The sequence below is a fragment of the Ranitomeya imitator genome, chromosome 5 (assembly GCF_032444005.1).
Source record: "Ranitomeya imitator isolate aRanImi1 chromosome 5, aRanImi1.pri, whole genome shotgun sequence".
Classification (NCBI taxonomy): Eukaryota; Metazoa; Chordata; class Amphibia; order Anura; family Dendrobatidae; genus Ranitomeya; species Ranitomeya imitator.
The window spans coordinates 9,070,190-9,214,368 of record NC_091286.1 but is presented as its reverse complement, the minus strand read 5'-3'; the positions used below and the strand labels follow the sequence as shown (position 1 = coordinate 9,214,368).

The 144,179-nt window shown below is 47.6% G+C and overlaps 2 protein-coding genes across 7 annotated transcripts; one reads left to right on the top strand and one right to left on the bottom strand.

Moving 5' to 3' along the window:
* Nucleotides 1-23,495: 23,495 nt before the first annotated feature.
* CCDC167 (coiled-coil domain containing 167) lies at nt 23,496-34,036 on the top strand. Its single transcript, XM_069768294.1, has 4 exons — nt 23,496-23,645; nt 25,755-25,849; nt 28,561-28,613; nt 33,590-34,036. The coding sequence occupies exons 1-4, from the start codon at nt 23,604-23,606 to the stop codon at nt 33,691-33,693; spliced, it is 294 nt and encodes a 97-aa protein (XP_069624395.1). The 5' UTR covers nt 23,496-23,603; the 3' UTR covers nt 33,694-34,036.
* A 20,144-nt stretch (nt 34,037-54,180) lies between these two features.
* Nucleotides 54,181-122,070, bottom strand: CMTR1 (cap methyltransferase 1). 6 transcript variants are annotated; one of them, XM_069768288.1, is made up of 25 exons: nt 121,961-122,070; nt 113,600-113,684; nt 107,561-107,701; nt 103,218-103,363; nt 96,722-96,880; nt 96,553-96,645; nt 80,049-80,120; nt 78,826-78,920; nt 77,256-77,328; nt 75,379-75,577; nt 74,463-74,581; nt 74,287-74,383; nt 74,075-74,207; nt 68,853-69,032; nt 67,478-67,534; nt 59,130-59,187; nt 58,251-58,319; nt 58,043-58,174; nt 57,812-57,934; nt 57,563-57,654; nt 56,382-56,450; nt 55,918-55,965; nt 55,634-55,746; nt 55,453-55,561; nt 54,181-54,896 (listed from the first exon to the last, which is right to left on the bottom strand). In XM_069768288.1, exons 3-25 carry the CDS (start codon nt 107,691-107,693, stop codon nt 54,734-54,736), a joined length of 2,532 nt encoding a protein of 843 aa, XP_069624389.1. In that variant the 5' UTR covers nt 107,694-107,701; nt 113,600-113,684; nt 121,961-122,070; the 3' UTR covers nt 54,181-54,733. The 6 variants fall into 6 exon arrangements, with proteins under 6 accessions (XP_069624389.1, XP_069624390.1, XP_069624393.1 ...); XM_069768289.1 differs by having other exon boundaries at nt 107,561-107,727; nt 121,961-122,066; XM_069768292.1 differs by having other exon boundaries at nt 107,561-107,727; nt 121,944-122,040.
* Between the last annotated feature and the right edge of the window lie 22,109 nt (nt 122,071-144,179).

Sequence of the window (144,179 nt, the reverse complement as noted above, 5' to 3'; positions counted from 1 at the left end):
GCTCCAGGTACAGTTCGCATTTAATGTGGTCTTTTTTTTTTTTTTTTATACTCTTTATACATTCAGGAGGCCATAATGGCACAACGTAAATAAAATACGAAGATTAGGACTGCCCCATTATGAGATTGCCGTGAAGTGGCGGGGTAGCTCAAAGAATTGATCAATTGTTTGCTAAATGTCTCATATTTGAAATACAGTTAGAATTTATGTGCAATTGCACTTCAGTTATTGCGTTCTGACCATAAGCAGTGCTGGCTTCTTCCCTGTTTTTTTTGCTTAACAAACAAAAACGCATGCGTCCCCCATGTTAAATATAGGGGCGCATGACGCGTGCGTCGCCCGACGCTACCCGACGCAAACTAACATAACGCTAGTGTGAACGTAGCCTAATACAGGGATCACCAGTGACATTATACACAGAAGTTCTGTATATAGTGTTAGAGTACAGGTAATACAGTGATCACTAGTGACATTATACACAGGAGCTCTGTATATAGTGTACAGTGTACAGATAATACAGTGATGACCAATGTCATTATACAAAAGAGCTCTGTATATAGTGTACAGGTAATACAGTGATCACCAGTGACATTATACACAGATCTGTATATAGTGTCAGTGTACAGATAATACAGGGATCACCAGTGACATTATACACAGGAGCTCTGTATATAGTGTACAGGAAATACAGTGATCACCAATTACATTATACAAAGGAGCTCTGTATATAGTCTACAGGGAACAGATAATACAGTGATCACTAGTGACATTATACACAGGAGCTCTGTATATAGTGTACAGTGTACATATAAAACAGTGATCACCAATGACATTATACACAGGAGCTCTGTAAATAGTGTACAGATAATACAGTGATCACCAGTGACATTATACACAGGAACTCTGTATATAGTGTCAGTGTAGAGGTAATACAGTGACCACCAGTGACATTATATACAGGACCTCTGTATATAGTGTCAGTGTACAGGTAATACAGTGATCACTGGTGACATTATACACAGGAGCTCTGTATATAGTGTCAGTGTACAGGTAATACAGTGATCACCAGTGACATTATACACAGGAACTCTGTATATAGTGTCAGCATACAGGTAATACAGTGATCACCGGTGACATTATACACAGGAGCTCTGTATATAGTGTCAGTGTACAGGTAATACAGGGATCACCAGTGACATTATACACAGGAGCTTTGTATATAGTGTCAGTGTTCAGGTAATACAGTAATCACCAGTGAAATTATACACAGGACCTCTGATATAGTGTCAGGGTACAGGTAATACAGTGATCACCAGTGTCATTATACACAGGACCTCTGTATATAGTATATAGTGTATAGTGTCAGTGTACAGGTAACACACTGACTCACCAGTGATGTTTTTAGTTGAAGTCCTTCATCTTCACTTTTCTTCCAGGACTTGAGTCAGCAGAAAATAACATAGCCATCATCATTCCCCAACTTATACACTACGTCAGATGAAAAAAAGCGATGTAGCGCCGCTCTGCACAGTAACCAGACCCCCATTTTGTTCCCCCCATGGAAAACAGTATTCTTAAAAGTAAATTATATCACAGCAGTATAAATGTCCCCTGAATGAACCCTATAGAAATTATATCTCCACTTGCCACCATAAACTAATAATGTATATTCCTCATTTTGGCCTCCATACAGTAATTAATTCCCTCAACCTAGTCCCTTTAATTAACAATGTCCTCCATCCTGGGACCCTATGATGCCCCATTTGGGCCCCTACGTTCCCAGTCCTGCCCCTATGTCCACCATCCAGGGACCCCATGTTCCTAGTCCTGGCCTCTATGTCCCTTGTCCAGGACCCTATATCCCTTCTCCTGGTCCTATGTCCCTTGTGTTGGCCCCGCATCATGCCGCATCAACAGAAGGAAAAAAAAAAAAAGAGATTCCTCTTACCTGCGTGCGCTCCCAGTGCTCCCTTTTCCTTCATATGGTGCAGTTGTGTTAAAATAACCTAACAGAGGCCAGCAGCTGACATCAGTGCGCCCGTCACAGGCAGTGCAGGGCAGTGACGTCATACACGGGTGAAGTCGCCGGATTATGAGGTTATTGTGATGCACCGCCTGCCGGTCGGTGTCCATGTTAACTACTGCACCGCAATACACTTCAACTGAAAGTGGGTCCTCGGACGCTAATTCCGTTGAAACCAGCGAGTCCCCTCCATGTCCTGCTCAGGGGCCCGCCGAGGACTTGGGGCCCACCGGAGAATCGTCTGATGTGCTGGTGATCCAGTTCTACCCTGCTTACAAAGGCAAACATCCAAGATTGGCAGCCAAAGCCTCCATCACGTTGGCCAGAAGCAGGAAACATGTTCTGTTTGATGAGACCGAGGGGAAACATTGTAGCCCTAATTCCAAAAGGTGCAAATCAAACACTGTGCATCACCAGAAAATCACCATCCCACAGTGAGGCGTGGTGGAGGCAGCATTGTGCCCTGGGGCTGTTTTTCAGCAACTGGAACTTGTGCTTCACTCAATGGGGAGGGAATTCTGCACAGAACAAATATCAGATAATTCAAACCTTCTGGCCTCTGCTGAAAACCTGAAGATGAGGAGGAATTTCACCTTTCATCAGACAACAACCCTATGTGACCTCCAAATCACCAAAAGAACGGATTCACCAGAAGGTGGAAGTTCTGGAACGACCAAGCCCAGACCTGAACCCAAGGGGCAATCTGTGGTGACCTGAAGAGGGCGCAGAGCACAGGAGATGCCTCCGCAATCTGTGGTGACCTGAAGAGGGTGCTGTGCACAGGAGATGCCTCCGCAATCTGTGGTTACCTGAAGAGGGCGCTGTGCACAGGAGATGCCTCCGCAAACTGTGGTGACCTGAAGAGGGCGCTGTCCCCAGATGCCTCCGCAATCTGTGGTTACCTGAAGAGGGCGCTGTGCACAGGAGATGCCCCAAAAATCTGTGGTGACCTGAAGAGGGCGCTGTACACAGGAGATGCCCCGCAATCTGTGGTGACCTGAAGAGGGCGCTGTACACAGATGTCCCCGCAATCTGTGGTGACCTGAAAAGGGCGCTGTGCATAGGAGATGCCTCCGCAATCTGTGGTGACCAGAAGAGGACGCTGTACACAGGAGATGCCCCGCAATCTGTGGTGCCCAGAAGAGGGCGCTGTGCACAGGAGATGCCCCGCAATCTGTGGTGCCCAGAAGAGGGCGCTGTACACAGGAGATGCCCCGCAATCTGTGGTGACCTGAAGAGGGCGCTGTACACAGGAGAGGTCCCCGCAATCTGTGGTGACCTGAAGAGGGCGCTGTACACAGGAGATGTCCCGCAATCTGTGGTGACCTGAAGAGGGCGCTGTGCACAGGAGATGTCCCCGCAATCTGTGGTGACCTGAAGAGGGCGCCGTACACAGGAGATGTCCCGCAATCTGTGGTGACCTGAAGAGGGCGCTGTGCACAGGAGATGTCCCCTCAATCTGTGGTGACCTGAAGAGGGCGCAGTACACAGGAGATGTCCCGCAATCTGTGGTGACCTGAAGAGGGCGCCGTACACAGGAGATGTCCCCGCAATCTGTGGTGACCTGAAGAGGGCGCCGTACACAGGAGATGTCCCCGCAATCTGTGGTGACCTGAAGAGGGCGCTGTACACAGGAGATGTCCCCGCAATCTGTGGTGACCTGAAGAGGATGCTGTACACAGGAGATGTCCCCGCAATCTGTGGTGACCTGAAGAGGACGCTGTACACAGGAGATGTCCCGCAATCTGTGGTGATCTGAAGAGAGCGCTGTACACAGGAGATGTCCCCGCAATCTGTGGTGACCTGAAGAGGGCGCTGTACACAGGAGATGTCCCCGCAATCTGTGGTGACCTGAAGAGGACGCTGTACACAGGAGATGTCCCCGCAATCTGTGGTGACCTGAAGAGGACGCTGTACACAGGAGGTCTGGATACACATGATGAGAGCATTATACTGCCTCTGTACAAATCCCTAGTTAGACCGCACATGGAGTACTGTGTCCAGTTTTGGGCACCGGTGCTCAGGAAGGATATAATGGAACTAGAGAGAGTACAAAGGAGGGCAACAAAATTAATAAAGGGGATGGGAGAACTACAATACCCAGATAGATTAGCGAAATTAGGATTATTTAGTCTAGAAAAAAGACGACTGAGGGGCGATCTAATAACCATGTATAAGTATATAAGGGGACAATACAAATATCTCGCTGAGGATCTGTTTATACCAAGGAAGGCGACGGGCACAAGGGGGCATTCTTTGCGTCTGGAGGAGAGAAGGTTTTTCCACCAACATAGAAGAGGATTCTTTACTGTTAGGGCAGTGAGAATCTGGAATTGCTTGCCTGAGGAGGTGGTGATGGCGAACTCAGTCAAGGGGTTCAAGAGAGGCCTGGATGTCTTCCTGGAGCAGAACAATATTGTATCATACAATTATTAGTTTCTGTAGAAGGACGTAGATCTGGGGATTTATTATGATGGAATATAGGCTGAACTGGATGGACAAATGTCTTTTTTCGGCCTTACTAACTATGTTACTATGTTAGATGTCCCTGCAATCTGTGGTGACCTGAAGAGGGCGCTGTACACAGGAGATGTCCCGCAATCTGTGGTGACCTGAAGAGGGCGCTGTACACAGGAGATGTCCCCGCAATCTGTGGTGACTTGAAGAGGGCGCTGTACACAGGAGATGTCCCCGCAATCTGTGGTGACTTGAAGAGGACGCTGTATACAGGAGATGCCCCTGCAATCTGTGGTGACCTGAAGAGGGCGCTGTACACAGGAGATGTCCTGCAATCTGTGGTGACCTGAAGAGGGCACTGTACACAGGAGATGTCCTGCAATCTGTGGTGACCTGAAGAGGAGGCTGTACACAGGAGATGTCCCCGCAATCTGTGGTGACCTGAAGAGGGCGCTGTACACAGGAGATGTCCCCGCAATCTGTGGTGACTTGAAGAGGGCGCTGTACACAGGAGATGTCCTGCAATCTGTGGTGACCTGAAGAGGACGCTGTACACAGGAGATGTCCTGCAATCTGTGGTGACCTGAAGAGGACGCTGTACACAGGAGATGCCCCTGCAATCTGTGGTGACCTGAAGAGGGCGCTGTACACAGGAGATGTCCTGCAATCTGTGGTGACCTGAAGAGGGCGCTGTACACAGGAGATGTCCTGCAATCTGTGGTGACCTGAAGAGGAGGCTGTACACAGGAGATGTCCCCGCAATCTGTGGTGACCTGAAGAGGGCGCTGTACACAGGAGATGTCCCGCAATCTGTGGTCACCTGAAGAGGGCGCTGTACACAGATGTCCCCGCAATCTGTGGTGACCTGAAGAGGGCGCTGTACACAGGAGATGTCCCCGCAATCTGTGGTGACCTGAAGAGGGCACTGTACACAGGAGATGTCCCCGCAATCTGTGGTGACCTGAAGAGGATGCTGTACACAGGAGATGTCCCCGCAATCTGTGGTGACCTGAAGAGGACGCTGTACACAGGAGATGTCCCCGCAATCTGTGGTGACCTGAAGAGGGCGCTGTACACAGGAGATGTCCCCGCAATCTGTGGTGACCTGAAGAGGATGCTGTACACAGGAGATGTCCCCGCAATCTGTGGTGACCTGAAGAGGGCGCTGTAAACAGGAGATGTCCCGCAATCTGTGGTGACCTGAAGAGGGCGCTGTACACAGGAGATGTCCCCGCAATCTGTGGTGACCTGAAGAGGACGCTGTACACAGGAGATGTCCCCGCAATCTGTGGTGACCTGAAGAGGGCGCTGTACACAGGAGATGCCCCCGCAATCTGTGGTGACCTGAAGAGGACGCTGTACACAGGAGATGTCCCCGCAATCTGTGGTGACCTGAAGAGGACGCTGTACACAGGAGATGTCCCCGCAATCTGTGGTGACCTGAAGAGGGCGGTGTACACAGGAGATGTCCCCGCAATCTGTGGTGACCTGAAGAGGGCGCTGTACACAGGAGATGCCCCCGCAATCTGTGGTTACCTGAAGAGGGCGCTGTTCACAGGAGATGTCCCCGCAATCTGTGGTGACCTGAAGAGGACGCTGTACACAGGAGATGACCCCGCAATCTGTGGTGTCCTGAAGAGGACGCTGTACACAGGAGATGCCCCCGCAATCTGTGGTGACCTGAAGAGGGCGGTGTACACAGGAGATGTCCCCGCAATCTGTGGTGACCTGAAGAGGACGCTGTACACAGGAGATGTCCCCGCAATCTGTGGTGACCTGAAGAGGACGCTGTACACAGGAGATGCCCCCGCAATCTGTGGTGACCTGAAGAGGGCGCTGTTCACAGGAGATGCCCCCGCAATCTGTGGTGACCTGAAGAGGGCGCTGTTCACAGGAGATGCCCCCGCAATTTGTGGTGACCTGAAGAGGGCGCTGTTCACAGGAGATGTCCCCGCAATCTGTGGTGACCTGAAGAGGGCGCTGTTCACAGGAGATGCCCCCGCAATCTGTGGTGACCTGAAGAGGGCGCTGTTCACAGGAGATGCCCTCGCAATCTGTGGTGACCTGAAGAGGACGCTGTACACAGGAGATGCCCCCGCAATCTGTGGTGTCCTGAAGAGGACGCTGTACACAGGAGATGTCCCCGCAATCTGTGGTGACCTGAAGAGGGCGCTGTACACAGGAGATGCCCCCGCAATCTGTGGTGACCTGAAGAGGGCGCTGTACACAGGAGATGTCCCCCGCAATCTGTGGTGACCTGAAGAGGACGCTGTACACAGGAGATGTCCCCGCAATCTGTGGTGACCTGAAGAGGACGCTGTACACAGGAGATGCCCCCGCAATCTGTGGTGTCTGAAGAGGGTGCTGTACACAGGAGATGTCCCCGCAATGTGTGGTGACCTGAAGAGGACGCTGTACACAGGAGATGCCCCCGCAATCTGTGGTGACCTGAAGAGGACGCTGTACACAGGAGATGCCCCCGCAATCTGTGGTGACCTGAAGAGGGCGCTGTTCACAGGAGATGCCCCCGCAATCTGTGGTGACCTGAAGAGGACGCTGTACACAGGAGATGTCCCCGCAATCTGTGGTGACCTGAAGAGGGCGCTGTACACAGGAGATGTCGCCGCAATCTGTGGTGCCCAGAAGAGGGCGCTGTACACCGGAGATGCCCCGCAATCTGTGGTGACCTGAAGAGGACGCTGTACACAGGAGATGTCCCCGCAATCTGTGGTGACCTGAAGAGGACGCTGTACACAGGAGATGCCCCAGCAATCTGTGGTGACCTGAAGAGGACGCTGTACACAGGAGATGTCCCCGCAATCTGTGGTGACCTGAAGAGGACGCTGTACACAGGAGATGCCCCAGCAATCTGTGGTGATCTGAAGAGGGCGCTGTACAAAGGAGATGTCCCCGCAATCTGTGGTGACCTGAAGAGGGCGCTGTACACAGGAGATGTCCCCGCAATCTGTGGTGCCCAGAAGAGGACGCTGTACACAGGAGATGTCCCCGCAATCTGTGGTGACCTGAAGAGGACGCTGTACACAGGAGATGTCCCCGCAATCTGTGGTGCCCAGAAGAGGGCGCTGTACACAGGAGATGCCCCCGCAATCTGTGGTGACCTGAAGAGGGCGCTGTACACAGGAGATGCCTCCGCAATCTGACATGTGGTGTCGGCAAAGATCTCCAATTCTAGATGTGTCTCGCTGATAGACCCCGACCCAAAAAGACTGAACGCTGCCAGAAATGGTAGAAGTGTAAGGGCGTGCAGATTTACGCAACCACGTTTTTCTTTTTCAACCCAATAGATTTCAGTTTGTTTCTCAGTGGATGTGTGCAGATTATGGGCGACATAAAAGAGGGAAAAGTCCTGAAATGATTCTTCTTTGTAGGATAATTTCCATGACAAAACCTGACATTTCATCAGGGGTGTGTAGACTTTTCATGTGCACGGTAGATGAGGTTTCCGCAGATGACAGCAGTAACAGGCGAGGTGTCGGGCACAATATGGCGTCCTTCTCGTGGCGTGGCTCCCTCAGATGTTGAGGTATTTTTGTAGACATAAAATATTCAGAGAGAACTCGTCCTCGTTATCTGTCAGTTCTGATTCTCTCCATCTGTGAGCGGAATGATCTGGGCTGGGAATTGCCGGGCGCTCACCATACGCTCCGCAGAAGAGACTGAACCATAAACTGATCCAGAAAGTTGTCGGAGAGGAGAACGCGTTGTGCGGAGTGGACGCCATCTACGTCCGGCCATACAAACCATCGCCCACACATAGCCCAAAAGTGTGGGAGAAATTTTCAACTTTGAGAGTTGTGAGACCTCATTACCATCCCCTGCCTGAGAGGTCTCCGCAGGTCCGGACCCCGACAATGCTGGGCAAAGATATGTCTGACCAATGCTCGGAGATGATACTCTCCTCGGTCACGGCCCTTGGATGCAGACAATGGGGTCTTCCTTCTCTCAGGACCTCCGGCCACATCTGCCCCTCATCCCATAGAAGAGCGGAGCGATGTCTGACAACTTGGCCCCCGCACGTTCACATCCTGGCTCCACCACCAAGGACAAAGACCAGACTCGCCCATAACTCACCCTCCGCGCTGCGTCCAATGCACAGAAACCCTACATCACACCCAAGGGGCTCTAGAGCTGGTGAGAAGCCCCGCAGCACAGAGGAAGTCAGGAAGGGAATCTCTGGGTTTACTGCACGGGCCCCGGAAAGACAACGGGACGGGTGTTTTCTGACCCTATTTTACAACCATTAACTTTCACTTCAGTCCTGTCGACAGCATTGTCCTTCATGATGTCCGGGGATGACGATCACCGTCCTCACACGTCCTCCCGCTTTGTGCAATGTGAATTTAGAAAGGCGTTTACTTGCCCCAATTAAAAAGTATCCATTTGTATAATCGGTGGCACGATGGATCCGCTGCCGAAGGCTTCGCCCCATTCATCTTTTGAAGGTTTTTTAAAATCACTTTTCCTTTTTCATCTTGTGATATTTTTTGCCACTTTTAGCTCCAAATTCTTTAAAATGGCGCCTGGGAGTTCATCAATTCTGCAGAGAACTAAAAACACCTTTTTGGGCCCAATATTGCATTTGTGCCCTTTTTTTTTTTTTAACTTTTTGGGACCTCCAGAAACCCCCCATGCCCACTATGCCCACTATGCGTGCACCGACGCCTGCGGCTCACCTGCAGAGACGATGTGCAGCGCACCGTTATAGACTGCAGCATGTCAATTTATCTATATCTTGCGGAGACAAATAAAGCTGCATCCAAAGCGCTGCCAATTACTGACCGTGGGAATATACCCCAATTCTGTTACTTCTGGTGCTGTGGAGAGAGAAGTGCAAGCAGTGACTGCCCTCTGGTGGGAGACCTGTAAACAGCAGCTGAACCTAAGAAGTGGAGGCTTTTCATCCAGTATCGGTAGTCGCCTGCTCCTGAGCCTCGTACCACTTGGGCCTCGTACCACCTGGATTTCATACCACCTGAGCCTCGTACCACCTGGAACTCGTACCACCTGGGCCTCGTACCACCTGGGCCTCATACCACCTGGATCTCGTACGACCTGGGCCTCATACCACCTGGATCTCGTACGACCTGGGCCTCATACCACCTGGATCTCGTACCACCTGGGCCTCGTACCACCTGGATTTCATACCACCTGGGCCTCGTACCACCTGAGCCTCGTACCACCTGGAACTCGTACCACCTGGATCTCGTACCACCTGGACCTCGTACCACCTGGGCCTCATACCACCTGGATCTCGTACGACCTGGGCCTCATACCACCTGGATCTCGTACCACCTGGGCCTCGTACCACCTGGATTTCATACCACCTGGGCCTCGTACCACCTGAGCCTCGTACCACCTGGAACTCGTACCACCTGGGCCTCGTACCACCTGGATCTCGTACCACCTGGGCCTCGTACCACCTGGATCTCGTACCACCTGAGCCTCGTACCACCTGGATCTCGTACCACCTGGATTTCGTACCACCTGGATTTCGTACCACCTGAGCCTCGTACCACCTGGATCTCGTCCCACCTGAGCCTCGTACCACCTGGATTTCATACCACCTTGGCCTCGTACCACCTGGGCCTCGTACTACCTGGGCCTCGCACCACCTGGATCTCGTACGACCTGGGCCTCGTACCACCTGGGCCTCGTACCACCTGGGCCTCGTACCACCTGGATCTCGTACCACCTGGGCCTCGTACCACCTGGATCTCGTACCACTTGGGCCTCGTACCACCTGGATTTCATACCACCTGGGCCTCGTACCACCTGGGCCTCGTACCACCTGGGCCTCGTACCACCTGGATCTCGTACCACCTGGGCCTCGTACCACCTGGGCCTCGTACCACCTGGGCCTCGTACCACCTGGGCCTCGTACCACCTGGGCCTCGTACCACCTGAGCCTCGTACTACCTGGGCCTCGTACCACCTGGATCTCGTACCACCTGAGCCTCGTACCACCTGGATCTCGTACCACTTGGGCCTCGTACCACCTGGATTTCATACCACCTGGGCCTCGTACCACCTGGATTTCATATACCTGGGCCTCATACCACCTGGATCTCGTACGACCTGGGCCTCATACCACCTGGATCTCGTACGACCTGGGCCTCATACCACCTGGATCTTGTACCACCTGGGCCTCGTACCACCAGAGCCTCGTACCACCTGGGCCTCGTACCACCTGGGCCTCGTACCACCTGAGCCTCGTACCACCTGAGCCTCGTACCACCTGGGCCTCGTACCACCTGGGCCTCGTACCACCTGAGCCTCGTACCACCTGGGCCTCGTACCACCTGGGCCTCGTACCACCTGGATCTCGTACCACCTGGGCCTCGTACCACCTGGGCCTCGTACCACCTGGGCCTCGTACCACCAAAGCCTCGTACCACCTGGGCCTCGTACCACCTGGGCCTCGTACCACCTGGGCCTCGTACCACCTGAGCCTCGTACTACCTGGGCCTCGTACCACCTGGATCTCGTACCACCTGAGCCTCGTACCACCTGGATCTCGTACCACTTGGGCCTCGTACCACCTGGATTTCATACCACCTGGGCCTCGTACCACCTGGATTTCATACCACCTGGGCCTCATACCACCTGGATCTCGTACGACCTGGGCCTCATACCACCTGGATCTCGTACGACCTGGGCCTCATACCACCTGGATCTTGTACCACCTGGGCCTCGTACCACCAGAGCCTCGTACCACCTGGGCCTCGTACCACCTGGGCCTCGTACCACCTGAGCCTCGTACCACCTGAGCCTCGTACCACCTGGATCTCGTACCACTTGGGCCTCGTACCACCTGGATTTCATACCACCTGGGCCTCGTACCACTTGAGCCTCGTACCACCTGGAACTCGTACCACCTGGATCTCGTACCACCTGGGCCTCGTACGACCTGGGCCTCGTACCACCTGGGCCTCGTACCACCTGGGCCTCGTACCACCTGGGCCTCATACCACCTGGGCCTCATACCACCTGGATCTCGTACGACCTGGGCCTCATACCACCTGGATCTCGTACGACCTGGGCCTCATACCACCTGGATCTCGTACGACCTGGGCCTCATACCACCTGGATCTCGTACCACCTGGGCCTCGTACCACCTGGGCCTCAGACCACCAGAGCCTCGTACCACCTGGGCCTCGTACCACCTGAGCCTCGTACCACCTGGGCCTCGTACCACCTGGATCTCCTACCACCTGGGCCTCGTACCACCTGGGCCTCGTACCACCTGGGCCTCGTACCACCTAAGCCTCGTACCACCTGGGCCTCGTACCACCTGGATCTCCTACCACCTGGGCCTCGTATCACCTGGGCCTCGTACCACCTGGGCCTCATACCACCTGGGCCTCGTACCACCTGAGCCTCGTACCACCTGGATCTCGTACCACCTGAGCCTCGTACCACCTGGATCTCGTACCACCTGGATCTCGTACCACCTGAGCCTTGTACCACCTGGATCTCGTCCCACCTGAGCCTCGTACCACCTGGATCTCGTCCCACCTGAGCCTCGTACCACCTGGATTTCATACCACCTGGGCCTCATACCACCTGGATCTCGTACGACCTGGGCCTCATACCACCTGGATCTCGTACGACCTGGGCCTCATACCACCTGGATCTCGTACCACCTGGGCCTCGTACCACCTGGGCCTCGTACCACCAGAGCCTCGTACCACCTGGGCCTCGTACCACCTGGGCCTCGTACCACCTGAGCCTCGTACCACCTGGGCCTCGTACCACCTGGATCTCCTACCACCTGGGCCTCGTACCACCTGGGCCTCGTACCACCAGAGCCTCGTACCACCTAGGCCTCGTACCACCTGGGCCTCGTACCACCTGGGCCTCGTACCACCTGGGCCTCGTACCACCTGGATCTCCTACCACCTGGGCCTTGTATCACCTGGGCCTCATACCACCTGGGCCTCGTACCACCTAGGCCTCGTACCACCTGGGCCTCGTACCACCTGGATCTCGTACCACCTGAGCCTCGTACCACCTGGATCTCGTACCACCTGGATTTCGTACCACCTGAGCCTCGTACCACCTGGATCTCGTCCCACCTGAGCCTCGTACCACCTGGATTTCATACCACCTGGGCCTCGTACCACCTGAGCCTCGTACCACCTGGGCCTCGTACCACCTGGGCCTCGTACCACCTGGGCCTCGTACCACCTGGGCCTCGTACCATCTGGGCCTTGTACCACCTGGATCTCGTACAACCTAGGCCTCGTACCACCTGAGCTTCGTACCACCTGGGCCTCGTACCACCTGAGCCTTGTACCACCTGAGCCTCCTACCACCTGGGCCTCGTACCACCTGAGCCTCATACCACCTGAGCCTCGTGTTATGTGTTACGGAACCACTCAGCACCCAGAATATGTTGTGCAGTTATATGTATGTATAATAGGTTCCATGTGAGATGCATGTCCCTAATGCATCAGCCCACAGGCTGCACCCCTGGGCGGGCCACGTACCACCCGAGCCTCGTACCACCTGGATTTCGTACCACCTGGGCCACGTACCACCTGACCCTTGTACCACCTGGGCCTCGTACCACCTGAGCCTCGTACCACCTGAGCCTCGTACCATCTTGGCCTCGTACCACCTGGATCTCGTACGACCTGGATCTCGTACGACCTGAGCTTCGTACCACCTGGGCCTCGTACCACCTGGATCTCATACCACCTGAGCCTTGTACCACCTGCGTCTCGTACCACCTGACCCTAGTACCACCTGGGTTTCGTACAACTTGCGCCTCGTACCACCTGGATCTCGTACCACATGGGTTTCGTACCACTTTGTCCTCGTACCACCTGGGCCACGTACCAGCGGCAACATGGCTTCTTGGCCTTCTGGCTGGAAAAGCCAGGAGCGGTAATGGTGGCCGGGTGATTACCACATACTTGCTATACGGCGGCCCCACAGACCCATAAACTATATGCAGTCCGGCAGCAAATGTGAGCGGAGGCTGAGGAGGACTAAACATACACATGGAGGACAAACACCTGAAGAGTTGCCGTAAAGAAACCCTGTGAGATATTGGGAGACCCTGAGGTGTATGAAGACCCCCTGAAGAAGGCTTCTTGCCTAAACGTACGTCGGGGTGTCTGGTGTGCACCACAGCCTTATTATAGGTAACATTTAACTATTACCATATTGTGTAAGACTGATTGGAGGCTTGGGGGTCTCCGGTATCTTGCAGGTTTTCCTTCCTCTGAGTCGGCAGCTCATAGGTTCCTGTCTGTCCTCCATGTGTATGTTTGGTCCTCCTCGGCCTCCGCTGACACCTCACTATATTATGTGTCGGGGTCTCCATACATCTGCTGCCGGACTGCGTGTAGTTTATGGGACGGTGGCGCCACCAGGTGGTCACATTTTATATGTATTTGATCTTATACAATTCATATTCATTGTCATATTTAGGTTCTTGAGTACATTTTTTTTTGTCCTCTTACTGACTGTATCTTGGTTTCTACTGAACCAGTCTTGACGACCATGCAGACATTAGTTCTGGCATAGTTTGGGGTATATTATCTGTAATTAATGATGCTGTGTTTCTGGACATTTTAGGTGATTTTTTTTTTTTCTGCAGCAAAACCTGATCTCTTGGCAGGAAAGAAGCTGCAGAATAAAAGCATGGCTTTTCTTACTGCGGGTTTGGCATGCTGATAAAGTTTAGTGTTTAAAAAAATCAGGTTCTGGCACAAAAAATGCAGAAAACCTGATACCTGCATTTTTTTCACCAACCATTCACTTCAATGGGTGAAAAATCGCTGACAGTGACACGCTGCATTGTGCAAACACCTAGTTCACACACTTACCATGGCCGCTGGTCAAATAGGGATGAAAAGAAAGAGCTCTGTAAGAAGCAGATCACTGTCCTGGAGAGGCCAGAATCCAGACCTGACCCCAAGAGAAAGTCTCTGGAGGAGATGAAACTCAATGTTTCCCAGTACAGCCCCGAAACCTGAAAGATCTGGAGAAGTTCTGTATGGAGGAGGGGGCCAATATCCCTGCTGCAGTGTGAGCAAACCTGGTCAGGAACTACAGGAAACGTCCGACCTCTGTTAGTGCAAGAAAAGGATTCTGCACCAAATATTAACTTCTGTTTTTCTATTGTATCAAGTATTTATTTCATGCAATAAAATTCTAATTAATAATGTAACAATCCTACAATGTGATTTTCTGGATTATTTTATGATTCTGTCTCTCACAGGTGAAGTGTACCTATGGTAAATATCACCGACCTCCATTCTGTGTAGGGGGAACTTGTAATATCGGCGGTGGATCAAACACTTACTTTCCCCACTGTAGATGTTTGTTAACCCTTTCATTGCCCAACAAGACCAGGAATACTAATGATAACTCCTTCACTATTCCGGACCACCAGGAAGGAACCCTGACATTCACCCCATCATTGGCCCGGACCACCAGGAACCCTGACATTCACCCCATCATTGTCCCAGACCACCAGGAACCCTGACACCCCATAATTGGCCCGGACCACCAGGAATCCTGACACTCACCTCATCATTGCCCCAGACCACCAGGAACCCTGACACTTACCCCATAATTGGCCCGGACCACCAGGAACCCTGACATTCACCTCATCATTGGCCCAGACCACCAGGAACCCTGACACTCACCCCATCATTGGCCCGGACCACCAGGTACCCTGACACTCACCCCATCATTGCCCCAGACCACCAGGTACCCTGACATTCACCTCATCATTGCCCCAGACCACCAGGAACCCTGACATTCACCTCATCATTGGCCCGGACCACCAGGAACCCTGACACTCACCTCATCATTGGCCCAGACCAACAGGAACCCTGACATTCACCTCATCATTGCCCCAGACCACCAGGAACCCTGACATTCACCCCATCATTGCCCCAGACCACCAGGAACCCTCACATTCACCCCATCATTGCCCCAGACCACCAGGAACCCTGACATTCACCCCATCATTGCCCCGGGCCGGACCACCAGGAACCCTGACATTCACCCCATCATTGTCCCGGACCACCAGGAACCCTGACACTCACCTCATCATTGGCCCAGACCAACAGGAACCCTGACACTCACCCCATAATTGGCCCAGACCACCAGGAACCCTGACATTAACCCCATCATTGTCCCGGACCACCAGGAACCCTGACATTCACCCCATCATTGTCCCGCACCACCAGGTACCCTGACATTCACCTCATCATTGGCCCAGACCACCAGGAATCCTGACATTCACCTCATCATTGCCCCGGTCCACCAGGAACCCTGACATTCACCTCATCATTGCCCCAGACCACCAGGAACCCTGACACTCACCTCATCATTGCCCCGGACCACCAGGAACCCTGACACTCACCTCATAATTGTACCGGACCACCAGGAACACTGACATTCACCCCATCATTGCCCCGGACCACCAGGAACCCTGAAATTCACCCCATCATTGCCCCAGACCACCAGGAACCCTGACATTCACCTCATCATTGCCCCGATCCACCAGGAACCCTGACATTCACCTCATCATTGCCCCAGACCACCAGGAACCCTGACACTCACCTCATCATTGCCCCGGACCACCAGGAACCCTGACACTCACCTCATAATTGTACCGGACCACCAGGAACACTGACATTCACCCCATCATTGTCCCGGACCACCAGGAACCCTGACATTCACCCCATCATTGTCCCAGACCACCAGGAACCCTGACATTCACCCCATCATTGTCCCAGACCACCAGGTACCCTGACATTCACCCCATCATTGTCCCGGACCACCAGGAACCCTGACATTCACCTCATCATTGGCCCAGACCACCAGGAATCCTGACACTCACCCCATCATTGCCCCAGACCACCAGGTACCCTGACATTCACCTCATCATTGGCCCAGACCACCGGAAACCCTGACACTCACCCCATAATTGGCTCGGACCACCAGGAACCCTGACACTCACCCCATCATTGCCCCAGACCACCAGGTACCCTGACATTCACCTCATCATTGGCCCAGACCACCAGGAACCCTGACACTCACCCCATAATTGGCCCGGACCACCAGGAACCCTGACACTCACCTCATCATTGGCCCAGACCACCAGGAACCCTGACACTCACCCCATAATTGGCCCGGACCACCAGGAACCCTGACACTCACCTCATCATTGGCCCAGACCACCAGGAACCCTGACACTCACCCCATAATTGGCCCGGACCACCAGGAATCCTGACACTCACCCCATCATTGCCCCGGACCACCGGGAACCCTGACACACCCCATAATTGGCCCGGACCACCAGGAACCCTGACACTCACCCCATCATTGCCCCGGACCACCAGGAACCCTGACATTCACCTCATCATTGCCCCGGACCACCAGGAACCCTGACATTCACCTCATCATTGCCCCAGACCACCAGGAACCCTGACATTCATCTCATCATTGCCCCAGACCACCAGGAACCCTGACATCCACCCCATCATTGCCCAAGACCACCAGGAACCCTGACATTCACCCCATCATTATCCCAGACCACCAGGAACCCTGACACTCACCTCATAATTGTCCCGGACCACCAGGAACCCTGACACTCACCCCATCATTGCCCCAGACCACCAGGTACCCTGACATTCACCTCATCATTGGCCCAGACCACCAGGAACCCTGACACTCACCCCATAATTGGCCCGGACCACCAGGAATCCTGACACTCACCTCATCATTGCCCCAGACCACCGGGAACCCTGACATTCACCTCATCATTGCCCCAGACCACCAGGAACCCTGACATTAACATAGTAACATAGTTAGTAAGGCCGAAAAAAGACATTTGTCCATCCAGTTCAGCCTATATTCCATCATAATAAATCCCCAGATCTACGTCCTTCTACAGAACCTAATAATTGTATGATACAATATTGTTCTGCTCCAGGAAGACATCCAGGCCTCTCTTGAACCCCTCGACTGAGTTCGCCATCACCACCTCCTCAGGCAAGCAATTCCAGATTCTCACTGCCCTAACAGTAAAGAATCCTCTTCTATGTTGGTGGAAAAACCTTCTCTCCTCCAGACGCAAAGAATGCCCCCTTGTGCCCGTCACCTTCCTTGGTATAAACAGATCCTCAGCGAGATATTTGTATTGTCCCCTTATATACTTATACATGGTTATTAGATCGCCCCTCAGTCGTCTTTTTTCTAGACTAAATAATCCTAATTTCGCTAATCTATCTGGGTATTGTAGTTCTCCCATCCCCTTTATTAATTTTGTTGCCCTCCTTTGTACTCTCTCTAGTTCCATTATATCCTTCCTGAGCACCGGTGCCCAAAACTGGACACAGTACTCCATGTGCGGTCTAACTAGGGATTTGTACAGAGGCAGTATAATGCTCTCATCATGTGTATCCAGACCTCTTTTAATGCACCCCATGATCCTGTTTGCCTTGGCAGCTGCTGCCTGGCACTGGCTGCTCCAGGTAAGTTTATCATTAACTAGGATCCCCAAGTCCTTCTCCCTGTCAGATTTACCCAGTGGTTTCCCGTTCAGTGTGTAATGGTGATATTGATTCCCTCTTCCCATGTGTATAACCTTACATTTATCATTGTTAAACCTCATCTGCCACCTTTCAGCCCAAGTTTCCAACTTATCCAGATCCATCTGTAGCAGAATACTATCTTCTCTTGTATTAACTGCTTTACATAGTTTTGTATCATCTGCAAATATCGATATTTTACTGTGTAAACCTTCTACCAGATCATTAATGAATATGTTGAAGAGAACAGGTCCCAATACTGACCCCTGCGGTACCCCACTGGTCACAGCGACCCAGTTAGAGACTATACCATTTATAACCACCCTCTGCTTTCTATCACTAAGCCAGTTACTAACCCATTTACACACATTTTCCCCCAGACCAAGCATTCTCTTTTTGTGTACCAACCTCTTGTGCGGCACGGTATCAAACGCTTTGGAAAAATCGAGATATACCACGTCCAATGACTCACCATGGTCCACCCTATAGCTTACCTCTTCATAAAAACTGATTAGATTGGTTTGACAGGAGTGATTTCTCATAAACCCATGCTGATATGGAGTTAAACAGTTATTCTCATTGAGATAATCCAGAATAACATCCCTCAGAAACCCTTCAAATATTTTACCAACAATAGAGGTTAGACTTACTGGCCTATAATTTCTAGGTTCACTTTTAGAGCCCTTTTTGAATATTGGCACCACATTTGCTATGCGCCAGTCCTTCGGAACAGACCCTGTCGCTATAGAGTCCCTAAAAATAAGAAATAATGGTTTATCTATTACATTACTTAGTTCTCTTAGTACTCGTGGGTGTATGCCATCCGGACCCGGAGATTTATCTATTTTAATCTTATTTAGCCGGTTTCGCACCTCTTCTTGGGTTAGATTGGTGACCCTTAATATAGGGTTTTCATTGTTTCTTGGGATTTCACCTAGCATTTCATTTTCCACCGTGAATACCGTGGAGAAGAAGGTGTTTAATATGTTAGCTTTTTCCTCGTCATCTACAACCATTCTTTCCTCACTATTTTTTAAGGGGCCTACATTTTCAGTTTTTATTCTTTTACTATTGATATAGTTGAAGAACAGTTTGGGATTAGTTTTACTCTCCTTAGCAATGTGCTTCTCTGTTTCCTTTTTGGCAGCTTTAATTAGTTTTTTAGATAAAGTATTTTTCTCCCTATAGTTTTTTAGAGCTTCAATGGTGCCATCCTGCTTTAGTAGTGCAAATGCTTTCTTTTTACTGTTAATTGCCTGTCTTACTTCTTTGTTTAGCCACATTGGGTTTTTCCTATTTCTAGTCCTTTTATTCCCACAAGGTATAAACCGCTTACACTGCCTATTTAGGATGTTCTTAAACATTTCCCATTTATTATCTGTATTCTTATTTCTGAGGATATTGTCCCAGTCTACCAGATTAAGGGCATCTCTAAGCTGGTCAAACTTTGCCTTCCTAAAGTTCAGTGTTTTTGTGACTCCCTGACAAGTCCCCCTAGTGAAAGACAGGTGAAACTGTACAATATTGTGGTCGCTATTTCCTAGATGCCCGACCACCTGCAGATTTGTTATTCTGTCAGGTCTATTAGATAGTATTAGGTCTAAAAGTGCTGCTCCTCTGGTTGGATTCTGCACCAATTGTGAAAGATAATTTTTCTTGGTTATTAGCAGAAACCTGTTGCCTTTATGGGTTTCACAGGTTTCTGTTTCCCAGTTAATATCCGGGTAGTTAAAGTCCCCCATAACCAGGACCTCATTATGGGTTGCAGCTTCATCTATCTGCTTGAGAAGTAGACTTTCCATGGTTTCTGTTATATTTGGGGGTTTGCAACAGACCCCAATGAGAATTTTGTTACCATTTTTCCCTCCATGAATTTCGACCCATATGGACTCGACATCCTCATTTCCTTCGCTAATATCCTCCCTTAAAGTGGACTTTAGACAAGACTTTACATAGAGACAAACCCCTCCTCCTCTCCGATTTTTACGATCCTTTCTAAACAGACTGTAACCCTGTAAGTTAAGTGCCCAGTCATAGCTTTCATCTAACCATGTCTCGGTTATTCCCACTATGTCAAAGTTACCTGTAGATATTTCTGCTTCTAGTTCTTCCATCTTGTTTGTCAGGCTTCTGGCGTTTGCGAGCATGCAGTTTAGAGGATTTTGTTTTGTTCCAATCTCCTCGCTGTGGATTGTTTTAGAAATGTTCTTACCTCCCATCTGACTATGTTTTCCTGGGTCTTCTTTGTTCAAGTCTAATGTTTTTCTTCCCGTCCCCTCTTCTTCTAGTTTAACGCCCTCCTGTCACGATATGGTATGAAATATCATAAGTAGTTCTCTAGCCTGTGTGGGCTAAGCCCCCCTTCTTGGAGTAACAGTTGTAGCTGCAAATTCCTGGCTTTCCTTCTCAGAGAGTGTGGGGGTTAGAAGTTTTATGGCCGAACGGAATTTACGACTGGCATTTCCTGTGTAAGCTTTGTCCAGCTAGAACAGGAAAAATGGCTCCAAAAATCCATGAAAGATTCTTTGTTTAGTTTTTGTTAGATATTAGGCAAACGATTTAAGCTAGAAATACGAAAATATATATTCGTAGTCCCACTCGGTGTAGCTACACATCTCATGAAACACGAGTTTCTAACTCCATCTGGTAAAGAAGTAGGGTTTTCTCTGTAAATATGTATCCCAGATAGGACATATTTGATCTCATTAGAATGCTCACGTTAATCTGAGATGAATGATGAGCTTTTTAGGACGCTGACATGTTTTGTAGTGAAGTTATAGAAATCAGAGAGAATAGTTTAAAGTTTATGCAGAATGTAGAGAGAGGAGGGTCTGGATAAGCCAGCCTTTCTGTGATGTCACAGCCTTAATGTTTTAAGTGTCTGGCAGGCTCTGAGGAGTCACTTTTTTTGCTGATTTCTCCTTCTGGACGGCTTTGTCCTATTGTCCTGGAAGAGCTGAGTACATCCCATGGACTGGGATGTATGGAAACTGCACTAGCCTGGATGCCTGCAATGCTTTTAATATGTGAGTGTTATCTTTTCTCATTTATTCCCTTTATGTTATAATTACCCATGTACATATTTGCAATTGTCTCATGTATAACATCTTTATAAACTATTTTTGATAAAGCACTGCCTAGTTATTTTGAATGGGATATACTATTATATATTAGTTCTTCTCCATGCTCTAAAAGCCGTACCCTGTCTCTGAAGGGAAATACGCTACTGTTACTGTTGTGTTGGGTTAGCTTCGGACCCGTTTAATCGAAGCTGGTGGCAGCGAAAGTGTGCTGACGGTTGGATTATGCTGAAGCAACTGCGGGTTTGATAATTATTGTTCCTGCCTGTGTGGGAGTAGTTATCGCGTCGCTGCAGCGTGCCCAATAGCCAGTACATAGCAGGCAGCCTTTCTGGCGACTAATTACCCAGGGTGCAGTACCTAATCTGACCTGAGAGTAAGGGGGGCGCCAGAGAGCTGCAAGTGTTAAGTGGAACTGTAAGCGGGATATACATAAATCCCTGCAGTTCGTGGTATATAGAAAAGCAGTGGGATACCTAAAATAAGCCCCTGCTGTAAACTAAGAGGTCAATAGCCTTGTGTGTGGTTTTTCATCACATTGTTAGCAGTGGAGGGATAACTAAGATAAGCCCCCCTGCACATGTGATAGCCGTCTGTTGGCCTAAAGTCACCCTGATCCGTGACGTAGGGGTGACGGTCACGGTGTGAATCCTGACCCAGTGGTGACAGCGGTCAGGGGAATCGTGACACCTCCTGATGAGTGTAGGGCGTTAAACTAGAAGACATTCACCTCATCATTGCCCCAGACCACCAGGAATCCTGACATTCTCCTCATCATTGCCCCAGACCACCAGGTACCCTGACATTCACATCTTCATTGCCCCAGACCACCAGGAACCCTGACATTCTCCTCATCATTGCCCCAGACCACCAGGAATCCTGACATTCTCCTCATCATTGCCCCAGACCACCAGGTACCCTGACATTCACCTCTTCATTGCCCCAGACCACCAGGAACCCTGACATTCACCTCATCATTGCCCCAGACCACCAGGAACCCTGACATTCTCATCATTGCCCCAGACCACCAGGTACCCTGACATTCACCTCATCATTGCCCCAGACCACCAGGAACCCTGACATTCAGCCCATCATTGCCCCAGACCACCAGGTACCCTGACATTCACCCCATCAGGTACCCTGACATTCACCCCATCATTGCCCCAGACCATCAGGAACCCTAACATTCAGCCCATCATTGCCCCAGACCACCAGGAACCCTGACATTCACCTCATCATTGCCCCAGACCACCAGGAACCCTGACATTCTCCTCATCATTGCCCCAGACCACCAGGTACCCTGAAATTCAGCCCATCATTGCCCCAGACCACCAGGTACCCTGACATTCACCCCATCATTGCCCCAGACCATCAGGAACCCTGACATTCACCCCATCATTGCCCCAGACCACCAGGAACCCTGACATTCACCGCATCATTGCCCCGGACCTCCAGGAACCCTGACATTCACCTCATCATTGCCCCAGACCACCAGGAACCCTGACATTCACCTCATTATTGGCCCGGACCACCAGGAACCCTGACATTCACCTCATCATTGCCCCGGACCACCAGGTACCCTGACATTCACCTCATCATTGCCCCGAACCTCCAGGAACCCTGACATTCACCTCATCATTGTGCCGAACCTCCAGGAACCGACATTCACCTCATCATTGCCCCTGACCACCAGGAACCCTGACATTCACCTCATCAGTGCCCCAGACCACCAGGTTATTAACCTTTCTGGTTACACATGGCCGTACTGTGACGGCGAGTACTGGATTCCATCACATTTAGGCTATGTGCACACGTTGCAGATTGGCCGTTGCGGATTCGCAGCAGTTTTCCATGAGTTTACAGTACCATGTAAACCTATGGAAAACAATATCCGCAGTGCACATGCTGCGGAAAAAACTGTGCAGAAACGCTGAGTTGTTTATTCCGCAGCATGTCACTTTTTTGTGCGGATTCCGCGGCGGTTTACACCTGCTCCATAATAGGAATCCGCAGGTGAAAACCGCACAAAAACTCCATGAAATCCTCAGGTAAAACACAGTGCTTTTTATCTGCGGATTTCTCAAAACAGTTGCGGAAAAATCCGCAGAGGTTCCATCTACGTGTGCACATAGCCTGAATGGTGCAAAAATAAAAGCTCCAAACGACAGAGGAGCAGCCACAGCAGCCGCACCGAGAGACCGTCCACCGCCCCCCGCTCCCGGCCGCACGCTGCGGGCACAGCTCCACCACGGCTGGGGGCACAGCTCCACCACAGCCGAGCCCTGCCGCTGCCCTGAAGCATGATGGGAACTGCCCTCAGCAGACATGGCGGCCGCCCTGAGAGACTCACACGTCTGCCCTCCTCAAACATGGCAGCCGCGGCTTTAGGCTCCGCCCTGCCCGGGTCAGACATGGCGGCTCCGGTGTCATCATCTGGAGGGAGACGTGTCCTGGAAGTGCGGGATGGGGAGAAAGAAGCGGGAGCGGCTGAGCCTGGCCACGGAGGTGAGGAGCGCGGGCCCCGGACGCTGCGTGTGCGACTTCCCCCGTGTCCTCTCCGCACGATCTCTGTGGTTGTGATGTCATAATACAACAGTGACAGCTGGAGAGTGACGTCATAGAGAGCCGCCCCTAGTAACCAGTCAGGTGCAATCCCCATAGCAACCAACGTAGAATTTTTGAAAGTGAGTAGGATCCTGTTTGGTTGCTATGGGAGAATGAGATCACATGTCTCATCTGCCCCCCCAAGAACTGGTTACCTGGGGGCCGCCACAACCTGGGGGCCGCCACCACCTGGTTACCTGGGGGCCGCCACCACCTGGTTACCGGGGAGCCGCCGCCACCACCTGGTTACCGGGGAGCCGCCACCACCTCATTACCAGGGAGCCTCCGCCGCCACCGCCTGGTTACCGGGGAGCCACCTTATGGTTGACATGGACCCTGAATGGAGCCGCCTCTTGCTTGCCTTAGACCCTGTACTGAGGCACCGCCTGATTGCCGTAGACCCTGTCTGGTGAGCCACCTCCTGCTTGCCATAGACCTTTTCCGGTGAGCCTCTTCCTGGTTGCTGTAGACTCTGTCTGGTGAGCCGCCTCCTGCTTGCCATAGACCTTGTCCGGTGAGCCTCTTCCTGGTTGCTGTAGACCCTGTCCAGTGAGCCGCATCCTGCTTGCCGTAGACCCTGTCCGGTGAGCCGCCTCCTGCTTGTCGTAGACCCTGTCCGGTGAGCCGCCTCCTGCTTGCCTTAGACCCTGTCCGGTCAGCCGCCTCCTGCTTGCCTTAGACCCTGTCCAGTGAGCGACCTCCTGCTTGTCATAGACCTTGTCCGGTGAGCCTCTTCCTGGTTGCTGTAGACCCTGTCCGGTGAGCTGCCTCCTGCTTGCCGTAGACCCTGTCCGGTGAGCCGCCTCCTTCTTGCCGTAGACCCTGTTCGGTGAGCCGCCTCCTGCTTGCCGTAGACCCTGTCCGGCGAGCCGCCTCCTGCTTGCCGTAGACCCTGTCCGGTGAGCCGCCTCCTGCTTGCCGTAGACCCTGTCCAGTGAGCCGCCTCCTGCTTGCCGTAGACCCTGTCTAGTGAGCCACCTCCTGCTTGCCGTAGACCCTGTTTGGTGAGCCGCCTCCTGCTTGCTGTAGACCCTGTCCGGTGAGCTGCCCTCTGGTTGCCGTAGACTCTGTCCGGTGAGCCGCCTCCTGCTTGCCGTAGTCTCTGTCCAGTTAGCCGCCTTCTGGTTGCCGTAGACTCTGTCCGGTGGGCCGCCTCCTGGTTGCCATAGACTCTGTCCAGTGAGTCGCCTCCTGCTTGCCGTAGTCTGTCCGGTGAACCGCCTTCTGGTTGCCGTAGACCCTGTCCGGTAAGCCGCCTCATGCTTGCCATAGACCCTGTCCGGTGAGCCACCTCCTGCTTGCCGTAGACTCTGTCCAGTGAGTTGCCCTCTGGTTGCCGTAGACCCTGTCCGGTGAGCCGCCTCCTGCTTGCCGTAGACCCTGTCCGGTGAGCCGCCTCCTGCTTGCCGTAGACCCTGTACCGAGGTGCCGTCTGGTTGCTATGGGCAGTTGCTCATGGCCGCTGTAGTAAGCCTCCCACCTGCTCGGTGCTTCATCCGCCAGTGACCGCTCCGCCATGGGTAAGGCCGGGGCTGACATTGTCCTCGCTGCTTTGTTCCGTGATGTAAACAATGAGCGACTCTCCTGCAGTAAATGGTGATCGTACACGTAATGACGGGGGGCTTATTGTTTTGATCCCACCGCGACAAGGTGACCCGATCTGGAGGGTCTGGCAGTTCTCGCTAGATGCCAGACGGGGGAAGGGCAGGACCGGACCCAACTGTAGGAGCACCTGCCGGGAAAGCTCTATAGATGAGATGCGCAGCCAAAAAGGGAAAGACGTCGCCCCCTAGAGCTGCAGCATATGAGGAGCCGTAGGAGTGTTACTGGCCAGTGTGAATGTGCACCTACACGCTGCACTGATACTGATGGATGTGCCGGCCCGTTCATTCCAGCGCCACATACTATTTCCTGACATGTTTATGGAGAGAAACGCGTGGGTGGTCGCGCTCACGTCCCGGTAAGAGGCCACTGCTCATGGTCTCATTGCACCAATGGTTTCTCTTGCAGATAGATGGCGTGGAGGAGAAGCTGGAGGCCTGCAGGAGCAACATGGAGGACATCGACTACAGACTGCGCAGAGATGAGCTGACGGAGGAGGGGAGGTGAGGAGCAGATATGGCGAGGAGCAGATATGGCGAGGGAAGGAGCAGATATGGCGAGGGGAGGAGCAGATATGCTGAGGGCAGGTGAGGAGCAGATATGGCGAGGGGAGGCGAGGAGCAGATATGGTGAGGAGCAGATATGGCAAGGGGTGGTGAGGAGCAGATATGGTGAGGGGAGGAGCAGATATGGCAAGGGGTGGTGAGGAGCAGATATGGTGAGGGGAGGAGCAGATATGGGGAGGGGAGGTGAGCAGATATAGCGAAGGGAGGCGAGGAGCAGATATGGCAAGGGGTGGTGAGGCGCAGATATGGCAAGGGGAGGCGAGGAGCAGATATGGTGAGGGGAGGAGCAGATATGGTGAGGAGCAGATATGGTGAGGGGAGGAGCAGATATGGTGAGGGGAGGAGTAGATATGCTGAGGGCAGGTGAGGAGCAGATATGGCGAGGGGAGGCGAGGAGCAGATATGGTGAGCAGATATGGCGAGGGGAGGCGAGGAGCAGATATGGTGAGCAGATATGGCATGGGGAGGCGAGGAGCAGATATGGTGAGCAGATATGGCATGGGGAGGCGAGGAGCAGATATGGTGAGGAGCAGATATGGCGAGGGGAGGAGCAAATATGCTGAGTGCAGGTGAGGAGCAGATATGGCGAGGGGAGGCGAGGAGCAGATATGGTGAGCAGATATGGCGAGGGGAGGCGAGGAGCAGATATGGTGAGCAGATATGGCATGGGGAGGCGAGGAGCAGATATGGTGAGCAGATATGGCATGGGGAGGCGAGGAGCAGATATGGTGAGGAGCAGATATGGCGAGGGGAGGCGAGGAGCAGATATGGCGAGGGGAGGAGCAGATATGCTGAGTGCAGGTGAGGAGCAGATATGGCGAGGGGAGGCGAGGAGCAGATATGGTGAGCAGATATGGCATGGGGAGGCGAGGAGCAGATATGGTGAGGGGAGGAGCAGATATGGTAAGGGGTGGTGAGGAGCTGATATGGTGAGGGGAGGCGAGGAGCAGATATGGTGAGGGGAGGCGAGGAGCAGATATGGTGAGGGGAGGTGAGGAGCAGATATGGTGAGGAGCAGATATGGTGAGGGGAGGCAAGGAGCAGATATGGTGAGGAGCAGATATGGTGAGGAGCAGATATGGTGACGGGAGGCGAGGAGCAGATATGGTGAGGAGCAGATAAGGTGAGGGGAGGCGAGGAGCAGATATGGTGAGGGGAGGAGCAGATATGGCAAGGGGTGGTGAGGAGCTGATATGGTGAGGGGTGGCGAGGAGCAGATATGGTGAGGGGAGGCAAGGAGCAGATGTTTTGAGGGAAAGCGAACAGCAGATATGGGGAGGAGAGGTGAGGAGAAGATATGGTGAGGAGCAGATATGGCGAGGGCTGGCGAGGAGCAGATATGGTGAAGGGAGGCAAGGAGCATATATGGTGAGGAGGAGATATGGTGAGGCGAGGTAAGGAGCAGATATGGCGAGGGGAGGTGAGGAGCAGATATGGTGAAGGGAGGCGAGGAGCAGATATGGTGAAGGGAGGCGAGGAGCAGATATGGTGAGGGGAGGCGAGGAGCAGATATGGTGAGGGGAGGCGAGGAGCAGATATGGTGAGGGGAGGCGAGGAGCAGATATGGTGAGGGGAGGCGAGGAGCAGATATGGTGAGGGGAGGTGAAGAGCAGATATGGTGAAGGGAGGCGAGGAGCAGATATGGTGAAGGGAGGCGAGGAGCAGATATGGCGAGGGGAGGTGAGGAGCAGATATGGCGAGGGGAGGTGAGGAGCAGATATGGTGAAGGGAGGCGAGGAGCAGATATGGCGAGGGGAGGCGAGGAGCAGATATGGTGAGGGGAGGTGAAGAGCAGATATGGCGAGGAGCAGATATGGCGAGGGGAGGCGAGGAGCAGATATGGCGAGGGGAGGCGAGGAGCAGATATGGCGAGGGGAGGTGAGGAGCAGATATGGGGAGGAGCAGATATGGTGAGTGGAGGTGAAGAGCAGATATGGGGAGGTGAGGAGCAGATATGGTGAGGAGCAGATATGGCGAGGGGAGGCGAGGAGCAGATATGGCGAGGGGAGGCGAGGAGCAGATATGGCGAGGGGAGGCGAGGAGCAGATGTGGTGAGGAGCAGATATGGGGAGGCGAGGAGCAGATATGGCGAGGGGAGGTGAGGAGCAGATATGGCGAGGGGAGGCGAGGAGCAGATATGGCGAGGGGAGGTGAGGAGCAGATATGGGGAGGTGAGGAGCAGATATGGGGAGGAGCAGATATGGCGAGGAGCAGATATGGCGAGGGGAGGCGAGGAGCAGATATGGCGAGGGGAGGCGAGGAGCAGATATGGCGAGGAGCAGATATGGCGAGGAGCAGATATGGCGAGGAGCAGCGAGGAGCAGATATGGTGAGGAGCAGATATGGCGAGGCGAGGAGCAGATATGGCGAGGGGAGGCGAGGAGCAGATATGGTGAGGGGAGGCGGGAGGTAAGCGGGGGAGGGGCATGGTGAAGCATTTGCAGGACCACACATATTGCTCTGCGGTCCTCTGCCCTCTCTCGGAGACCCCCAAACACTGACACGTTGTGTCCCCCCCTTAGATCTGGCGGGGTTATATTCCGGACCTCCTGTGGGGTCATTAGTTGTCATTAATACAAGTGGCAGAAGTATTGGCGCCCTTGTTCTATTTCCGCTGCTAATTTTAAGTCTTTTCTCATCATTTTAAGGAAATCATTAGAGAAGGAGAAGAATGCGCTCACCAACAAGATGTCTTATTATGGTCAGTAGGGGGAAGGGCCAACTATGCGGTATTACATAGGATGAGGGGGCGGGGCACAGGGTGCAGTATTACACAGTGCATGATGAGGGGGCGGGGCACAGGGTGCAGTATTACACAGTGCATGATGAGGGGGCGGGGCACAGGGTGCAGTATTACACAGGATAAGTGGGCCGGGCACAGGGTGCAATATTACACAACATAGGATGAGGGGGCAGAGCACAGGGGGCGGTATTACACAGGATAAGGGGGCGGGGCACAGGGTGCAGTATTACACAGCATAGTATGAGGGGACGGGGTACAGGATGCAGTATTACATAGCAGGATGAGGGGGCGGAGCACAGGGGGCGGTATTACACAGGATAAGTGGGCCGGGCACAGGGTGCAATATTACACAACATAGGATGAGGGGGCAGAGCACAGGGGGCGGTATTACACAGGATAAGGGGGCGGGGCACAGGGTGCAGTATTAGGCCGGCTTCACACTCAGCGTATGAAAATACGGTCCGTATATTACGGCCGTAATACGCTGAAATGTCCCGAAAATAGTGGTCCGTAGCTCCTCCGTAGGCAGGGTGTGTCAGCGTTTTTTGCGCATGGCATCCTCCGTATGTAATCCGTATGGCATCCGTACTGCGTGGTTTTCTCGCAGGCTTGCAAAACCAACATACCGCTATAGAAATGATCCATGTGTCCCAAAAAGAAAAAAATATATATATATATACTGTCTATATATATATATATATATATATATATATATATATATATATATATATATATATATATATATATATATATGTCATTAGACACATATATGTTTATATATTAATATTTATTCCAGCGCTATACAGCTTGAAAGCCGGTAATTCAATTACCGGCTTTTTCTTTCTCCTGCCTAAAACCCGACATGATTTGAGACATGGTTTACATACAGTAAACCATGTCTTCTCTCCATTTTTTTTGCAGATTCCGCACTACTAATGTCAGTAGTGTGTATCTGCAAAATTTGGCCGTTCTAGCTCTTGAAATAAAGGGTTAAATGGCGGAAAAAATTGGCGTGGGCTCCCGCGCAATTTTCTCTGCCAGAGTAGTAAAGCCAGTGACTGAGGGCAGATATTAATAGCCTGGAGAGGGTCCATGGTTATTGGCCCCCCCCTGGCTAAAAATATCTGCCCCCAGCCACCCCAGAAAAGGCACATCTGGAAGATGCGCCTATTCTGGCACTTGGCCACTCTCTTCCCATTCCCGTGTAGCGGTGGGATATGGGGTAATGAAGGGTTAATGCCACCTTGCTATTGTAAGGTGACATTAAGCCTAATTAATAATGGAGAGGCGTCAATTATGACACCTATCCATTATTAATCCAATTGAATGAAAGGGTTAAATAAAACACAAACACATTATTTAAAATTATTTTAATGAAATAAAAACAATGGTTGTTGGAGTATTTTATTCTACGCCCAATCCAGTCACTGAAGACCCTCGTTCTGTGAAAGAAAAAACATAATAAACCAACAATATACTTACCCTCCGCAGATCTGTAACGTCCAACGATGTAAATCCTTCTGAAGGGGTTAAAACATTTTGCAGCAAGGAGCTTTGCTAATGCAGGCTGCTCCTCGCTGCAAAATCCCGGGGAATGAGTCTAAATATAGATCAATGAGCTATATTTAGCTTCATTTGCGGTGAGGCGCCCTCTGCTGGATGTTCATAGATCGTGGGAAATTTCCTAGAAAGCTCCCAGGCTTTCTAGGCAAGTTCCCACGATCTATGAACATCCAGCAGAGGGCGCCTCACCGCAAATGAAGCTAAATATAGCTCATTGATCTATATTTAGACTCATTCCCCGGGATTTTGCAGCGAGGAGCAGCCTGCATTAGCAAAGCTCCTTGCTGCAAAATGTTTTAACCCCTTCAGAAGGATTTACATCGTTGGACGTTACAGATCTGCGGAGGGTAAGTATATTGTTGGTTTATTATGTTTTTTCTTTCACAGAACGAGGGTCTTCAGTGACTGGATTGGGCGTAGAATAAAATACTCCAACAACCATTGTTTTTATTTCATTAAAATAATTTTAAATAATGTGTTTGTGTTTTATTTAACCCTTTCATTCAATTGGATTAATAATGGATAGGTGTCATAATTGACGCCTCTCCATTATTAATTTGGCTTCATGTCACCTTACAATAGCAAGGTGGCATTAACCCTTCATTACCCCATATCCCACTGCTACACGGGAATGGGAAGAGAGTGGCCAAGTGCCAGAATAGGCGCATCTTCCAGATGTGCCTTTTCTGGGGTGGCTGGGGGCAGATATTTTTAGCCAGGGGGGGGCCAATAACCGTGGACCCTCTCCAGGCTATTAATATCTGCCCTCAGTCACTGGCTTTACTACTCTGGCGGAGAAAATTGCGCGGGAGCCCACGCCAATTTTTTCCGCCATTTAACCCTTTATTTTAAGAGCTAGAACGGCCAAATTTTGCAGATACACACTACTGACATTAGTAGTGTGGAATATGCAAAACAAATGGAGAGAAGACATGGTTTACTGTATGTAATCATGTCTCATATCATGTCGGGTTTTAGGAAGGAGAAAGAAAAAGCCGGTAATTGAATTACCGGCTTTCAAGCTGTATAGCGCTGGAATAAATATTAATATATATACATATATGTGTCTCACTGACATTATATATATATATATATATATATATATATATATATATATATATATATATATATATATATATATATATATACCTATTCTATGTGTACACATTTATTCTACCTATTGGACTGTAAGCTGTCAGTGTGATTTTACTGTACACCGCACTGAATTACCGGCTTTTCTCTCTAACACCGCTGCGTATTTCTGGCAAGTCACACTGCTTGTCCGTGTGAAATCCGTATTTTTCACGCTTCCATAGACTTTCATTGGCGTATTTCTTGCGCAGTACGGTGACAAACGCAGCATGCTGCGATTTTGTACGGCCGTAGAAAGCCGTATAATACTGATCAGTAAAATACGGCAGATAGGAGCAGAGGCATAGAGAATAATTGTGCCGTATTTTTTGCGAGTTTTACGGACGTAGTTTCTGCGCTCTTACGTCCGTAAAACTCGCAAGTGTGAAGCCGGCCTTACACAGCATAGTATGAGGGGACGGGGTACAGGATGCAGTATTACATAGCAGGATGAGGGGGCGGGGCACAGGGTGCAGTATTACACAGGATAAGTGGGCCGGGCACAGGGTGCAATATTACACAACATAGGATGAGGGGGCAGAGCACAGGGGGCGGTATTACACAGGATGAGGGGGCGGTATTACACAGGATAAGGGGGCGGGGCACAGGGTGCAGTATTACACAGCATAGTATGAGGGGACGGGGTACAGGATGCAGTATTACAGCGCAGGATGAGGGGGCCGGGCACTGCATGCGGTATTGCATAGTTCAGGATGATAAGGCAAGGCACATGTTGCGGTATTACACAGGGTGTGGTATTGCACAGCGTAGGATGAGGGGCTGGGTGCAGGGTGCGTTATTACACACTGGAGGATGAGGGGCCGGGCGAAGGTTGCGGTATTGCACAGCGTAGGATGAGTAGCAAGGCATAGGATGCGGTATTGCACAGGATGCAGTATTGCAGGGCGAGGGGCCAGTATTACACACTGCAGGATGAGGGGCCGGGCGCAGGATGCAGTATTATACAGCGCAGGATGAGGGGCAAGGCACAGGGTGCGGTATTGCAAATCAGGATGAGGGGGTGGGGTACAGGGTGCAGTATTTCACAGTGCAGGATGAGGGGCCGGGCGCAGGATGCGGTATTACACAGCAGGATGAGGGGCCGGGCGCAGGGTGCGATATTGCGCAGTGCAGGATGAGGGGCCGGGCGCAGGATGCGGTATTACACAGCGCAGGATGAGGGGCCGGGCGCTGGATGCGGTATTACACAGCGCAGGATGAGGGGTCGGGGTACATGGCACAGTATTACACAGCACAGGATGAAGGGTCAGGCGCAGGATGAGGGGTCGGGGTACATGGCACAGTATTAAACAGCGCAGGATGAGGGGTCGGGGTACATGGCACAGTATTACACAGCGCAGGATGAGGGGTCGGGCGCAGGATGCGGTATTACACAGCGCAGGATGAGGGGCCAGGTACAGGGCACAGTATTACACAGTGCAGGATCAGGGGTCGGGCGCAGGATGAGGTATTACACAGCGCAGGATGAGGGGCCGGGTACAGGGTGCAGTATTACACAGCGCAGGATGAGGGGCCGGGGTACATGGCGCACTATTACACAGTGCAGGATGAGGGGCTGGACGCAGGATGCGGTATTACACAGTGCAGGATGAGGGGCCGGGGTACATGGCGCAGTATTACACAGCACAGGATAAGGGGTCGGGCGCAGGATGCGGTATTACACAGCGCGGGATGAGGGGCCGGGTACAGGGCGCAGTATTACACAGCGCAGGATCAGGGGTCGGGCGCAGGATGCGGTATTACACAGCGCAGGATGAGGGGCCGGGTACAGGGTGCGGTATTACACAGCGCAGGATGAGGGGCCGGGGTACATGGCGCACTATTACACAGTGCAGGATGAGGGGCTGGACGCAGGATGCAGTATTACACAGTGCAGGATGAGGGGCCGGGGTACATGGCGCAGTATTACAGCACAGGATGAGGGGTCAGGTGCAGGATGCGGTGTTACACAGCGCAGGATGAGTGGGCTGGGTACATTGCGCAGTATTACACAGTGCAGGATGAGGGGCCGGGCGCAGGATGCGGTATTACACAGTGCAGGATGAGGGGTTGGACGTAGGATGCGGTATTACACAGTGCGGGATAAGGGGCCAGGTACATGGCGCAGTATTACACAGTGCAGGATGAGGGGCCGGGCGCATGTGCGGTATTACACACTGCAGGAAGGATATGGCGGTGATTTCAGAGTGACCTATGTGCTCTTTTGTTTCTTCCTTCAGAGAAGGAGCTGAAATCTCTACGACGCGAGAACCGTAAGAACGCCATGGTGTCCTTCGCCCTCTTCTTCCTCATAGTTCTGGTGTATTACTACTGGACCATGTGACCGGCGCCGCGGAGGACGAGCGGACAGAGATCTACGATTTCACCACAGATCTGAATATCAGGGTCGTGGAGCAGATTCCAGTCTCTCCGCCACTTTCCAGCTCCTGTCCCTGGTAGGAGCCATGTTTAGCGCTACCCATTAACGTGGATCTGTGCAATCGCATCTGCCTGGGCAGATGGCGTTATGTTTCATCTACTGACCGTCCCTCTCGGAAAATGGCACCCTCTCGTGAATACTCAGCGCCTCGCTGTCACCTGCCTGCTAACGAGCTCCAGTAACGCTGCTGACAACTGAATGTTTCTTTTCATATATTTTGTATAAGAAAATAAACCGTTTTTTCACATCCTGGGCTCCATTCCTCGCGGGGTGGTGGGTGCAGGAAGTGGTCACGGTCAGCACCGGCCGCCATCACACGGCAGTCTCCGGCTGTGTCGTTCTGAATATCAGAAGTGCTTGATGCCTCCGATTCTGTGGTCCTATGTGTTACTGTACGCAGGGGCTGCTCCTGACTCACCCCATGATAACACCCAGCGCTGCAACCGGACCACACGGCCCCATTCGTTGCTGCATTTCCACCTGTTTTTGGTCTAGTTTGGGGAGTTTTCCGCATGTTTTTATTTTTTTTTAAATTGTCAAAAGAAAAAGCGCTGCCAGGACCGAAGGTAAAGACAGTGGGATGTCATACCGATAATACCTTGCAGTGCAAGACAAGAGTCGGGAATGAGGAGGAGAACAAGATGGGGACTTCTCCAAATTTCCAGATCTCATTGGATTGGAATATGTGGGGGTAAACTACGGTTTAGGCTCACGGCAGGGCTCAGAAAAGGAGTAGCGTTTTGGAACGCAGACTTTGATGGAATGGTCTGCCTGTGTCATGTCTCGTTTCAAGAGCCCCTGATGTGCCTGAACAGTGGAAACCCCCCAAAAGTGACACAATTTTGGAAGGTAAACCCCTCAAGGAGTGTATCTAGATGTGTGGTGAGCACCTTGAACCCCCTTGTGCTCCACAAAAGTTTATAACGTAGAGCAGTGAAAGTAAAAAAAAATCAAATTTTTCCCACAAAAATTTTATTTTAGCCCCTTATTTTTATTTTCACAAGGATAGCAGGAGAAAATGGACCTCAAAATTTGATGTGCAATTCTTCCTCAGTAAGCCTATACCCCATACATGGGTGAAAACTACTTTTAAGGCACAGTGCAAAGCTCAGAAGGGAAGAAGCGCCATATTGGAGTACAGATTTTGCTGGACTGGTTTGAGAGCCCCTGAGGTGCCAGAACAGCAGAACCCCCCATAAGAGACCCCATTTTATAAACTACACCTCTCAATGAATTCAGGGGTGCAGTGATTATATTGATACCACAGGTGGGTCACAATTTTATACCATTGGGCAGTGAAGAAAAAAAATAAATATTTTTACAACCTCCGGGGAAATGGGTAAAAATGGCACCAAAATTAGTCCCACAAGTCATGCTGAAGAAATACCTGCAGTGTGGACGTAAAGTACGGCGTAGCCACACGGTGAGCAAATAGCGCTGCGTCCCTCCCGAGTCTCACCGTATGGTAAGCAGTAGTTATACAGGCGGCATTCTGGAGCACAGAAGTTTCTATAATAGTTTGCCGACTCCATATACAAAGTGACCTCATTTTTGCTGAGTGAAAATTGCAAACTGCTATTGTAGTGACCAACACGTGGTAGTGCCCAGTACATTGTGGGCAGCTCATGTACCCGTTAGGTGGGCTTACAGCGCTACAAAAATGCCAAACGTGGACGCTAAATGTGTGTTAGGCACACGGGGGCTCAGGAAGGAGGGGGGCATTAGAATTTGGGAGCACAATTTGCTGAATTTCTTTTGGGAAGCGAGGAGCCATTTAGCTTTTCTACAGCATTTGTGCTACCAGTAAGTGGGGGCTTTTTTGTGGATTGAGTTGAAGCTTTTATTGGGATAATTTTACATAACAATTTGGATCTACGCTGAGCACTTACTTTGAGGTTTCCGTTTAAATCTTTGAGTGACGTCAAACACCCAAGGGATCCGTTCACTATAATGAGGCAGCAGAGTAAGGCCGGCGTCACACTAGCGAGTTTTACGGACGTATGAGCGCATAAAATACGTCCATAAAACTCGCCTAACAAACGGCACAATTATTCTCTATGCCCCTGCTCCTATCTGCCGTATTTTACTGATCAGTATTATACGGCTTTCTACGGCCGTAGAAAATCACAGCATGCTGCGTTTGTCACCGTATTGTGCAAAAATACGCCAATGAAAGTCTATGGAAGCCCCAAAAATACGGATTACACACGGACCAGCAGTGTGACTTGTAAGAAATACGCAGCGCTGTTAGAGAGAAAAGCCGGCAATTCAGTGCGGTGTACAGTAAAATCACACTGACAGCTTACAGTAGAATAGGTAGAATAAATGTGGACACATAGAATAGGTATATATATATATATATATATATATATATATATGTCAGTGAGACACATATATATATATATTAATATTTCATACAGCGCTAGACAGCTTTAAAGCCGGTAATTCAATTGCCGGCTTTTGCTTTCTCCTTCCTAAACCCGACATGATATGAGACATGATTACATACAGTAAACCATCTCATATCACCATTTTTTTTGCATATTCCACACTACTGTTAGTAGTGTGTATATGCAAAATTTGGCCGTTCTAGCTATTAAATTAAAGGGTTAAATGGCGGAAAAAATTGTCGTGGGCTCCCGCGCAATTTTCTCTGCCAGAGTAGTAAAGCCAGTGACTGAGGGCAGATATTAATAGCCTGGAGAGGGTCCACGGTTATTGCCCCCCCCTGGCTAAAAACACCTGCCCCCAGCCACCTCAGAAAAGGCACATCTGAAAGAAGCGCCTATTCTGGCACTTGGCCACTCTCTTCCCATTCCCGTGTAGCGGTGGGATATGGGGTAATGAAGGGTTAATGCCACCTTGCTATTGTAAGGTGACATTAAGCCAGATCAATAATGGAGAGGCGTCAATTATGACACCTATCCATTATTAATCCAATACTAGTAAAGGGTTAAAAAACACACAAACACATTATTAAAAATTATTTTAATGAAATAAAAACAAAGGTTGTTGTAATAATTTATTCTACGCTCAATCCTTCTGAAGACCCTCGATCTGTAACAAATGAAAAATAATAAACCAACAATATACATACCTTCCGAAGATCTGTAAGGTCCCACGAAGTAAATCCATCTGAAGGGGTTAAAATATTTTGCAGCCACGAGCTCTGCTAATGCAACGTTGTCTGCTGGTTGTCCTCATATGAACTCGAGCCTGGGAGCTTTCTAGGTAAGTTCCCACGATCTAGGAACAGCCAGCAGAGGGCGCCTCACCGCAAATGAAGGTAAATATAGGTCATTGACCTACTTTACCTTCATTCTCAGGGGTTTTGCAGCCACGAACAACGTTGCATTAGCAGAGCTCGTGGCTGCAAAATATTTTAATCCCTTCAGATGGATTTACATCGTGGGACTTTACAGATCTTCGGAAGGTATGTATATTGTTGTTTTTTTTTTTGTTACAGATCGAGGGTCTTCAGTGAGTGGATTGAGCGTAGAATAAAATATTACAACAACCTTTGTGATTTTTTCATTAAAATACTTTTTAATAATGTTTGTGTATTTTTTAACCCTTTACTACTATTGGATTAATAATGAATAGGTGTCATAATTGACGCCTCTCCATTATTAATTTGGCTTAATGTCACCTTACAATAGCAAGGTGGCATTAACCCTTCATTACCCCATATCCCACCGCTACACGGGAATGGGAAGAGAGTGGCCAAGTGCCAGAATAGGCGCATCTTCCAGATGCGCCTTTTCTGGGGTGGCGGGGGCAGATTTTATTAGCCAGGGGGGGGGGGACAATAACCATGGACCCTCTCCAGGCTATTAATATCTGCCCTCAGTCACTGGCTTTACTACTCTGGCGGAAAAAATTGCACGGGAGCCCACGCCAATTTTTTCCGCCATTTAACCCTTTAAATAGCTAGAACGGCCAAATTTTGCATGTACACACTACTACCATTAGTAGTGTGAAATATGCAAAAAAAATGGGGATATGAGATGGTTTACTGTATGTAACCATGTCTCATATGTCAAGTTTAGGAAGGAGATAGCTTTAAAGCCGGTAATTCAATTGCTGGCTTTTGCTATCTACAGTAGCGCTGTATGAAGTAATAATATATATATATAGACAGTATATGTTTTTTTTTTTTTACACATGGATCCCTTGTATAGTCGTATGTTTTGCAAGCCTGCGAGAAAAACACGCAGTACGGATGCCATACGGATTACATACGGAGGATGCCATGTGCAAAAAACGCTGACACACCCTGCCTACGGAGGAGATACGGACCACTATTTTGGGGACTTTTCGGCGTATTACGGCCGTAATATACAGACCGTATTGTCTTACGCCGAGTGTGACTCCAGCCTTACTCAGGACTCTGTTCAGTGTTATCCTTTTTTTTCCAGAGGTGTAGAATACTGTGGCCGACGGCACTTTTATGAAATCCTAAAAAGATGGTCACCGCCGGATCACAGGTCAGACGGCGTCCACGATGCCTCCATCTGCATCATTATAGGGAATCTTCCGTCGGGGATTCTGTCTGAATCACGTATTTCAGAGATTAACACAGAAAACACGGTGTGTCAGTATGGGGCTCTGTGCGGCCGCTCATGTTCCCTCCTCCATGTCTGTATGGGGCTCTGTGCAGCCGCTCATGTTCTCCCCTCCATGTCTGTATGGGGCTCTGTGCGGCCGCTCATGTTCTCCCCTCCATGTCTGTATGGGGCTCTGTGCGGCCGCTCATGTTCTCCCCTCCATGTCTGTATGAGGCTCTGTGTGGCCGCTCATGTTCTCTCCTCCATGTCTGTATGGGGCTCTGTGCGGCCGCTCATGTTCTCTCCTCCATGTCTGTATGGGGCTCTGTGCGGCCGCTCATGTTCTCCCCTCCATGTCTGTATGAGGCTCTGTGTGGCCGCTCATGTTCTCTCCTCCATGTCTGTATGGGGCTCTGTGCGGCCGCTCATGTTCTCCCCTCCATGTCTGTATGGGGCTCTGTGCGGCCGCTCATGTTCTCTCCTCCATGTCTGTATGGGGCTCTGTGCAGCCGCTCATGTTCTCTCCTCCATGTCTGTATGAGGTTCTGTGCGGCCGCTCATGTTCTCCCCTCCATGTCTGTATGGGGTTCTGTGCGGCCGCTCATGTTCTCTCTTCCATGTCTGTATGGGGCTCTGTGCGGCCGCTCATGTTCTCTCCTCCATGTCTGTATGGGGCTCTGTGCGGCCGCTCATGTTCTCCCCTCCATGTCTGTATGGGGCTCTGTGGGGCCGCTCATGTTCTCCTCCATGTCTGTATGGGGCTCTGTGTGGCCGCTCATGTTCTCTCCTCCATGTCTGTATGGGGCTCTGTGCGGCCGCTCATGTTCTCCCCTCCATGTCTGTATGGGGCTCTGTGGGGCCGCTCATGTTCTCCCCTCCATGTCTGTATGGGCTCTGTGCGGCCGCTCATGTTCTCCCCTCCATGTCTGTATGGGGCTCTGTGCGGCCGCTCATGTTCTCCCCTCCATGTCTGTATGGGGCTCTGTGCGGCCGCTCATGTTCTCCTCCATGTCTGTATGGGGCTCTGTGCGGCCGCTCATGTTCTCTCCTCCATGTCTGTATAGGGCTCTGTGCGGCCGCTCATGTTCTCCCCTCCATGTCTGAATGAGGTTTGTGCGGCCACTCATGTTCTCCCCTCCATGTCTGTATGGGGCTCTGTGCGGCCGCTCATGTTCTCCCCTCCATGTCTGAATGGGGTTCTGTGCGGCCGCTCATGTTCTCTCCTCCATGTCTGTATGGGGCTCTGTGCGGCCGCTCATGTTCTCCCCTCCATGTCTGTATGGGGCTCTGTGGGGCCGCTCATGTTCTCCCCTCCATGTCTGTATGGGCTCTGTGCGGCCGCTCATGTTCTCCCCTCCATGTCTGTATGGGGCTCTGTGCGGCCGCTCATGTTCCCTCCTCCATGTCTGTATGGGGCTCTGTGCGGCCGCTCATGTTCTCCCCTCCATGTCTGTATGGGGCTCTGTGCGGCCGCTCATGTTCTCTCTCCTCCATGTCTGTATGGGGCTCTGTGCGGCCGCTCATGTTCTCCCCTCCATGTCTGTATGGGGCTCTGTGCGGCTGCTCATGTTCTCCCCTCCATGCCTGTATGAGGCTCTGTGCGGCCGCTCATGTTCTCTCCTCCATGTCTGTATGGGCTCTGTGCGGCCGCTCATGTTCTCCCCTCCATGTCTGTATGGGGCTCTGTGCGGCCGCTCATGTTCTCTCCTCCATGTCTGTATGGGGCTCTGTGCGGCCGCTCATGTTCTCCCCTCCATGTCTGTATGGGGCTCTGTGCGGCCGCTCATGTTCTCTCTCCTCCATGTCTGTATGGGGCTCTGTGCGGCCGCTCATGTTCTCCCCTCCATGTCTGTATGGGGCTCTGTGCGGCTGCTCATGTTCTCCCCTCCATGCCTGTATGAGGCTCTGTGCGGCCGCTCATGTTCTCTCCTCCATGTCTGTATGGGGCTCTGTGCGGCCGCTCATATTCTCTCCTCCATGTCTGTATGGGGCTCTGTACGGCCGCTCATGTTCTCTCCTCCATGTCTGTATGGGGTTCTGTGCGGCCGCTCATGTTCTCCCCTCCATGTCTGTATGGGGCTCTGTGCGGCCGCTCATGTTCTCTCCTCCATGTCTGTATGAGGCTCTGTGCGGCCGCTCATGTTCTCTCCTCCATGTCTGTATGGGGCTCTGTGTGGCCGCTCATGTTCTCTCCTCCATGTCTGTATGGGGCTCTGTGCGGCCGGTCATGTTCTCTCCTCCATGTCTGTATGGAGCTCTGTGCGGCCGCTCATGTTCTCTCCTCCATGTCTGTATGGGGCTCTGTGCGGCCGCTCATGTTCTCTCCTCCATGTCTGTATGGGGCTCTGTGCGGCCGCTTATGTTCTCTCCTCCATGTCTGTATGGGGCTCTGTGCGGCCGCTCATGTTCTCCCCTCCATGTCTGAATGGGGTTCTGTGCGGCCGCTCATGTTCTCTCCTCCATGTCTGTATGGGGCTCTGTGCGGCCGCTCATGTTCTCCTCCATATCTGTATGAGGTTCTGTGCGGCCGCTCATGTTCTCTCCTCCATGTCTGTATGGGGCTCTGTGCGGCCGCTCATGTTCTCCCCTCCATGTCTGTATGGGGCTCTGTGCGGCCGCTCATGTTCTCTCCTCCATGTCTGTATGGGGCTCTGTGCGGCCGCTCATGTTCTCCCCTCCATGTCTGAATGGGGTTCTGTGCGGCCGCTCATGTTCTCTCCTCCATGTCTGTATAGGGCTCTGTGCGGCCGCTCATGTTCTCCCCTCCATGTCTGAATGAGGTTTGTGCGGCCACTCATGTTCTCCCCTCCATGTCTGTATGGGGCTCTGTGCGGCCGCTCATGTTCTCCCCTCCATGTCTGAATGGGGTTCTGTGCGGCCGCTCATGTTCTCCCCTCCATGTCTGTATGGGGCTCTGTGCGGCCGCTCATGTTCTCCCCTCCATGTCTGAATGGGGTTCTGTGCGGCCGCTCATGTTCTCTCCTCCATGTCTGTATGAGGCTCTGTGCGGCCGCTCATGTTCTCCTCCATGTCTGTATGGGGCTCTGTGCGGCCGCTCATGTTCTCTCCTCCATGTCTGTATGGGGCTCTGTGCGGCCGCTCATGTTCTCTCCTCCATGTCTGTATGGGGCTCTGTGCGGCCGCTCATGTTCTCCCTCCTCCATGTCTGTATGGGGATCTGTGCGGCCGCTCATGTTCTCTCCTCCACGTCTGTATGGGGCTCTATGCGGCCGCTCATGTTCTCCTCCACGTCTGTATGGGGCTCTGTGCGGCCGCTCATGTTCTCTCCTCTATGTCTGTATGGGGCTCTGTGCGGCCGCTCATGTTCTCTCCTCCACGTCTGTATGGGGTTCTGTGCGGCACCTCATGTTTTCTCCTTCATGTCTGTATGGGGATCTGTGCGGCCGCTCATGTTCTCCCCTCCATGTCTGTATGGGGCTCTGTGCGGCCGCTCATGTTCTCTCCTCCATGTCTGTATGAGGCTCTGTGCGGCCGCTCATGTTCTCTCCTCCATGTCTGTATGGGGCTCTGTGTGGCCGCTCATGTTCTCTCCTCCATGTCTGTATGGGGCTCTGTGCGGCCGTTCATGTTCTCTCCTCCATGTCTATGGGGCTCTGTGCGGCTGCTCATGTTCTCCCCTCCATGCCTGTATGAGGCTCTGTGCGGCCGCTCAAGTTCTCCCCTCCATGTCTGTATGGGGCTCTGTGCGGCCGCTCATGTTCTCTCCTCCATGTCTGTATGGGGCTCTGTGCGGCCGCTCATGTTCTCTCCTCCATGTCTGTATGGGGCTCTGTGCGGCCGCTCATGTTCTCCTCCATATCTGTATGAGGTTCTGTGCGGCCGCTCATTTTCTCCCCTCCATGTCTGTATGGGGCTCTGTGCGGCCGCTCATGTTCTCTCCTCCATGTCTGTATGGGGCTCTGTGTGGCCGCTCATGTTCTCCCCTCCATGTCTGAATGGGGTTCTGTGCGGCCGCTCATGTTCTCTCCTCCATGTCTGTATAGGGCTCTGTGCGGCCGCTCATGTTCTCTCCTCCATGTCTGTATGGGGCTCTGTGCGGCCGCTCATGTTCTCCCCTCCATGTCTGAATGAGGTTCTGTGCGGCCGCTCATGTTCTCCCCTCCATGTCTGTATGGGGCTCTGTGCGGCCGCTCATGTTCTCCCCTCCATGTCTGAATGGGGTTCTGTGCGGCCGCTCATGTTCTCTCCTCCATGTCTGTATGGGGCTCTGTGCGGCCGCTCATGTTCTCCCCTCCATGTCTGTATGGGGCTCTGTGCGGCCGCTCATGTTCTCTCCTCCATGTCTGTATGAGGCTCTGTGCGGCCGCTCATGTTCTCTCCTCCATGTCTGTATGGGGCTCTGTGCGGCCGCTCATGTTCTCTCCTCCATGTCTGTATGGGGCTCTGTGCGGCCGTTCATGTTCTCTCCTCCATGTCTATGGGGCTCTGTGCGGCTGCTCATGTTCTCCCCTCCATGCCTGTATGAGGCTCTGTGCGGCCGCTCATGTTCTCTCCTCCATGTCTGTATGGGGCTCTGTGCGGCCGCTCATGTTCTCCCTCTTCCATGTCTGTATGGGGCTCTGTGCGGCCGCTCATGTTCTCTCCTCCATGTCTGTATGAGGCTCTGTGCGGCCGCTCATGTTCTCTCCTCCATGTCTGTATGGGGCTCTGTGTGGCCGCTCATGTTCTCTCCTCCATGTCTGTATGGGGCTCTGTGCGGCCGCTCATGTTCTCTCCTCCATGTCTGTATGGGGCTCTGTGCGGCCGCTCATGTTCTCTCCTCCATGTCTGTATGGGGCTCTGTGCGGCCGCTCATGTTCTCCTCCATATCTGTATGAGGTTCTGTGCGGCCGCTCATTTTCTCCCCTCCATGTCTGTATGGGGCTCTGTGCGGCCGCTCATGTTCTCTCCTCCATGTCTGTATGGGGCTCTGTGTGGCCGCTCATGTTCTCCCCTCCATGTCTGAATGGGGTTCTGTGCGGCCGCTCATGTTCTCTCCTCCATGTCTGTATAGGGCTCTGTGCGGCCGCTCATGTTCTCTCCTCCATGTCTGTATGGGGCTCTGTGCGGCCGCTCATGTTCTCCCCTCCATGTCTGAATGAGGTTCTGTGCGGCCGCTCATGTTCTCCCCTCCATGTCTGTATGGGGCTCTGTGCGGCCGCTCATGTTCTCCCCTCCATGTCTGAATGGGGTTCTGTGCGGCCGCTCATGTTCTCTCCTCCATGTCTGTATGGGGCTCTGTGCGGCCGCTCATGTTCTCCCCTCCATGTCTGTATGGGGCTCTGTGCGGCCGCTCATGTTCTCTCCTCCATGTCTGTATGAGGCTCTGTGCGGCCGCTCATGTTCTCTCCTCCATGTCTGTATGGGGCTCTGTGCGGCCGCTCATGTTCTCTCCTCCTTGTCTGTATGGGGCTCTGTGCGGCCGTTCATGTTCTCTCCTCCATGTCTATGGGGCTCTGTGCGGCTGCTCATGTTCTCCCCTCCATGCCTGTATGAGGCTCTGTGCGGCCGCTCATGTTCTCTCCTCCATGTCTGTATGGGGCTCTGTGCGGCCGCTCATGTTCTCCCTCTTCCATGTCTGTATGGGGCTCTGTGCGGCCGCTCATGTTCTCTCCTCCATGTCTGTATGGGGCTCTGTGCGGCCGCTCATGTTCTCTCCTCCATGTCTGTATGGGGCTCTGTGCGGCCGCTCATGTTCTCCCCTCCATGTCTATATAGGGCTCTGTGCGGCCGCTCATGTTCTCCCCTCCATGTCTGAATGGGGTTCTGTGCGGCCGCTCATGTTCTCCCCTCCATGTCTGTATGGGGCTCTGTGCGGCCGCTCATGTTTTCTCCTCCATGTCTGTATGGGGCTCTGTGCGGCCGCTCATGTTCTCTCCTCCATGTCTGTATGAGGCTGTGTGCGGCCGCTCATGTTCTCTCCTCCGTGTCTGTATGGGGCTCTGTGCGGCCGCTCATGTTCTCCTCCACGTCTGTATGGGGCTCTGTGCGGCCGCTCATGTTCTCTCCTCTATGTCTGTATGGGGCTCTGTGCGGCCGCTCATGTTCTCTCCTCCACGTCTGTATGGGGTTCTGTGCGGCACCTCATGTTCTCTCCTTCATATCTGTATGGTGATCTGTGCGGCCGCTCATGTTCTCTCCTCCATGTCTGTATGGGGCTCTGTGCGGCTGCTCATGTTCTCTCCTCCACGTCTGTATGGGGATCTGTGCGGCCGCTCATGTTCTCTCCTCCATGTCTGTATGGGGCTCTGTGCGGCCGCTCATGTTCTCTCCTCCACGTCTGTATGGGGCTCTGTGCGGCCGCTCATGTTCTCCTCCACGTCTGTATGGGGCTCTGTGCGGCCGCTCATGTTCTGCTCCACGTCTGTATGAGGCTCTGTGCGGCCGCTCATGTTCTCTCCTCCACGTCTGTATGGGGCTCTGTGCGGCCGCTCATGGGACTTGTCAGGGAGTCACAAAAACATTGAACTTTAGGAAGGCAAAGTTTGAACAGCTTAGAGATGCCCTTAATCTGGTAGACTGGGACAATATCCTCAGAAATGAGAATACAGATAATAAATGGGAAATGTTTAAGAACATCCTAAATAGGCAGTGTAAGCGGTTTATACCTTGTGGGAATAAAAGGACTAGAAATAGGAAAAACCCAATGTGGCTAAACAAAGAAGTAAGACAGGCAATTAACAGTAAAAAGAAAGCATTTGCACTACTAAAGCAGGATGGCACCATTGAAGCTCTAAAAAACTATAGGGAGAAAAATACTTTATCTAAAAAACTAATTAAAGCTGCCAAAAAGGAAACAGAGAAGCACATTGCTAAGGAGAGTAAAACTAATCCCAAACTGTTCTTCAACTATATCAATAGTAAAAGAATAAAAACTGAAAATGTAGGCCCCTTAAAAAATAGTGAGGAAAGAATGGTTGTAGATGACGAGGAAAAAGCTAACATATTAAACACCTTCTTCTCCACGGTATTCACGGTGGAAAATGAAATGCTAGGTGAAATCCCAAGAAACAATGAAAACCCTATATTAAGGGTCACCAATCTAACCCAAGAAGAGGTGCGAAACCGGCTAAATAAGATTAAAATAGATAAATCTCCGGGTCCGGATGGCATACACCCACGAGTACTAAGAGAACTAAGTAATGTAATAGATAAACCATTATTTCTTATTTTTAGTGACTCTATAGCGACAGGGTCTGTTCCGCAGGACTGGCGCATAGCAAATGTGGTGCCAATATTCAAAAAGGGCTCTAAAAGTGAACCTGGAAATTATAGGCCAGTAAGTCTAACCTCTATTGTTGGTAAAATATTTGAAGGGTTTCTGAGGGATGTTATTCTGGATTATCTCAATGAGAATAACTGTTTAACTCCATATCAGCATGGGTTTATGAGAAATCGCTCCTGTCAAACCAATCTAATCAGTTTTTATGAAGAGGTAAGCTATAGACTGGACCACGGTGAGTCATTGGACGTGGTATATCTCGATTTTTCCAAAGCGTTTGATACCGTGCCGCACAAGAGGTTGGTACACAAAATGAGAATGCTTGGTCTGGGGGAAAATGTGTGTAAATGGGTTAGTAACTGGCTTAGTGATAGAAAGCAGAGGGTGGTTATAAATGGTATAGTAACATAGTAACATAGTAACATAGTTAGTAAGGCCGAAAAAAGACATTTGTCCATCCAGTTCAGCCTATATTCCATCATAATAAGTACCCAGATCTACGTCCTTCTACAGAACCTAATAATTGTATGATACAATATTGTTCTGCTCCAGGAAGACATCCAGGCCTCTCTTGAACCCCTCAACTGAGTTCGCCATCACCACCTCCTCAGGCAAGCAATTCCAGATTCTCACTGCCCTAACAGTAAAGAATCCTCTTCTATGTTGGTGGAAAAACCTTCTCTCCTCCAGACGCAAAGAATGCCCCCTTGTGCCCGTCACCTTCCTTGGTATAAACAGATCCTCAGCGAGATATTTGTATTGTCCCCTTATATACTTATACATGGTTATTAGATCGCCCCTCAGTCGTCTTTTTTCTAGACTAAATAATCCTAATTTCGCTAATCTATCTGGGTATTGTAGTTCTCCCATCCCCTTTATTAATTTTGTTGCTCTCCTTTGTACTCTCTCTAGTTCCATTATATCCTTCCTGAGCACCGGTGCCCAAAACTGGACACAGTACTCCATGTGCGGTCTAACTAGGGATTTGTACAGAGGCAGTATAATGCTCTCATCATGTGTATCCAGACCTCTTTTAATGCACCCCATGATCCTGTTTGCCTTGGCAGCTGCTGCCTGGCACTGGCTGCTCCAGGTAAGTTTATCATTAACTAGGATCCCCAAGTCCTTCTCCCTGTCAGATTTACCCAGTGGTTTCCCGTTCAGTGTGTAATGGTGATATTGATTCCCTCTTCCCATGTGTATAACCTTACATTTATCATTGTTAAACCTCATCTGCCACCTTTCAGCCCAAGTTTCCAACTTATCCAGATCCATCTGTAGCAGAATACTATCTTCTCTTGTATTAACTGCTTTACATAGTTTTGTATCATCTGCAAATATCGATATTTTACTGTGTAAACCTTCTACCAGATCATTAATGAATATGTTGAAGAGAACAGGTCCCAATACTGACCCCTGCGGTACCCCACTGGTCACAGCGACCCAGTTAGAGACTATACCATTTATAACCACCCTCTGCTTTCTATCACTAAGCCAGTTACTAACCCATTTACACACATTTTCCCCCAGACCAAGCATTCTCATTTTGTGTACCAACCTCTTGTGCGGCACGGTATCAAACGCTTTGGAAAAATCGAGATATACCACGTCCAATGACTCACCGTGGTCCAGTCTATAGCTTACCTCTTCATAAAAACTGATTAGATTGGTTTGACAGGAGCGATTTCTCATAAACCCATGCTGATATGGAGTTAAACAGTTATTCTCATTGAGATAATCCAGAATAACATCCCTCAGAAACCCTTCAAATATTTTACCAACAATAGAGGTTAGACTTACTGGCCTATAATTTCCAGGTTCACTTTTAGAGCCCTTTTTGAATATTGGCACCACATTTGCTATGCGCCAGTCCTGCGGAACAGACCCTGTCGCTATAGAGTCACTAAAAATAAGAAATAATGGTTTATCTATTACATTACTTAGTTCTCTTAGTATTCGTGGGTGTATGCCATCCGGACCCGGAGATTTATCTATTTTAATCTTATTTAGCCGGTTTCGCACCTCTTCTTGGGTTAGATTGATGACCCTTAATATAGGGTTTTCATTGTTTATTGGGATTTCACCTAGCATTTCATTTTCCACCGTGAATACCGTGGAGAAGAAGGTGTTTAATATGTTAGCTTTTTCCTCGTCATCTACAGCCATTCTTTCCTCACTATTTTTTAAGGGGCCTACATTTTCAGTTTTTATTCTTTTACTATTGATATAGTTGAAGAACAGTTTGGGATTAGTTTTACTCTCCTTAGCAATGTGCTTCTCTGTTTCCTTTTTAGTATAGTCTCTAACTGGGTCGCTGTGACCAGTGGGGTACCGCAGGGGTCAGTATTGGGACCTGTTCTCTTCAACATATTCATTAATGATCTGGTAGAAGGTTTACACAGTAAAATATCGATATTTGCAGATGATACAAAACTATGTAAAGCAGTTAATACAAGAGAAGATAGTATTCTGCTACAGATGGATCTGGATAAGTTGGAAACTTGGGCTGAAAGGTGGCAGATGAGGTTTAACAATGATAAATGTAAGGTTATACACATGGGAAGAGGGAATCAATATCACCATTACACACTGAACGGGAAACCACTGGGTAAATCTGACAGGGAGAAGGACTTGGGGATCCTAGTTAATGATAAACTTACCTGGAGCAGCCAGTGCCAGGCAGCAGCTGCCAAGGCAAACAGGATCATGGGGTGCATTAAAAGAGGTCTGGATACACATGATGAGAGCATTATACTGCCTCTGTACAAATCCCTAGTTAGACCGCACATGGAGTACTGTGTCCAGTTTTGGGCACCGGTGCTCAGGAAGGATATAATGGAACTAGAGAGAGTACAAAGGAGGGCAACAAAATTAATGAAGGGGATGGGAGAACTACAATACCCAGATAGATTAGCGAAATTAGGATTATTTAGTCTAGAAAAAAGACGACTGAGGGGCGATCTAATAACCATGTATAAGTATATAAGGGGACAATACAAATATCTCGCTGAGGATCTGTTTATACCAACGAAGGTGACGGGCACAAGGGGGCATTCTTTGCGTCTGGAGGAGAGAAGGTTTTTCCACCAACATAGAAGAGGATTCTTTACTGTTAGGGCAGTGAGAATCTGGAATTGCTTGCCTGAGGAGGTGGTGATGGCGAACTCAGTCGAGGGGTTCAAGAGAGGCCTGGATGTCTTCCTGGAGCAGAACAATATTGTATCATACAATTATTAGGTTCTGTAGAAGGACGTAGATCTGGGTATTTATTATAATGGAATATAGGCTGAACTGGATGGACAAATGTCTTTTTTCGGCCATACTATGTTACTATGTTCTCCTCCATGTCTGTATGGGGCTCTGTGCGGCCGTTCATGTTCTCTCCTCCATGTCTATGGGGCTCTGTGCGGCTGCTCATGTTCTCCCCTCCATGCCTGTATGAGGCTCTGTGCGGCCGCTCATGTTCTCTCCTCCATGTCTGTATGGGGCTCTGTGCGGCCGCTCATGTTCTCTCCTCCATGTCTGTATGAGGCTCTGTGCGGCCGCTCATGTTCTCCCTCCTCCATGTCTGTATGGGGCTCTGTGCGGCCGCTCATGTTCTCTCCTCCATGTCTGTATGAGGCTCTGTGCGGCCGCTCATGTTCTCTCCTCCATGTCTGTATGGGGCTCTGTGCGGCCGCTCATGTTCTCTCCTCCATGTCTGTATGGGGCTCTGTGCGGCCGCTCATGTTCTCCCCTCCATGTCTGTATAGGGCTCTGTGCGGCCGCTCATGTTCTCCCCTCCATGTCTGAATGGGGTTCTGTGCGGCCGCTCATGTTCTCTCCTCCATGTCTGTATGGGGCTCTGTGCGGCCGCTCATGTTCTCTCCTCCGTGTCTGTATGAGGCTCTGTGCGGCCGCTCATGTTCTCTCCTCCGTGTCTGTATGGGGCTCTGTGCGGCCGCTCATGTTCTCTCCTCCGTGTCTGTATGGGGCTCTGTGCGGTCGCTCATGTTCTCTCCTCCGTGTCTGTATGGGGCTCTGTGCGGCCGCTCATGTTCTCTCCTCCATGTCTGTATGGGGCTCTGTGCGGCCGCTCATGTTCTCTCCTCCACGTCTGTATGGGGATCTGTGCGGCCGCTCATGTTCTCTCCTCCACGTCTGTATGGGGCTCTGTGCGGCCGCTCATGTTCTCTCCTCCACGTCTGTATGGGGCTCTGTGCGGCCGCTCATGTTCTCTCCTCCACGTCTGTATGGGGCTCTGTGCGGCCGCTCATGTTCTCCTCCACGTCTGTATGGGGCTCTGTGCGGCCGCTCATGTTCTCTCCTCTATGTCTGTATGGGGCTCTGTGCGGCCGCTCATGTTCTCTCCTCCACATCTGTATGGGGTTCTGTGCGGCACCTCATGTTCTCTCCTTCATGTCTGTATAGGGATCTGTGCGGCCGCTCATGTTCTCTCCTCCATGTCTGTATGGGGCTCTGTGCGGCCGCTCATGTTCTCTCCTCCACGTCTGTATGGGGATCTGTGCGGCCGCTCATGTTCTCTCCTCCACGTCTGTATGGGGATCTGTGCGGCCGCTCATGTTCTCTCCTCCACGTCTGTATGGGGCTCTGTGCGGCCGCTCATGTTCTCTCCTCCACGTCTGTATGGGGCTCTGTGCGGCCGCTCATGTTCTCCTCCACGTCTGTATGGGGCTCTGTGCGGCCGCTCATGTTCTCCTCCACGTCTGTATGAGGCTCTGTACGGCCGCTCATGTTCTCTCCTCCACGTCTGTATGGGGCTCTGTGCGGCCGCTCATGTTCTCCTCCACGTCTGTATGGGGCTCTGTGCGGCCGCTCATGTTCTCTCCTCCATGTCTGTATGGGGCTCTGTGCGGCCGCTCATGTTCTCTCCTCCATGTCTGTATGGGGCTCTGTGCGGCCGCTCATGTTCTCTCCTCCATGTCTGTATGAGTCTCTGTGCGGCCGCTCATGTAATCCCCTCTATGTCTGTATGGGGATCTGTGCGGCCGCTCATGTTCTCTCCTCCATGTCTGTATGGGGCTCTGTGCGGCCGCTCATGTTCCCTCCTCATGTCTGTATGGGGCTCTGTGCGGCCGCTCATGTTCTCTCCTCCATGTCTGTATGAGGCTCGGTGCGGCCGCTCATGTTCTCTCCTCCATGTCTGTATGGGGCTCTGTGCGGCCGCTCATGTTCCCTCCTCATGTCTGTATGGGGCTCTGTGCGGCCGCTCATGTTCTCCTCCACGTCTGTATGGGGCTCTGTGCGGCCGCTCATGTTCTCCTCCACGTCTGTATGAGGCTCTGTGCGGCCGCTCATGTTCTCTCCTCCACGTCTGTATGGGGCTCTGTGCGGCCGCTCATGTTCTCCTCCATGTCTGTATGGGGCTCTGTGCGGCCGATCATGTTCTCTCCTCCATGTCTGTATGGGGCTCTGTGCGGCCGCTCATGTTCTCCTCCTCCATGTCTGTATGAGGCTCTGTGCGGCCGCTCATGTTCTCTCCTCCATGTCTGTATGGGGCTCTGTGTGGCCGCTCATGTTCTCTCCTCCATGTCTGTATGGGGCTCTGTGCGGCCGCTCATGTTCTCTCCTCCATGTCTGTATGGGGCTCTGTGCGGCCGCTCATGTTCTCTCCTCCATGTCTGTATGGGGCTCTGTGCGGCCGCTCATGTTCTCTACTCCATGTCTGTATGGGGTTCTGTGCGGCCGCTCATGTTCTCTCCTCCATGTCTGTATGGGGTTCTGTGCGGCCGCTCATGTTCTCTCCTCCATGTCTGTATGGGGCTCTGTGCGGCCGCTCATGTTCTCTCCTCCATGTCTGTATGAGGCTCTGTGCGGCCGCTCATGTTCTCTCCTCCATCTCTGTATGGGGCTCTGTGCGGTTGCTCATGTTCTCCCTCCATGTGTGTATGGGGCTCTGTGCGGCCGCTCATGTTCTCTCCTCCATGTCTGTATGGGGCTCTGTGCGGCCGCTCATGTTCTCTCCTCCATGTCTGTATGGGGCTCTGTGCGGCCGCTCATGTTCTCTCCTCCATGTCTGTATGAGTCTCTGTGCGGCCGCTCATGTAATCCCCTCTATGTCTGTATGGGGATCTGTGCGGCCGCTCATGTTCTCTCCTCCATGTCTGTATGGGGCTCTGTGCGGCCGCTCATGTTCCCTCCTCATGTCTGTATGGGGCTCTGTTCGGCCGCTCATGTTCTCTCCTCCATGTCTGTATGAGGCTCGGTGCGGCCGCTCACGTTCTCTCCTCCATGTCTGTATGGGGCTCTGTGCGGCCGCTCATGTTCCCTCCTCATGTCTGTATGGGGCTCTGTGCGGCCGCTCATGTTCTCTCCTCCATGTCTGTATGGGGCTCTGTGCGGCCGCTCATGTTCTCCTCCTCCACGTCTGTATGGGGCTCTGTGCGGCCGCTCATGTTCTCCTCCACGTCTGTATGAGGCTCTGTGCGGCCGCTCATGTTCTCTCCTCCACGTCTGTATGGGGCTCTGTGCGGCCGCTCATGTTCTCTCCTCCATGTCTGTATGGGGCTCTGTGCGGCCGCTCATGTTCTCTCCTCCATGTCTGTATGGGGCTCTGTGCGGCCGCTCATGTTCTCTACTCCATGTCTGTATGGGGTTCTGTGCGGCCGCTCATGTTCTCTCCTCCATGTCTGTATGGGGTTCTGTGCGGCCGCTCATGTTCTCTCCTCCATGTCTGTATGGGGCTCTGTGCGGCCGCTCATGTTCTCTCCTCCATGTCTGTATGAGGCTCTGTGCGGCCGCTCATGTTCTCTCCTCCATCTCTGTATGGGGTTCTGTGCGGCCGCTCATGTTCTCTCCTCCATGTCTGTATGAGGTTCTGTGCGGCCGCTCATGTTCCCTCCCTCCATGTCTGTATGGGGCTCTGTGCGGCCGCTCATGTTCTCTCCTCCATGTTTGTATGGGGCTCTGTGCGGCCGCTCATGTTCTCTCCTCCATGTCTGTATGGGGCTCTGTGCGGTTGCTCATGTTCTCCCTCCATGTCTGTATGGGGCTCTGTGCGGCCGCTCATGTTCCCTCCTCATGTCTGTATGGGGCTCTGTGCGGCCGCTCATGTTCTCTCCTCCATGTCTGTATGAGGCTCGGTGCGGCCGCTCATGTTCTCTCCTCCATGTCTGTATGGGGCTCTGTGCGGCCGCTCATGTTCTCTCCTCCATGTCTGTATGGGGCTCTGTGCGGCCGCTCAAGTTCTCCCTCCATGTCTGTATGGGGCTCTGTGCGGCCGCTCATGTTCTCTCCTCCATGTCTGTATGGGGCTCTGTGCGGCCGCTCATGTTCTCTCCTCCATGTCTGTATGGGGCTCTGTGCGGCCGCTCATGTTCTCCCCTCCATGTCTGTATGGGGTTCTGTGCGGCCGCTCATGTTCTCTCCTCCATGTCTGTATGGGGCTCTGTGCGGCCACTCATGTTCTCTCCTCCATGTCTGTATGAGGCTCTGTGCGGCCGCTCATGTTCTCTCCTCCATGTCTGTATGGGGCTCTGTGCGGCCGCTCATGTTCTCTCCTCCATGTCTGTATGAGGCTCTGTGCGGCCGCTCATGTTCTCCCCTCCATGTCTGTATGGGGCTCTGTGCGGCCGCTCATGTTCTCCCCTCCATGTCTGTATGGGGCTCTGTGCGGCCGCTCATGTTCTCCCGTCTCATGGAGAATACCCGCACTGGGGAAACTCTCAGGAAATCGTATCCAGATCAGGTAAGATTCTGAGATCTTTTTTTCTCTGTGACCCAGTCTCTGATGGATCCCTCGTTTCCTGTGGGAGGAGGTTCATTTTCCCTGGCTCTGAGAATCTGCTGGCAGCTATTATCCGGCTCTCCATCATATCCCGTAACTTAGAGAGTCTAGTTTGAATCTAGATTGAAGTGACCGCAGGGCTGCCTCTGTGTAAGTGGAACAAGACATGGAAATAGTCCTGGATGATGTAGGATGCGAAGGGAATCCCGGTGTGTAGCTGGAGTGTGCCGGCTTCCTTGGCCTATGTATGGTCTGTCATGGCTGAATGCTTCTGCTTCATGTAGGGAAATGATCAGATTCGGAGAGGCGGAAGGTCTATTAGTAGTGTGAGGCCTCTGGACGGCTCCCAGGAGGAGGTGCGCTCTTATGCCTGGTGGCGGGAGGCTCCTGAGGGACTTGCAAGTTTGGGATACTGCGGTCAGTGCAGGGAGCAAATCCATAAAAACACTAGTGGTCTTGGAATGAGGATAACCATAAAGTTGACCCATAAATCCTATGGTTTTGACAATGGATGTCCCATAAATTACGGTCGAGGAAGGAGAGGTCCCGCAGACCCAGAGGCTTTTGGAAGGAGAGGTCCCACAAATGCTATGGTTTGGAATGAGATGTCCCTGGAACCTCCTTGGACATTAAACAAAGCCTGGTTAGTTCTCTGCCGGTCGGTGGTGCAGCCTGCCGCGGAGGAGTTGGCCTTTTTTGCTGCCTCGTGTCTACACCCATTGTGCATACACTCATGGTTTCTTGTGTCCACCAATGAAGCGATAGAGAAACCGGAATTTGATGATTTAGACGCAAGACCCGTTCTCCATACACCGGGTACATTGTATACTTCATCCCACTATTTGGAATGGGATAGACGATCTGTACTGATCCCCCCCGAGGGACAAAGACCCGGCTTTAAATCCAAACTCTAGTGCTTTATTGCTGTAGGAGTGGGGTGCGCTCCTGATGACATGGGTACAAGGCAAACCATGCATTAAAACACACGCCGAAAGGACAATGATTCAAAGCGAGTACAAGGATGGATGGAGGGGGTGCGAGGCTGCAGCAGATCCCTCTCCCCACCACCGTGCTCAGATCTTCTATTCCAAGCCATTTATCACAATTGTGTCCCTAGAGTCACAGATGGCTTATAGGGGGCGACCCCAAACCCCTCAATCCCCTGCGCTCGGCTCTTAGGATGGGCGACTATCTGCAATATAGGAGAAAGAAATGTCCTGTATTTCAACAGAACTAAATCCCGGGAGTTAAAAAGAGACTAGACGCCAACCGGTCCCTCGTCCGCAGTGCAGAAAACGTCTCTTTAATGAAGTGGGAAGGAGCGGGGCTGCGTCTCCTCCATGTCCCCTTCATACAAGTCTCTGACAGCCGTCCCAGCTCGGAGTCCCACAGGAGAGCAGCCGATGATGAAGAGGTGGAGGCAGGTCCGCGGTTCTGTCCGTCCGGTCACTACCTTTCCTCTCTACCCGCCGAGGACGAGGGCTGGTGCACCCGGATGAAGTGCAGGACGGCGTCTTTGGAGAGCTTGTCCGTGTTAGGGTCTTGTTTCTGAGACTCGTGGATCTGCACCCCCTCACCCCACTCCCAGAAGAGTCGCGCCGAGAAGCAGACTCTGCGAGACGAAACACAAAACAGGCGTTAAAGACATGCAGGAAATGCCGCTTGTACCCTGATATAACGGGCGGCTGTAACCACAGATGTAGGAGACCTTCTGACAAACTTATATTCAATCCTCTCCAATTTCAAGATCTCTGCTTGCTGTTATTAAATTGTGACATTCTTAAAGTTAAGATGCCCCAACCCTGTCCTGACCCAATGCCTCTCACAGCTGAGGGTTTGTTGCAATGCTTAAGTCTAGACCATCCTCTGTGATCTAAGCTCCTCAGCAGCACAAATCTGTGCTGTCCTGACAGTTTGTTACAATGTATCGGCGACGTCAACCATTCCGCAGGTCAGGCTGACGATTGTCCACACCCAATACAATTGTAGCAGAAGCTCAGCTGTGTGAATTCAATGAGGTCAGGACCGATTTTAAGCCTATATAATATATAGACGACATAAGATATAGTTTCAATTCACTGACAGCAGGCAGAGAACTTGGTAAGGAACTGAAACACGAGGATACGAGTCGGTACTTGACACGAGGACGCTCTGTGCTCCGGACTTACTGAAATGGTGCAATGGATTCGACTGGGACCTCGTAAGTGGATATGTGGGTCTTGTGGTTGTAGAAGTATTTGCAGTTGTGGCTCTTGCTGAAGGCCATGGTCCAGGGGTCTGTGGGAGGACACAGGTCATTATCAGCATCGGGGTCCGCGTATTTGCACCCACGGCACACTCTGCACTCACCGTTCAATGTCTTCACAATGTACAGCCCGGATGGCACAAAGTGGCGGTCATCTCTGCCGGTGTAGGAGAGTCGCGGCATCCCACCCGAGCTCTTAATGATCTTCATCTCCAACCTAAACCCAAAGCAAAAGAAAAGACATTACATCTGGGGTTCGCAGCTCTTGTGGAACTACAATTCCCAGCCACAGATGCCTGTTAGGGCACGTTGGGGACAGAACCCCAATTATCCTCCCATCTGATATGTCCATGTTGTCGGTGAGTAAGGGAGAGCAGGAGGGAATCACCTCAAGAAGATCTTCTGGATTTCCTCTAGTCGGTAAACTTCTTTCACCCTATGGAGAAGCGGCACATATTACAAATCATTGCTGCAACTTGGTGTCTTAAGATCTCTACTTGCTGTCAGTGAATGGGACTAATCGTTAGTTAGCGCCGGGGGCCTATAGCCCACCCTGACCAAGCGAGTAATCCCCCTGGAGTCCTAGATAGGAGGCAAATGTTGGCGTCTGCAGTGTTTAGCCCACATAGGATTGTCTGCACTGACACACTGTGACAAAGGAGAAGCGCAGCGTAGGTGGGAGGTTTGTCCATCAGCCCTACAGCGCCTCCTACGGGCAGAGTGCTGGCGGCCATTAGTAGTTGTCCCAGTCACCTGTGCAGGACACGGGGGCCATATACATGGAGGGGCGTCTCACGGACTCGCACCTCCTTTGTTTATTTTTTATTTTGTCAGTTCCCCGGCTTTACTCACCGGATGGGGTTCATGTCCGGGCGACTGGGCTTAGATACGGCTTTCACAAACTTCTCAGCCAGCTGTATCCTGAGGAGGCAGAGGACACGTTAGTACCGCCATCATCATCGGCAATTTCTGATTACGCGACAGGGATCCGAGGGGTCCGCGGGACATCAGGATCACTTATGTATCCTCAGGATTGGGAAATTTTACTGGATGCTTCTCTTTCTCATGAAGCTTATGATACACTGTATATATAGGACTGTCTCTATGGTGATACATTGTATGTATAGGACTGTCGCTATGGTGATACATTGTATATATAGGACTGTCTCTATGGTGATACATTGTATATATAGGACTGTCTCTACGGTGATACATTGTATATATAGGACTGTCTCTACGGTGATACATTGTATATATAGGTCTGTCTCTACGGTGATACACTGTATAGGACTGTCTCTATGGTGATACATTGTATATATAGGACTGTCTCTATGATGATACATTGTATATATAGGACTGTCTCTATGGTGATACATTGTATATATAGGACTGTCTCTATGGTGATACATTGTATATATAGGACTGTCTCTATGGTGATACACTATATATAGGACTCTCTATGGTGATACACTGTATATGTAAAACTGTCTCTATGGTGATACATTGTATATATAGGACTGTCTCTATGATGATACATTGTATATATAGGACTGTCTCTATGATGATACATTGTATATATAGGACTGTCTCTATGGTGATACATTGTATATATAGGACTGTCTCTTCGCCAGGGTATTTTTCCAGCACTAATTGGAAAAGGAGATGCCAAAATGTCCCACCTCTGGGCAAGTTCCTCCCTGCGGGATTGGGGTACCCGACCTCTCGTTCTGACCACTACCGCGGTCTGAGGAGAAAGCGGTGAGCAGCAGGTGTGACCCCGCATCTATTACACATTCATGGCTACAGACAACAAGGGGTTAAGTTGACGCCATCTGAGATTAACACCATAAAAACTAAATAGAAACCTCTGATCACATTACGTGTTCTCCAAAACGGCGGCAACAGAAAGTACAAGTTCCACAAAAAAACACAACACTGGTCCCTAAACGAGGTAAAACTTCCTGTCCTTCTGAGGACATAAGAATAATGGTCAGCGGTCGGTGCCACCTGGTCCAATGCGCACCAGGACTCACCTCTGGGTGAAGTGATGGGATCGCACGTCCATGCCGTTGAGAAAGAGGGCGTCCAGGATGTGAATGGCGAGGATCTTTCTCTGCGCTTTACCCTGACAATCACAAAAAGTGTCCTTTAACTGAGGAAGGAGCAATAAGACCGGGGGTGTACCACCACCACATAACAAGGAGCTCTGGGGAATAAGCACTATGGGGGGCACACAGCTTTTATCTGCTGGGGGGCTCAGCCTTACAGTTACCACCACTGACCTCGCCCTTCAGCTCATGGACGACCTCCACGGACAGCAGGGTGTCTCGAGGGAGCTCCGTCTTCAGTTCCAGTTTAGTCCAGCGGTCGGCAGGACGCCCCCCCCAGGTGTAGATCTGAGATCTCTGAACAGACAGTGACACAAGTGGTTAAATACAAGTCTGGCATCCGTGCCCCTAACCATGGGCCGAATATGGCCCCCAGCTTTCTGCCCAGACACGGGCCATAGTTACCCCTAATCCTAGCAGGAACCTCTGCTCGCTCCCGGACACCATGCACCTGTAGTCCAGCACGTGGCTCAGCTTCTCCAGGGTCTTGGTGGTCAGCGGGGTGGGCTTGTAACTGTAAACCTCAATGTCCCGGCTCTGGAAGTAGAAGGACGGATGCCACGGTTTTTATACGAGGACCAATAAGATGGAGACGGGGAAGAGCGGGCCGTACCTGGATCAGCTGGAAGAACTTGGTCTTGGGATCGGTATTAGTGGGGGCCACGCGAGCCTGATCGGGAATCTGGAGGAAGAAAGACAACGCTGCAAAACACGGCCCTCCAAAACACAGCCCTCCAAAACACGGCCCTCCAAAACACGGCCCTCCACAGTGGATTCAGCTGCAGTGTGGCCACAGCAATATAACGGCAATGTAACAGTAATGTAAGGCTATGTGCACACGTTCAGGATTTCTTGCAGAAATTTCCTGAGCAAAGCCAGACATGTTCTGCAAGAAATCCGCGTTTTTTTTTGTTTTTTTTGCGGTTTTGACGCGTTTTTTTCCAGAGCTTCCCAATGCATTAAATAATGGGAAAAACGCGAATAATCTGCAAAAAACGCATCATGTGCACAAAAATTGCGAAATGCATTCTAAATGATGGGATGCATAATGTATGCGTTTTTATAGCGAAAAAACGTGAAAAAAACGCAACGTGTGCACACAGCCTAAAGGCAATATAACGGCAATATAACAGCAATGTCCCGGCAATATAACAGCAATGTCCCGGCAATATAACAGCAATGTCCGGGCAATATAACGGCAATGTCCAGGCAATATAACAGCAATGTAATGGCAATATAACTGCAATGTCCCGGCAATATAACGGCAATGTCACACCAATATAACGGCAATGTCATAGCAATATAACGGTAATATAACGGCAATGTGCCGGCAATATAACAGCAATATAAAGGCAATGTGTCGGCAATATAACGGTAATATAACGGCAATGTCCTGGTAATATAACGCTAATATAACGGCAATGTCCCGGTAATATAACGGCAATGTAACGGCCACACTGACAAATCACGGAGACGCGGCTCGTCTACTCACCCCCCACAGCTTCAGACACTCTTTCCGCAGGTCTGCCTGGTGCGGCTCGCTCAGGGTCCTGCAAAAAAAGACCATAAATACTCAGCGACAACAGCAGATAATAATCAATACATAAGTGTGAACACCGGCATAAAAAGCAATCCATGTATTACCGGCAGTCAGACCCTGGACCTTCCATCATTAACACCACCATGATCCCAATATCTCGCGTCCTACTGCACTTTAGTCTGTGCGGAGTAGAGCGCCCACTACTGAATCATGTCCCATCACAGTCAGTCCTGGTAAGGGACATAATGGGGCCGTCCACAGACAACATCTGCCCTTTAAGCAGAGGATACTAATATAGGGAATTCTCCCCTTTACGCTGTCCAGACACCGCACTACACGTCAAGGTTTGGAAACCATTGTAAGATTGCATTTTCTGCAATTAAAACAGTAGTTCAGAATAAGAAAACATGGCTGCCTTCTTCCAAACACACCGCCAACCTGGTCTAGCGGTTCTGTGCAGTACTGCAGCTCTGTACCATATGCAAATAGAAATGAGCTGCAGTACCAGACCTAATCTGTGCACATGTGTGGTGCTGCTTTTGGAAGAAAGGAGACCAGTTTGTTAATCCCCGACTAGATCTTTAAACAACTTTCTAAACAATTTCCTTACATTATGCAGTTGCCCAATCTGTTTAATTCTCCTACATAGCCAGCTGTGCTGCTGTAATCTGCGTAACTCTCCTATATAGCCAGCTGTGCTGCTGTAATCTGTGTAACTCTCCTACATAGCCAACTGTGCTGCTGTAGAATCTGTGTAACTCTCCTACATAGCCAGCTGTGCTGCTGTAGAATCTGTGTAACTCTCCTACATAGCCAACTGTGCTGCTGTAGTCTGTGTAACTCTCCTACATAGCCAGCTGTGCTGCCGTAGAATCTGTGTAACCCTCCTACATAGCCAGCTGTGCTGCTGTAGAATCTGTGTAACTCTCCTACATAGCCAGCTGTGCTGCCGTAGAATCTGTGTAACCCTCCTACATAGCCAGCTGTGCTGCTGTAGAATCTGTGTAACCCTCCTACATAGCCAGCTGTGCTGCCGTAGAATCTGTGTAACCCTCCTACATAGCCAGCTGTGCTGCTGTAGTCTGTATAACTCTCCTACATAGCCAACTGTGCTGCTGTAGTCTGTATAACTCTCCTACATAGCCAGCTGTGCTGCCATAGTCTGTATAACTCTCCCACATAGCCAACTGTGCTGCTGTAGTCTGTATAACTCTCCTACAAAGCCAGCTGTGCTGCCGTAGAATCTGTATAACTCTCCTACATAGCCAACTGTGCTGCCGTAGTATGTGTAACTCTCCTACATAGCCAGCTGTGCTGCCGTTGTCTGTGTAACTCTCCTACATAGTCAACTGTGCTGCTGTAGTCTGTGTAACTCTCCTATGTAGCCAGCTGTGCTGCTGTAGAATCTGCGTAACCCTTCTACATAGCCAGCTGTGCTGCCGTAGAATCTGTATAACTCTCCCACATAGCCAGCTGTGCTGCCGTAGAATCTGTATAACTCTCCTACATAGCCAGCTGTGCTGCCGTAGTCTGTGTAACTCTCCTACATAGCCAACTGTGCTGCTGTAGTCTGTGTAACTCTCCTACAAAGCCAGCTGTGCTGCCGTAGAATCTGTGTAACTCTCCTACATAGCCAGCTGTGCTGCCGTAGTCTGTGTAACTCTCCTACATAGCCAACTGTGCTGCCGTAGTCTGTGTAACTCTCCTACATAGCCAACTGTGCTGCTGTAGTCTGTGTAACTCTCCTATGTAGCCAGCTGTGCTGCTGTAGAATCTGCGTAACCCTCCTACATAGCCAACTGTGCTGCTGTAGTCTGTGTAACTCTCCTACATAGCCAGCTGTGCTGCCGTAGAATCTGTATAACTCTCCTACATAGCCAGCTGTGCTGCCGTAGTCTGTGTAACTCTCCTACATAGCCAACTGTACTGCTGTAGTCTGTGTAACTCTCCTACAAAGCCAGCTGTGCTGCTGTAGAATCTGTGTAACTCTCCTACATAGCCAGCTGTGCTGCCGTAGAATCTGTATAACTCTCCTACATAGCCAGCTGTGCTGCCATAGTCTGTGTAACTCTCCTACATAGCCAGCTGTGCTGCCGTAGAATCTGTATAACTCTCCTACATAGCCAGCTGTGCTGCCGTAGTCTGTGTAACTCTCCTACATAGCCAGCTGTGCTGCAGTAGCCTGTGTAAATCTCATACATAGCCAGCTGTGCTGCTGGAATCTGTGTAACTATCCTACATAGCCAGCTGTGCTGCAGCAGCCTGTGTAAATCCCATACATAGCCAGCTGTGCTGCTGTAGAATCTGTGTAACTCTCCTACATAGCCAGCTGTGCTGCTGGAATCTGTGTAACTCTCCTACATAGCCAGCTGTGCTGCAGCAGCCTGTGTAAATCCCATACATAGCCAGCTGTGCTGCTGTAGAATCTGTGTAACTCTGCAACATAGCCAGCTGTGCTGCTGTAAAATCTGTGTAACTCTCCTACATAGCCAGCTGTGCTGCTGTAGAATCTGTGTAACTCTCCAACATAGCCAGCTGTGCTGCTGTAGAACCTGTGTAACTCTCCTACGTAGCCAGCTGTGCTGCTGTAAAATCTGTGTAACTCTCCTACATAGCCAGCTGTGCTGCTGTAGAATCTGTGTAACTCTCCAACATAGCCAGCTGTGCTGCTGTAGAACCTGTGTAACTCTCCTACATAGCCAGCTGTACTGCTGTAGTCTGTGTAACTTTCCTACATAACCAGCTATGCTGCTGTAGAATCTGTGTACCTCTCCTACAAAGAAAACTGTGCTGCTGTAGAATCTGTGTAACTCTCATGCACAGCCAGCTGTGCTGCTGTAGGCTGTGTAACTCTCCTACATAGCTGGCTGTTCTGATGTAGAATCTGTGTAACTCTCATATATGGCCAGCTGTGCTGCTGTAAAGTCTGTGTAATTCTCCTACAAAGTCAGCTGTCTGTAGAGTCTGTGTAACTCTTCTATACTAGATGGTGGCCCGATTCTAACGCATCGGGTATTCTAGAATATGCATGTCCACGTAGTATATTGCCCAGGCACGTAGTATATTGCCCAGCCACGTAGTATATTGCCCAGCCACGTAGTATATTGCCCAGCCACGTAGTATATTGCCCAGTCACATAGTATATAGCACAGCCCACGTAGTACGGTATATTGCCCAGCCACATAGTATATAGCAGAGCCACGTAGTATATTGCCCAGTCACGTAGTATATTGCCCAGTACAGAGCCACGTAGTATAGAGACTTAAAAAAATAAAATAAACATATACTCACCTATAGCCCGTTGAAGTCCTGCTATACTCACCCTCCGCCGCCTTTCCCGCTCCTCGCCACGCTCCCAGGACCGCTCCATTGCAAGCGGCAGCTTCCCGTCCCAGGGCTGGTGTGAGCAGGACCTATGATGACGTCGCGGTCACATGACCGACCGTGACGTCACGGCAGGTCCTTGTCGCACACCAGCCCTGGGACGGGAGCGGAATCTGCCGCTTGCAATGGAGCGGTCCCGGGAGCGTGGAGAGGAGCGAGAAAGACGGTGGAGGGTGAGTATAGCAGGTTTTTTGTTTTTTTTTTTTTATTTTTAACATGACATTTTTACTATTGATGCTGCGTATGCAGCATCAATAGTAAATAGTTGGGGACACACAGGGTTAATAGCAGCGGTAACGGAGTGCGTTACACCGCGGGCCGTTACCGCTGCCATTAACCCTGTGTGAGTGGAGGGGATTACGGAGTGGGCGCCGGGCAGTGAGTGCAGGGGAGATGGGGAGGGACTAATCGGACTGCGGCCGTCGCTGATTGGTCGCGGCAGCCATGACAGGCAGCTGCCGAAACCAATCAGCGAACGAATAACCGTGACAGAAGGACAGACAGACAGACGGAAGTGACCCTTAGACAATTATACATATAGATAGCCAGCTGTCCTGCTGTAGAGTCTGTAACTCTCCTCCAGAGTTGTAGAGTCTGTGTCTGGGAATGAAGCTGTGCTAATCCTGGACACAGACTTCATGTCCATCATGTATTACTAGGAGGGACACAGCCACATGATAAAAGTCCAAAAATGGGAGCAGATTTTTAATGAAGATGGCAGATGAATAAAACTTAGTTCAACTTTTTATCTGCTGCTGACAACACCTGCACCTACCGACACAGGCAGGATACAAGCTGTTGACAACACCTGCAGCTACCGACACAGGCAGGATACAAGCTGTTGACAACACCTGCAGCTACCGACACAGGCAGGATACAAGCTGCTAACAACACCTGCAGCTACCGACACAGGCAGGATACAAGCTGTTGACAACACCTGCACCTACTGACACAGGCAGGATACAAGCTGTTGACAACACCTGCACCTACCGACACAGGCAGGATACAAGCTGCTAACAACACCTGCAGCTACCGACACAGGCAGGATACAAGCTGTTGACAACACCTGCACCTACCGACACAGGCAGGATACAAGCTGTTGACAACACCTGCAGCTACCGACACAGGCAGGATACAGGCTGCTGACAACACCTGCACCTACAGACACAGGCAGGATACAAGCTGCTGACAACACCTGCACCTACAGACACAGGCAGGATACAAGCTGCTGATAACACCTGCACCTACTGACACAGGCAGGATACAGGCTGCTGACAACACCTGCACCTACAGACACAGGCAGGATACAAGCTGCTGACAACACCTGCACCTACAGACACAGGCAGGATACAAGCTGCTGACAACACCTGCACCTACTGACACAGGCAGGATACAGGCTGCTGACAACACCTGCACCTACAGACACAGGCAGGATACAAGCTGCTGACAACACCTGCACCTACAGACACAGGCAGGATACAAGCTGCTGACAACACCTGCACCTACTGACACAGGCAGGATACAAGCTGCTGACCACACCTGCACCTACAGACACAGGCAGGATACAAGCTGCTGACAACTCCTGCACCTACTGACACAGGCAGGATACGAGCTGCTGATAACACCTGCACCTACTGACACAGGCAAGATACAAGCTGCTGACAACACCTGCACCTACAGACACAGGCAGGATACAAGCTGCTGATAACACCTGCACCTACAGACACAGGCAGGATACAAGCTGCTGACCACACCTGCACCTACAGACACAGGCAGGATACAAGCTGCTGACAACTCCTGCACCTACTGACACAGGCAGGATACAAGCTGCTGACAACACCTGCACCTACTGACACAGGCTGGATACAAGCTGCTGATAACACCTGCACCTACAGACACAGGCAGGATACAAGCTGCTGACAACACCTGCACCTACTGACACAGGCAGGATACAAGCTGCTGACAACACCTGCACCTACTGACACAGGCAGGATACAAGCTGCTGACAACACCTGCACCTACTGACACAGGCAGGATACAAGCTGCTGACAACACCTGCACCTACTGACACAGGCAAGATACAAGCTGCTGACAACACCTGCACCTACAGACACAGGCAGGATACAATCTGCTGACAACACCTGCACCTACAGACACAGGCAGGACAAAAACTGCTGACAACGCCTGCACCTAGTGTCACAGGCAGGATACAGGCTGCTGACAACGCCTGCACCTACAGACACAGGCAGGATACAGGCTGCTGATAACACCTGCACCTACTGACACAGGCAAGATACAAGCTGCTGACAACTCCTGCACCTACTGACACAGGCAGGATACAAGCTGCTGACAACACCTGCACCTACTGACACAGGCAGGATACAAGCTGCTGATAACACCTGCACCTACTGACACAGGCAGGATACAAGCTGCTGACAACACCTGCACCTACAGACACAGGCAAGATACAAGCTGCTGATAACACCTGCACCTACAGACACAGGCAGGATACAAGCTGCTGACAACACCTGCACCTACAGACACAGGCAGGATACAAGCTGCTGATAACACCTGCACCTACAGACACAGGCAGGATACAAGCTGCTGACAACACCTGCACCTACAGACACAGGCAGGATACAAGCTGCTGACAACACCTGCACCTACTGACACAGGCAGGATACAAGCTGCTGACCACACCTGCACCTACAGACACAGGCAGGATACAAGCTGCTGACAACTCCTGCACCTACTGACACAGGCAGGATACGAGCTGCTGATAACACCTGCACCTACTGACACAGGCAAGATACAAGCTGCTGACAACACCTGCACCTACAGACACAGGCAGGATACAAGCTGCTGATAACACCTGCACCTACAGACACAGGCAGGATACAAGCTGCTGACCACACCTGCACCTACAGACACAGGCAGGATACAAGCTGCTGACAACTCCTGCACCTACTGACACAGGCAGGATACAAGCTGCTGACAACACCTGCACCTACTGACACAGGCTGGATACAAGCTGCTGATAACACCTGCACCTACTGACACAGGCAGGATACAAGCTGCTGACAACGCCTGCACCTACAGACACAGGCAGGATACAAGCTGCTGACAACACCTGCACCTACTGACACAGGCAGGATACAAGCTGCTGACAACACCTGCACCTACTGACACAGGCTGGATACAAGCTGCTGATAACACCTGCACCTACTGACACAGACAGGATACAAGCTGCTGACAACGCCTGCACCTACAGACACAGGCAGGATACAAGCTGCTGACAACACCTGCACCTACTGACACAGGCAGGATACAAGCTGCTGACAACACCTGCACCTACTGACACAGGCAGGATACAAGCTGCTGACAACACCTGCACCTACTGACACAGGCAGGATACAAGCTGCTGACAACACCTGCACCTACTGACACAGGCAAGATACAAGCTGCTGACAACACCTGCACCTACAGACACAGGCAGGATACAATCTGCTGACAACACCTGCACCTACAGACACAGGCAGGACAAAAACTGCTGACAACGCCTGCACCTAGTGTCACAGGCAGGATACAGGCTGCTGACAACGCCTGCACCTACAGACACAGGCAAGATACAAGCTGCTGACAACTCCTGCACCTACTGACACAGGCAGGATACAAGCTGCTGATAACACCTGCACCTACTGACACAGGCAAGATACAAGCTGCTGACAACTCCTGCACCTACTGACACAGGCAGGATACAAGCTGCTGACAACACCTGCACCTACTGACACAGGCAGGATACAAGCTGCTGATAACACCTGCACCTACTGACACAGGCAGGATACAAGCTGCTGACAACACCTGCACCTACAGACACAGGCAAGATACAAGCTGCTGATAACACCTGCACCTACAGACACAGGCAGGATACAAGCTGCTGACAACACCTGCACCTACAGACACAGGCAGGATACAAGCTGCTGATAACACCTGCACCTACAGACACAGGCAGGATACAAGCTGCTGACAACACCTGCACCTACAGACACAGGCAAGATACAAGCTGCTGATAACACCTGCACCTACAGACACAGGCAGGATACAGGCTGCTGACAACACCTGCACCTACAGACACAGGCAGGATACAAGCTGCTGATAACACCTGCACCTACAGACACAGGCAGGATACAAGCTGCTGACAACACCTGCACCTACTGACACAGGCAGGATACAAGCTGCTGACAACACCTGCACCTACTGACACAGGCAGGATACAAGCTGCTGACAACACCTGCACCTACTGACACAGGCAAGATACAAGCTGCTGACAACACCTGCACCTACTGACACAGGCAGGATACAGGCTGCTGACAACACCTGCACCTACTGACACAGGCAGGATACAAGCTGCTGACAACACCTGCACCTACTGACACAGGCAGGATACAAGCTGCTGACAACACCTGCACCTACTGACACAGGCAAGATACAAGCTGCTGATAACACCTGCACCTACTGACACAGGCAGGATACAAGCTGCTGACAACGCCTGCACCTACTGACACAGACAGGATACAAGCTGCTGACAACGCCTGCACCTACTGACACAGACAGGATACAAGCTGCTGACAATGCCTGCACCTACTGACACAGGCAGGATACAAGCTGCTGACAACACCTGCACCTACTGACACAGACAGGATACAAGCTGCTGACAACGCCTGCACCTACTGACACAGACAGGATACAAGCTGCTGACAACACCTGCACCTACTGACACAGGCTGGATACAAGCTGAATTCTGATAGCGGCTTCTAAGTATCACCGAATCACCCCCTTATCTCAGGCCTATGCACAGCACATATCAGGGAGGGTGCAGCCATAACCTTCGGCTTCTCATTCACAGATTTACTTACGAGTCTTGGACGAAGGCGTGGATTTTAGCCAAAGCTTTTATCTGAACCTCACAATATCTGCAGGGAAGACAGAAGGAGAAAGTTACTAGAGGATAATGCAGCTTTTTCTGCTCACACTGCTGAGGGTTCATTACACTGTATCGGGCGATCAATAACACGAGTTCTCCAGTCCCGGGATGCATTACTAAGGCAGCAGTGAATTAAAATAAAAGTTTTTTTCGGTGGATGTGTGGCGGCTGTCAGCTGTAAGGATCAGGAGCTGACCCCACCCCACGCAGGGTGGGTGCAGGCTGTGTAACACAGCCGACATCGGCCCCTAACAGTGGAGATCGCTCCATCTAACTACTTGGATGCCACTTCCAACCTGTGAAGCGTGGGGTCTGTTTTGATGTCCTATACCCATCACACCCACTCACAACGAAGTCTCTGTGTCATCAAACACCTCTGCTCTACTATGACCATCTTCCTTACAGGGGTTGTCCACACCTCGGCCAGCGCCTTCTGAATGCCGGTGTTTCCTCCGGTAAAGCAATCCTCTGATGCTGGCGCTGTACCAGCACTGTCGACACTGACCCTCGCGTGACAAAACAATGCGACTACTCAGCGCTGCCTTCACTCCCCCTTCAGATAATTCTAAACATCTGGAGAAAGCAGCCGCCAATCCGATCTCCTCACTTCTTACGGATGATAATGAAGTCAGCAGGAGAGGCGTGTGAAGACAGCATTGATTGGCTGCAGGGATGACGTAACATCATGTCACACAAGCCCTGGGACAGCCAGCGTTCACACCGCCGGGACTGTGCAGACACCGGAGGGGAGTACAGGCGTCATTATATTATTGGGGTAAACCATAGGGGTTTAGAAGGGGCTGTCCGACTAGTGGAGCAGCGGGATTAATAAGGGATGGTCCAGTAGTGCCGGCTTCCTTCAGACTCTGTTCACATGAACGTTTACACACTCCTTTTGTCTTTTCCAGTTTAGAAACAGAGTTCATGTGCAAAACTAGTTGCTATGAAAGCAGAGGGTCTCCATTGATTATTTTGGGGTCCGTCGGGTTCCGTTTTGTAGTGGTTTAGTCTTGCTTCCTTTTAACTTTGCTGCCAATGGTCACCCCTTGTGCAGGATTATTACGGGGGTCTTCCCATCTTCCACATTATGGGCCGTTCCACAGAACAAGCCATGAACCTCGGTTCAGACGGGTGTACAGAGGAGGCTGCTCAGCGCCATTATTTCTAGATCTTCCCTAGAAGTTAGTGCAGAGCGCTGTGCAGAGCACTATGCAGAGCACTGTGCCTGCGCCGCCACCTGCCCCTTCATGTCATCACCAGTATGAGGATCTGACAGTGCGGATTATTGGGGATCACACGGTCCTCACCTCTCAGTAGAGCGCACCATGTAATCGTAGAACTGCCGGTCCCCTTTCAGCACCTCCAGAGGCACCACCAGATTAACGTCCTGCTCCGTGTTACGCAGATGGTTCAGGCGGAGGTTGACGGTGAATAGATAGTTACGTACGTCCTCTGAGCCCACCTTCAAACCCCGGCACACCACGTATCTACAGAGAGAGGCAGAAAGACCACAGACGTAGGCAGAGGGCACTACTGTACTCAGAAGCAAGGACAGGGCTCAAACACAGGGAACCTGCAACTAGTAGAAATGAGCGAGCGACACAAGCAACAAAATATATGCGCAATACAGTATATCACAGGGAGAGGGCGCCAGAAACACACATCAGACAGAGCCCAACACTGTGCGGAATATCACTGCAAAGCCCAAATGTATCCTGTGCCCAAAACAAGAACCAGCGTCCAGACTGATCCCTGACCCCAACAGAATGTGCACAGGGGAAGCATCCTACACCAGAACTGTGAGCGCAGCTCTGGAGTGTAATACAGGAGGTAACTCAGGATCAGTAATGTAATGTATGTACACAGTGACTGCACCAGCAGAATAGTGAGTGCAGCTCTGGAGTATAATACAGGATGTAACTCAGGATCAGTAATGTAATGTATGTACACAGTGACTGCACCAGCAGAATAGTGAGTGCAGCTCTGGAGTATAATACAGGATGTAACTCAGGATCAGTAATGTAATGTATGTACACAGTGACTGCACCAGCAGAATAGTGAGTGCAGCTCTGGAGTATAATACAGGATGTAACTCAGGATCAGTCATGTAATGTATGTACACAGTGACTGCACCAGCAGAATAGTGAGTGCAGCTCTGGGGTATAATACAGGATGTAACTCAGGATCAGTAATGTAATGTATGTACACAGTGACTGCACCAGCAGAATAGTGAGTGCAGCTCTGGGGTATAATACAGGATGTAACTCAGGATCAGTAATGTAATGTATGTACACAGTGACTGCACTAGCAGAATAGTGAGTGCAGCTCTGGAGTATAATACAGGATGTAACTCAGGATCAGTAATGTAATGTATGTACACAGTGACTGCACCAGCAGAATAGTGAGTGCAGCTCTGGAGTATAATACAGGATGTAACTCAGGATCAGTAATGTAATGTATGTACACAGTGATTGCACCAGCTGAATAGTGAGTGCAGCTCTGGAGTATAATACAGGATGTAACTCAGGATCAGTAATGTAATGTATGTACACAGTGACTGCACCAGCAGAATAGTGAGCGCAGCTCTGGGGTATAATACAGGAGGTAACTCAGGATCAGTAATGTAATGTATGTACACAGTGATTGCACCAACAGAATAGTGAGTGCAGCTCTGGGGTATAATACAGGAGGTAACTCAGGATCAGTAATGTAATGTATGTACACAGTGATTGCACCAACAGAATAGTGAGTGCAGCTCTGGGGTATAATACAGGTGGTAACTCAGGATCAGTAATGTAATGTATGTACACAGTGACTGCACCAGCAGAATAGTGAGTGCAGCTCTGGAGTATAATACAGGATGTAACTCAGGATCAGTAATGTAATGTTTGTACACAGTGAGTGCAGCTCTGGGACATAATACAGGATGTAACTCAGGATCAGTAATGTAATGTATGTACACAGTGACTGCACCAGCAGAATAGTGAGTGCAGCTCTGGAGTATAATACAGGATGTAACTCAGGATCAGTAATGTAATGTACACAGTGACTGCACCAGCAGAATAGTGAGTGCAGCTCTGGAGTATAATACCGGATGTAACTCAGGATCAGTAATGTAATGTATGTACACAGTGACTGCACCAGCAGAATAGTGAGTGCAGCTCTGGGGTATAATACAGGATGTAACTCAGGATCAGTAATGTAATGTATGTACACAGTGACTGCACCAGCAGAATAGTGAGTGCAGCTCTGGGGTTTAATGCAGGATGTAACTCAGGATCAGTAATGTATGTACACAGTGACTGCACCAGCAGAATAGTGAGTGCAGCTCTGGAGTATAATACCGGATGTAACTCAGGATCAGTAATGTAATGTATGTACACAGTGACTGCACCAGCAGAATAGTGAGTGCAGCTCTGGGGTATAATACAGGAGGTAACTCAGGATCAGTAATGTAATGTATGTACACAGTGACTGCACCAGCAGAATAGTGAGCGCAGCTCTGGGGTATAATACAGGAGGTAACTCAGGATCAGTAATGTAATGCATGTACACAGTGACTGCACCAACAGAATAGTGAGCGCAGCTCTGGGGTATAATACAGGAGGTAACTCAGGATCAGTAATATAATGTATGTACACAGTGACTGCACCAGCAGAATAGTGAGCGCAGCTCTGGGGTATAATACAGGAGGTAACTCAGGATCAGTAATGTAATGTATGTACACAGTGATTGCACCAACAGAATAGTGAGTGCAGCTCTGGGGTATAATACAGGAGGTAACTCAGGATCAGTAATGTAATGTATGTACACAGTGATTGCACCAACAGAATAGTGAGTGCAGCTCTGGGGTATAATACAGGTGGTAACTCAGGATCAGTAATGTAATGTATGTACACAGTGACTGCACCAGCAGAATAGTGAGTGCAGCTCTGGAGTATAATACAGGATGTAACTCAGGATCAGTAATGTAATGTACACAGTGACTGCACCAGCAGAATAGTGAGTGCAGCTCTGGAGTATAATACCGGATGTAACTCAGGATCAGTAATGTAATGTATGTACACAGTGACTGCACCAGCAGAATAGTGAGTGCAGCTCTGGGGTATAATACAGGATGTAACTCAGGATCAGTAATGTAATGTATGTACACAGTGACTGCACCAGCAGAATAGTGAGTGCAGCTCTGGGGTATAATGCAGGATGTAACTCAGGATCAGTAATGTATGTACAAAGTGACTGCACCAGCAGAATAGTGAGTGCAGCTCTGGAGTATAATACAGGAGGTAACTCAGGATCAGTAATGTATGTACACAGTGACTGCACCAGCAGAATAGTGAGTGCAGCTCTGGGGTATAATGCAGGATGTAACTCAGGATCAGTAATGTATGTACACAGTGACTGCACCAGCAGAATAGTGAGTGCAGCTCTGGGGTATAATACAGGATGTAACTCAGGATCAGTAATGTAATGTATGTACACAGTGACTGCACCAGCAGAATAGTGAGTGCAGCTCTGGGGTATAATACAGGAGGTAACTCAGGATCAGTAATGTAATGTATGTACACAGTGATTGCACCAACAGAATAGTGAGTGCAGCTCTGGGGTATAATACAGGTGGTAACTCAGGATCAGTAATGTAATGTATGTACACAGTGACTGCACCAGCAGAATAGTGAGTGCAGCTCTGGAGTATAATACAGGATGTAACTCAGGATCAGTAATGTAATGTATGTACACAGTGACTGCACCAGCAGAATAGTGAGTGCAGCTCTGGGGTATAATACAGGAGGTAACTCAGGATCAGTAATGTAATGTATGTACACAGTGATTGCACCAACAGAATAGTGAGTGCAGCTCTGGGGTATAATACAGGAGGTAACTCAGGATCAGTAATGTATGTACACAGTGACTGCACCAGCAGAATAGTGAGTGCAGCTCTGGGGTATAATGCAGGATGTAACTCAGGATCAGTAATGTATGTACACAGTGACTGCACCAGCAGAATAGTGAGTGCAGCTCTGGGGTATAATACAGGATGTAACTCAGGATCAGTAATGTAATGTATGTACACAGTGACTGCACCAGCAGAATAGTGAGTGCAGCTCTGGAGTATAATACAGGATGTAACTCAGGATCAGTAATGTAATGTATGTACACAGTGACTGCACCAGCAGAATAGTGAGTGCAGCTCTGGGGTATAATACAGGAGGTAACTCAGGATCAGTAATGTAATGTATGTACACAGTGATTGCACCAACAGAATAGTGAGTGCAGCTCTGGGGTATAATACAGGTGGTAACTCAGGATCAGTAATGTAATGTATGTACACAGTGACTGCACCAGCAGAATAGTGAGTGCAGCTCTGGAGTATAATACAGGATGTAACTCAGGATCAGTAATGTAATGTTTGTACACAGTGACTGCACCAGCAGAATAGTGAGTGCAGCTCTGGGACATAATACAGGATGTAACTCAGGATCAGTAATGTAATGTATGTACACAGTGACTGCACCAGCAGAATAGTGAGTGCAGCTCTGGAGTATAATACCGGATGTAACTCAGGATCAGTAATGTAATGTATGTACACAGTGACTGCACCAGCAGAATAGTGAGTGCAGCTCTGGAGTATAATACCGGATGTAACTCAGGATCAGTAATGTAATGTATGTACACAGTGACTGCACCAGCAGAATAGTGAGTGCAGCTCTGGGGTATAATACAGGATGTAACTCAGGATCAGTAATGTAATGTATGTACACAGTGACTGCACCAGCAGAATAGTGAGTGCAGCTCTGGGGTATAATGCAGGATGTAACTCAGGATCAGTAATGTATGTACAAAGTGACTGCACCAGCAGAATAGTGAGTGCAGCTCTGGAGTATAATACAGGAGGTAACTCAGGATCAGTAATGTATGTACACAGTGACTGCACCAGCAGAATAGTGAGTGCAGCTCTGGGGTATAATGCAGGATGTAACTCAGGATCAGTAATGTATGTACACAGTGACTGCACCAACAGAATAGTGAGTGCAGCTCTGGGGTATAATACAGGATGTAACTCAGGATCAGTAATGTATGTACACAGTGACTGCACCAACAGAATAGTGAGTGCAGCTCTGGGGTATAATACAGGATGTAACTCAGGATCAGTAATGTAATGTATGTACACAGTGACTGCACCAGCAGAATAGTGAGCGCAGCTCTGGGGTATAATACAGGATGTAACTCAGGATCAGTAATGTAATGTATGTACACAGTGACTGCACCAGCAGAATAGTGAGTGCAGCTCTGGAGTATAATACAGGAGGTAACTCAGGATCAGTAATGTTATGTATGTACACAGTGACTGCACCAGCAGAATAGTGAGTGCAGCTCTGGAGTATAATACAGGATGTAACTCAGGATCAGTAATGTAATATATGTACACAGTGACTGCACCAGCAGAATAGTGAGTGCAGCTCTGGAGTATAATATAGGATGTAACTCAGGATCAGTAATGTAATATGGAGGATGTGCGAATTCTCACCTTTCGGAGTTAGCCGGCCGGCTTGTGACTGACTTGAAGAGAGAGACGCGGTCAAAGCAGCAGTACAGCAGGTAGATAAGTCCAACACTAAACGGGGTGAACAGGTCGAAGGTCTTACAGATGAAATGTCCTCCTAGTTTGATCACAAACAAACAATTAAATGTAAGAACATGCAGACAATAACCAAGCCGAATAAGACAGACAGACTCTACCTGTCCTGACGACAGACAGCCCCACCAGACACTGGCAGAGCAGCAGCTGTTTGCTGAGTATCTCCTGAATATTTTCCTGCCCCTCCACAGAGAATCCCTGCAAGAAGAACAAGGTGGAGACCAAGCTAAGAATCGATCATTCATCACGGCTGCCAGATTTCTTGTGTCTCACGTACCCCATCCGCCATCATGAAGTGTACACCCTTGTGGTCTGTATTGTCCATGACAAAGTTTCGGAAGGCCGTGATGTTCTCCGGACGAGTGACGTCCCCGTCCCCATCCACCCCGCCTTCACCTGAAATGTAGAAGAGGACAAATGACAGGAACGACATAAAACTGGAAAAATAACAAATAGGGATTTGTGTCGCTCCACAGGACTCCACTATCAGGAGCTCTGCTTCTAGTGAAGGAGAAAATCTTTATTTACATTCAGAGGCCGAAACCGTAAAAATTCTCACAGCGTAGCCTTTGTTACAATGTATCGGTCTGGAGAATCCTCTATGAGCTAAAGACAGCAGCTGTAGAGATTTCCTTTCATTTTTTGCAATGTGTCAGTTTGGATTAAATGTATCAGTAATCAAGTGAATTTCAACAATCTGAAAAAGGTGAAAATAATAAATATAGAGCTTTCTCTGCCCTCTCCTCGGCCCTCTTACCTCACCCTCCGCTGGTCCTTGCATACGTTCCTCTATCACCTCCACATCTGATTCTCAGCCTCCGGTGTCGCCGTTCCTCACTAGGTCTCGATTTCTCTACTGGGGGCGTACTGCACCTCACTAATGCTACATGTGCCGCTCACCACACAACGGTTGAGGACCAACAAAAGAACAGCCACACCGGAGGTCCAGAAGAAGAGAAAAAGACAGAGGAGCCGATCGGAGGACCAGCACAAGCATGGTGAGAGCCGCAGAGAAAACAGAAAATGATGTCTCTAGATGTAAGCCATAAGATGTGACCAAACCCAAATATCAGGCCAAAGTAACAAGGTAAGAGGTCTACAGGATAAAGTAATGCAAGGACTTTGTTTTGTGTTTGGTTTGTACCAAGGTGATTTCAGCCTGAACTGATTTCTAGAAGAATCACGAGAAATACCATAATAAGGTTCGAACAGTTCGCTGGATGCCGAGTAGAAGTCTTCAAGCTTGAAGTCGTTGGGGCCCTTTAGGGTCATCCCAAACCCTTTGGCGTGCCATTTTTTCCTCCATAAGACGTACTCCGAGAATCCACCAGGTCCAGCACAAACATCAGCAAAGTAAAGTAGCTCGGAGTCTTTCTCTTTCAGCAGTGACTTCTAAATAACACAATGGAAAAGTTAGAAACAATCACGAAAAAGAAAATATACAGAAAGCAACTAGTGATAAAAGAGCAGATGTCCGAGATGTAACTACAACAGCACACAAGTCACAAGTCCACATATTACCAATGCATCTATCCCAAGATACATCCTATATTATACTCCAGAGCTGCGCTCGCTATTCTGCTGGTGCAGTCACTGTGTACATACATTACATTACTGATCCTGAGTTACATCCTGTATTATACTCCAGAGCTGCACTCACTATTCTGCTGGTGCAGTCACTGTGTACATACACTACATTACTGACCCTGAGTTACATCCTGTATTATACTCCAGAGCTGCACTCACTATTCTGCTGGTGCAGTCACTGTCTACATACATTACATTACTGATCCTGAGTTACATCCTGTATTATCCTCCACAGCTGCACTCACTATTCTGCTGGTGCAGTCACTGTGTACATACATTACATTACTGATCCCGAGTTACATCCTGTATTATACTCCAGAGCTGCACTCACTATTCTGCTGGTGCAGTCACTGTGTACATACATTAAATTACTGATCCCGAGTTACCTCCTGTATTATACTCCAGATCTGCACTGACTATTCTGCTGCTGCAGTCACTGTGTACATTCATTACATTACTGATCCTGAGTTACATCCTGTATTATACTCCAGAGCTGCACTCACTATTCTGCTGGTGCAGTCACTGTGTACATAAATTAAATTACTGATCCTGAGTTACATCCTGTATTATACTCCAGAGCTGCACTCATTATTCTGCTGGTGCAGTCACTGTGTACATGCATTACATTACTGATCCTGAGTAACATCCTGTATTATACCCCAGAGCTGCACTCACTATTCTGCTGGTGCAGTCACTGTGTACATACATTACATTACTGATCCTGAGTTATATCCTGTATTATACTCCAGAGCTGCACTCACTATTCTGCTGGTGCAGTCACTGTGTACATACATTACATTACTGATCCTGAGTTACATCCTGTATTATACTCCAGAGCTGCACTCACTATTCTGCTGGTGCAGTCACTGTGTACATACATTACATTACTGATCCTGAGTTACATCCTGTATTATACTCCAGAGCTGCACTCACTATTCTGCTGGTGCAGTCACTGTGTACATACATTACTGATCCTGAGTTACCTCCTGTATTATACTCCAGAGCTGCACTCACTATTCTGCTGGTGCAGTCACTGTGTACATACATTACATTACTGATCCTGAGTTACATCCTGTATTATACTCCAGAGCTGCACTCACTATTCTGCTGGTGCAGTCACTGTGTACATACATTACATTACTGATCCTGAGTTACATCCTGTATTATACCCCAGAGCTGCACTCACTATTCTGCTGGTGCAGTCACTGTGTACATACATTACATTACTGATCCTGAGTTACATCCTGTATTATACCCCAGAGCTGCACTCACTATTCTGCTGGTGCAGTCATTGTGTACATACATTACATTACTGATCCTGAGTTACATCCTGTATTATACCCCAGAGCTGCACTCACTATTCTGCTGGTGCAGTCACTGTGTACATGCATTACATCACTGATCCTGAGTTACATCCTGTATTATACTCCAGAGCTGCACTCACTATTCTGCTGTGGAGTCAGCAATGAAGTTAAACCCTTACCCCCTGAGAGTCCTTGGGGTTAGTAAACATGTAATCAAACACGTGGTCGATATTCGCCATCTTCATTGCTGCCCTGGAGAAGAGATAATGAGACATATAAGCTTGAATGGCAGGAAGGCAATACACACAGTGCTGACAGTGGTTCCATGCGGTCGTCTGCTGTTCTAGAGGTCCTCCTCCTTCTCCTCCTCCCCCTTCTTTCTACTCCTTCTCCTTTCTCCTCATCCTGCTCGTTCTCCTCCTCCCTCTTCCTCCTCCTTCTTTTTCTCCTCCTCCTTCTCTTCCTCCTTTTTCTCCTTCTCTTCCTTCTTCTCCTCCTTCTCTTCCTCCTGCTTCTTCCTTCTCCTCTTCCTCCTTCTGCTCCTCCTCCCCCTCCCCTCTTCCTTCTCCTCCTCCTCTTTTTTCTCCTCCTCCTCTTTTTTCTCCTCCTCCTCTTTTTTCTCCTCCTCCTCTTTTTTCTCCTCCTCCTCCACTTTCTCCTCCTCCTCCACTTTCTCCTCCTCCTCCACTTTCTCCTCCTCCTCCACTTTCTCCTCCTCCTCCACTTTCTCCTCCTCCTCCACTTTCTCCTCCTCCTCCTGCTTCCCCTCCTCCTTTTTCTCCTTCCCCTCCTTTTTCTCCTTCTACTCCTGCTTCCCCTCCTTCTTTTTCTCCTTCTCCTTGTCATCCTCCTTCTCCTTTTTCTCCTTCGTCTCCTCCTCCTTCTCCTCTGCCTCCTCCTCCTCATTCTCCTTCACATCCTCCTTCTCCTCCTCCTCCTTTTTCTCCTTCTCCTCCTCATTCTCCTTTTTTTCCTTCTCCTCCTCCTCATTCTCCTTCTCTTCTTCCTTCTCATCCTCCTTTTTCTCCTTCTCCTGCTTCCCCTCCTTCTTTTTCTCCTTCCTCGCCTCCTCCTTCTCCTCCTCCTCTTCCTCCTTCTTCTCCTCCTCCTGCTTCCCCTCCTTCTCCTCCTCATTCTCCTTCTCCTCCTCCCACAATTTATTTGTATGAACTCTGGATAAAGCATTAGCAGACAGCAGAGGCAGCATTGGGAGATGTATGGTCTCTGCGTTGTCTGACAACCTGAGAAATGATGCTCCCATGGAAGTGACGGGCTCAGGAGGTGCAGGTGGGTTTCCGCAGAATCAGGGGCTCCTGCAGGTTCCCGCTGCCATTGAGGCCCTGCAGATCACTTGAAGATTTGCAGTATTAAGTACAAGCTAACTGACCGCTGGTTCAAGACCCCAAGACTTAAATATTTTTTTTTAGAAAAATCCTTAAAAAAAAAATAGAAAAATGATAAAGATTTGATCCCCTCCTTTTTCTTATCAAAAATAAAGAAATGTATAAAACTAAGTAACAAATAATCAAATATTTATAAATATTGTTGTTCAGTTGCCATAAATTCCCCCAAATAACTGATCAAACCGTCGTCTGATCCAAAAATGGTACCAAATAACGGCTACAGCCAAAAACCAGCCCCCGCACAGCGCCATCCGCAGGAACAAAAACGTCATGAGCCTCGGGGAACGACGACATGATCCACATTTTCACCATAGTGGTCTAGAAGGGAAAAAAATCCAATGCGGACCTGTTCAGGAAGAAGACCCCCCGGATCATCTCGTAGGGGTTGGAGCGCGTCCTGGCTCTTCTCATCTCTTCACCTTCCAACTCATCAAATGCACTCTGCAGGGAGAAGAGCAGAAGTCTGGTTACACGGGAGAAGAGCAGAAGTCTGGTTACACGGGAGAAGAGCCGAAGTCTGGTTACACGGGAGAAGAGCAGACGTCTGGTTACACGGGAGAAGAGCAGAAGTCTGGTTACACGGGAGAAGAGCCGAAGTCTGGTTACACGGGAGAAGAGCAGACGTCTGGTTACACGGGAGAAGAGCAGACGTCTGGTTACACGGGAGAAGAGCAGACGTCTGGTTACACGGGAGAAGAGCAGACGTCTGGTTACACGGGAGAAGAGCAGACGTCTGGTTACACGGGAGAAGAGCAGACGTCTGGTTACACGGGAGAAGAGCAGACGTCTGGTTACACGGGAGAAGAGCAGAAGTCTGGTTACACGGGAGAAGAGCAGAAGTCTGGTTACACGGGAGAAGAGCAGACGTCTGGTTACACGGGAGAAGAGCACAAGTCTGGTTACACGGGAGAAGAGCACAAGTCTGGTTACACGGGAGAAGAGCACAAGTCTGGTTACACGGGAGAAGAGCACAAGTCTGGTTACACGGGAGAAGAGCACAAGTCTGGTTACACGGGAGAAGAGCACAAGTCTGGTTACATGGGGGGAATAGCAGAAGTCTGGTTACATGGGGGGAATAGCAGAAGTCTGGTTACACGGGGGGAATAGCAGAAGTCTGGTTACACGGGGGGGGGGGGAATAGCAGAAGTCTGGTTACATGGAAGAACAGAAGTCTGGTTATACGGGAGAAGAGAAGTCTGGTTACACGGGAGAAGAGAAGTCTGGTTACACAGGAGAAGAGAAGACGTCTGGTGACACGGGATTAGCACAAGTCTGGTTACACGGAAAGAGCACAAGTCTGGTTACACGGGATTAGCACAAGTCTGGTTAAATGGGAGGAGCAGGTCCACTGAGGATGTGCTGCACGCCGTGAGCCGCCATGTGCACCTGTGGTACCGTCCCGGTCGTGCACACATATTCTGCACATGAGCAGTACAAGGGCAGTATGACAGGTCACATAACGTTCCCAGCTTGTTGTCAGGGGTCAGATGATCACAGGCCGCAGATTAGAAAGTCTGCACGCACGGCTGTAAAGTCTTCACGTAGATGACAGGGTGGAAGGGTTCACACCTTGCACTCCAGGAGACTTCTGAGAAGGGGCTCTCGGCAAAACTCAGTCTCGTCGTCGATGATCTCCTTCCTCTGAAACACAAGATGGTGGTAACAAGCATTAGTCGCTGTAGATACTGACCGGGGAGTGGGTCACTAATTATATTCCTTACCAACGTATTTTTGGTCACCAGTGACAGTAAATTCAGAGTCACCCTAATGAACTGTACGTAATTCAGAGAGGAGACGGCTATCGCCTGTATGTCGCATCGCTTCTTACCGGGGCCAGGACCATGCCGTACGCTATCAGGTGACCCATGATGGGATCGGTCCGGTTTTGCTTTGTAATATTCTGATACCTGTATATAATCCTGTGAGATCAAATGACCCTGGCAGCAAACAAACCATGCCACGTAGTAAGAAGATGGGTATTTGTAAAAAGAGAAAAGAAATATATTCAACGAATCGCAGAGTTAGAATTTAAGACAGATGATTTGGAAAATCGATCCCGGAGAAACAATTTAAGAATAATCGGGGTGCCGGAGAAGGTGGAGGGAAACAACCCCACTGAATATATTGAGGCATGGCTTAAGAACTCGGTGGGAGGAGCAGACCTTACCAACCATTTCTCGGTGGAGAGGGCTCATCGGGTCCCCACTCGTCCTCTGCCGCCTGGATCTGCCCCTCGAGCTATATTGGCAAAAATTTTGGACTACCGGGATCGGGAAACTCTACTGAGGAAGGCTAGGCTGAGTGATGGCCTGAGCATAAACGGAAGTCGGATCTCCATTTATCCGGATTACTCGGCATCGGTGCAGAAACTTAGAATGAAGTTTGGTGAAGTCAAGCGACGGCTCCGTGAACTGGACCTAAAATACTCAATGCTCTACCCAGCCAAGCTCAGGGTGGTGGCGATGGATCGTGTTCAATTTTTTCAAAATCCGGAGGAGGCGACGCAATGGCTGGACACCAATGCCAAGAAAATTGGCACTGATCGGAACCGTTGAGACTGATTCTGAAGATCTATAACTCTACTGGATCTGCCTCTCTTTGGGGGAGGGGCTCTGTTTGAATGTTACTGTTGAAGTTGGCCTAATTATACCTAATGATTACAGTATTGTGTTCGGCGGCGCAATGAATAGTTCATATTGATCGCGGTGGGTGGGGGAGAGATGGACGGTAAAGGAACTAGCTCTAGGGTATATCAAGTGCCCTCAATTCTCATATAGAGAAAGAAAGTTCGGAGTATCTGAGTTATTTTGAATTCCAGATGGGGAAGGTTGGTTTAGTTGTTGGGGTGGGGGGTGGGAAGGGGGGGGAGGAGGGCATTGGTGGAGACCTGGGAGAGACGATTCTCATCTTATATCTTTCTTTAAGGAAATGGGAGGGAATGTTAATATTATAAGTTGGAATGTTAGGGGGCTAGCAGATGCCACTAAGCGGGCGGCAATATTCCAGTACCTATTGAAACAGAGGCCCTCGGTGATATGCCTGCAAGAAACTCATTTAGTTGAGGAAAAAGTTGATATGTTACAGAAAAAATGGGTGCGCAGGGCATATCACTCGACGTTCTCTAATTATGCAAGGGGGCTGTCTGTTTTGGTCCATACAAGTACTCCATTTGAGGAAATTGAAGTAAAAATTGATAAGGATGGTCAGTATGTTTTTTTAGTGTGTAAAATTTTTAACCGCTTGATTTGCATTGTTTCACTATATATACCCCCGCCGTATTCTGGCAAGAAAATTCAAGAGATTTTGGAGCATATGAGAGGGTGGGTCGGGGTTCCCTTTTTGGTGGTTGGAGATGTGAACAACATTGCTGATGACCATTGGGATAAGAGTAATCACGCTCCGCTACGCGGGGATGGGAATGGCACCCCTTTCGGGAACTATCTTAGAGAAATAGGCTGGATTGACTTATGGCGGGTTCGCAATTTTAGCACATATTCTTATTCTTGCTACTCGACCACGTACGGTTCTATGTCTCGAATCGATGTCGCCTTGGGTAATGATGGGATGAACGAATTACTAAGTGGGGTGGAATATAATCCTAGGATTCTATCAGATCATAGTCCGGTGCGGGTCTCATTAAAGCTATCAGAACAGGTTGGGTCACGGAAGATGGGATGGAAGGTTCACCCCTCCTGGCTACAACTCCTGGACATGGAAAGTGTGGGGGCTGAGATAGAGGAGTTCTTTAAGATCAATGAGGGTAGTGCAGAATGCCATGTAGTATGGGACACTATGAAGGCGTATTTGAGGGGTATTTTTTTTCGGGACATATCACGACACAAGACTAGGACTAGAACACAGGATCAAGCTGTCCTGGAGGAACTGAAGGAAGCTGAGGCGGCATTGGGGGCCCATTGCTCTAGGGAGTCTCAGAGTCGGATGAGGAAGGCTCAACAGGAGGTCAATCAATTGTATCTGAGAAAGGCGGAGAGATTGCGGGCTTTTCAAAGAGCATCTTTCTATTCGGAGGGGGAAAAGGTGGGGCATTTACTGTCGGTAGTGGCGTCCGCACAAAGGGATTCCTCGCACGTCTACTCCATTAAGAGGGAGGATGGAACATTGGCTACTCGGGGGGAGCAGATTCTGGAAGTGTTTGGGAAATTCTATGATAAACTATATACTTCTAGTGTGGAGAGGGGGGCTGAGGACATGATGGGTTACTTGGAGGGGATTGACCTGCCTAGGTTGAGCAGAGAAGAATGTGAGGAGTTGGAGGAGCCGATTGGGGAGGAAGAATTGGGAGCTGCTTTGGCGGGGGTTGCTGGGGGTAAGGCTCCGGGGGCGGACGGTATTCCAGCCGAGGTGTACAAGGTACTGAAAGAAACATTGTTGGCCAGATTGTCGGAGGTGTATAATAGTTCACTGGAAAGAGGGGAGCTACCTTCATCAATGAGAGAGCCTATTGTGGTCGTTATACCTAAGGCCGATAAGGACCCACAACTACCAGAATCCTATAGACCAATCTCACTTTTGACGGCCGACATCAAGATTCTGGCAAAAGCTCTGGCAAATAGGTTATCCAGGGTGATTGACAGACTGGTTCACCCGGATCAGTCAGGCTTTATGCCCAACAAATCAACGGCACTCAATCTGAGAAGGTTATTTTTAAATTTGCAAATCCCCTCTGACAATGTCGGAAGATGGGTTGTGGTATCCTTAGACGCCCATAAGGCTTTTGATTGCGTGGAGTGGAGCTATTTGTGGTCAGTACTGGAACGAATGGGGTTTGGACCTAAATTTATTTCATGGGTGCAGCTGTTGTACTCTTCTCCGGTAGCCAAAATTAGAGTGAATAACGCTCTCTCTGAGACCTTTTCATTGTCTAGAGGTACTAGACAGGGCTGCCCTTTGTCCCCGCTGCTCTTTGCGTTGGCGGTGGAACCCCTTGCTGCGAAGATCAGAGGTTCCCGGGAGGTGAGGGGTTTTATATACGGGGAGGCAGAGGAAAAAGTAGCGTTGTACGCTGATGATATTCTGCTATTCTTGGAGGATTCTGAGGAGACCCTGGTTAAGACGGAAACCATTATTGAGGAATTTGGTAGTTACTCGGGCCTAAGGATCAATTGGGACAAATCGAATATGATGTTGATAGATGGGGATAGCGGGGACGGTGGTGGGGAGGTTTCTTCTACAAGGTTGAAGCTAGTTGATAAATTTAAATACCTGGGGATTCAGATCACTCTCCCTTTGACTAGCTTTGAGGAACTGAATTTGGCACCTCTTCTGCGGAGGATACGTACTAAGGTCCAGGCGTGGAGGAAGTTACATTTATCAGTAATCGGCAGGATAAACTTGATAAAGATGATTGTGATGCCACAACTACTTTATGTGCTGCACAACTCCCCTATATGGATATCGCAGAATAGGTTTCGGAGGATTAGATCTTTGTTTGGGGGAATTGATTTGGGGTGGAAAGAGCCCCAGATTTAAACAGGAAACTCTACAGAGACCAAAGACGGAGGGAGGGGTGGCATTGCCTAATCCGTGGTTGTATTTTTTGGCTTCACAGTGCCAGCATTTCAAGGGATGGGGAGATGTGGTAGGTGGGACGCGGGCACCTTGCAGCCTGAGATCACTGATTGGGACGAAGGTGTTGAGTGAGGGTCTGGAGGGGGGACATTTCCGAGAGAAGGGCTCTAAATTTTGTACTATTAGGCTCATCCATAAGGTTTGGGACAAAGTTAAGGGGATTAGGGGTGTGCACGCACTCACTAGATTCTCACCCATTTGGAATAACTGTGTCCTACAGGAGTTTAGACAGATGGAGGGATTTCATAATTGGAGGGAGGCAGGCATCTCTCGGATGGGCCAGATTCTACATCAGGGCAGAATTAGAGATTTTGAGGCATTGCAGGAGGAGTTTTTACTACCGGACTCTGAGTTGTTTCAATACCGCCGTCTTTCACATGCGCATCGGGCACAGTGTAGGAGAGGACCCGTTGAAATACAGGTGGACCTAATGCTAGATTTTATCCTTGTAGGGGGTGGCACGAAGGGGGTGATCTCGGGAATATACGAATTCCTTTTGTTCTCTTTCTTGGAGGAACACCCTATTAGAGCAAGGGCGAAATGGGAGGCGGACCTTGGGGCAATTGATAATGATCATTGGGAATCAGTACTGGACTATGTGCCCAAAATATCAATGAGCGAGCCTGGGAGGCTATTACAATTATTTGTTATTCATAGGGCATATAGAACTCCGGATATGTTATTCAAAGCCGGATTGAGATCTAGTTCAGAATGCCCCAGATGCTCGCAGTCCGATGCGGGCATCCTTCATATGTTATGGCAGTGCCCCAGGTTGTCCTCCTTCTGGGTGGTGGTGCTGAATAAAGTGGGACTGGCATATGGTTGCACTGTGCCGCGTGATCCCCTGGTATGTGTTTTGGGCTATGTTGAGGAGATCATAACTGATAAGATGTATAAAGTGGTTATTGCCAGACTGTTATTTATCGCGCGAAAGTTGATTGCCAAATTCTGGATTAGAGAAGAGCCACCAACAAGGAGAGACTTTATGAAGCAAGTGGACCATATCATTGCTTTGGAGAGGAGTATCTACATTAGGAGGAGCAAGGCGGACCTCTTTGACAGGCTGTGGAACCCGTGGCTTGAATCAATGTGATTTAAAAGACCTTGTGCTCCATTGGGAGGTTTATTGACAAATCATCTTCCTTTTCTTGTACTTTTATATATGACAAAGTAGGGGGGGTCGACTCTTGACAGGTCTCTAGAGGGGGGAGGGAAGGGGGGTGTGAGTTTGGTTTGGGACTAAATATGTTTTCCTTTTTTTAAAAAAACAAGTATTGTACACTGGTATATTGCTGATAACAAAGTATTCCTTTTATTGTTTATGTGCAATATTTATGGTTTAATTAAAAATATCTGATTTAAAAAAAAGATGGGTATTTGTGCCCCCTGGTACTTTATATAGGGGCTACTGAGCTATAGCGTAACGCAGTGATGTCAGTGCCAACCGCCGATACGCTCCGCAGCAGTGCATGCAACACACCGATTATTTAGGCTTAATCTCACGGATTTATCTTAGAGACATATGTGGTGAAGTGTGTGTGCGTGCGCGTGTGTAATATATATATATATATAACACTTTCTCTGCTCCTTCTCACTGCTGGTGATATCTCTCCAAATCCTGGTCCTCCTCACCATATTCCCACAATCATTTCTACCTCCCATCCACGCTCTATCACAAACTTCCGTAACCTCTAACCTTATACCCATTCGCCCAGCCCCCGCCTCCCCAGTCCCACTAACAGGAGCTCTGTGGAACGCTCGCTCTGTCTGCAACAAGCTTTCCTACATCCATGATCTCTTTGTTACTACCAAACTTTCCTTCCTCGCCATCACCGAAACCTGGCTCACCCGTTCTGACACAGCCTCCCCTGCTGCACTCTCTTACGGTGGCTTCCACCTTTCTCACACACCCCGCCCCAGCAGCAAACATGGCGGAGGAGTTGGTTTTCTCCTGTCAGATAACTGCTCCTTCACCCCAATCCCACTTCCACCCTCTGTTACCCTCCCTTACTTTGAGGTGCACTCTATGCGCATCTATTCCCCCACCAACCTCCAACTGGCTGTCATTTACCGCCCCCCAGGGCCAACCACCACCTTCTTTGACCACTTCACCACCTGGCTACTTCATTTCCTTTCTGCGGACATCCCCACTATCATCATGGGCGACTTCAACATCCCCAATGACACTTCCCTCTCAGCTGCCACTAAACTTCTATCTCTCAATTCCTCCTTCGGCCTCACTCAATGGTCTTCTGCAGCCACTCACAAAGATGGTCACACACTGGACCTTATCTTCACCCGCCTCTGCTCCCTATCTAACCTCTCTAACTCACCTCTTCCACTCTCTGACCACAACTTTCTCACAATCTCTTCCCTCTCCACTCCTTGTCTACAACCCCCACCCCACAAACTCTCACACCCTCGCAGAAATATTAAACATCTTGACCTACATTCATTCTCTGAATCCCTCCTCCCCCTCACAGACATACGTTCCATACACAATGCGGATGACGCTGCCGCTCTATATAACACCACAATAGCTGTAGCTTTGGAATCTGCTTCCCCTCTCTTCTCTTGTATTAACTGCTTTACATAGTTTTGTATCATCTGCAAATATCGATATTTTACTATGTAAACCTTCTACCAGATCATTAATGAATATGTTGAAGAGAACAGGTCCCAATACTGACCCCTGCGGTACCCCACTGGTCACAGCGACCCAGTTAGAGACTATACCATTTATAACCACCCTCTGCTTTCTATCACTAAGCCAGTTACTAACCCATTTACACACATTTCCCCCAGACCAAGCATTCTCATTTTGTGTACCAACCTCTTGTGCGGCACGGTATCAAACGCTTTGGAAAAATCGAGATATACCACGTCCAATGACTCACCGTGGTCCAGCCTATAGCTTACCTCTTCATAAAAACTGATTAGATTGGTTTGACAGGAGCGATTTCTCATAAACCCATGCTGATATGGAGTTAAACAGTTATTCTCATTGAGATAATCCAGAATAACATCCCTCAGAAACCCTTCAAATATTTTACCAACAATAGAGGTTAGACTTACTGGCCTATAATTTCCAGGTTCACTTTTAGAGCCCTTTTTGAATATTGGCACCACATTTGCTATGCGCCAATCCTGCGGAACAGACCCTGTCGCTATAGAGTCCCTAAAAAGAAGAAATAATGGTTTATCCATTACATTACTTAGTTCTCTTAGTACTCGTGGGTGTATGCCATCCGGACGCGGAGATTTATCTATTTTGATCTTATTTAGCCGGTTTCGCACCTTTTCTTGGGTTAGATTGGTGACCCTTAATATAGGGTTTTCATTGTTTCTTGGGATTTCACCTAGCATTTCATTTTCCACCGTGAATACCGTGGAGAAGAAGGTGTTTAATATGTTAGCTTTTTCCTCGTCATCTACAACCATTCTTTCCTCACTATTTTTTAAGGGGCCTACATTTTCAGTTTTTATTCTTTTACTATTGATCTAGTTGAAGAACAGTTTGGGATTAGTTTTACTCTCCTTAGCAATGTGCTTCTCTGTTTCCTTTTTGGCAGCTTTAATTAGTTTTTTAGATAAAGTATTTTTCTCCCTATAGTTTTTTAGAGCTTCAATGGTGCCATCCTGCTTTAGTAGTGCGAATGCTTTCTTTTTACTGTTAATTGCCTGTCTTACTTCTTTGTTTAGCCACATTGGGTTTTTCCTATTTCTAGTCCTTTTATTCCCACAAGGTATAAACCGCTTACACTGCCTATTTAGGATGTTCTTAAACATTTCCCATTTATTATCTGTATTCTTATTTCTGAGGATATTGTCCCAGTCTACCAGATTAAGGGCATCTCTAAGCTGTTCAAACTTTGCCTTCCTAAAGTTCAGTGTTTTTGTGACTCCCTGACAAGTCCCCCTAGTGAAAGACAGGTGAAACTGCACAATATTGTGGTCGCTATTTCCTAAATGCCCAACCACCTGCAGATTTGTTATTCTGTCAGGTCTATTAGATAGTATTAGGTCTAAAAGTGCTGCTCCTCTGGTTGGATTCTGCACCAATTGTGAAAGATAATTTTTCTTGGTTATTAGCAGAAACCTGTTGCCTTTATGGGTTTCACAGGTTTCTGTTTCCCAGTTAATATCCGGGTAGTTAAAGTCCCCCATAACCAGGACCTCATTATGGGTTGCAGCTTCATCTATCTGCTTTAGAAGTAGACTTTCCATGGTTTCTGTTATATTTGGGGGTTTGTAACAGACCCCAATGAGAATTTTGTTACCATTTTTCCCTCCATGAATTTCGACCCATATGGACTCGACATCCTCATTTCCTTCGCTAATATCCTCCCTTAAAGTGGACTTTAGACAAGACTTTACATAGAGACAAACCCCTCCTCCTCTCCGATTTTTACGATCCTTTCTAAACAGACTGTAACCCTGTAAGTTAACTGCCCAGTCATAGCTTTCATCTAACCATGTCTCGGTTATTCCCACTATGTCAAAGTTACCTGTAGATATTTCTGCTTCTAGTTCTTCCATCTTGTTTGTCAGGCTTCTGGCGTTTGCGAGCATGCAGTTTAGAGGATTTTGTTTTGTTCCAATCTCCTTGCTGTGGATTGTTTTAGAAATGTTCTTACCTCCCTTCAGAGTATGTTTTCCTGGATCTTCTTTTTTCAAGTCTAATGTTTTTCTTCCCGTCCCCTCTTCTTCTAGTTTAACGCCCTCCTGATGAGTGTAGCGAGTCTTCTGGCGAATGTGTGTTTCCCAGGTTTGTTGAGGTGTAGTCCGTCTCTGGCGAGGAGTCCATCGTACAAGTAATTCACACTGTGGTCCAGGAATCCGAATCCTTGTTGTCTGCACCATCGTCTTAGCCAGTTGTTTGCATCAAGGATCCTGTTCCATCTCCTGGTGCCATGCCCGTCTACTGGAAGGATAGAAGAAAAAACTACCTGTGCATCCAGTTCCTTTACTTTCTTCCCCAACTCTTCAAAGTCCTTGCAGATTGTCGGTAGGTCCTTCCTTGCCGTGTCATTGGTGCCAACATGTATCAGAAGAAATGGGTGGACGTCCTTGGAGCTGAAGAGCTTTGGTATCCTATCGGTCAGATCCTTGATCATCGCACCTGGAAGGCAGCATACTTCTCTTGCAGTTATGTCCGGTCTGCAGATGGCTGCTTCGGTGCCTCTCAGTAGTGAGTCTCCCACCACCACCACTCTTCGTTGCTTCTTGGCTGTACTTTTTGCTGTCACTTGTTGCTGTGTGTCCTTTTCTTTTTTGCTTGCTGGTATTGCTTCATCCTTAGGTGTGCCATCTTCATCCTCTACAAAGATTTGATATCGGTTCTTCAGTTGTGTGGTTGGTGATTTCTCCATGGTCTTCTTGCTTCTTTTGGTCACATGCTTCCACTCATCTGCTTTTGGAGGTTCTCTGACACTTTTTGCACCTTCTGTGACCAGTAGAGATGCTTCTGTTCTGTCTAGAAAGTCTTCATTCTCTTTGATGAGTTTCAAAGTTGCTATTCTTTCTTCCAGACCCCGCACCTTTTCTTCTAAAAGGGCCACTAGTCTACACTTCTGACAGGTGAAATTGGATTCTTCTTCTGGTCGATCTGTGAACATGTAGCACATGCTGCAGCTCACCATGTAGGTTGTCACATCTGCCATGTTGCTCCTAGATCCTGCTGACTTGCTGTGTGTTTTCCTTCTTGTGTAATCTACTCAGCCAAGCTCTCTTGCATTAATGTCCTACAGGCAAAAATTCTTTGGTGATTCTTTCCAAGCAGCTGGTCCCGGCTGTACCCAACTATCTTCTAGCTTAGGGAGACTCTTCGCTTTTCCCAGAAGGCACCTGGAATATGCAAATTAGCCTCCTCAAGCTTGAATCCCTGGTTGACCCGCTCCCATCCCACCTCATCCCAAACCTCACCACAATCTTCATCCCAACCCTAACCCATCTCTTCAACCTATCACTAACAACTGGTGTTTTCCCCTCAAGCTTTAAACATGCCTCCATCACGCCTATCCTCGAAAAAGCCCTCTCTTGACCCATCCTCTGTATCTAGCTATCGCCCTATATCACTTCTCCCCTATGCCTCCAAACTACTAGAACAACACGTTTACCTTGAACTGTCCTCCCATCTCTCTTCTTGCTCCCTCTTTGACCGCTTACAATCTAGATTCTGGTCACACCATTCCACCGAAACTGCCCTAACTAAAGTCACCAATGACCTCTTAACCGCCAAGAGCAAGCGACACTACTCTGTCCTCCTCCTCCTCGACCTGTCGGCTGCCTTTGACACAGTGGACCATTCCCTGTTATTACAGACCCTCTCATCTCTTGGCATCACAGAATTGGCCCTATCCTGGATCTCATCATACCTAACAGACCGGACATTCAGCGTCTCCCACTCACACACCACCTCCTCACCTCGCCCCCTGTCAGTCGGAGTCCCACAAGGTTCAGTCCTTGGGCCCCTGCTCTTCTCCATTTACACCTTTGGCCTGGGACAGCTCATAGAATCTCATGGCTTTCAGTATCACCTCTATGCTGACGACACACAGATCTACATCTCTGGACCAGATATCACCTCCCTTCTAACCAGAATCCCTCAATGTCTGTTCACTATTTCATCCTTCTTCTCCGCTAGATTTCTGAAACTTAACATGGACAAAACAGAATTCATCATCTTTCCCCCATCTCACACAATTCCCCCAGCGAACCTATCCATTACAGTAAATGGCTGCCCACTCTCCCCAGTCCCACAAGCTCGCTGCCTCGGGGTGATCCTTGACGCTGATCTCTCCTTCAAACCACATATCCAAGCCCTTTCCACTTCCTGCCGACTTCAACTCAAAAATATTTCCCGAATCCGTTCATTCCTCAACCATGAATCTGCAAAAACCCTAGTCCATGCCCTCATCATCTCTCGCCTTGACTACTGCAACCTCCTGGTCTGTGGCCTCCCCTCTAACACTCTCGCACCCCTCCAATCTATTCTAAACTCTGCTGCCCGACTAATCCACCTGTCCCCCCGCTATTCCCCGGCCTCTCCCCTCTGTCAATCCCTTCACTGGCTCCCCATTGCCCAGAGACTCCACTACAAAACCCTAACCATGACGTACAAAGCCATCCACAACCTGTCTCCTCCATACACCTGTGACCTCGTCTCCCGGTACTTACCTACCCGCAACCTCCGATCCTCACAAGATCTCCTTCTCTACTCCCCTCTTATCTCCTCTTCCCACAATCGTATACAAGATTTCTCTCGCATATCACCCCTACTCTGGAACCCTCTACCACAACACATCAGACTCTCGCCTACCATCGAAACCTTCAAAAAGAACCTGAAGACCCACCTCTTCCGACAAGCCTACAACCTGCAATAACCACCGATCGACCAAACCGCTGCACGACCATCTCTACCCTCACCTACTGTATTCTCACCCATCCCTTGTAGATTGTGAGCCTTCGCGGGCAGGGTCCTCATTCCTCCTGTACCAGTTATGACTTGTATTGTTTAAGATTATTGTACTTGTTTTTATTATGTATACCCCTCCTCCCATGTAAAGCGCCATGGAATAAATGGCGCTATAACAATAAATCATAAATATATATATATATATATATATATATACAGTGGGGCAAAAAAGTATTTAGTCAGTCAGCAATAGTGCAAGTTCCACAACTTAAAAAGATGAGAGGCGTCTGTAATTTACATCATAGGTAGACCTCAACTATGGGAGACAAACTGAGAAAAAAAAAATCCAGAAAATCACATTGTCTGTTTTTTTAACAATTTATTTGCATATTATGGTGGAAAATAAGTATTTGGTCAGAAACAAACAATCAAGATTTCTGGCTCTCACAGACCTGTAACTTCTTCTTTAAGAGTCTCCTCTTTCCTCCACTCATTACCTGTAGTAATGGCACCTGTTTAAACTTGTTATCAGTATAAAAAGACACCTGTGCACACCCTCAAACAGTCTGACTCCAAACTCCACTATGGTGAAGACCAAAGAGCTGTCAAAGGACACCAGAAACAAAATTGTAGCCCTGCACCAGGCTGGGAAGACTGAATCTGCAATAGCCAACCAGCTTGGAGTGAAGAAATCAACAGTGGGAGCAATAATTAGAAAATGGAAGACATACAAGACCACTGATAATCTCCCTCGATCTGGGGCTCCACGCAAAATCCCACCCGGTGGGGTGAGAATGATCACAAGAACGGTGAGCAAAAATCCCAGAACCATGCGGGGGGACCTAGTGAATGAACTGCAGAGAGCTGGGACCAATGTAACAAGGCCTACCATAAGTAACACACTACGCCACCATGGACTCAGATCCTGCAGTGCCAGACGTGTCCCACTGCTTAAGCCAGTACATGTCCGGGCCCGTCTGAAGTTTGCTAGAGAGCATTTGGATGATCCAGAGGAGTTTTGGGAGAATGTCCTATGGTCTGATGAAACCAAACTGGAACTGTTTGGTAGAAACACAACTTGTCGTGTTTGGAGGAAAAAGAATACTGAGTTGCATCCATCAAACACCATACCTACTGTAAAGCATGGTGGTGGAAACATCATGCTTTGGGGCTGTTTCTCTGCAAAGGGGCCAGGACGACTGATCCGGGTACATGAAAGAATGAATGGGGCCATGTATCGTGAGATTTTGAGTGCAAACCTCCTTCTATCAGCAAGGGCATTGAAGATGAAACAAGGCTGGGTCTTTCAACATGACAATGATCCAAAGCACACCGCCAGGGCAACGAAGGAGTGGCTTCGTAAGAAGCATTTCAAGGTCCTGGAGTGGCCTAGCCAGTCTCCAGATCTCAACCCTATAGAAAACCTTTGGAGGGAGTTGAAAGTCCGTGTTGCCAAGCGAAAAGCCAAAAACATCCCTGCTCTAGAGGAGATCTGCATGGAGGAATGGGCCAACATACCAACAACAGTGTGTGGCAACCTTGTGAAGACTTACAGAAAACGTTTGACCTCTGTCATTGCCAACAAAGGATATATTACAAAGTATTGAGATGAAATTTTGTTTCTGACCAAATACTTATTTTCCACCATAATATGCAAATAAATTGTTAAAAAAACAGACAATGTGATTTTCTGGATTTTTTTTTCTCAGTTTGTCTCCCATAGTTGAGTTCTACCTATGATGTAAATTACAGACGCCTCTCATCTTTTTAAGTGGTGGAACTTGCACTATTGCTGACTGACTAAATACTTTTTTGCCCCACTGTGTATGTGTATATATATATATATATATATATATATATATATATATATATATATATATATATATATATATATAGAGTGTGTGTGTGTGTGTGTGTGTGTATGCAGTGAACAATTTATACATTTATTGTGTCACTGGCAATAATGTAACATCTGTCTTGAAAAGCTGCAGGTCGCACCCAGGTGTTAATATGTATTTTCCTGAGACAAGTAGACTTCTGTCTCCAATCTCACCAGGGGGGTCCTGCTGGAAGCTGAGAAGGTAACATTTGACACCTCCTAGTTCTTGGAAGAGAGGTGTTAATTACGGCCTGATATTATCTCTGTGAGAGCTGTTACCCAAAGGATCTCAAGAGAAAATAATATATTCATTGGGGGCGCGGCCGTGGTCCAATCAAAAACCAAGCAATTATGATATTAACCTGACGGGCTGGTCTAGAAACCTGACCTCCAGACCAAAGCTATAAAGTAGTGTCAAGGTGAAAATATATATCTTTATACTCTTTTGTACTTTTATGTATTCTTATGCTGTGAAACAATAAGTTTTTCCCCTTTATGCTTGCTAATGCAAATTTAACTGTATTTAACATGGCTGCCAGTATTCACCTTTGCCCTAAATTCTGATTCTGCTGAAGAAGCAACTTTCACATTCCAGAAGCCAAGTATCGTTTCTGGTGAAATGGAAACTTAAAGTGACGTGGAGGAAGGAGGATCCATCAGATGACGTCAGACCAATCAGAAAGACTGAATACTAGATACATTGCTTAAACCCCGCCCTCTGCACACATTCCCCCAATGGACCATATAATGTTGTGTATTAGGAAATAAAGTCAGTTGCTGTGACGTTGCTACACTTTGTAGACACACGAGCATGCAATGACTTTGAACCAGCCTTTGTCTGATTTATTCTTATCCGGTACCAATGCTCTTATTCTGATTTGGAATGACTGGTGAAGGAAGGGTATTGTCGTGACGACCCCGACAGTAGACCTGATACCTAAAAAACGTGTTCACATAATGGGGGCGGCCAAGCTGGTGTGATCCAATCTACATTCGTCCTACCATCAGGCAGCAGAAAGCAACAACCAGTTAGATGATTTCTTTAAGTTTCTAGTGTTTATTTTTATACTGTTTTGCATGAGTTGTATGTCTTTATTATCATATTTTTATAACTTTTCTTACTGTAAGCACTGAACCTTTAGTTATTAAAGTATAAAACTTTAACAAGTTGAACCTTGAGGCTATGTGCACACTTTGCGGATTGGGGTGCAGAATTTTCTGCACAAAATCTGCATCTCCTAGCAGAAAACGCAGGTGCAGATTTGCCGCGGATTTTGTGTGTTTTTGTTGTGGAATTGATGCGGACTTTCTGCGTTTTTTACCCCTGTGGATTTCTATAATGGAAGGGGTCAAAAACGCTGCAGTTCCACACAAAAGAAGTAGCATGCTACTTCTTTTGATCTGCAGCGGATTTCATGTGGATTTTTCCGCACCATTAGCACAGCATTTTTTTTCTATTGATTTACATTGTACTGTAAATCACTTTACGGAACTGCAGCGTTTCTGCGCAGAAAAATCAGCTGCGGATCCGCACTAATTCTGCATCGTGTGCACGCAGCCTGAATGTTCTAAAAGAATCCATAGCTTAAGGTGTGTGAGCCTTATGAGTGGTAGACAATATTAGTATTAATATTTCCGGGACTCATCGCCCATGCATTCGGTGAGTGGTGGCAGTGTGTATGAGCGGGTGTGTGGCCTGGGTCGGTGTGTGATTTATGCTCCCATTACAGCATAGGACAGAGGTTGAATGCTGGACAGAGTGGGGAGATGGGTTGCGCCTGCAAGGGTTAATCTAAGTCACGTGCTGAGAGCGGACATGTGATGAAGTAGTGACACCACGGAGTAGGGATCCTGTGCCCCCTGGTATTTTATATAGGGGCTACTGAGATATAAAGTAACGCAGTGATGTCAGTGCCAGCCGCCGCCACGCTCCGCAGCAGTGCATGCAACACACCGATTATTTAGGCTTAATCTAATGTATCTATCTTGGAGACATAGAAATGTCTTAAATAAATATTAAAGGTGTCGATAAAAATGACACGGCCCTGCATTCTAGCAATGGGCGAGACTCCCAGCTCCCGCACCCCAACCTGTAACGTTATTGTGCTGCTTTCCCACTAACTCTCAGTTTGAAGGGCAGTCTGTACTGCTGCGGTGTCGCATTATGGAAGATGACGCAAATACGAGTGGCATATTCCCACCGACTGCCATGTTTAACCCTAAGACCGGACAGTTATTGGTGGGTTGTTGTTTTTTTTCATAGTTTCACTATTTTCCTTGCTTTCTTACAACAGCCATAACTTCGAGTTTTGTTTTCACGATATTCATGGTGCAGTACAAATTACCAGAAAACCTGATTCTCCAGGTCTGTATGATTACGGAGATACTAAACTTATCAGGTTTTTATGTATACTTTACTGGCTAAAAAAAAAAAATTGTGAACTTTGTATAAAAAAAAACAAAAACAAGAAATTGGTTTATCATTGCTTTCTGAAACCTGGAAACTTTTTATTTTTCTTATTATTGTGAACCGAACGGTCATTTTTATTGATACCATTTTGGGGTGGATACGAGGTGTTGATCGTTTTAGATTTCATGTTTTGTAGGAAGCGCAGCGACCAAAGAACAGCAATCCCGGCATTTCATTTTTACTTTTCTTTTTATCGTTTAATAAACAGCTGAAATCATTTTATATTTTGAGATTGGAATTTTACAGACGCAACAAAAACAAAAAAAGGTTGGTTGTTTTTTTTTTTTATTCATTTTTGAACAGGGAAATTTTTTATATGTTTTAATTAATGTTTTTTTTCCCATTTTCTTTATTTTTAGTCTCTTTATCAGATTTGAACATGCAATCGTTTGTTCTGTTTTCTGGAATACCGCATTATATAGTGTAAGTGACAGTTTCCTGTGAAGCCCTATGGCGGCCATCATGGCCTTCCGCAGGACCCAGTGGCTGCCATGGTAAGAATGCTGAGGGGGTGTAAAGCGGTCAGGAGCGCAAAAAAAAAATAATTAAAAATTAAAGGTGTTACACACATCCTGGTTCTGTCATATTTTTTACTCCTTGTTCCCATACCAGCTCTTTCCTTCGCTCGTGGTTTTGCTGCGATCAGTCGGATCGACAATGAGCACACTCTAATACGACTGTCCGGTTCCGTATCGCGCTGATTGTTGCGGCTCCTTACCTTGCCCACAGTCATCCAGTCAGACAGCTCGTCAGCGTCAGGGATCTCAGTGCTGCATTCGGGGAACCAGTCCACTTCTTCGTACGCTGTGGCCTGGAACATCAGAGAGCCGGTTGGGTCTCCCCGTGGATCAGCACTTGTGTGTGCCCTCCGCGTCCTCCCTGCTTACCTCAGGCATGTCCCTCCAGTCTATGTTCAGCTCTTTCTCAAACCCCTTCAGGATCAGTCCAAGACCCCTGCGGCCCTTCTGCTTCGAGGTCTCCACAATCTCTTTTCGCCCTTGCCCGAACTTGCCCAAACCTTCTCCCTCGCGAAAACCCATCTTTGCCTGATAGAAGAAAGAAAGAAGAGTGACATCCCAGACCAGAGAGCTGTCAGGGGGCATCAGTTGTCGGGGGGTATCGGTCACTATGACGGTGAGTCAGACCCGCACACCATGTAGATAGACGCGTCCCTCGGTCAGGTCTTCCTAGCAGTCAGTCTGTATGCGGAGGCATGCTGTTTAATGGAGCTTGTGAAGTCTCTGGTTTTCACTGTCTTGGCCAAGAGGCAGGCGTCTTACACCAACCATTGTCAGACGCTTCCTTCTGTCTCCCAGATTTATCACAATGACCGTCGGGTGAAAGGAGAAAATCCTCATCACACGGCCTGACGGACCCCTCATGGACTGGCCCCATTCTGGCCTTGAGGAGAGCAGTTTCTCCCAATTCCTTCTTTACTTTCTGGCAGTCACAGCATTTTATTCTTCTATGACGCTTTCATTGATCGTAACAATTCTTAATGATTCATGTGTCCATTGACGATTTATTTGCAGCAGTGTCAATGACTTCATGCTTTGAGATGTGAGGTGCACCGACCATTCAGAATGATTTCTGATCTGATATACAGACTTAAAGGGCGATTCCTGTTTTCTCGTATGGTTCTATAGCACTTGTAAATACAAGCCATTTTGCAATTTACGGTTAAAATTTGCAGTCGCTCTTGAGATATTAACATTTTTTTTCTACTGTTTACAACTTGTTGCCTAGGAGACCGACCACTGCTGTCTAGCACTTAGATGAAGCTGGTCGGGATTAGGAGATAACAGAGTGCTCCAGCGACACCAAGGAGCTTCACAGCAGCACTTACAAGCTCAATAAAAAAGAGTTTGTAAGAACTGCACGTTTGGTAACTGCTGCATTACAGCAGTGGTCGGTCTCCAAGGCCACAACCTTTAAACAGATGTTAATAACTGAAGAACATATGCAAATTTTAATAAACTGTAAAAGGGTTTGTTTTTTCACAAATTATCCAACAACATCCACCTATGAAGATGGAAATAGCCCTTTAAAGGAGATGGGGGGAGTCCAGGTCCTGAGATTCCTAATGTTGTGCTGCTCTGACAGCCGCAGTCTGTGGGGTCTCAGGACCCCAATCCCCCGTCCACCAGCACCGATCAGAAGCACTGACGAATAAAATACTTAAATAATAAAGAAAAATGCTGCTTTTATATAGAGATCTTCAGTAATGCTTTTTTGCGTTTTTTAGTAATCCCAGCAGGTGAATTCTCTAATTTTCTTCTTTTAAAAGAGGGATTTTTGGTTCTTACCATAAAATCTCTTTCTTGGAGCCTTCATTGGGGGACACAAGTAACCATGGGTGTATTCCGCTGTCGCTTGGAGGCTGACACTATGCATATAAAAAATAAGTAGCTCCTCCCCGGCAGTATACACCCTCCGACAGGCACCAGGCAACTCAGTTGGTGCAAAAGCAGTAGTAGGAACAAGTAATATATTAAACTCAACCTATGTACCAACCCACAACGGCACGTTGGCCAACACGGTACAACTTCAAGGGAGGGTGCTGTGTCCCCCAATGAAGGCTCCGAGAAAGATTTTACGGTAAGAACCAAAAATCCCTCTTTCTTTCTCGCTTCATTGGGGGACACAGGTAACCATGGGACGTCCAAAAGCAGTCCCTAGGGCGGGATATTCTGCAGAAAAAGAGGAGTTATGTCTGCCGGTGAGAAACCGCCGCCTGCAGTATCTTCCTACCCAGGCTCGCGTCCGCAGAAGCCTGAGTATGCACCTTGTAGAATTTTACAAAGGTGTGAATGGATGACCACGTTGCGGCCTTGCAAACCTGAGAGGCCGAAGCTTGGTGACGAACTGCTCAGGAAGCTCCCACAGCCCGGGTAGAGTGAGCCTTCACCCCCGAAGGAGGCTGCATGTCTTGGACACGATATGCCTCCAGAACCGCCGAACGGATCCCACGAGCAATTGTGGACTTGGAGGCGGGGAGCCCCTTTCACCGCCCTTCTGAGACGATGAACAGAGGATCGGCCTGACGAAAGGAAGCAGTTCTGGAAAAATAAATCCGGATAGCCCTGACCACATCCAGCTTGTGAAGAGATTTCTCCAAAGGATGAGCTGGGGAAGGGCACAAGGAAGGGAGGACGATGTCCTCATTGATGTGAAATGCTGAAACTACCTTTGGTAGAAAGGAAGGAACCGGCCGAAGAACCACCTTATCCTGGTGCAGGATTAGAAAGGGTGAACGACAGGATAATGCCGCCAGCTCCGACACTCTCCTAATGGAGGTGATGGCGACCAAGAAGGCCACCTTCCATGATAGAAGCGAGAGAGAGATGTCTTGAATCGGTTCAAAAGGTGCACGCTGGAGGGCGTCTAACACGAGGTTGAGATCCCAAGGCTCGACAGGGGGATGATAAGGGGGAGCTATATGAGCGACCCCCTGAATAAAGGTCCTCACCTGAGGAAGGGAAACAAGGTCTCTTTGAAAAAGGATGGACAGAGCGGAAATCTGACCCTTCAAGGTGCTAAGGGAAAGTCCCAAATCGAGACCCGCTTGAAGGAAACTGAGAAGGGATGGAAGGGAAAAGGTCATAGGAAACAGACTGTTGTCCTCGCACCATCGGAAAAAGGCCTTCCAACATCTGTGGTAGATATGCGAGGAAGCCGGTTTTCTCACTCTTATCATAGTCTGGATGACGCTGCGAGAAAAGCCCGCGTCCTTCAGGACCACGGCCTCAACGGCCATACCATTAAATTCAGAGACCGAGAATTCAGGTGGAAGAGGGGCCCCTGCGAAAGAAGATCCGCATGATCTGGTAGTCTCCATGGAACGTCCGATAGCATGTTCACTAGTTCCGCATACCAGGCCCTGCGAGGCCAATCTGGAGCTACCAAGAGCACGGGGACCCCTTCCGACTTGATCTTTTTTACGACCCTTGGGATCAAGGGGAGGGGTGGGAACAGATAGGGCATCTGGAACTGGGCCCACGAGATCACGAGAGTGTCGCATCCGACGGCCATCGGATCCCGAGGTCTGGAAACGTACTGGGGAACCTTGTGGTTTGCCCGGGAGGCCATTAAGTCGACGTCTGGGACGCCCCACCGCTGACAAATCTGGCTTAAGATTGAGGGGAGGAGAGACCACTTGCCCGCCATGATGCCTTGGCGACTTAGAAAGTTGGCTTCCCAATTGTCCACCCCTGGGATGTGGTCGGCTGATAGAGAGGGAACGTGGCTCTCCGCCCAACGCATAATTTTTGCAACTTCCGTCATGACTGCTGCGAGTCCCTCCCTGATGGTTTATGTAAGCCACCCCTGTGGCGTTGTCCGACTGAATGCGGACCGGTTTTCCCGAGAGGAGGGACTCCCAGCGGATGAGGGCTAGGAAGATGGCTCTGATTTCTAAGAGGTTGATAGGGAGACGCGCCTCTTGAGCAGTCCAGCGGCCCTGGGCCGTGAGGTGGAGAAAAACCGCTCCCCAACCCTGGAGGCTGGCGTCGGTGGTGATAACCTGCCAGCGGGGAGGGAGAAATTACCTCCCGCGCAGAATGGAGGTGGACAGCGTCCACCAAGAAAGAGAGACTGCTTCACCTTGGAAGAGAGGCGAAACGGGCGGTCCAGGGAAAGTGGGTTCCTGTCCCAGGCAGTCAGAAGGGCCAGCTGGAGGGGACGAGAGTGGAACTGGGCATAGGGGACCACTTCCATAGAAGCGACCATTTTCCCCAGAACCCTCATGGCGAGGCGGAGGGACAGAGGGTTCGGGCCCCTTAGTGCTCTAACACCCCAACAAAGAGAAAGGAACTTCTCCTTGGGGAGAAAGACCTGAGCCTGAGAGGTGTCGAATTCCATGCCCAGGAGCTCCAGACGCTGGGTTGGAATCAAGGAAGACTTCTGGTAGTTGATTATCCAGCCGAGGCGAATAATAGTGTCCTGCGTAAGCTGGAGGCTCTGGCTGCAATCCCGACGGGATGAACCCTTGATCAAGAGATCGTCGAGGTATGGGATTACCAGAATCCCCTTTGAACGCAGAATGGCCATGACCGCTGCCATGACCTTCGTAAGGACCCTGGGAGCAGACGCCAGACCGAAAGGAAGAGCCGTGAACTGGTAATGATGTTCTTAGATCGCGAACCGGAGAAACCTCTGATGCTGTACGCAAATCACAACGTGTAGGTACGCATCCCGAATGTCCACGGAACACAGAAACTCTCCTGGTTCCATGGACGCGACCACCGAGCGTAGTGATTCCATTCTGAAGTGCCGAATCCGGAGATGGCGGTTTAACCGCTTGAGATCCAAAATTGGATGGAGAGAGCCGTCCTTCTTTGGAACCATGAACAGGTTCGAGTAAAAACCCGAAAACCGATCGCGATAAGGAACCGGAACTACGACTCCTGAGGTGAGGAGCGAATCGACGGCCTGGAGAAGCCCTGGGAGATGGGAGGGCTGTTTGGGAGGACGAGAAAGCAGGAAACGTCTTCCTGGGGGCGAAGAAAATTCTATCTTGTAGCCTGAAGTGACGATCTCCCTGACCCAGGCGTCGTCGACTACCGAAAACCAAACTTATGAGAACCGAAGAAGCCGGCCTCCCACCCTGGAAAGATTTCCAGGTGGGGGCGACCCGTCATTCATTAGAAAACCTGTGGCCACGAGGTCCAGATGGTTTTGAGGGGGTGGCTCTTAGCTCTCCAGCGCGGGGGATGCCTGAAAGAAGGCTTCCTCCAGTCTCCTTGTGAGGAAGAGCGGTCCTGATTGGGGTTTCCTGAGGTGGTAAAGGACCGAAAGGACTGGGGGCCCCTCCTGTTGAAGGAACGTTTAGGCATGGACTGGGGTAAGGAGGTACTCTTACCACCCGTAGCGTCCGAGATCATTTGATCCAACTGCGTGCCGAAGAGTCTAGAACCCTGGAAGGGCAGACCAGTGAGGGATTTTTTAGAAGCAGGATCTGCGTTCCACGCTTTGAGCCAAAGAACCCGGCGAATGGCCACAATATTACTGTTAGCCCTAGCCGAGCAGGCCGCTGCATCAAGGGAGGCATTCATGAGATATTTACCCCCAAGAGAAATCTGATCCGCTAAATCAGACAGTTCCTCAGCAGTAGCAGAGGCCAAAATGCCTCTGCGCAGGGTTTTGGCCCAGGCTGACACAGCTTTCGCTACCCATGAAGAGGCGAAACTAGGACAGAAGGAGGCTCCAGAAGCCTCAAACGCCGATTTGGCTACTGCCTCGATTTGTCTGTCCATGGGGTCCTTAAGAGAAGCCGCGTCCGGAATAGACAGAACCATCTGAGAGGATAGCCTGGAGACGGGCGGGTCGACCTTAGGAGACTCGGACCATTTGCTGACAAGGTCGGAGTGACAAGGGTATAAAACGTCTAGCCGTTTCCTGCCAGGGAAACGCTTACCAGGGTTTTCCCAGTGTGTAGATGTAGTGTTGTCGAACTCCTTGTGATTAGGAAAAACTCTAGAGGGACGTTTAAACGTAATGGAGACGTCCTGAGAGCTTGCCTCATCCTCCTTAAGTTCAAGCGTCTGAATTATAGCCGAAATAAGGCTATTGGTCATATCCTGTGTTCCGGAATTCTGATCTGCATCCGAGTCAGATTCAGACTGAGAGGATAGGTCAGACCCGACGTCCGCCTGCGAGGAGGGGGAACGGGCAGATAGGGGTATCCCGGTGTGGTCCGGGGAACTGGAAGCGGATCTAGATAGGGTCCTTTTTCTGTCTCTTTTCTCAAGTCTGCCTCTGTGAGGGTCTTGGACAGGTGCGAGCGAATCGCCGTGTGAGGTGTTCATGGCACTGGTGGTATTAGAGAGAAGCGGGATACGTTCAAGTGCCTGGACCAGGGACTGAGAAACCTTAGTCAGGTCGGACACTGATTGAGACATAGCAACAGACCACTCCGGGGGAGGGGGGTGCACTCATCCCGAGACCTAGGAGCTTCCAAAGGGACGGACATAATGGAAGGAACGCAGGACGGGCAGAAAGGAGATGGCTGACCTGAAGCCCACTTTTTCTTACAGCGGGCGCAGGCGTAGTGAATGGCCGTAGTGTTATCCTGAAAGAAAAAACAAATGCGGATCTGGTGTTAGATCGAGGTCCGCCTCCTACAGACACTAAGCAAAAACTGGGTTGCCTGGTGCCTGTCGGGGGGTGTATACTGCCGGGGATGAGTTATTTCTTCTTTATTTGAATAGTGTCAGCCTCCTAGCGACAGAAGCATACACCCATGGTTACCCGTGTCCCCCCAATGAAGCGAAGAAGAAAACACTGTGTGAAAGGATCCTTACATTACACACTGGCACGGTATCTCAAGAAACAGACCCTGAGCAGATCCTTTTCCAAGAAACATTTCTGCAAATTGACAGTTACCATGAGCTTCTGCGAGACGCTGTTAAACATGGCGTAACGAGAAGACGTTCCCTCCGTCAGGGGATCTGACGCACTCTCTTTATCCCCAGTTCCAAAAACTGGTCTCTTCTCATCAGTGTCGCTGTCGGAGGCACTCGTGGAAGACTCTGAAGAGAAAAATGAGTATTTATGGGAAGAATCTTCAGTGACAAGTGAAGTGGAGGTGACACCAACATCGGACTGTCAGAACCCACTGCAGCTCCCCGTGAGGTTGTCACACTCTAGAGCCCCGGGACGACATTATTATCAATTTACACCTTTAATTCTCACTAGCAGAAATCTCCTCAATGATCCTCCACAACAATCGCTGTTACAAAGAATGAAACACTTCTATCAAAAAGACAAAAAATCTCATTTACAGCCGGAAACTGGAGTAGTGATAACTGGTGCGACCCCGGTGGTCCTGGTTTCTGCCATTCCGGGTCCTCCACGGGTGGTCTGTAATTGGTGGCAGCTATACTACACTATACTATACTATAGAGCAGGGGTCGGGAACCTATGGCTCGCGAGCCAGATATGGCTCTTTTGATGGCCGTATCTGGCTCGCAGACAGGGGGCCCGGGGCCGGCAAGTCAGACGCCCCTGGTCACCGCACTATGTCCGCCTCCTGCTCCCGCACACTTCCGTCACTTACTTCTATCTATAGATAAGCAGCAGTGCGCAGGCTCAGTGACGCTGCAGAGCGGCTCCTCCCATCCATAGCAGGGGGTGGCTCTCTGTATCCGCCGCCACGCCCCTGACATGCCCACTACACAAGCATCGCGTGCGGATGCTTTCTTCAGTTCCCATGTTTCCGGCGGTGCCCGGAAGCGGCAGCACCTGTTTCCATAGTGACCCGCGGCCGTCCTAGCCATGTCCTGTCACGCACTGCGGCTCCGACTCTGCCGCCTGTCCCCGGCCCTCAGGGGCCCCCGCAGGAGCCTTCATTATGTCCAGGGCCAGAACCCCGACCCCTAAACCAAGGAGTACTTCTACTACATCGACCACCAGGGACAGGTACGGGGGCACAGTGCAGCAGGAGCTCGGGCCCCTGGGGCCCATAGCTGTGATCGGCTGCAGCGTGATTTCTCCTCTTTATTTTACAGCCCGCACAGTGGTATGTATATACCGCACAGCCCGCACAGTGGTCTATCCATCCGGCTGTGCTGTATAGACCACTGTGCGGGCTGTGCTGGATAGACCACTGTGCGGGCTGTGCTGTATAGACCACTGTGCGGGCTGTGCTGGATATACCGCTGTGCTGTATAGACCACTGTGCGGGCTGTGCTGTATAGACCACTGTGCACCCGACTAACCCGTGACGAAAAGAAGACAGCTCTTCTAGAGGTCTACTAAAGTTCTATAGCACAAGGACCAAAAGAAACCTGGAGTTGGCCCTGCTTGCAGACAAATCCACAAATTAAAGAAATAATGACTCAGAGCCTTCTTTTCACCCCACAGTACTGCCCTTTATTGAAGAAGATGGCTAAAAGAAAGAAGGATGAGGAGTATCGTACTTTTCAGCAGGAGTGGACAGACGAATTTGCCTTTGTGGAGAGAGCAGGTTCACCAGTTTGTCTTATATGCAATGATAAAATTGCATCCATGAAGCGGTCAAATATAAAGCGCCACTTTGACACACGCCATGCTTCATTTGCATCGAAATATCCTGCAGGGGACAGCAGGAAGAAAGCCTGTCAAGAGCTGCTGTGCAAAGTGCAAGCTAGTCAGCAGCAACTTCGAGTTTGGACCCAACAAGGTGACTTAAATTCGGCTAGCTTTGTTGGTGCTTTGGCAATTGTCAGAAACGGAAAACCATTCACAGATGGGGAGTATGCCAAAACATTTATGCTTGATGTTGCCAATGAACTTTTTGATGATTTTCCGGATAAAGCCAAGATTATCAAACGGATAAAAGACATGCCTCTGTCAGCAAGAACAGTTCATGACCGTGCCATCATGATGGCAAATCAGATTGAGGCATCCCAAGTGAAGGACATAAATACAGCTCTGTTCTTTTCTCTTGCTTTGGATGAATCAACTGACGTAAGCCATATATCTCAGTTCAGCATCATTGCAAGGTATGCTGTCGGTGACACGTTACATGAGGAAAGTCTTGCTGTTTTGCCTCTGAAAGGGACAACAAGAGGGGATGATTTGTTCAAGTCATTCACTGAGTTCACTAAAGAAAAAAATCTACCAATGCATAAACTTATTTCAGTGTGTACTGATGGTGCTCCAAGCATGGTAGGAAAAAACAAAGGATTTGTAGCGCTTCTTCGTGAACATGAAAAAAGACCTATCCTTAGTTTTCACTGCATCCTACATCAGGAGGCACTTTGTGCTCAGATGTTTGGTGAGCAGCTTGGTGAGGTGATGTCACTTGTCATTCAGGTAGTCAACTTTATTGTTGCCCGTGCTTTAAATGATCGCCAGTTTAAAACACTCCTGGATGAAGTTGGGAATAATTATCCTGGTCTGCTTCTGCACAGCAACATGCGCTGGCTGTCAAGAGGGAAGGTGCTCAGCCGTTTCGCAGCTTGTCTGAGTGAAATACGAACTTTTCTTGAAATGAAAAACGTTGACCATCCTGAGTTGTCCAACACTGAGTGGCTCCTGAAGTTCTTCTATCTTGTAGATATGACTGAACATCTGAACCAGCTCAATGTGAAAATGCAAGGCGATGGTAATACAGTTTTATCGCTTCAACAAGCTGTGTTTGCATTTGAAAATAAGCTGGAACTGTTTATCGCAGACATTGAAACAGGTCGTTTAATACACTTTGAAAAACTGGGAGAGTTTAAAGATGCATGCACAGCAAATGACCCTGCACAACATCTTGATATTCAGCAGCTAGCAGGCTTTACATCCAATCTCCTGCAATCATTCAAAGCGCGCTTTGGAGAATTTCGTGAGCACACTCGTCTTTTTAAGTTCATCACTCATCCACATGAGTGTGCACTGGACAGCACTGACCTGAGTTATATCCCTGGTGTCTCCATCAGAGATTTTGAGCTACAAGCTGCTGACCTGAAGGCTTCAGACATGTGGGTGAATAAGTTTAAATCACTTAATGAAGATTTGGAAAAACTTGCACGACAGCAAGCAGAGTTGGCAAGCAAACACAAGTGGAGAGAAATGAAACAACTCCAACATGCAGACCAGCTGATTGTCAAAACTTGGAATGCACTTCCTGTCACATACCAAACACTGCAGCGTGTGGGTATTGCTGTACTGACAATGTTTGGCTCTACCTATGCATGCGAGCAGTCTTTCTCACATCTAAAGCACATCAAGACTAACATACGTTCACGTTTAACGGATGGAAGTCTCAACGCCTGCATGAAGCTAAACCTCACCACGTATGAACCAGATTACAAAGCCATCAGCAAATCCATGCAGCACCAGAAGTCACATTAATGGTAGGAAGTATTCTATTCATCGTTGGTTAGCAACAGCATTAAAACGTTATTATGTTATAAAAAAAAGAGTTCGGAGATTTGTTGTTCTTTAAAATTAAATACAAGTCAATGTGTGCACTTTATGTACAGTGAGACTATTTAATAAAGTTCAATTATTTATTACGCTGGGTGTGCCTGCTTGTATGTACCACTTTAAGTAGTAAATGCTTTAGTTCCCTATGGGTCTGAGCCTCTCTTTTTTGTTCATTTTCTGTAAGACCAACACTTTTAAAAGGGCCACTGACAGATACAATTGCTCCAGCGGTCACTTAGTACACAAAGGAGTGTTCCTCACTGCTGCACTAAGCCACCGCTGGACCTAAACAATAATTCGCTGTAAAATAATAAAATAGACAATTGACATAACTGACAATGCGTTGTGTGACATGTCCAACATTCCAGCTTCTTTCTTCTGCGAATGCCTCAAAGCTGGCATTCTCTCAACATCAGGTGGGAAGAATGCCAGCTTCCAGTCATGCGCAGGAAAAAGAAGAAGCCAGACTGCTGGACTGATGTCATGCATCGCAAGCTCACAATGCAAGTTATTTATTTAATTTTTTACTGCTAATTACCATTGTTTCAGTCCAGTTGTGGCTTTATACAGCAGGGAGGAGCATTCCTTGCTGTACTAAGTGAACATTGGAGCGATTGATCTGTCAATGGCCCTTTAAACATATTGTACGGCTCTCGCGGAATTATATTTCAAAATATGTGGCGTTTACGGCTCTCTTAGCCAAAAAGGTTCCTGACCCCTGCTATAGAGTTTCCATTGCATCTACTCTGGCTGCGTGACAAGTGTAATCAGTCAGGTGAGAGGCTACCGGGATACCACCCCCGTCACATCCCTCACAGTCTCGGACTTACCTTGGGTGCCATGATTGCTGAACTGAGTGTCATCATCAGAGGTCGAGCTCAGGTTGAGGCCCAGCTCTTCAATACGTTTTTTCTGTCGGCTTTGAGTGCTGATCTGGAGCTCTCGCTCCGCGCGTCGCTTCATTCTCAATTCTAAGACAGACAAGCACACACCTTCGCTGTAAGTAAACACAACAACAATCAGTGACTCTGGACCTGTGCCGTTATAGAGCAGTGAACAGAGGGATCAGTTGTAGGATCGCCAGTGAAGACCTCTATGGCATATAACAGGATATACGAGATCTATCTGATAGGTGCGGATCCCACCTCTGAGGCAAGCACCTATTTCCTGATCGAGGGTCCAAGAAGAGGCCACACATGGAAGTGACACAAACAAAAAATTCTTGCTCAGCCAATTCCCAAAGCAAGCCATGCACGGTCACCTCCACATTCACATTGTCTCTCCGTAGGTGGGACTGCAGTTGGGGACCCTCTGGAAATTGCTGAGGGTCCAAGTGGTGGGTTCTGCATCTATCAGGCATATTTCAAAGGGAAAAAAAACTCCAAGTAAATGTGGCGCTAAGCACCTACGGATTTTTTGAATGCATATAATTATAATGCTTATTTGTTCTTTTTGTTTTTTTTTTGCTACCTGATGAAGGCTGCACTGTAAAAATAGCAGCCGAAACGCGGTGTACTGTTTTTTAAAAATATTTTACAAATATATTTTATTTTTTTATTTTGAGAAAATAAATGAGTTTTTATTAACATTTGTCACTTGAAGTGGATGCATTCAAAAAAATCCGTAGGTGCTTAGCGCCACATTTACTTGGAGTTTTTTTTCCCTTTGAAATCGCCACCTATGTGGATCTGAAGCAGGATCAACACATAGTTCTCCAAAGTGAGCTGCACACCTTATTGGATTATACAACATACATAGAAGAGTTGCCTAAAAAATTGATTCCTTGAGAATCTCAACGTGCATTTCTTACCGATAGAAGCTGAGCATAACTACTAATAAAAGAAATGTTTTTAACTTGTTGGTAAAAACGTATTACGCTCAGAGGAAGCGCCGCACTTGTCTCTTTTTTTCCCCTCTTTCCCTAAACCAGAGTATTTCTAAGGTCTATCAGGCATATGAGAGACGTAACTGGCTCAGAGGCTCCATGATATAAACTGTTTGCACATAAATGCCTTAAACCTCCAGCAAATAAAATGTGGGACCACCTGGCAGCAAAGCGATCAGCTCATCATTCGGGGACGGGTTATCGGCACAGACGTTCTCTAGACCGGAGAAAACCTGTGAGAAGCCTATCTGTGTACACCTGGGTCCCGGTTTTGCTTTAGTATTGTCAAGTTGAAAATATATACAGTGGGGCAAAAAAGTATTTAGTCAGTCAGCAATAGTGCAAGTTCCACCAGTTAAAAAGATGAGAGGCGTCTGTAATTTACATCATAGGTAGACCTCAACTATGGGAGACAAACTGAGAAAAAAAAATCCAGAAAATCACATTGTCTGTTTTTTTAACATTTTATTTGCATATTATGGTGGAAAATAAGTATTTGGTCAGAAACAAAATTTCATCTCAATACTTTGTAATATATCCTTTGTTGGCAATGACAGAGGTCAAACGTTTTCTGTAAGTCTTCACAAGGTTGCCACACACTGTTGTTGGTATGTTGGCCCATTCCTCCATGCAGATCTCCTCTAGAGCAGTGATGTTTTTGGCTTTTCGCTTGGCAACACGGACTTTCAACTACCGCCAAAGGTTTTCTATAGGGTTGAGATCTGGAGACTGGCTAGGCGACTCCAGGACCTTGAAATGCTTCTTACGAAGCCACTCCTTCGTTGCCCTGGCGGTGTGCTTTGGATCATTGTCATGTTGAAAGACCCAGCCACGTTTCATCTTCAATGCCCTAGCTGATGGAAGGAGGTTTGCACTCAAAATCTCACGATACATGGCCCCATTCATTCTTTCATGTACCCGGATCAGTCGTCCTGGCCCCTTTGCAGAGAAACAGCCCCAAAGCATGATCTTTCCACCACCATGCTTTACAGTAGGTATGGTGTTTGATGGATGCAACTCAGTATTCTTTTTCCTCCAAACACGACAAGTTGTGTTTCTACCAAACAGTTCCAGTTTGGTTTCATCAGACCATAGGACATTCTCTTAAAACTCCTCTGGATCATCCAAATGCTCTCTAGCAAACTTCAGACGGGCCCGGACATGTACTGGCTTAAGCAGTGGGACACGTCTGGCACTGCAGGATCTGAGTCCATGGTGGCGTAGTGTGTTACTTATGGTAGGCCTTGTTACATTGGTCCCAGCTCTCTGCAGTTCATTCACTAGGTCCCCCCGCGTGGTTCTGGGATTTTTGCTCACCGTTCTTGTGATCATTCTGACCCCACGGGGTGGGATTTTGTGTGGAGCCCCAGATCGAGGGAGATTATCAGTGGTCTTGTATGTCTTCCATTTTCTAATTATTGCTCCCACTGTTGATTTCTTCACTCCAAGCTGGTTGGCTATTGCAGATTCAGTCTTCCCAGCCTGGTGCAGGGCTACAATTTTGTTTCTGGTGTCCTTTGACAGCTCTTTGGTCTTCACCATAGTGGAGTTTGGAGTCAGACTGTTTGAGGGTGTGCACAGGTGTCTTTTTATACTGATAACAAGTTTAAACAGGTGCCATTACTACAGGTAATGAGTGGAGGACAGAGGAGACTCTTAAAGAAGAAGTTACAGGTCTGTGAGAGCCAGAAAACTTGATTGTTTGTTTCTGACCAAATACTTATTTTCCACCATAATATGCAAATAAAATGTTAAAAAAACAGACAATGTGATTTTCTGGATTTTTTTTCTCAGTTTGTCTCCCATAGTTGAGGTCTACCTATGATGTAAATTACAGACGCCTCATCTTTTTAAGTGGTGGAACTTGCACTATTGCTGACTGACTAAATACTTTTTTGCCCCACTGTATCTTTATACTCTTTTGTACTTTTATATATTCTTATGCTGTGAAACAATAAGTTTTTCCCCTTATGTTTGCTAATGCAAATTTAACTGTATTTAAGATGGCTGCCAGTATTCACATAAGTTAGAAGATATTCAAAGACTCAGAGATTAATATGATAAAGACAATGATTGTAATAAGGACAGTTGGTGGGCAGACACCTTCTCCTTTCTTAATCCAGCCAATTGGTTTGAGGGATTTGCGGCTGGATAGCTGGAATCTTACAAAGTTTGTTACATATCGCTGCCTTTATCCTTGTCATGTATATAATACTAAAACTTGTTTTTTGGTGTATTTCTGTATGTATTAGGAAATTCTGCACTAAGACAACTAATGATGAAACCAAAAGCGTTGCCACGCCTGCTTTTCTCTACACCGATTTTACAAAGTTACCTGATGAAGATGTTGAAGCCAAGCGCATGGCCATCTTCAAAAGATCCCAACTACTGTTATCAATAATTGTTATTCATAAATTCTAGTATGCTGGGGGGACGGGTACGCCGCAACAGTCATGGCTGGTAACATGGCACCAGTCATGTGAAGACCAGTACCCCTCGAGCTTATAGCTTGGGATAGTACCTCTGATGCTGGACATTAGTTAACAAAATTTATCTAGGGGGGAATGTGAAGGAACAAATTATGAAAGATTCTCCATTTTGTGCTTTGACTCCATTTTGTTGTTGGTTAAAGATAAATTCTGTTATTTACTTAGGTAGAAGGTTACAGCTGCTATGAAATAATTCTGTCCTGTTTCTCACGAAGATAACATTTTGTTATTCAGCTAGTCTATGGTTCATAATTGGTATAAAGACCTTGAGTATTCTAACTCGAGTGAGCCAAATAAGAGACTCGTGGGGGTATCGCTATACAAGACTGAGGCATCTGTTAATATGTTTTTCTATGCCAAAAAGACATGACCATATCTTTAGTTTCCATTTTTCCTGTATCCTCATGGGTTAAGTTTTTCCTGTATTCTCATAGGTTAAGAACTGTGAACGTGTTCTTATGCTGATTGGTTGAAGTATAATTTATATGACTATGAAAAGTCAGACAATAAACAGGGGCCCAGAGATCTGCTCGATCCCCCACACAGAGGCACGAGTCTCCGTCTGGTCATTTTCAGTTGCCGGCAACGCCCTGTAGATTAATCTGGAAATCACTGAGTCAACCGTGAAGGATCACTTTAGATCCTCCCTCAACAGTATATGGTGGATGATTCACTTCTTTTTCTTTCATTTGAACAATGAACAAGAAATTGTTCTTATTGAGTGCTGAAGGTTCTTGTTTCAGTCTCCTTGGATTTTTTCCTTCAGAGCACCAAATTCCATTTTCAGTGAGCACCCCCTGTATCCCAAATACTGTTTAAAGTGAATCAGTCACCCCCTTGGACAGACCTAAGATAAGGATACAGGTACGACTATTTTAGGTATTCTAGTACCTGTATGTCCATAGTAATAGCTTCGGTACGTCCAAGAGGGTGACGGATTCCCTTTAACCCCTTCATGACATGCGCCGTACTAGTACTGCGCATGCCGTGAATCCCCCTTTGATGTGGGCTCCGGCGGTGAGCCCACATCAAAGTCGCGACATGTCAGCTGTTTTGTACAGCTGACATGTGCGCGCAATAGCGGCGGGTGAAATCGCTATTCACCCGCCGCTATTAACCTGTTAAATGCCGCTGTCAAACACAGACAGCGGCATTTAACTACCGCATCCGGCCGGGCGGCCGAAAATGACGTCATCGCCGACCCCCGTCACATGATCGGGGGTCGGCGATGCATCAGGAAGGTAACCATAGAGGTCCTTGAGACCTCTATGGTTACTGATGCAGGCCTGCTGTGAGCGCCCCCCTGTGGTCGGAACTCACAGCACACCTGCATTTCAGCTACATAGCAGCGATCTGACGATCGCTGCTATGTAGCAGAGCCGATCAGGCTATGCCAGCTTCTAGCCTCCCATGGAGGCTATTGAAGCATGGCACAAGTAAAAAAAAAAATGTTTTTAAAAATATGAAAAAAATGTAAAAAATATAAAAGTTTAAATCACCCCCCTTTCGCCCCATCCTAAATAAAACAATAAAAAAAAAATCAAACATACACATATTTGGTATCGCCGTGTTCAGAATCGCCCGATCTATCAATTAAAAAAAAGCATTAACCTGATCGCTAAACGGCGTAGCGAGAAAAAAATCCGAAACGCCAGAATTACGTTTTTTTGGTCGCCGCGACATTGCATTAAAATGCAATAACGGGCGATCAAAAGAACGTATCTGCGCAAAAATGGTATCATTAAAAACATCAGCTCGGCACGCAAAAAATAAGCCCTCACCCGACCCCAGATCACGAAAAATGGAGACGCTACGGGTATCGGAAAATGGCACTTTTTTTTTTTTAGCAAAGTTTGGAATTTTTTTTCACCATTTAGATAAAAAATAACCTAGTCATGTTAGGTGTCTATGAACTGGTAATGACCTGGAGAATCATAATGGCAGGTAAGTTTTAGCATTTAGTGTACCTAGCAAAAAAGCCAAACAAAAAGCAAGTGTGGGATTGCACTTTTTTTGCAATTTCACCACACTTGGAATTTTTTTCCCGTTTTCTAGTAAAAGACATGGTAAAACCAATGGTGTCGTTCAAAAGTACAACTTGTCCCGCAAAAAATAAGCCCTCACATGACCATATTGACGGAAAAATAAAAAAGTTATGGCTCAGGGAAGGAGGGAAGTGAAAAACGAAAACGCAAAAATGAAAAAGGGCCGCGACTTGAAGGGGTTAATAGTGGAGGGAGCTGCAACTTTCACTTGTGTTTTATATTCTCTTTATTTCTACTTATTAACAATTATTGGATACTTATCCTGACTTATTTCTGCTAACACGGCTCAAGGTTTGTTACAATGTATCAGTATAAGTAATGGACAATGCTCAGATTGGCAGCACAGATCTGTCCCCAGGCATGGAGCAGCACTTACCTGCACCATCACAGGTCAGGACTATAACCAGCTCTGACCACGTACATAAAGCCTCTAGTGGGCGCTATACTCACAGAGGGGACGGGCAGCGACTCAGGGGCTGAGGGAAGACCCCGAGGACATGGACTCAGGTCATCTCAAGCGTGTCAGGGCGGAGCGCTGTGTGAGACATAAAAGAACAAGGAGGTCAGACTGAATTCACAGCAAGAAGGTGAATACCCGATATTACCATAATCATTCACTTAATAGTGATTATAAAAAATATACTACATCATCCACATATGTAGACTGCACAGGAAATACGCCTTAAATAGAAAGGAAGAAATGGATTTTATGGTAATAAAACATTTTCTCATCACTTTCATTGTGGGACACAGAGACATCGGGTTACAACAGCTGCTGCTAGGAGGTGAACACGATGCAGTTAAAGAGGTTGCACCAAGTTTGGAAGCTCCCCCTATCCATGGAATAGGGGATAACTACCCGATCTTTGGGGGTCACACTGTCAGGACCTCAATCAATGCAGAGAACCAGGGTATCCAGGGGCCCATATGTATGGAGAGGTGGCGGATCAAGTGCATGTCCACTCCATTCACACTCTATGGATGACTGGAGATCACACGTGCTGCCCTTGGCTGCTCCTCAGCACTGATATTAAAAATATAGAGTAGGAGTGCACGATTTACCACCGCTCCACTCACACCAGACTATACAGAGCCCCAATTACTGAGGCCGGTGGAGGAATCAGTGGTCAGACCGTCAGCCATCTGCACATTGTCTCTGTGACGGGGTTTGCGACAGAGCAGAAAGAGACATCAGGCCGATAGACAATCCAACAAGATTTATTGGAACAGGGAACTGGGATAGCACAAATGAAAGTAGTTCTGCAGCGTCCGTAAGTAGTCCACAATGAATCCACACAAAGGGAGCAGATCCGTGGGTGCCACCCGGCAATCCAACGCCAGAGAAATAGAAGTAGTCCCTTAGTGAATTCAATGGCTCCAGCAGATGAGGGACACAACACAGTCCAACGTGGCAGCTTTTTACCCTCCACACTCTGGCACCAGGATCTCGCCTCCGCATAAGATCCCAGCCCTTCCCAAGTCACCTCACAACTGAATCAGCCAACACATGAGTCTATTGTTCAGTGTCCTGGGATCCACCCTTCCTTGGGGGAGGGCTCCCCCTACTGGTTGTTGACTCATGCCTGATTATATGGCAGTCCAGGGACACAGGTCGGGGGAGGGACACGCTGTTACAACCCCTTCCCCCCTCAATTTGTGTACGCACTAGTGACCTCTATAGGTCGCTTGTCAAGTACACGTAATCATAGCTGACCTGACTCATGGATCCTCCTGCCTGGATAACCCATCTGCATTTTGGTGTTGGCTGCCTTCTATATTGTACTGTAAAGTTATAAGATTGCAGAGCCAGGCTCCATCGTAGTAAACATCCATTGTCCCCGGAGACTCTGTTCAGCCAGGTGAGGTGATTGTGATCAGTAACAACAGTGAATTCTCGCCCATACAGATATGGCTTTAGTTTCCTGAGGGCCCACACTACAGCCAGACATTCCTTTTCAATGGTTGCATAGGCCACTTCCCGGTCCAGCAGTTTCCTGCTGAGGTAGGCAATGGGGTGCTCCTCCCCAGCAGCATTCACCTGGCTGAGTACAGCTCCCAGTCCATACGAAGAGGCATCAGTCTGCACAATAAATCTCCTCTTGTAGTCTGGAGCAGCCAGAACAGGGTCACCGATCAGAGCGTCCTTCAGCAGATTAAAAGCCTCATCACAGGCTGGAGTCCAGGTCACCACCCGGGGCATCGCTTTCTTGGTGAGATCTGTAGGAGGCTTGGCCATCGTGCTGAAATGGGAAACAAATTTTCGGTAATAACTAGCAGTTCCCTAGAAAGCCATAACTTGTTTCTTGGTTTGGGGTATAGGCCACTCTCTAATAGCCTGGATTTTGGCAGGTTCAGGACGGAGCTTTCCCCCTCCTACTCTATGCCCTAGGTACTGGACTTCACCCATCCCCACTAGGCATTTATCTGGTCGAATGGTTAGGCAAGAATCCGATCAAGAACAACTGCTACTTGATTCAAATGTTCCTCCCACGTCTGGCTGAAGAAAGCAATATCATCTAAGTAGGCACAAGCAAAGCCATCACATCCCCGGAGGATCTGGTCCACCATTCTCTGAAAGAGCTATGGGAGGCCTTGAATTACACCGAGCTGTAACATCTCCTCCAGTTCGTGCTGCATGGTGTTTCTAACCGATTCTGGTACTCGGAAAGGGGCCTGCTGTATGGGACGTATGCCTGGAGTGTCTACATGATGTTGGGTTACTATGCTTCGACCTGGTCCAGATGAGAAAGCAGCCTTTCTTTGATGGAGCACTCCCAGCATTTGGTTTCTCTGTAAGAAATCCAGGTGATCTTTCAGAGGAACATGTTCCACAGTGGATGGGGCCCTGGCTGCTGCCACAAGATCAGGTAATGAATCCTCTTCCTCCTGACTGTCCTCTGAAGCAATCCGACAGCTTGCTATCACTGGTAGTGACACCGATCATGGTACTCCTTAATCGTATTCACATGGACAGATTTTTGTCTTAAATCCTGGTCATCTAAAGCAGGGGTCCCCAACTCCAGTCCTCAAGGCCCACCAACATGTCATGTTTTCAGGATTTCCTTTGCATTGCACAGGTGATGCAATTATTACCTGGGCAAGACTAAGGAAATCCTGAAAACATGACATGTTGGTGGGCCTTGAGGACTGGAGGTGGGGACCCCTGATCTAAAGCAAGGAGGTAATTGGTGTCATTAAGTTTTCTGAGAACCCGGAATGGACCCTCCCATGTTGTCTGCAGTTTAGTTTGCTGATGGGGAACAATCATTAAGACTTGTTGTCCATCTGCGAACTCCAATCTGCTTTGCGGTCGTACCAAGTCTTCTGTCTGGTTTGAGCCATCTGTACATGATCCCGAGAAAAACTAGCAAGTTGGGCCAGAGTCTCCTGAAGCTTTCGGACATATGGAACAACAGGGGTTCCTGTATCTTAAATTTGCCCCTCCCAATATTCCTTTAGCAGGTTTAAGGGTCCTCTGACCTTTCTTCCATAGAGAAGCTCAAAGGGGGAAAACCCTGTGGACTCCTGGGAGACTTCCCGATAGGCGAACAGGAGATGGGGTAGGTACTTCTCCCAGTCTGAATCCCTGCCAGTGAAGGCTCTTAGCATATTCTTCAAAGTGCCATTGAATCTTTCACAGAGTCCATTTGTTTGAGGATGATAAGGTGTCGTTCGGATAGCTCGTACTCCACAAGTGCGCCAGAGACACTGTACCAGCTCCGACATGAATTGTGAGCCTTGGTCTGACAGGATCTCCCTTGGGAATCCTACTCTGGTGAAAATAGTAACCAAGGCCTCGGCCACCTTGGCTGCAGAAATACTGGATAGCTTCTGGATATCGGGTGGCATAATCCACAACAGTGAGGATATACTGCTTTCCAGATTTACTAGGTTTAGCTAGGGGTCCAATGGTACCGACAGCTACTCTTTGAAAGGGTTCTTCTCTTATAGGGAGCGGTTGCAAGGGTGCCTTTGGGTGATCTCCTGGTCGCCCTCTATGCTGACAGATGTCGCAGGTTCGACAAATGCGCCACAGATTGAGAAATCCCAGGCCAATAGAAAATTTGAGTCAATCGTCTCTCAGTGCGGGTTTTCCCTTGATGGCCAGCAGTAGGAATGTCATGAGCAAGGTGCAATAAAGAAACCCTGTATTTCTGAGGAACAATCAGCTGTTTGCTACATGTCCAGGGTTTATCTAGGGAGTCAGGATTGGTAACCCGATATAGAAGCCCATTTTCTCTAATAATTTTTTCCCTGTTTTCCCCTAACTGCCTTTTTTCAGCACGAGCTCTAAAACTAGCTAGGGTCACTGTCGCTGGTCTCCTCTCACGCACCCATTCCCGGATCTCAGCGGGGCATTTGGTGTAGAACTGTTCTTTTAGGATGACCTGGAGGAAGGCCTCCCAAGTTAAGGCCCCCTCTCCCTCCAGCCAGCGGTGACACACTTGTTTGAGCCTGTGGGCATATATCTTGAAAGACACTTCCCCCTCACATGCTAAGTAGCAGAACTGCGCTCTGTAAGTGTCTGGAGTTACAGCATAATGTTCCAAGATGGTGTCTTTAATATTCTCATTATCGCAGTTCCACTGAGGGTCCTTAGCTCTATAGGCTTCAGCAGCTCCACCCTCTAAGAGCTCCACTAGATGTCTGACTCGCTCCCTTTCCGGGACTTCCATTAATCGACATTGATGTTTGAAGTCCTGGAAGAAGCCCTCAATGTCGCCTGCAGCCTCGTTAAACTGCTTAAAGTCCTTACAGGACATCCTTTGAAATTCCCTCATGGTGGGTGCTATAGTTACAGTCTGTCTGGAGCTTCTAACTGCTTCCACCATGCGCTGCCTCTCCTTAGCTGTACGAATGGCCTCTCTCTTATCTTCTATGGTGGCCTCATCCCCAAGCAATGCCATCTTCTCCTCGTACCACACAACCCACTGATTTTTGGGGGTATTTACCTGTAGCTCCTGTCTTTCCTCCCTTTGCTGTGGGAATCCTCCTGCAGTGCCATCTTGCAGGCAAGCTCCTTCCAAAGTCTTAATTAGTTGGTCCTTCGTCAGTCCTTTGTAGCAGATTCCTAATTCACGGGCCTCTGTTTGTAGGCTCCCCACAGTCCAGTTCTTGTATCCTGAGGTTCCAGACATTGATGGGCTGTTGTCCTCCATTCCCTCTGCTCTGACCCCACTGCTTGCCACCAGTTTGTGACGGGGTTTGCGACAGAGCAGAAAGAGACATCAGGCCGATAGACAATCCAACAAGATTTATTGGAACAGGGAACTGGGATAGCACAAATGAAAGTAGTTCTGCAGCGTCCGTAAGTAGTCCACAATGAATCAACACAAAGGGAGCAGATCCGGGGGCGCCACCCGGCAATCCGACGCCAGGGAATTAGAAATAGTCCTTTAGTGAATTTAATGGCTCCAGCAGATGAGGGACACGACACAGTCCAACGTGGCAGCTTTTTACCCTCCACACTCTGGCACCAGGATCTCACCTCAGCATAAGATCCCAGCCCTTCCCAAATCATCTCACAACTGAATCAGCCAACACATGAGTATATTGTTAGGTGTCCTGGGATCCACCCTTCCATGGGGGAGGGCTCCCCCCACTGGTTGTTGACTCATGCCCGATTATATGGCAGTCCAGGGACACAAGTCTGGGGAGGGACTCGCTGTTAAGGTACCTTCACACATAACGATATCGTTGCTTTTTGTGACGTAGCAACGATATCGTTAAGGAAATCGTTATGTGTGACAGCGACCAACGATCAGGCCCCTGCTGGGAGATCGTTGGTCGCTGAACAAAGTCCAGAACTTTATTTCGTCGCTGGATCTCCCGTGGACATCGCTGGATCGGCGTGTGTGACACCGATCCAGCGATGTCTTCACTGGTAACCAGGGTAAACATCGGGTAACTAAGCGCAGGGCCGCGCTTAGTAACCCGATGTTTACCCTGGTTACCAGCGTAAAAGTAAAAAAAAAAACAAACACTACATACTTACATACCACTGTCTGTCCCCGGCGCTGTGCTCTGCACTCCTCCTGTACTGGCTGTGAGCGTCGGTCAGCCGGAAAGCACAGCGGTGACGTCACCGCTCTGCTTTCCGGCCGCTGTGCTCACAGCCAGTACAGGAGGAGTGCAGAGAAGCAGAGCGCCGGGGACAGACAGCGGTAGGTAAGTATGTAGTGTTTGTTTTTTTTTACTTTTACGCTGGTAACCAGGGTAAACATCGGGTTACTAAGCGCGGCCCTGCGCTTAGTAACCCGATGTTTACCCTGGTTACCCGGGGACTTCGGGATCGTTGGTCGCTGGAGAGCGGTCTGTGTGACAGCTCTCCAGCGACCAAACAGCGACGCTGCAGCGATCTGGATCGTTGTCGGTATCGCTGCAGCGTCGCTTAATGTGAAGGGGCCTTTACACACGCTTCTTGCAACCCTGTTGGTTATTTGCCATGAACCACTTGATTGTTTGGTGATCACACTTCAAAAGTTTGGCAGTTTCAAGACTGCTGCATCCCTCTGCAAGACATCTCACAATTTTGGACTTTTCAGAGCCGTCAAATCTCTCTTCTGACCCATTTTGCCAAAGGAAAGGAAGTTGCCTGATAATTACGCACGCCTTATATAGGGTTCTGATGTCATTAGACAACACCTCTCCTCATTACAGAGATGCACATCACCTGATTTACATAATTGGTAGTTGGCTCTCAAGCCTCAACAGCTTAGAGTAGGACATCATGTATAAAAAGTATCATGGGATCAAAATACAACTTGCAGAAGAATTATGCACACAGTGTAATTATATATGCACAGTATACAAGTGGAATACACTGTATATAGAGGTATATGTACACTACAAAGGGAATACGATGTATATAGAGGTGTATGTACAGTATACAGGGGGAATACACTGTATATAGAGGTACATGTACATTATACGGGGGGAATACACTGTATATAGAGGTGTATGTACAGTATACAGGGGGAATACAATGTATATAGAGGTATAGGTACATTATACGGGGGGAATACACTGTATATAGAGGTATATGTACAGTATACAGGGGGAATGCACTGTATATAGAGGTATATGTACAGTATACAGGGGGAATACTGTATATAGAGGTATAGGTACATTATACGGGGGAATACACTGTTTATAGAGGTATATGTACAGTATACAGGGGGAATACACTGTATATAGAGGTATATGTACATTATACAGGGGGAATATACTGTATATAGAAGCATAGGTACATGATACAGGGGGATACACTGTATATAGAGGTATATGTACATTATACAGAGGGAATACACTGTATATAGAGGTACATGTACATTATACAGAGGGAATACACTGTATATAGAGGTATATGTACATTATACAGAGGGAATGCGCTGTATATAGAGGTGTATGTACAGTATACAGGGGGATACGATGTATATAGAGGTATATGTACAGTATACAGGGGGAATACACTGTATATAGAGGTATATGTACATTATACAGAGGGAATACGCTGTATATAGAGGTATATGTACATTATATAGGGGGAATACACTGTATATAGAGGTGTATGTACATTATACAGACGGAATACGCTGTATATAGAGGTGTATGTACATTATACAGAGGGAATACACTGTATATAGAGGTATATGTACATTATACAGAGGGAATGCGCTGTATATAGAGGTGTATGTACAGTATACAGGGGATACGATGTATATAGAGGTATATGTACAGTATACAGAGGGAATACACTGTATATAGAGGTATATGTACATTATACAGAGGGAATACGCTGTATATAGAGGTATATGTACATTATATAGGGGTAATACACTGTATATAGAGGTGTATGTACATTATACAGACGGAATACGCTGTATATAGAGGTATGTACATTATATAGAAGGAATACACTGTATATAGAGGTATATGTACATTATACAGAGGGAATACGCTGTATATAGAGGTATATGCACAGTATACAGGGGGAATATGATGTATATAGAGGTATACGTACATTATACAGAGGGAATATGCTGTATATAGAGGTATATGTACAGTATACAGGGGGAATATACTGTATATAGAGGCATAGGTACATGATACAGGGGGATACACTGTATATAGAGGTATATGTACATTATACAGAGGGAATGCACTGTATATAGAGGTATATGTACAGTATACAGGGGGAATACGATGTATATAGAGGTATATGTACATTATACAGGGGGAATACACTGTATATAGAGGTATATGTACATTATAGAGGGAATATGCTGTATATAGAGGTATATGTACAGTATACAGGGGGAAACACTGTATATAGAGGTATATGTACATTATACAGAGAGAATACGCTGTATACAGAGGTATATGTACATTATACAGAGAGAATACGCTGTATATAGAGGTATATGTACATTATACAGGGGGAAACACTGTATATAGAGGTATATGTACATTATACAGAAGGAATACGCTGTATATAGAGGCATAGGTACACTATACAGGGGGATACTCTGTATATAGACATAGGTGTATGATACAGGGGGACTACATTATATATAGAGGTGTATGCACATTATAGACGGGGATACAGTTGTATAGAGGTATATGTACATGATACAGGGGGAATACGCTGTATATAGAGGTATAGGCACATTATACACTTGTATAGAGGTATATGGAGATCATACAGGAGCAACACGTTCTATACACAAACAGCATCATATTATACACAGATAGACAATATCACACACTGTATACAGAGAGAAGCCGCCATTACACGCAGGTCACACGCACAGGATACACTGTCGGCTGCTGCGATCTCAGGTTTCGTTTCCCTGGATGTTTACTCCCTCAGAGCCGGGGTCCTTCCCGCCTCCGGGCTGCAGCCAATGACGTCACTGACTGCAGACTCCGCCCTCGGCGCAGCACAAAGTCGTCAGAGGCTGCCAGCAGCGCGCCTGCTCGGAAAATACCGCGCGATCGTCGTTTTGTACAGGCGTGTAATGATTTACCTCATAGACTGCGCATAACTGCAGCTGCACAGGTAGAGGTCCTGCCATCACTGTACACAGGTGCTAGACCCCATATATCACCATTATTACCTCATATACTGTATATACACAGCACTGATCACTATACACAGGTACTGGACCCCATATATCACCTTTATTACCTCATATACTGTATATACACAGGTACTGGACCCCATATATCACCATTATTACCTCATATACTGTATACACACAGTACTGATCACTATACACAGGTGCTGGACCCCATATATCACCATTATTACCTCATATACTGTATATACACAGCACTGATCACTATACACAGGTACTGGACCCCATATATCACCATTATTACCTCATATACTGTATATACACAGCACTGATCACTATACACAGGTACTGGACCCCATATATCACCATTATTACCTCATATACTATATACACACAGCACTGATCACTATACACAGGTACTGGACCCCATATATCACCATTATTACCTCATATACTGTATACACACAGCACTGATCACTGTACACAGGTGCTGGACCCCATATATCACCATTATTACCTCATATACTGTATACATACAGCACTGATCACTATACACAGGTGCTGGACCCCATATATCACCATTATTACCTCATATACTGTATACACACAGCACTGATCACTATACACAGGTGCTGGGCCCCATATATCACCATTATTACCTCATATACTGTATACACACAGCACTGATCACTATACACAGGTACTGGACTCCATATATCACTATTATTACCTTAAATACTGTATACACACAGCACTGATCACTGTACACAGGTGCTGGACCCCATATATCACCATTATTACCTCATATACTGTATACACACAGCACTGATCACTATACACAGGTGCTGGACCCCATATATCACCATTATTACCTCATATACTGTATACACACAGTACTGATCACTATACACAGGTTCTGGACCCCATATATCACCATTATGACCTCATATACTGTATACACACAGTACTGATCACTATACACAGGTTCTGGACCCCATATATCACCATTATTACCTCATATACTGTATATACACAGCACTGATCACTATACACAGGTACTGGGCCCCATATATCACCATTATTACCTCATATACTGTATACACACAGCACTGATCACTATACACAGGTGCTGGACCCCATATATCACCATTATTACCTCATATACTGTATACACACAGCACTGATCACTATACACAGGTGCTGGACCCCATATATCACCATTATTACCTCATATACTGTATACACACAGCACTGATCACTATACACAGGTACTGGACCCCATATATCACTATTATTACCTCATATACTGTATACACACAGCACTGATCACTATACACAGGTGCTGGACCCCATATATCACCATTATTACCTCATATACTGTATACACACAGCACTGATCACTATACACAGGTGCTGGGCCCCATATATCACCATTATTACCTCATATACTGTATACACACAGCACTGATCACTATACACAGGTACTGGACTCCATATATCACTATTATTACCTTAAATACTGTATACACACAGCACTGATCACTGTACACAGGTGCTGGACCCCATATATCACCATTATTACCTCATATACTGTATACACACAGCACTGATCACTATACACAGGTGCTGGACCCCATATATCACCATTATTACCTCATATACTGTATACACACAGTACTGATCACTATACACAGGTTCTGGACCCCATATATCACCATTATGACCTCATATACTGTATACACACAGTACTGATCACTATACACAGGTTCTGGACCCCATATATCACCATTATTACCTCATATACTGTATATACACAGCACTGATCACTATACACAGGTACTGGGCCCCATATATCACCATTATTACCTCATATACTGTATACACACAGCACTGATCACTATACACAGGTGCTGGACCCCATATATCACCATTATTACCTCATATACTGTATACACACAGCACTGATCACTATACACAGGTGCTGGACCCCATATATCACCATTATTACCTCATATACTGTATACACACAGCACTGATCACTATACACAGGTACTGGACCCCATATATCACTATTATTACCTCATATACTGTATACACACAGCACTGATCACTATACACAGGTGCTGGACCCCATATATCACCATTATTACCTCATATACTGTATACACACAGCACTGATCACTATACACAGGTGCTGGACCCCATATATCACCATTATTACCTCATATACTGTATACACACAGCACTGATCACTATACACAGGTACTGGACCCCATATATCACTATTATTACCTTATATACTGTATACACACAGCACTGATCACTGTACACAGGTGCTGGACCCCATATATCACCATTATTACCTCATATACTGTATACACACAGCACTGATCACTATACACAGGTACTGGGCCCCATATATCACCATTATTACCTCATATACTGTATACACACAGCACTGATCACTATACACAGGTGCTGGACCCCATATATCACCATTATTACCTCATATACTGTATACACACAGCACTGATCACTATACACAGGTACTGGGCCCCATATATCACCATTATTACCTCATATACTGTATACACACAGCACTGATCACTATACACAGGTACTGGACCCCATATATCACCATTATTACCTCATATACTGTATATACACAGGTACTGGACCCCATATATCACCATTATTACCTCATATACTATATACACACAGCACTGATCACTGTATACAGGTGCTAGACCCCATACATCACCATTATTACCTCATATACTGTATACACACAGCACTGATCACTGTACACAGGTGCTAGACCCCATATATCACCATTATTACCTCATATACTGTATACACACAGTACTGATCACTATACACAGGTGCTGACCCCATATATCACCATTATTACCTCATATACTGTATACACACAGCACTGATCACTATACACAGGTACTGGGCCCTATATATCATCATTATTACCTCATATACTGTATACACACAGCACTGATCACTATACACAGGTGCTAGACCCCATATATCACCATTATTACCTCATATACTGTATACACACAGCACTGATCACTATACACAGGTGCTGGACCCCATATATCACCATTATTACCTCATATACTGTATACACACAGCACTGATCACTGTACACAGGTGCTGGACCCCATATATCACTATTATTACCTTATATACTGTATACACACAGCACTGATCACTGTACACAGGTGCTGGACCCCATATATCACCATTATTACCTCATATACTGTATACACACAGCACTGATCACTATACACAGGTACTGGGCCCCATATATCACCATTATTACCTCATATACTGTATACACACAGCACTGATCACTATACACAGGTGCTAGACCCCATATATCACCATTATTACCTCATATACTGTATACACACAGTACTGATCACTGTACACAGGTGCTAGACCCCATATATCACCATTATTACCTCATATACTGTATACACACAGCACTGATCACTGTACACAGGTGCTAGACCCCATATATCACCATTATTACCTCATATACTGTATACACACAGTACTGATCACTATACACAGGTACTGGGCCCTATATATCACCACTATTACCTCATATACTGTATACACACAGCACTGATCACTATACACAGGTGCTAGACCCCATATATCACCATTATTACCTCATATACTGTATACACACAGTACTGATCACTGTACACAGGTGCTAGACCCCATATATCACCATTATTACCTCATATACTGTATACACACAGCACTGATCACTGTACACAGGTGCTAGACCCCATATATCACCATTATTACCTCATATACTGTATACACACAGTACTGATCACTGTACACAGGTGCTAGACCCCATATATCACCATTATTACCTCATATACTGTATACACACAGCACTGATCACTGTACACAGGTGCTGGACCCCATATATCACCATTATTACCTCATATACTGTATACACACAGCACTGATCACTATACTCAGGTACTGGGCCCTATATATCACCATTATTACCTCATATACTGTATACACACAGCACTGATCACTATACACAGGTGCTAGACCCCATATATCACCATTATTACCTCATATACTGTATACACACAGCACTGATCACTGTACACAGGTGCTAGACCCCATATATCACCATTATTACCTCATATACTATATACACACAGCACTGATCACTGTACACAGGTGCTAGACCCCACATATCACCATTATTACCTCATATACTGTATACACACAGCACTGCTTACAGTACACAGGTGCTGGACCCCATATATCACCATTATTACCTCATATACTGTATACACACAGCACTGATCACTATACACAGGTGCTGGACCCCATATATCACCATTATTACCTCATATACTGTATACACACAGTACTGATCACTGTACACAGGTGCTGGACCCCATATATCACCATTATTACCTCATATACTGTATACACACAGCACTGATCACTATACACAGGTGCTGGACCCCATATATCACCATTATTACCTCATATACTGTATACACACAGTACTGATCACTGTACACAGGTACTGGACCCCATATATCACCATTATTACCTCATATACTGTATACACACAGCACTGATCACTGTACACAGGTGCTGGACCCCATATATCACCATTATTACCTCATACACTATATGCACACAGCACTGATCACTGTACACAGGTGCTGGACCCCATATATCACCATTATTACCTCATATACTATATACACACAGCACTGATCACTATACACAGGTGCTGGACCTCATATATCACCATTATTACCTCATATACTGTATACACACAGCACTGCTTACAGTACACAGGTGCTGGACCCCATATATCACCATTATTACCTCATATACTGTATACACACAGCACTGATCACTGTACACAGGTGCTGGACCCCATATATCACCATTATTACCTCATATACTGTATACTCACAGTACTGATCAGTATACAAAGGTACTGGACCCCATATATCACCATTATTACCTCATATACTGTATATACACACAGCACTGATCACTGTACACAGGTGCTGGACCCCATATATCACCATTATTACCTCATATACTGTATACACACAGCACTGATCACTATACACAGGTGCTGGACCCCATATATCACCATTATTACCTCATATACTGTATACACACAGCACTGATCACTATACACAGGTGCTGGACCCCATATATCACCATTATTACCTCATATACTGTATACACACAGTACTGATCACTGTACACAGGTACTGGACCCCATATATCACCATTATTACCTCATATACTGTATACACACAGCACTGATCACTGTACACAGGTGCTGGACCCCATATATCACCATTATTACCTCATACACTATATGCACACAGCACTGATCACTGTACACAGGTGCTGGACCCCATATATCACCATTATTACCTCATATACTGTATACACACAGCACTGATCACTATACACAGGTGCTGGACCCCATATATCACCATTATTACCTCATATACTGTATACACACAGCACTGATAACTGTACACAGGTACTGGACCCCATATATCACCATTATTACCTCATATACTGTATACTCACAGTACTGATCAGTATACACAGGTACTGGACCCCATATATCACCATTATTACCTCATATACTGTATATACACACAGCACTGATCACTGTACACAGGTGCTGGACCCCATATATCACCATTATTACCTCATATACTGTATACACACAGCACTGATCACTATACACAGGTGCTGGACCCCATATATCACCATTATTACCTCATATACTGTATACACACAGTACTGATCACTGTACACAGGTGCTGGACCCCATATATCACCATTATTACCTCATATACTGTATACACACAGCACTGATCACTGTACACAGGTGCTGGACCCCATATATCACCATTATTACCTCATATACTGTATACACACAGCACTGATCACTGTACACAGGTACTGGACCCCATATATCACCATTATTACCTCATATACTGTATACACACAGCACTGATCACTATACACCGGTGCTGGACCCCATATATCACCATTATTACCTCATATACTGTATACACACAGCACTGATCACTGTACACAGGTACTGGACCCCATATATCACCATTATTACCTCATATACTGTATACAGACAGCACTGATCACTATACACAGGTGCTGGACCCCATATATCACCATTATTACCTCATATACTGTATACACACAGCACTGATCACTGTACACAGGTGCTGGACCACATATATCACCATTATTTCCTCATATACTGTATACACACAGTACTGATCACTATACACAGGTACTGGACCCCATATATCACCATTATTACCTCATATACTGTATACACACAGTACTGATCACTGTACACAGGTGCTGGACCCCATATATCACCATTATTACCTCATATACTGTATACACACAGCACTGATCACTGTACACAGTTGCTGGACCACATATATCACTATTATTACCTCATATACTGTATACACACAGTACTGATCACTGTACACAGGTGCTGGACCCCATATATCACCATTATTACCTCATATACTGTATACACACAGCACTGATCACTATACACAGGTGCTGGACCCCATATATCACCATTATTACCTCATATACTGTATACACGCAGTACTGATCACTGTACACAGGTGCTGGACCCCATATATCACCATTATTACCTCATATACTGTATACAGACGGTACTGATCACTATGCACAGGTGCTGGACCCCATATATCACCATTATTACCTCATATACTGTATACACACAGCACTCATCACTGTACACAGGTACTGGACCCCATATATCACCATTATTACCTCATATACTGTATACACACAGCACTGATCACTATACACAGGTACTGGACCCCATATATCACCATTATTACTTCATATACTGTATACACACAGTACTGATCACTGTACACAGGTGCTGGACCCCATATATCACCATTATTACCTCATATACTGTATACACACAGCACTGATCACTGTACACAGGTACTGGACCCCATATATCACCATTATTACCTCATATACTGTATATACACACAGCACTGATCACTGTACACAGGTACTGGACCCCATATATCACCATTATTACCTCATATACTGTATACACACAGCACTGATCACTGTACACAGGTGCTGGACCCCATATATCACCATTATTACCTCATATACTGTATACACACAGCACTGATCACTATACACAGGTACTGGACCCCATATATCACCATTATTACCTCATATACTGTATACACACAGCACTGATCACTGTACACAGGTACTGGACCCCATATATCACCATTATTACCTCATATACTGTATACACACAGCACTGATCACTGTACACAGGTACTGGACCCCATATATCACCATTATTACCTCATATACTGTATACACACAGTACTGATCACTGTACACAGGTGCTGGACCCCATATATCACCATTATTAGCTCATATACTGTATACACACAGCACTGATCACAATACACAGGTGCTGGACCCCATATATCACCATTATTACCTCATATACTGTATACACACAGCACTGATCACTATACACAGGTACTGGACCCCATATATCACCATTATTACCTCATATACTGTATACACACAGCACTGATCACTGTACACAGGTACTGGACCCCATATATCACCATTATTACCTCATATACTGTATACACACAGCACTGATCACTGTACACAGGTACTGGACCCCATATATCACCATTATTACCTCATATACTGTATACACACAGTACTGATCACTGTACACAGGTGCTGGACCCCATATATCACCATTATTACCTCATATACTGTATACAGACGGTACTGATCACTATGCACAGGTGCTGGACCCCATATATCACCATTATTACCTCATATACTGTATACACACAGCACTGATCACTGTACACAGGTACTGGACCCCATATATCACCATTATTACCTCATATACTGTATACACACAGCACTGATCACTATACACAGGTACTGGACCCCATATATCACCATTATTACCTCATATACTGTATACACACAGTACTGATCACTGTACACAGGTGCTGGACCCCATATATCACCATTATTACCTCATATACTGTATACACACAGCACTGATCACTGTACACAGGTACTGGACCCCATATATCACCATTATTACCTCATATACTGTATATACACACAGCACTGATCACTGTACACAGGTACTGGACCCCATATTTCACCATTATTACCTCATATACTGTATACACACAGCACTGATCACTGTACACAGGTGCTGGACCCCATATATCACCATTATTACCTCATATACTGTATACACACAGCACTGATCACTATACACAGGTACTGGGCCCTATATATCACCATTATTACCTCATATACTGTATACACACAGCACTGATCACTATACACAGGTGCTAGACCCCATATATCACCATTATTACCTCATATACTGTATACACACAGCACTGATCACTGTACACAGGTGCTAGACCCCATATATCACCATTATTACCTCATAGACTGTATACACACAGTACTGATCACTATACACAGGTGCTGGACCCCATATATCACCATTATTACCTCATATACTGTATATACACAGCACTGATCACTATACACAGGTACTGGACCCCATATATCACCATTATTACCTCATATACTGTATACACACAGTACTGATCACTGTACACAGGTGCTAGACCCCATATATCACCATTATTACCTCATATACTGTATACACACAGCACTGATCACTGTACACAGGTGCTAGACCCCATATATCACCATTATTACCTCATATACTGTATACACACAGCACTGCTTACTGTACACAGGTACTGGACCCCATATATCACCATTATTACCTCATATACTATATACACACAGCACTGATCACTGTACACAGGTGCTAGACCCCATACATCACCATTATTACCTCATATACTGTATACACACAGCACTGATCACTGTACACAGGTGCTAGACCCCATATATCACCATTATTACCTCATATACTGTATACACACAGTACTGATCACTACACACAGGTGCTGGACCCCATATATCACCATTATTACCTCTTATACTGTATATACACAGCATTGATCACTATACACAGGTACTGGACCCCATATATCACCATTATTACCTCATATACTGTATATACACAGCACTGATCACTATACACAGGTACTGGACCCCATATATCACCATTATTACCTCATATACTGTATACACACAGTACTGATCACTGTACACAGGTGCTAGACCCCATATATCACCATTATTACCTCATATACTGTATACACACAGCACTGATCACTGTACACAAGTGCTGGACCCCATATATCACCATTATTACCTCATATACTGTATACACACAGCACTGATCACTATACACAGGTACTGGGCCCCATATATCACCATTATTACCTCATATACTGTATACACACAGCACTGATCACTATACACAGGTACTGGACCCCATATATCACCATTATTACCTCATATACTATACACACACAGCACTGATCACTGTACACAGGTGCTAGACCCCATACATCACCATTATTACCTCATATACTGTATACACACAGCACTGATCACTGTACACAGGTGCTAGACCCCATATATCACCATTATTACCTCATATACTGTATACACACAGTACTGATCACTATACACAGGTGCTGGACCCCATATATCACCATTATTACCTCATATACTGTATACACACAGCACTGATCACTATACACAGGTACTGGGCCCTATATATCATCATTATTACCTCATATACTGTATACACACAGCACTGATCACTATAAACAGGTGCTAGACCCCATATATCACCATTATTACCTCATATACTGTATACACACAGCACTGATCACTATACACAGGTGCTGGACCCCATATATCACCATTATTACCTCATATACTGTATACACACAGCACTGATCACTGTACACAGGTGCTGGACCCCATATATCACTATTATTACCTTATATACTGTATACACACAGCACTGATCACTGTACACAGGTGCTGGACCCCATATATCACCATTATTACCTCATATACTGTATACACACAGCACTGATCACTATACACAGGTACTGGGCCCCATATATCACCATTATTACCTCATATACTGTATACACACAGCACTGATCACTATACACAGGTGCTAGACCCCATATATCACCATTATTACCTCATATACTGTATACACAGTACTGATCACTGTACACAGGTGCTAGACCCCATATATCACCATTATTACCTCATATACTGTATACACACAGCACTGATCACTGTACACAGGTGCTAGACCCCATATATCACCATTATTACCTCATATACTGTATACACACAGTACTGATCACTATACACAGGTACTGGGCCCTATATATCACCACTATTACCTCATATACTGTATACACACAGCACTGATCACTATACACAGGTGCTAGACCCCATATATCACCATTATTACCTCATATACTGTATACACACAGTACTGATCACTGTACACAGGTGCTAGACCCCATATATCACCATTATTACCTCATATACTGTATACACACAGCACTGATCACTGTACACAGGTGCTAGACCCCATATATCACCATTATTACCTCATATACTGTATACACACAGTACTGATCACTGTACACAGGTGCTAGACCCCATATATCACCATTATTACCTCATATACTGTATACACACAGCACTGATCACTGTACACAGGTGCTGGACCCCATATATCACCATTATTACCTCATATACTGTATCATATACTGTATACACACAGCACTGATCACTATACACAGGTACTGGGCCCTATATATCACCATTATTACCTCATATACTGTATACACACAGCACTGATCACTATACACAGGTGCTAGACCCCATATATCACCATTATTACCTCATATACTGTATACACACAGCACTGATCACTGTACACAGGTGCTAGACCCCATATATCACCATTATTACCTCATATACTATATACACACAGCACTGATCACTGTACACAGGTGCTAGACCCCATATATCACCATTATTACCTCATATACTGTATACACACAGCACTGCTTACAGTACACAGGTGCTGGACCCCATATATCACCATTATTACCTCATACACTATATGCACACAGCACTGATCACTGTACACAGGTGCTGGACCCCATATATCACCATTATTACCTCATATACTATATACACACAGCACTGATCACTATACACAGGTGCTGAACCTCATATATCACCATTATTACCTCATATACTGTATACACACAGCACTGCTTACAGTACACAGGTGCTGGACCCCATATATCACCATTATTACCTCATATACTGTATACACACAGCACTGATCACTGTACACAGGTGCTGGACCCCATATATCACCATTATTACCTCATATACTGTATACTCACAGTACTGATCAGTATACACAGGTACTGGACCCCATATATCACCATTATTACCTCATATACTGTATATACACACAGCACTGATCACTGTACACAGGTGCGGGACCCCATATATCACCATTATTACCTCATATACTGTATACACACAGCACTGATCACTATACACAGGTGCTGGACCCCATATATCACCATTATTACCTCATATACTGTATACACACAGCACTGATCACTATACACAGGTACTGGACCCCATATATCACCATTATTACCTCATATACTGTATACACACAGTACTGATCACTGTACACAGGTACTGGACCCCATATATCACCATTATTACCTCATATACTGTATACACACAGCACTGATCACTGTACACAGGTGCTGGACCCCATATATCACCATTATTACCTCATACACTATATGCACACAGCACTGATCACTGTACACAGGTGCTGGACCCCATATATCACCATTATTACCTCATATACTGTATACACACAGCACTGATCACTATACACAGGTGCTGGACCCCATATATCACCATTATTACCTCATATACTGTATACACACAGCACTGATCACTGTACACAGGTACTGGACCCCATATATCACCATTATTACCTCATATACTGTATACTCACAGTACTGATCAGTATACACAGGTACTGGACCCCATATATCACCATTATTACCTCATATACTGTATATACACACAGCACTGATCACTGTACACAGGTGCTGGACCCCATATATCACCATTATTACCTCATATACTGTATACACACAGCACTGATCACTATACACAGGTGCTGGACCCCATATATCACCATTATTACCTCATATACTGTATACACACAGTACTGATCACTGTACACAGGTGCTGGACCCCATATATCACCATTATTACCTCATATACTGTATACACACAGCACTGATCACTGTACACAGGTGCTGGACCCCATATATCACCATTATTACCTCATACACTGTATACACACAGCACTGATCACTGTACACAGGTACTGGACCCCATATATCACCATTATTACCTTATATACTGTATACACACAGCACTAATCACTATACACCGGTGCTGGACCCCATATATCACCATTATTACCTCATATACTGTATACACACAGCACTGATCACTGTACACAGGTACTGGACCCCATATATCACCATTATTACCTCATATACTGTATACAGACAGCACTGATCACTATACACAGGTGCTGGACCCCATATATCACCATTATTACCTCATATACTGTATACACACAGCACTGATCACTGTACACAGGTGCTGGACCACGTATATCACCATTATTACCTCATATACTGTATACACACAGTACTGATCACTATACACAGGTACTGGACCCCATATATCACCATTATTACCTCATATACTGTATACACACAGTACTGATCACTGTACACAGGTGCTGGACCCCATATATCACCATTATTACCTCATATACTGTATACACACAGCACTGATCACTGTACACAGGTGCTGGACCACATATATCACTATTATTACCTCATATACTGTATACACACAGTACTGATCACTGTACACAGGTGCTGGACCCCATATATCACCATTATTACCTCATATACTGTATACACACAGCACTGATCACTATACACAGGTGCTGGACCCCATATATCACCATTATTACCTCATATACTGTATACACACAGTACTGATCACTGTACACAGGTGCTGGACCCCATATATCACCATTATTACCTCATATACTGTATACACACATCACTGATCACTATACACAGGTGCTGGACCCCATATATCACCATTATTACCTCATATACTGTATACACACAGCACTGATCACTATACACAGGTTCTGGACCCCATATATCACCATTATTACCTCATATACTGTATACACACAGTACTGATCACTATACACAGGTTCTGGACCCCATATATCACCATTATGACCTCATATACTGTATACACACAGCACTGATCACTGTACACAGGTGCTGGACCCCATATATCACCATTATTACCTCATATACTATATACACACAGCACTGATCACTGTACACAGGTGCTGGACCCCATATATCACCATTATTTCCTCATATACTGTATACACACAGCACTGATCACTGTACACAGGTGCTGGACCCCATATATCACCATTATTACCTCATATACTGTATACACACAGCACTGATCACTGTACACAGGTGCTGGACCCCATATATCACCATTATTACCTCATATACTATATACACACAGCACTGATCACTGTACACAGGTGCTGGACCCCATATATCACCATTATTACCTCATATACTGTATACACACAGCACTGATCACTATACACAGGTGCTGGACCCCATATATCACCATTATTACCTCATATACTGTATACACACAGCACTGATCACTATACACAGGTGCTGGACCCCATATATCACCATTATTACCTCATATACTGTATACACACAGCACTGATCACTGTACACAGGTACTGGACCCCATATATCACTATTATTACCTCATATACTGTATACACACAGCACTGATCACTGTACACAGGTAGTGGATCCCATATATCACCATTATTACCTCATATACTGTATACACACAGCACTGATCACTATACACAGGTGCTGGACCCCATATATCACCATTATTACCTCATATACTGTATACACACAGCACTGATCACTATACACAGGTACTGGACCCCATATATCACCATTATTACCTCATATACTATATACAGACAGTACTGATCACTATACACAGGTGCTGGACCCCATATATCACCATTATTACCTCATATACTGTATATACACAGCACTGATCACTATACACAGGTACTGGACCCCATATATCACCATTATTACCTCATATACTGTATATACACAGCACTGATCACTATACACAGGTACTGGACCCCATATATCACCATTATTACCTCATATACTATATACACACAGCACTGATCACTATACACAGGTACTGGACCCCATATATCACCATTATTACCTCATATACTGTATACACACAGCACTGATCACTGTACACAGGTGCTGGACCCCATATATCACCATTATTACCTCATATACTGTATACATACAGCACTGATCACTATACACAGGTGCTGGACCCCATATATCACCATTATTACCTCATATACTGTATACACACAGCACTGATCACTATACACAGGTGCTGGGCCCCATATATCACCATTATTACCTCATATACTGTATACACACAGCACTGATCACTATACACAGGTACTGGACCCCATATATCACTATTATTACCTTATATACTGTATACACACAGCACTGATCACTGTACACAGGTGCTGGACCCCATATATCACCATTATTACCTCATATACTGTATACACACAGCACTGATCACTATACACAGGTGCTGGACCCCATATATCACCATTATTACCTCATATACTGTATACACACAGTACTGATCACTATACACAGGTTCTGGACCCCATATATCACCATTATGACCTCATATACTGTATACACACAGTACTGATCACTATACACAGGTTCTGGACCCCATATATCACCATTATTACCTCATATACTGTATATACACAGCACTGATCACTATACACAGGTACTGGGCCCCATATATCACCATTATTACCTCATATACTGTATACACACAGCACTGATCACTATACACAGGTGCTGGACCCCATATATCACCATTATTACCTCATATACTGTATACACACAGCACTGATCACTATACACAGGTGCTGGACCCCATATATCACCATTATTACCTCATATACTGTATACACACAGCACTGATCACTATACACAGGTACTGGACCCCATATATCACTATTATTACCTCATATACTGTATACACACAGCACTGATCACTATACACAGGTGCTGGACCCCATATATCACCATTATTACCTCATATACTGTATACACACAGCACTGATCACTATACACAGGTGCTGGACCCCATATATCACCATTATTACCTCATATACTGTATACACACAGCACTGATCACTATACACAGGTACTGGACCCCATATATCACTATTATTACCTTATATACTGTATACACACAGCACTGATCACTGTACACAGGTGCTGGACCCCATATATCACCATTATTACCTCATATACTGTATACACACAGCACTGATCACTATACACAGGTACTGGGCCCCATATATCACCATTATTACCTCATATACTGTATACACACAGCACTGATCACTATACACAGGTGCTGGACCCCATATATCACCATTATTACCTCATATACTGTATACACACAGCACTGATCACTATACACAGGTACTGGGCCCCATATATCACCATTATTACCTCATATACTGTATACACACAGCACTGATCACTATACACAGGTACTGGACCCCATATATCACCATTATTACCTCATATACTGTATATACACAGGTGCTGGACCCCATATATCACCATTATTACCTCATATACTGTATACACACAGCACTGATCACTATACACAGGTACTGGGCCCCATATATCACCATTATTACCTCATATACTGTATACACACAGCACTGATCACTATACACAGGTGCTAGACCCCATATATCACCATTATTACCTCATATACTGTATACACACAGTACTGATCACTGTACACAGGTGCTAGACCCCATATATCACCATTATTACCTCATATACTGTATACACACAGCACTGATCACTGTACACAGGTGCTAGACCCCATATATCACCATTATTACCTCATATACTGTATACACACAGTACTGATCACTATACACAGGTACTGGGCCCTATATATCACCACTATTACCTCATATACTGTATACACACAGCACTGATCACTATACACAGGTGCTAGACCCCATATATCACCATTATTACCTCATATACTGTATACACACAGTACTGATCACTGTACACAGGTGCTAGACCCCATATATCACCATTATTACCTCATATACTGTATACACACAGCACTGATCACTGTACACAGGTGCTAGACCCCATATATCACCATTATTACCTCATATACTGTATACACACAGTACTGATCACTGTACACAGGTGCTAGACCCCATATATCACCATTATTACCTCATATACTGTATACACACAGCACTGATCACTGTACACAGGTGCTGGACCCCATATATCACCATTATTACCTCATATACTGTATACACACAGCACTGATCACTATACTCAGGTACTGGGCCCTATATATCACCATTATTACCTCATATACTGTATACACACAGCACTGATCACTATACACAGGTGCTAGACCCCATATATCACCATTATTACCTCATATACTGTATACACACAGCACTGATCACTGTACACAGGTGCTAGACCCCATATATCACCATTATTACCTCATATACTATATACACACAGCACTGATCACTGTACACAGGTGCTAGACCCCATATATCACCATTATTACCTCATATACTGTATACACACAGCACTGCTTACAGTACACAGGTGCTGGACCCCATATATCACCATTATTACCTCATATACTGTATACACACAGCACTGATCACTATACACAGGTGCTGGACCCCATATATCACCATTATTACCTCATATACTGTATACACACAGTACTGATCACTGTACACAGGTGCTGGACCCCATATATCACCATTATTACCTCATATACTGTATACACACAGCACTGATCACTATACACAGGTGCTGGACCCCATATATCACCATTATTACCTCATATACTGTATACACACAGTACTGATCACTGTACACAGGTACTGGACCCCATATATCACCATTATTACCTCATATACTGTATACACACAGCACTGATCACTGTACACAGGTGCTGGACCCCATATATCACCATTATTACCTCATACACTATATGCACACAGCACTGATCACTGTACACAGGTGCTGGACCCCATATATCACCATTATTACCTCATATACTATATACACACAGCACTGATCACTATACACAGGTGCTGGACCTCATATATCACCATTATTACCTCATATACTGTATACACACAGCACTGCTTACAGTACACAGGTGCTGGACCCCATATATCACCATTATTACCTCATATACTGTATACACACAGCACTGATCACTGTACACAGGTGCTGGACCCCATATATCACCATTATTACCTCATATACTGTATACTCACAGTACTGATCAGTATACACAGGTACTGGACCCCATATATCACCATTATTATCTCATATACTGTATATACACACAGCACTGATCACTGTACACAGGTGCTGGACCCCATATATCACCATTATTACCTCATATACTGTATACACACAGCACTGATCACTATACACAGGTGCTGGACCCCATATATCACCATTATTACCTCATATACTGTATACACACAGCACTGATCACTATACACAGGTGCTGGACCCCATATATCACCATTATTACCTCATATACTGTATACACACAGTACTGATCACTGTACACAGGTACTGGACCCCATATATCACCATTATTACCTCATATACTGTATACACACAGCACTGATCACTGTACACAGGTGCTGGACCCCATATATCACCATTATTACCTCATACACTATATGCACACAGCACTGATCACTGTACACAGGTGCTGGACCCCATATATCACCATTATTACCTCATATACTGTATACACACAGCACTGATCACTATACACAGGTGCTGGACCCCATATATCACCATTATTACCTCATATACTGTATACACACAGCACTGATCACTGTACACAGGTACTGGACCCCATATATCACCATTATTACCTCATATACTGTATACTCACAGTACTGATCAGTATACACAGGTACTGGACCCCATATATCACCATTATTACCTCATATACTGTATACACACAGCACTGATCACTGTACACAGTTGCTGGACCACATATATCACTATTATTACCTCATATACTGTATACACACAGTACTGATCACTGTACACAGGTGCTGGACCCCATATATCACCATTATTACCTCATATACTGTATACACACAGCACTGATCACTATACACCGGTGCTGGACCCCATATATCACCATTATTACCTCATATACTGTATACACACAGTACTGATCACTATACACAGGTACTGGACCCCATATATCACCATTATTACCTCATATACTGTATACACACAGTACTGATCACTGTACACAGGTGCTGGACCCCATATATCACCATTATTACCTCATATACTGTATACACACAGCACTGATCACTGTACACAGTTGCTGGACCACATATATCACTATTATTACCTCATATACTGTATACACACAGTACTGATCACTGTACACAGGTGCTGGACCCCATATATCACCATTATTACCTCATATACTGTATACACACAGCACTGATCACTATACACAGGTGCTGGACCCCATATATCACCATTATTACCTCATATACTGTATACACACAGTACTGATCACTGTACACAGGTGCTGGACCCCATATATCACCATTATTAGCTCATATACTGTATACACACAGCACTGATCACTGTACACAGGTACTGGACCCCATATATCACCATTATTACCTCATATACTGTATACACACAGCACTGATCACTGTACACAGGTACTGGACCCCATATATCACCATTATTACCTCATATACTGTATACACACAGTACTGATCACTGTACACAGGTGCTGGACCCCATATATCACCATTATTACCTCATATACTGTATACACACAGCACTGATCACTGTACACAGGTACTGGACCCCATATATCACCATTATTACCTCATATACTGTATATACACACAGCACTGATCACTGTACACAGGTACTGGACCCCATATATCACCATTATTACCTCATATACTGTATACACACAGCACTGATCACTGTACACAGGTGCTGGACCCCATATATCACCATTATTACCTCATATACTGTATACACACAGCACTGATCACTATACACAGGTACTGGGCCCTATATATCACCATTATTACCTCATATACTGTATACACACAGCACTGATCACTATACACAGGTGCTAGACCCCATATATCACCATTATTACCTCATATACTGTATACACACAGCACTGATCACTGTACACAGGTGCTAGACCCCATATATCACCATTATTACCTCATATACTGTATACACACAGTACTGATCACTATACACAGGTGCTGGACCCCATATATCACCATTATTACCTCATATACTGTATATACACAGCACTGATCACTATACACAGGTACTGGACCCCATATATCACCATTATTACCTCATATACTGTATACACACAGTACTGATCACTGTACACAGGTGCTAGACCCCATATATCACCATTATTACCTCTTATACTGTATACACACAGCACTGATCACTGTACACAGGTGCTAGACCCCATATATCACCATTATTACCTCATATACTGTATACACACAGCACTTCTTACTGTACACAGGTACTGGACCCCATATATCACCATTATTACCTCATATACTATATACACACAGCACTGATCACTGTACACAGGTGCTAGACCCCATACATCACCATTATTACCTCATATACTGTATACACACAGCACTGATCACTGTACACAGGTGCTAGACCCCATATATCACCATTATTACCTCATATACTGTATACACACAGTACTGATCACTACACACAGGTGCTGGACCCCATATATCACCATTATTACCTCTTATACTGTATATACACAGCACTGATCACTATACACAGGTACTGGACCCCATATATCACCATTATTACCTCATATACTGTATATACACAGCACTGATCACTATACACAGGTACTGGACCCCATATATCACCATTATTACCTCATATACTGTATACACACAGTACTGATCACTGTACACAGGTGCTAGACCCCATATATCACCATTATTACCTCATATACTGTATACACACAGCACTGATCACTGTACACAGGTGCTGGACCCCATATATCACCATTATTACCTCATATACTGTATACACACAGCACTGATCACTATACACAGGTACTGGGCCCCATATATCACCATTATTACCTCATATACTGTATACACACAGCACTGATCACTATACACAGGTACTGGACCCCATATATCACCATTATTACCTCATATACTATATACACACAGCACTGATCACTGTACACAGGTGCTAGACCCCATACATCACCATTATTACCTCATATACTGTATACACACAGCACTGATCACTGTACACAGGTGCTAGACCCCATATATCACCATTATTACCTCATATACTGTATACACACAGTACTGATCACTATACACAGGTGCTGGACCCCATATATCACCATTATTACCTCATATACTGTATACACACAGCACTGATCACTATACACAGGTACTGGGCCCTATATATCATCATTATTACCTCACATACTGTATACACACAGCACTGATCACTATACACAGGTGCTAGACCCCATATATCACCATTATTACCTCATATACTGTATACACACAGCACTGATCACTATACACAGGTGCTGGACCCCATATATCACCATTATTACCTCATATACTGTATACACACAGCACTGATCACTGTACACAGGTGCTGGACCCCATATATCACTAATATTACCTTATATACTGTATACACACAGCACTGATCACTGTACACAGGTGCTGGACCCCATATATCACCATTATTACCTCATATACTGTATACACACAGCACTGATCACTATACACAGGTACTGGGCCCCATATATCACCATTATTACCTCATATACTGTATACACACAGCACTGATCACTATACACAGGTGCTAGACCCCATATATCACCATTATTACCTCATATACTGTATACACAGTACTGATCACTGTACACAGGTGCTAGACCCCATATATCACCATTATTACCTCATATACTGTATACACACAGCACTGATCACTGTACACAGGTGCTAGACCCCATATATCACCATTATTACCTCATATACTGTATACACACAGTACTGATCACTATACACAGGTACTGGGCCCTATATATCACCACTATTACCTAATATACTGTATACACACAGCACTGATCACTATACACAGGTGCTAGACCCCATATATCACCATTATTACCTCATATACTGTATACACACAGTACTGATCACTACACACAGGTGCTGGACCCCATATATCACCATTATTACCTCTTATACTGTATATACACAGCACTGATCACTATACACAGGTACTGGACCCCATATATCACCATTATTACCTCATATACTGTATATACACAGCACTGATCACTATACACAGGTACTGGACCCCATATATCACCATTATTACCTCATA

Bases quoted from the DNA above. Each gene is read 5' to 3' on its own strand.
- CCDC167 (XM_069768294.1), top strand. From the start codon at position 23,604: ATGGGGAGAAAGAAGCGGGAGCGGCTGAGCCTGGCCACGGAG. The intron at 23,646-25,754 runs GTGAGGAGCGCG...TTTCTCTTGCAG, and splicing joins GGCTGAGCCTGGCCACGGAG to ATAGATGGCGTGGAGGAGAA. The intron at 28,614-33,589 runs GTCAGTAGGGGG...TTCTTCCTTCAG, and splicing joins CAACAAGATGTCTTATTATG to AGAAGGAGCTGAAATCTCTA.
- CMTR1 (XM_069768288.1), bottom strand. From the start codon at position 107,693: ATGAAGCGACGCGCGGAGCGAGAGCTCCAGATCAGCACTCAAAGCCGA. The intron at 96,881-103,217 runs GTAACTGTCAAT...TTCTTCTATCAG, and splicing joins GCGTCTCGCAGAAGCTCATG to GCAAAGATGGGTTTTCGCGA. The intron at 57,935-58,042 runs GTAACTATGGCC...CTGTCTGTTCAG, and splicing joins GGTTCCTGCTAGGATTAGGG to AGATCTCAGATCTACACCTG.